The sequence below is a fragment of the Lissotriton helveticus genome, chromosome 5_1 (genome assembly GCF_964261635.1).
Source record: "Lissotriton helveticus chromosome 5_1, aLisHel1.1, whole genome shotgun sequence".
NCBI lineage: Eukaryota > Metazoa > Chordata > Amphibia > Caudata > Salamandridae > Lissotriton > Lissotriton helveticus.
The window spans coordinates 1,029,720,136-1,029,864,314 of record NC_136065.1 but is presented as its reverse complement, the minus strand read 5'-3'; positions in this window follow the sequence as shown (position 1 = coordinate 1,029,864,314).

Genomic DNA, 144,179 nt, shown 5'->3' with positions numbered 1-144,179 from the left:
TCCCATTCCAAATACCAAAAATACAGTTACATTTAATAAACAAAGTTACATAAAAGTTACAAAAATCCAATAAGGGTAACCGGAAAAATAAATAAATCTAAAGTTTTAAGGAGGCAAAGCGCCAAGATGCACAAAATGCCAATCACAGTCAATAGTCGTGGTAGTCTGGAACCAAGGAGCAATTTGACGCTGACCACAATGGAGTGAGGGTCAGATACACCAACCAGGTTCATCCTGGTCAAATTTTTTACTTTCTAACTTCAGTCATTTTCTTCCTAATCCACTACATAAGTACACTTCACTTAGGGAGAGGTACTTAGAGACTCACAGGGTGCCAGACAGAGGCCATACAGCAGGGTCTAGTCCAGGTCCAGTTTCCATAAGTCAGCTAGATAGTTGCAGGTATAGGCCACTTGTAGCTTGTTGTGTTCTTGCAGTTTTAAAAGGAGGCCAGCCATAAGACCCTTCGAGTCCACTTCTTTGTCCTGTCAGGTTTCATACAGCAGGTTCGGTCCTCTTCTGATTTTCCATTTGTCCAGGAGTGTTCTGAAGTTGGTGCCTGAGGTGCCACATTTAGGTCTGGCATATGCTTATGGGTGGGAATGACTCCTGGGAACACCCTAACCAATGAAGTAAAGGTGTGTGGGGCCACTCCTACCCACTTTGGGCATTTTTAAGATTGTGAAAGTCTTTGGCTACCCTCAACTTGGGCTCTGAGGGCTGTTTGTGTGTGTGTGGGGAATGTAATCCTAGTGCCCTCCCACGTCTAACACTGATATCCAGTTTGGGGCAGTCACTGTACACCCAATAAACCCAGAGACAGATATCTGGTAGAACAAAGGGTGGTTTTCCAGCAACCAGATAGTGGATACACAAGTACTGTTGTGGCATCCTGTTTCCCTGGCTTTTAATTGCACCCACACTGTTAAATGTAAACCCTAGCAGACCAGTCAAGCAGTATTTAACACTCCAGGAGGATTTGACACTGTATTGTCAAGAAGAAGCTCACAGTGATTGGTTCTTGCCTGGCTGGGGGGACACATGAAAACCCCTGCCCAGGTGTCAGCTAACAGTGACCACCTGTGATAGGGGAGGCCTCTTTGAAAATAATCAAGTTCTTAGACACAGACCACCAGCCAACCTGTCAAGGGAAGGGCACAGCCCACTGGCTATCCTGTTAAGGGAAGTATAATGCTTGGCCTGGATGAAATTTGAGCCACACCAGAGTATTCTCAGTAATTTATGTAATTCCTCATTACTCTTTGATGTGGAATTACTGATAATAACACAATTATGCCCACTGAAGCAATTGAGATAAATTGGAGGTAAAACTCCAACGTCGATAGCACATTTAGCTTGTGCAAGCAGCTGCTTGCATTGCTTTTTATGTTCTGTTGCATTTAGCGCTATTTTCTAAGCACAAAATGTAGCCGTACGTCCATTTTGGTCCTTAGGGGGCATTTTTGTGCTAAGAAAATAGCACTAAATGCAGAATTACTCTTCTCTCAGAAGCCTGTGTAATCTCACATAATTGTAGGGTAATAATGCATGATTATGCTACATGTAATTACAAGAATTACGCCCACCCCTAAGCAACAACTCCCCAAACCAAGCCCTTTGTTCCTTGGTCTGGAAGCAGTTTTCACACTTCTTAAAATGCTAATTATTGGTTGGCAGAAGTGGGTGAACAAATGCAAGTCAACCTCCAATGGCTTTAGGCAGTGAAAAGCCAACTTTCTAAAAGTCCCTTTTCCTTAATATTTATCAAACAACTGGCTTCATCATTGAATTAGATTTTTATAGCTATTACAGATAATTGTTTAATTATTTTTCTAGCTGTTCCCAAACCGAAATTAGAATTATTTAATGCAATAATGTAGTGTTTTCCTGTGGAACAGCCAGCCTTGCTACAGTGAAAATAGATTTTGGGGCTTTTTCATTGTAAGGACATTTTTAACATTAAATTCCCACATGTCCTACTTTTAAATACCATGCACCCTGCCTTATGGGCAATATGGCATAGAGTGGGGTGACATAAATATTTAAAATCAAGGTTTTAATCTGTCAAAAAGAGTTATTTTGACAAGTCTATTTTGCAGTTTAAAACTGCAACAGCCAAGCTATAAATGTAGGCCTGCAGTCATGTTTGCACTGTCACTGTAGTGAATAACACGATGGGTGCTACAGTCCACCAGTGACATTTAACTAACAGACCCAGCGTATCCTTTGTATCATATAGTAGGGACTTACAGATTGGTTACGAATACCAGTCTGCGGTATGCTAATTTCACCAAGTTGAAAGGGGGCCATATACGCTGAAACCAGTTTGTGGCAACTTGATGTCAATTCTGGAGGGGGACTTACCGGACTGTTCGAAATAGACAGTTTCCAAAAGGAGTAGAGTCAGTTCTGATCTGCATAAGGCAGGCCTCTGTCTAGAGTGGCATGGCAGGTGAAACATGATGGACTGGAGTGAATATATGTAAAAATGCCAGCATTTGTAAAGCGCACCGCTACCTCCGGAGAGGTGTACTAGCGCTGGGGGCCATCAGGAAGATTAAGCAAGCTATTGCCCAGAGTCACACAGTGCAGGGCTAACCTGCCACCGGAGATCGAACTGGGAATCCTGTGGTCCGGAGTCAAGCACCCTAGTCGCTGCATCACACCTGTTCCCAAGTGATCTCCAGTGGCTGAAATTTGAGCGTTCCACCCCTCACCTTTTGTTAGGCTGCAGTTGATTCCCTAAGTGCGAGAGGTATACCCAGACAGGACCATTGGACTCAACTACACCCTATTGATGAGGCCCAAAAAGGATGAAACTGTGTGGTCCCTTCTGAAGGAGGCCTTGCCTAGCAGTTGGATGGCTATTCCCATGAGTAGCAGGGGCAGTACTGGTTTGCGTAAAGCTGGCTTTATGTAGAGTGACATTGTGAGTTGAAAAACGGTGATCTAGAATGCAGCACTGAAAGATCACCAGTTGCTGAAATTAATTTGAGTATTCTGTGCATAACCTTACTGTTTGTTGTCCGAGGTAAAATTTAGCACCATTGCAAGAGAAAGTTCGAACTATTTTAATCCCATAATGCTTTGTTTACATGATGCCAAATGTAGGAAACATATTTTCTCCATTGTCCTTTTCTGAATGATGGACTCAGTTTGAGGCAACAAAGGCTGGTTTAATGTTGTGTTGCTCAAGGAACAAGGACATTGCAAATTCATGTTTCTCCGTTTATGACACAAAGACTATTCGAAGCCAACTTTCTGTTTGAATAACAAATTATACGTGAGAAATGTTTTAAGAACAATACATATTTTATAAATGTCTTTCATGGTTTAATAATCTGCTTTCACTAGTATACCCTGGTGAACAACTATTTTCACAATATGGAGTAATGTGTTTGTGCCCTTTCGTTCTTTTGTAAGAATATATAATCTGGGATAAATTGCGACAGGCATTAGTTATGTGGTTGTGATAAACTTATTTGCATATTTTCCCGCTATTGAGCCATATGTATAAAAAGTATTTTTCGAAACTCTAATGGCGATAGCTTTGTCTTTCAGGAGGGACTTATGTGGTTGTGATAAACTTATTTGCATATTTTCCCGCTATTGAGCCATAAGTGTAAAAAGTATTTTTCGAAACTCTAATGGCGATAGCTTTGTCTTTCAGGAGGTCCCAGCTCCCATCGGTGGAAAGCTGCTTTCTATCTTGGAAGGCTAACAGTGCCGCGTTGCTCTCAGGGCATGGTTACGAGAAGTACGTTTTCCAACACGTGACCGCGATGATCCTACGCAGAGCGCCATTTAATAAAGCCCATCTGTTCCAATTTCACGCAATTCAGAGTGACAGATTCTCAAGAGAGTCAGAAAATGCACCCGAGGAGAAAGGAAAGTTCTGGATTTTAAGCGATGCTGTTTTGAAATGAATGTGGACAGCTTAAGAAAAAGCAGGCTTCCCTTTGCTCTGGCTTCAGCCGTCTCATGATGCTATGGGAAGCCAGATGCAGCCCAGCGAACTGCTTTTAGCGCCGAGTCTGGTGGAGCTTGGGCACTCCTATTGCCTTAATTAAATTTGTCTTTCTCTATTTTTGTAGAGCAGGACAACACCACGAGAGACTCTCCCCTCCTTCGAAGCCAACGAAACGCCTTCTTAGTCCCAGTTCACTTTTAAAATTGAATTTTCGTTCTTCGTCGCCATCTGAGGCAAACTCAGCCACATTGATTTCTAGCGCAGCTATATACATACATATATATATATACATATACTTTTTTTTGCAGTTTTGTATAGTGCGAACTAGATCCGAAGGTATTGGAGCGCTTTACATGAGCACCAGTTGCATTACACAAGGATACATTGATTATGAGTATTTAATCATAGCAAGGACACACCCAAATTCACAAAGGCAACTTTAACTTTTGAGTAATTTACAATTTTAAGTTTAGTACATTTTGGCTGTTCACAAAATGCTAGTGTAACTTTACTTCAAAAATGTGATTTACACTTATTAGTAGTTAACTTACTCAAAATTGTAAATTACTCAAATGTGTAAGTTACATTTGTGAATCAGGCTCAGAAAGTTTTAGATGGATCTGAAAATCCTTCAATTTCTGTAGAAAACAAAATAGTTTATGCTGGTGACAAGGAGCCTAATCAGAGATGAAATTTAAGGGCCGGTGGAGAGGGGGATTAATTAGTTTTCAAACCGCTTTATTAGCATTTACATTTTTCATTAGGTGGATGGGTAAAATTGGGATTCATTGGTGCTTTCTCCCTCTTCTACGAAGTCTTGAACAACAGTCACATCCCTGCTGCCGACCTGGAACATGTGTATACTCCCACCTCACGCAGACTTTTGCCATGTGCAGTCCAGGCTAGCTGCAGGGCCTGGCCTACAGCAGGGCTATACACCTAGGCCCAGATTTACTAATGCTTTGCGCCATCTTTGCATTACTTTTGTAATGCACACCTGATGCATAGTGTTCTGCTAGGATTTACTGTTCAACGCAAATCAGAAATTGCGTTGGATTGATTCCCAAAGTAACACAAAGTTGAGTTATGTGCTGCTTTGCATTACTTGTGTCAAGGGGGTGTTCCATGTGAGTTACATGGGGTTTCCTATGCAACCACCCATGGGTGTTGATGCAAAGCCCTAGCTACAAACATTTGTAGACAGGTTTTTTCTCAAGAATCTCACATCTCTTTGAGGCAGACGTAATGAGGAGAAATGTTTTAACTTCTTTTTATTTGTTGGCTTTGCCTGCATTACTCTTACACTGTGCTTGCGAAATCTCTTGTATTAAATATATCTTAAAAGGGGGCTCTTCTCTGTTCCCATACTGATTTACTGTGCTCATTTACTTTTGTGTGGAGCTTTTTTTTGTTAACTTTTCCTGGCTTCACACATTTATGATACTTGTACAAAAGCTGTTTACACTGTTTAATTCCCATTTACAATCAAGATGAGATCTCTTCCCAAGGAAAGGGCGGACAGCTTCTAACAGTATGCTGGAATGATTGCTTTTTTAGGTCTCGCCTATTCAGTGTGCAAGCGCTGCATAGCAAAAAGACCTTTAGCAATGGATTCTGTTTTTCAGTCAAAAACGTGCACGCATTGCATTTCTTTGAATGCAATGCGTGCACGTTTGGCGATTCCCTTGCCGGAGCGAGCTCTAACATATGGTTCCTGCTCGCTCCTGCAGGGGAAAGAGCCGCAGGCCCCCTTCTCTCTCCCCTCCCCTTGCAGCCTCCTCCTCTCCCATCTCATTTTTTTTTTTTACTTTCAGCGCGAGGCGCGCGCTGGTTCTTTTTTGGATCCATTTCACAGGAAAGCAACTAAATGAAAGAAGGAAAAAGATGTTGTGACGGTTTTCAGTAAGTGAGGAGCGAGACGCACACTGGTTGTTCCTTTGTGCTTGCTAGGATCAAGCACAGTAGGGCACCCATCGGCGTGAATCAGTCCACCGTGTTTCTTTAATTGCATTTGCATATCTATGCTCGAGTAGGCCATTTGTTCACGGCCGCGTGGCCGTGCTTGTTATAAAGGGGGGGTGGGCACATATTGTTTCAGGCTTTGGTTTAATAAGAAAGTGTCCAAAATGTTGGTAAAGAGAGCTGTGCACTACTCCTGGAGCCGGGTGGCAGTCACGGAGGTGCCAAGCTCAAAGTGCCCACGACAAGAGTAAACAGATTTCTTTGAAAAAAGTGTGAACACCCCACAGGGTTCTAGCTAAACCACCATACACAAACATTCAAAGGCTGCTATCTTATCCTGAATATATCTTTTTTTCCGAAAAGGGACCTCGGATATTTCTCTCTAATGCATAAAAAACTGACGCCTTAAAACAAAGGGGCTTATTTACAAGGCCCTTGGGCAGCCAGTGCGTCACTTTCAATATGAGACTAAGAGACGTACAGGCGGTGAGGGGGCTTGGTAATTAGCCTCAAAGTTCTTATTATGGTGCACTTTAAGTGATTAAGGAGGACTATACAGTGACCAAAGTCAGTAAATAGATTTGTGCCACCAGTTACCCAAGTGGCAGTGATGCCTTATTCGCTGCGACAGTGGAGAGGTGACAGAAAACGGAGGAATGTGGTTTCTCCTGGGCTTCAGACGCAGGACTGGCTGGGTGGGAGGCAGGATGGAGCCACTGGGGTACCTTTCACAACAACTCTGTGGGGACGTGAGTTTGAGATTCCAGGCTTGCCCAATTTTTATTCTTTTTGCAGATTTTTATAGCGCAAACTCGACCCGAAGGTATTGGAGCACTTTTGGTAGGCACATTAAGTGATTTGCCAAGAATCACAGGATTGCTGAGCCAACGGCAACTCTAGCCATTTGGCTACATCCTCTCCCCTTTGAAAAAGATGAGGTGACGATTGAGGAGGTTGAAATTAAAAAAAGAAATACACCCTTGCTTGGACTTCAGCAGTAGCTGCAGGTTATAGCACAGCACAGAATAAACAAGAGCTTGCTGTAGACTGGCATCCTAAATGCACGCTATCCACCATAATGGGTATGGCATGTGGTACCCCAGCTGGTCGCTGCCACTCAAAACATTTCACCCGCGCCTGCACTAACCCTACTATTAACTAACAAACTCTGAGAACATCTGCCCACTTAGAAAACGGACTAAGACTGAGCGACGAGCGATTCTAGTTAGGTTAGTGTCTGCTATGAGGCTCCACACAGCACACAAATTCGGAATTGGACCTTATTATCCAAGGATTTGGGTCTTCCTGTCCCAGTGTGTAAGTTATTGTCTTTATGTATTAGCATTGGTGTTCATGTCTCTAGATCCCAGTCTTAAGCCAAAAGCTGTACCTGACATTAGAACTGTGTACTGAAGAGTTTTGTCCCAGAGTCACTGTGTTTCCTAAGGCCTTGTTGGTGTATTCCCCATCCCTGAGTATGTTTTAAATTAAGACAGAATGTTGTGGGTGAATAGGTTATTGGTAACAAGCAATGTGAATGTCCGTCAATCGGGATTATTACTGAAAGTGCCTCTTCAGTCAGTGGTGAGTCTAGGTACTCAGATTACTGATTGTGCATGCACTCATCCTTGTACTATTTCATCCGTGCGCTCACTCAGACTAATTCTGGTATTTCCCCACGAACCCACCCACAGCAAAGCACACACACAGACTCAAAAAACATGCAAAATAAATTAAATGAATAAACGTATAAACAAGCAATACATATTGCCGCCTGACTTAGGCAGGTGTATGCTTTTTTTTTTTTTTGAAGTTCAACAAAATCTTTATTGGCATAAAGTTATCACAGTTTCCACCGCTAGTGGCCTACAACCCGGAGGCCGGCCGAATGTGGCAGTAGCATATCATTCCTTCGCACACAGCCATTTAGCTGGCAACCCATGGGTCCAGCGGCATGTTTTGAACCAGTCCATGATGATTCAACGTATAACTCGGACCCACCCGTTCGTGTTATTACATGAAACTTCAGTTTTTGATTTGTTTGAGGTTACATAAACATAACATTACAAACAGTAACATTTAGAACCGTAGAGCAATTCCACACTCTTTCGGCATTTGTGCGTATCATAACCTTGGTGTACCAGCTTTAGTTACCATATGTCTAGTTGTGTTGAGTGTTTGCATATTACATTGTATTACAGGCCGCTTTATCAGATCGAGTAAAGTACTATGACTCCTCGTCTCTTTCAGTAGTTAACAGGTAATCTGACAAACAACACCAGAAGTCTTTTGGGCGTGATCTACTAGGAAGTTCCTCTTCATATGTAAATAATTTATCTTTGCAGTACGTCATGTCCTTGAGCCATGTCATGACAGTAGGCACATTCTTCCCCTCCCAGCATTTGGATATCTGTCTCTTAGCAATCAGTAGAACAATCGCACAGAACTTTCCCTTCCCCGCTCTCACATTGGACAGAAGGCCCAATAGGCATACCTTCATGGTGCAGTCTATATCCAGTCCCACCATTTTGCCCAATACGGCCGTCACCCTCTCCCAATACTCGTGTATCTTCGGGCAGTACCATGCTAGGTGAACAAAATCCGCCTCATCGCATCCACACCTCTTACATCTTGCGTTATCCCGCAATCCATATTTATGTAGTCTTTTTGGCGTTTGATATGTTTGATGCAAATATTTCAGATGTGTAATGCGCAGATTTCCATTAGGGGTGAGCAGTTTAAGTAGTGTGCAGGCTATTGACCATTCCTTCTCCACTAGTGCTTCAGGCAGAGAGTCGTTCCACCTCTGCATTGCTTTCTCGGAGCTATGCGGAATTTCACTTTGGGCCACCCTGTATAATCTGGACACCAGGTGTGATGTGTTTGATGATGTTATAATGAATTGTAATGAGTGTAAGGTGGGCGGTCCTTTCAGGTAGTCTGGGTAAAGATCCCGGATCGCTCTTTGCAACCTATAGTTTGTGAATCTATAAAGGAGCGTAGGGTTGCTTACATACGTCAGATCATCTGCTGTGCGGAAGGTTCCTTCGTGATATAGATCCCCGAATGTGGCTATACCTACATTCTTCAGCAGATCCATACCCACTTGTTCGTTCGTCACTGACACCTCCGGATGAAATTGTAGTGGAAGCGCTGGTGCATATAGCGGTAACTTGTGAGCCATCCTCCGCAGTGTCTTCCATGCATGAGTTGTGGTGTCTATCGTGTTTATATCCCTCGAGTGAAGGGGTGGTCTTCTATGTGTCACTATCGAGGTCAGTGGAATTGGTGACGCGTCTCCTTCCTCAACCGCTGTGTGCGTTAGGTATGTCGTGGGGTGGTACCAGTGTGATGCATATTGGGCCTTTGCACACAAGTAGTAGAGCTTAAAGTCGGGCACACAAAATCCCCCCCTCTCGTAGGGCAACGTTAAGGTGTGTAGATCAATGCGAGCTTGTTTACCTGCCCAGATAAGTTTTAACACTAGAGAAGTTATGTTCGTGAAGATCGCCTTGGGAGGTATGATCGGTATATTATTGAATAAATATAGAAATTTGGGCAGTATATTCATTTTAACTATTGCGATGCGGTCCGCCAGCGATAGCGGCAGCTGTGTCCATCGGGCTACTCTGTCCTCCAGGTCCGTGCATAACCTTCCATAGTTAGTCCTAATGACCTCTTCTGGGTCCCGGCTGTACCAGATTCCCAGGTATCTAGTAGGTTCCGTCTGCCAGTCTAGAGGGAAATCAGGGGTAAAGGGTGTGGTTGAATCAGTAAGTGGAATTATCGACGATTTGTCCCAGTTAATTTGCAGCCCTGAGTGCCACCCAAAGCGCACATATTCCCGCAGTAGTGGGCTTAGGTTCTGTTCGGGGTCTCGCACGTATAAGAGCATGTCATCCACGTAAAGCGAGATGTGCAGAGGTCTCCCAGGGAAGTGTAAGGCTGAATGATTATGAGACTGCCTGACTATACATGCGAGGGGCTCCAGCGCAAGGGCAAAGATCAGAGGCGACAACGGACATCCTTGTCTTGTCCCTCTAGCTATTTCAAAAGGGTCCGAAATGTATGCATTTACTCTCACTCTTGCCATGGGACTCATGTACAGTAGTGTAACCCATGTAATAAACCGCACCGGGAAGCCCATTCTCTGTAGTATCGTGCGGATGAAGGACCACTCAATAGAGTCAAATGCTTTAGCAGCGTCCAACATTACGGCTGCTGCCTTGGTCTGCGGCATGAGATAGTGAGATAGTGCGAATAGTGTTCTTGTATTGTGCGACGTGGCTCTCGTGGGGATGAACCCAGCCTGATCGGGTAGTATCAGGTGTGTCATCAGGGGTTTTAATCGTTCCGCTAATAGTTTGGCTAAGATTTTTGAGTCTACGTTCAACAGTGATAATGGACGATAAGAGTCACAGAGGTCTGGCTCTTTGCCTGGTTTTAGCAGGGTAACAATCACCGCCTCCCGTAGTGACGGCGGCAGTATTGTCTGTTCGAACGCCGCGCCATACATCTCGACCAGATGGGGCGCGAGCATATCAGCAAATTGTTTATAAAATTCCCACGTGTAACCATCAGGACCTGGTGCCTTCCCGTTTGGGAGTGCATGGATAATCGCGACAACCTCCTCTACGGTGATGGGCTGTGCCAGGTATTCCCGTTGTGTGTCTGACAACCACGCTAGTGTCACATCCTGTAGGTATCTAAACGTTTCTTGCGGTGGTGCTGGGTTACGAGATGTGTACAGATCTGCATAGTTACCAACAAAGCTGTTAAGTATCCCCTCAAGGTGTGAGTGTAGTGTTCCATCCTTGTCTTTTATTTGTGTTATTGCCTGCAAGTCTCTCCCTGTGCATATTTTCCTCGCTAACACTCTGCCAGGTCTGCCTCCTTCGCCAAATTGCCTAGCTAAGGGTCGCTTGGTGACATATTTTAGTTCGTCATCCGCAAATGTCTGATGTTCAGTAAGTTTAGTCTTGAGTTCCCCCAGCAGGTCTACATTTCCTGTACAGGCGTATTCCTGTTCTAGGGCCGTCATATCTCATTCAAGCCTGGTTATCTGCGCCCTTATGTCCCTGAGTATACCCACTGTTGTGCTAATACACACTCCTCTGAGTGTCGCTTTGAATGCTTCCCACAGTATACCGGGGTCGTCCACTGAATCTGTATTCAATTGAAAGTAATCTCTAATGGCCTCAGTTATGGTTTTGAGATACAATGGGTCCAGCAGCGCCTTTGCATTAAACCGCCAGCTAAAAGGCGGCGGGTGTAATGAGGTATCAGTAGTGACAGTGCCACTGGGTTGTGGTACAATGTTTGTGGCCCACAAAATGGTATTGTCGGTTCCCAACCAATAATCTATTCTCGACCAGCTCCCATGTGCCAAATTTACGTGTGTCGCGCCAGGCGCTGTTGGATGCCGTTCTCTCCAAATATCCTTAAGTGCTAAGTCCACCATTAGATCGTGTATTTTTTCCCCGGCCTTTTTATGCGGTTCTATGGAGGACTTGGATCGATCTACTGCATTACACAGGGCTACATTGAAATCACCTCCCCAGATCAAAGTTGTGTCGGTGAATCCCAGCAGATGGTCCCATAATTCCGTATAAAACTCCGGAGCATCAACATTCGGGCCATATACATTCACTATTGTTATCCTTTGCCCTCTCAGTACCCCCGACACAATAACATATCTGCCATTGGTATCTATAACCGTGTGTGTGATTTTGTAGTTAGTCCCTTTTTTAACCAGGGTCATGACCCCCCTAGAATAGGAAGAATAGGGTGCTGAATAAGCTGATTCCGCCCAGCGTGCGCCTATAGACCTTCGAGTTGCAGGGTCCATGTGCGTTTCCTGAATCAGTGCAACATCTATGTGATGCCTATCTAGACTGGCAAAGATTTGTCTGACTTTCTTAGGATTAGTAAATCCTCTCACATTCCACGTTATCAGATTCAGGTCACGGCCACTCATCATTCCAGTACTACCATCTTAGCAAATGACGTATCCCATCTCATCCCCCGTCCTCCCAGCAGTTTACAGCCTAAACTGCCCATTCTCGATTCCGCCCAGCTGTCAGTAGCATATCTGAGGCCTACATCAATGCATAATTTAATAAATTTCAAACCACTTGATCTCAGCACAATTTCATGTAATTTTATGGTACCAGGTTCTCTGCATTTATCATGTATGGTGTTATGGCATTCAGCAGTGTATCTCAATTGCTCCCTTGGCACAAAAAACAACACCCCCCAAATGCCCCATTTCCCACCCACTTCAGCAACCCAATCCTGCCGAAGACATTGTGCCCATAAAACTTCATCGATCAACATAACTTTTTTGGGGACCGCCCTAGTAGAGGTCCGCCGAGGGTGCAACATGCCATCCTCACATTAGGATGGGGGCGGATCTATAGACTGTTATTAAACCTCAATGTGCCACAGACAAGCGTCCATCCCTGATCCGGGTCTAACGTTAATCAGTACTTATTAATGGGCTGGAGAGCCATGAAGGTGTAATAAGCAATGTCTCATATTAACGCATTTATTGTCTACCTGGGTCCGCCAACAGTGATAACAGAGTTTTTACAACATCGCCACCCGTTTAAACAACCTCTTGCCATCGCGGAGAGGGACCATCAGCGCCCCATGTCCATAGTTCGTGCATATAGGGGAGGTCATAGTAGTACACCTCTAGTCGTCTGCAAGAGTTCCTACGTAGATAGTGGCAGTTCAGTCACTCCAGGACAGCTACTTTTGTATTTATAACAGTCAAAGCATTCATGCGGTCAAAGTCACCACCGTCGTCATCAGACAGTCTTACCTTCATTCTGATTCCTGCTGTCTATCCTTGCGATTAGTTCTTTTACCTTTACCAGCCGTTGATTTTATGAAGTCCATGGCAGCTTTGGGAGTCGCCAAGAACACCGGTTTATCATCCCAGGTAATCTTTAACCGTGCTGGATACAACATGGCGTATGGTATTTGCAGCTCTCGTAGTTTGGCCTTGACATCGTTGAATTCCTTGCGTGCTTGCTGTACTGCTACCGTGAAATCCGGGTAGAATTCCAGCTTATTACCCTGATGTTGGATCACCCCTTTCTCTCTCGCCAGCCTTAAAACAGTGTCTCTGTCACGGTAATTGAGGACTCTCGCTATTATCGGTCTAGGAGGAGCTCCTGGTTTTGGCTGCGGAGCTAAGGAGCGGTGAGCTTGTTCCACTATGAAAATGGGCAAATAAGTCCTTGCATAGGTTTTCCACATATGGCTCCATGCGTCCTGTGTTTGTGGATTCCGGCAGACCCGCTATACGTATGTTGTTCCTTCTTGACCTCGCTTCCAACTCCTCCGACTTGGCCTTAATAACTTCCATGACTTTCTCCATACCCGTGCATTTGGCTGTCGTGGCGCGTGATTCATCTTCAACGGTGGAAATCCTGTTTTCAGCCGTGTCTAACCTTTCGCCATATTTGTCTATCTTTGACGCCAGGCTATCCACCCTGCCCGTCAGGAGGTCCAGCTTGGCATTGATTTCCTGCCTCGATTCCTGCACAGCCTTGAGAATGCTATCCATAACACTGCTCTCCGTGGATTCTGCGTATTGTTCCTCGTCTACCTGTTCAGTTTGGCTTTTAGTTGTCTTCTTCGCTTCAAACATAAGTTTGGGTTGTTGCCTGTCTGGTTTCCCCATTGTGCAGTGCCTGGTAGTGATGTTGCAGATTCAGGTGGCTGTGCGAGCGTAGCGAGCAGTACGTAGTGGATCTCCGGTGTACGCGGTCGGTTGAGTGTAGTAGGTGGTATGCCAAGCACCAACGGTTCACGCCATCACCCCCGTAGCCGCAGCTGCAAGAAACATGGCCGGGATATGCTGATCCGTCGCCGGTTTGAAAATCACTGCACCCTATACATGGAAACTTAACTCAAGTTATATGGAGCTGTGTCTTTTTACCTTTAGAATGACAGGAATGCCGGTATAGACCCCTTTCCAGTTATTGCAGGCAGTGTTAGCTCCAGCCCCGAGTTCCACCGCTAGTCTTGCCGGCAGTTTGTTCCTGTGCCCTATCGTCGTGGAGTGCCTCTGGTGCTCTGTGGAAGCGTACCCTCACGACGGAAGGCACCCTGTGAACCCGCGTCTTAGAGGTTGTTGACAGTCTTCCCGGCGTTACGTTCACATAGCGGAGGTGTCCCAACCGACGGAGCGCCCCGCTTCAGTGCGTATAATTTCCTCTACTGGATGAGCTGAGCAAGCCGAGGGGGCAGTATCAATCTTCCGTAGCAGCACTTAATTACAGTGTGTTGCATGCTGTCTTGTCCCGTACGTGGGGGCTGCCATTTTGTCTGCAGTACCCGATGAAGGACAACGAATACTGTCACTGTTTATTCTGGGATCGCGCTGAGTATGCCTTCTCCATGGTCCCTGATGTTTATCAGGTGTGTGACAACCCCCGCGAGCATACCTGGATAGCCGCTCCCGCCTGAGTCCGTTCCGATGCAACTAGCAGTTTTCGGGATTAAATCGCCGCCATTTTGCCATCGGATGTCCTCGCTGCATAGAAACGAACCGGCGCCGTATGTGTCTTCTTACTGCCAGAATTAGAGGAGACTCGTCTTGTTTCCCTGCCGACCGGTCAGGTCTCGCAGCCTTCGCTTCCTTCAGTGCCGGCAGTCTTCTCCTACCGGTCGCTCCTCGCTCGTTTCCATCCGGGCACCGGTCGCCATCTTACTCTATCCCGGGCTCAGCCGAATAGTCGTCCTCACCGGATTCTCAGTGCAGCAACTCTCTTCTTTCCACCCACCGGGGCTCCGTTCTTTCCCCTTCAGGATGAGACGCTTTTTGCCCAGTTTCGACACGGTAAACCGCACATTGTCGGCAATAATGTGATCCGCCCGGCAGAGCTGCACGTCTAGGCAGCCATTCCGCTGTGCGCCCCCTAGCGCCTCTGAGGCAGGTGTATGCTTGCAATAAGATCAAGTAAAATAAAAAATGAAACAGCAGACGACAATCTTAAAATAGTGATGTGCATGGTGTATATGAGATTTATTAATAATCCACTCTTAGACACCTATTGGCTCTAACATATGCCTTTCACAATAAGTACTCCAGACTGCTGCATTTGACATACATTTTCATAATAAACAGACAAGACGTACATCATTTACATACCTTTTACCAATCAGACCTATCATCATAACCAACTAGGTACACCATTACAGTTGGCAAAACAATACAGAACCTTGACCAGGACTAGCAGAGCGCATATGAGGGTGGAGCCTAAAGCCCTCTCTCAGAACTGCTTCTTAAAGCTCTCTTTTGTGTTTACAGTCCGGAGAGAGCTGTGCTGTCAAGCCTGAACTAATAACAAGCATTGGCATAGCCACTACGTCTCGCCTTTGAGACCTGCTGCATAACTAAATGCTTTCAAGGTCCCAAAGGCGAGACCTATTGGCTATGCCAATGCTTGTATTACTTAGTTGTGTAAAGCAGATGCTTTAGCATTCGAACATTTGTGGCATTTCCTATTCATGCCTCAGTACTTTTCTTTGCACTTTGAAGGCATTATCGGATTGATTTTTTCAACTTAATCTTTTTGGCCATTATACCCAAATTCTAAATGTTGTATTAAACATTGTACTTTAAAATAAATATGCATGGGCTATGCTATATTTTACTACTAAACAGGCTGCCACAAGTGCACTTACCTTACAGACAACATGTTTATTTTTTGAATGGTGCAGCAGGTGCAGTAGCACCGGGCCCAAAAGTTGTCAGAACAAATTATTGCTATATTTGACTACTAAACAGGCAGTCACAATTGCAGTTACCTTGCAGTTAAAAGGGACTTGATTTGAATGGTGCAGCAGGAGCTATGGCACTGGGGCTAAAAGATCTAAGGACCCCACTAAACCCAGATTATTGCTAAAGTGTAAAACAAAACAGACAGTCAAAAGTGCAGTTACCTTGCAGACAACAGGGTCATGATTTCAATGGTTCAGTTGGTGCAGTGACAACAGGACCAAAAACTCTAGGCACCCCACTAAACACCTAAATCTGCTATATTTTACTGCTTAACTGGCAGTCACAAGTGCAGTTACCTTGCAGTTAAGAGGCTTGATTTAAATGGTGCTATAACAAGGAGGTGATTCAATTTAGGAAATTAGAGGCTGGAATCATATAGTAATAAATTCAGAAACAGAAATACCTCTAAATACCATAGATCACACTATTTCTTTTAGGCCTCAAAAAGTCCTTTTTATTGACTTCGGGCAACAAATTCTTTATGTTATTTACTTCAAACGTTTTTTTTATATATAGTGTTTGGCGTTTCTTACATCAGATATATTTTTACACGTCTCCTTTTAACATCTTAGCACATGAAAACATTTATGTACAAATACACTTATATATACAACATATACATCAATATAACATATAAACACATCCAAAAATAATTAGGCAAAAATATTTAAACAGAAATACTGGAAGCATAGAACCCAAAAGAGCCCGGCACAACACAGTTGACTGGGCGCATCGCAGCGTCATTTTGATACGTATAAAAGACGTCCTATCAGAAATAAAGTACAGCCCTGAAGAAGACCTTTAAGACATAGAGTATCTGGTCCCACCTATATAAGGTCGAAACGCGTCGACATTGAATAGATAGCGACTCGGAGCAAGCTAAGATAAAGAAATACTAACCCCGTCTGGGCAGCCAAGTGGAAACTTTTATGTTCCCTCATAACATCTTGTGTAATTAACCTCCAACCTATACAGGACCTTAAGATTAGGACATTGTGAGGACGGAGGCATATTTGGTCCCAGTAAACATCTTTCTTTTCTAACAATATATGACGACAAAAGTGAATTGAAAATTTAGTATGTGTCAAACAAATGGTAGTGAAATATAGATGTTTAGTGAGTCTTGTCAAACATTGTGTAAATATTTTTGTTCTCGGTGCCAAGGAACCTGCTGCACTATTGAAATCATAACCCTAGCGCTTGCTAGATAACTGCATTTGCGACGTCCTGTTTAGTTGTAAAATATAGCAATATTAGGTATTTTAAGGAGTTATGTCAACTTTTGGCCCTTGTGCCACTGTACCTGCAGCACCATTTAAATCAATTAATAAACAGAAAAACCTCTAAATACCATATATCACACTATTTCTTTTAGGCCTCAAAAAGTCCTTTTTATTGACTTCAGGCAAAAAATTCTTTATGTTATTTACTTCAAACGTTTTTTTTATATATATAGTGTTTGGCGTTTCTTACATCAGATATATTTTTATATGTCTCCTTTTAACATCTTAGCACATAAAAACATTTATGTACAAATGCACTTATATATACAACATATACATCAATATAACATTCAAACACATCCCAAAAAATTTGAAGTAAATAACATAAAGAATTTGTTGCCCAAAGTCAATAAAAAGGACTTTTTGAGGCCTAAAAGAAATAGTGTGATTTATGGTATTTAGAGGTATTTCTGTTCATGAATTGATTTAAATGGTGAAGCAGGTGCAGTGGCACCATGGCCAAAAGTTGTCAGAGCTCCTCTAAATACCTAATATTGCAATATTTTACAACTAAACAGGCAGTCACAAATGCAGTTATCTAGCAAGCGCTAGGGTTATGATTTCAATAGTGCAGCAGGTTCCATGGCACCACGAACAAAAGCTCAGAGCACCCTGTTAAACACCGATTTTTGGAATATTTTACAACTAAACAGGCAGTCACAATTACAGTAATCTTTCAGACACTAGGGTCATGGTTTGAATGGAGCAGCAGGTGCAGCAGCACTGGGGCCAGAAGCACTAGAGGCCCCACCAAACACATATTATTGCTCAATTTTAATACTAAACAAGACAGTCACACATGCATTTATCTAGTAGGCAATAGGGTCATGATTTGAATGGTGTAGCAGGTGGAGTAACACCAAGACCAAGAGCGCTGGGCACCCCACTAAACACCGACTATTGCTATATTTTACTATTTAACAGGCAGTCACAAGTGCAGTTACCTTGCAGACAACTAGGCCATGATTTAAATGGTGCAGCAGGTGCATTGGCACCAGGCCAAATAGTTGTCAGAATTCCTCTAAACACATAATATTGCTATTAAAGTAATTCATTCTATTACATCCCTCTTTCATTTAATTGCTTTTAATGTTGCTATTACTTACACACACTATAATTCTAGTAACAGCACAATATATTGCCTTTTTGTACATAACCAAGTTATAGCACTTTAACTGACTTTCTGTAACTTATATTGTACAGCTACTCATGAAGCTACAAATGACAACAAAAAACAGCTTATTATTGATCACATAGGTGAAGCCTCATACATTTACCAATGCTTGTTTCTGCTTTGCACTCATGCTGCAATGCACAGCCCATCTACAAAACAGAATACATTTTAAAGGAAAGTTTTTTTTTTTACTGGAAGGGTACCCTTCCGGTGCAAAAGCTTCCTTATAGAAAGCATAAACACTTGCACTACGGCTCAAGGGTGTGTGCGGTGGTCCAAAGCAGCCTAAAGTGCACCAGTGCAGGGAGAAAAGAAAAACATTGCCGTATATCAGAAGATAACACGCTGTTCTGCTCTCTCCCTGACATGCAACGGAGAACAGCATCTTTAGATCGTTTAACTTTTTGTAAATTTGGGTCACAATATCCATTATTCTTCACCTATCACACAGACTTTATTTGAATCTCAATGTTTAAAATGTAACAGGTGGCAGACAATGAATATTATGCTGCTTCAGTAATGGTTCTTTTTTTCACAGTGATAGGTGGCACTAAAAAGAACCTTTTTGTGTTTAACTTTTTGTTGTTTTTTGTATTATTACTTTTTGTGTGTTTTGTAACCTTTTTCCTGAAACAAAAATGAAAACGATCAATTTAGCTCTTAAAAATAGAGTGGAAAAGGTGAAGGAGGAAAAAACAACCAAGAGAGGAACTCTTTATAGTCCTTCAACAGCTTTCTTTGAATACAAATGTTCTGTTCCCAATATCAAACATGAGTTTAACGTTCAGAGGAATTGAGTGCCACCATCATCATTTCTGGATTCTTTTCATAGGCTTCTTCCTACTGAATAGCCCCGGAAACATTAGTGGAGACATGGCTATCGGCGGCATTCTTTTTTTTAACCTTCTGGGCTCCTCTTTTACCAAAAATCATGTACCAGGCTGCCTCTTGTTGGGACTGAGTAGTTGTCCCGAAGAAAAACTACTGTAATCCCCTACAGAGTTTATGCCAAATGTGTAAACCACTTTTTAGCATTTACTTTTATTCATTAGCTGGATGGGTGAAATATGCCTAAACCCAGGATTCATTGGCACTTTATCACTCTTCTCCAGATTCTTCAATGGCAATAACATCCACAGATGATTTTGCAGAAGCAGCTGCTAAAGCAGTAAAATGCATTGGAGTAACCTGGATTTACCGAAGATGGTTCTTGCCCAGAAGTCACTTCCTTGTCCTTACAAAAAGATAGCTGGATCTTCTACCAGCCACAGATGTTGCAATGACCTCTGTAAAACAGAATAAAATCATGCAATAATGCATTGTATATTTTTCTTTTTATGGCTGAGTACTGATGTTTTATCCAATCAAAATCCTATTTCATTGCATGTGTCCAGATCGTAAACTCAGAGCAAAAAGATTGCACGCCTACCTAATGAACTTTGAGGAGGGACTGTTTTCGGCCACAATCTTATGCTTCGAGACAGAATCCTTTATACAGTATACAATATTCTCATTCTTCACTATACACTGTTTCCCAAAACCCCACTGCACATGGCTGAAGCCCAGACACAACAGGGGTTGGCTGCACATGTGAGGTGTGGTTCAGACAACTGCTGCCAATCCTCGCTGTGCATGGCTGAAAGCATTGCATTGCATGGGTGGGAAGATAGTGTATCATAAAAAAAAACTAAACATTCAGTGAGCAGTGGTTCGCTGCCCACAGCAGGTTGGGCACAGTGCTTTGTTGCAGGCCATACCCAGCAGCCAACCCAGCTACGAAAAGCCTTTAACCATGTGCACAGGGGGTGGGGAATATAGTGAACGTATATTTAAAAATCCCTAGGAAGTTAGTAAAAAAATACAGTTAGAAACTAAGTTCTGGTTCTAACTGACACACAAAAACGGGATGAAATTTCCCAGTTATGATATGCAACACACACATCTCAGACCATATCTCACATCACTTACCATGCACTAAATTATGTTTGCCAATAGTTATTAAAAAAAGACAGTCTATCAAGAGTGAAACATGGCAGGTGATGAGTATTTAAATGATTTATAAGATTTAACAGACACAAAAATCACTAAAACAATATATTTAAAATATGAATTAACACATAATAATAAAAACCAGGCCAAGTAGGGACCCTGGTTCCAACGTCAGGGAAATGAAGGTCACCTTCGTAGATAGCCCTGCTTACCCAATCGGTAGCTTGGCACGAGCAGCCAGGCTTATCTTCAAGGCATATGTATAAAGTATTTGCAACAACCCAATGATGGCACCACAAATAGACTCCACACATGTTTTATAAAAACGAGTATAAACTTTATGTAAAAAGATATACGATAAGACCAAACAATATAAATCCAACATAAGAGGTTGTGTATTATTTCTCCTTGCCGGTTGTTAGGCCAGCCAGCCCATGTAAGTTCTGGCAGTATTAATGAGCACTTCTAAACATTCTCCTGTAATCCTAATATCCTGTTATACAGTTTGTAATGCTAGAATAAGGCACTTTTACAATGTAAAAATACTGTAAGGCATAACGCAGCAACAAGACACTGCAATGTAAAAAGAATGCAAAGCGTAATGCAAAAATCAGGCACTCTGCAAGGTAAAATAATGCAATGCAAAATACAACCACCATGTATGTCGTTATGCAGAAATAAGGCAATGCGTAATACACTAATCAGGTAATTCGTTATGCAGGAATAAAGCAATGCGGAAAACGCTAATCAGGTAGTTCGTTATGCAGATAAAATGTAATGCTTCATACACTAATCAGGTAGTTTATCATGCAGGAATAATGCAATGCGTAACACTCTAATCAGGTACTCCGTTATACAGAAATGATGCAATGTGTAATACGACAGTCAGGTACTCCGTTATACAGAAATGGAATAATGGATAATACACTCACTGTGCCTTAGGCGGTCTCTCCGCCTCTCCTTCTGACTTGCAGTCAGCTTTTCAACAGTTGCCCCCAACATGGGTACGATGTAATCAAAAAGTGCAGCTATGCACTCCGGCCCCTGTACTGCCACTCCCTTGCCAATACGGACCTCGATCTGAGCCAAAGCAGAGGCTCACGCTGCCGATACGAGAGGGAGGCCAAGAGCATCTCCCTCTCAGCCCGCGCTCGCCCCAGGAGTCGACACATGTTACCTGGGGGGCATGATCCAACGCACTTCTCCTCGTCCAGTGGCTGGGCCTCCAATGCAACTTAGTGAATTGGCAGCGGTGGGTTAGGGCCGGCAACTCAGTTCCTCTGGGACTGCTGGTCTGGGCCCCTACAATTACGAAGATCTCAGGCTGCCACAGAGCACACGCACACAGCGTTGCTGAGTCTTCCTTAAGCTTCGGGTGCGCGATCACTGGCACTCCACACACAGGTCTCATGCTGCACGAAGATCACGCGCACAGTGTCGCGGAGACTCACTTTAACTCCGGTGCACATGCAAGGCAAATCCTCACGAAGGTCTCATGGTGCACAACGCACCCGCACACAGTGTCGATGAGACTCATTTGGATTCCGGTGCACACAATAACAAGGAAAATCCTCACTAAGGTCTCACGGTACACAACGCGCACGCTCACAGTGTCAATGAGACTCACTTGGATTCCGGTGCACACGATCACTGGGCAATCCTCACAAAGGGGTTCAGGCTGCACAAAGCGTTGCTGATCCTTGCTTGGACTCCAGATGCCCACAATCACAGGGCGGGCCTTACGAAGGTCTTAGGCTGCAACAAGCACGCACACACAGCACCGTTGAGACTCTCATGGAAACTTTTTTGTTCCTGTGTTTCCAAACAGGGAGCCAGCTCACCTCAGGCCATTGGGGATAAGTTAGTTCAGGACACAGCACACAGCAAAGTCCTTTCAAGCAGGGGTACACAGCACACAGTATAGTCCCTTTAGCATTTCCTTGTTTAAAACAGCAAACTGCAGGCCAGCCCCAGAACACACAGCAAGGGTCAGTCTTATTGTTCAGTCTCTTCAGTTGTTTCTTACTTGGTACTTGGCAAAGGTCCTCCTGACCACAAAGTAGCTCCAGTCTTGCTCACACTTGATCAAGCCATTCTCCAAAACTCAGGGGCTTCAGTTCTCATAGTTACATCCCTCAATGGTTTTAAAGTCTTTGTGTTTAAGGAGGCACTGACCCCTGTTCAAACCAGTTCTGGGTGCCTCCCTGCCAGTGACACCTTTCTTCCTTTGATTAGTGGAGGTCTGGATTCTCAATCACTCACCAGGAGATGGGACTATTTTTTATAGCAGCAACCCAGGCCTCTTCACCTCTAGGTCCTTCTCTTCCCCCTACACTCCAGATGCAGGTCAGCCTGTTGGTGTCTCACCTTCTCCCTGGGTCACGACATTCCCCAGATCCTATCGCTTTCAAATCCAGACAGTGAATCCACAGCCAGGCAAAGACACACAGAAATGTTAGAGCACAAAAACTCAGCCACTTGTAAAAGAATGGCTTCTAAACACACAATGCAAAAACCACCTTCATAAAAAGATGTGTTATTACATTGTGAGTTCAGGCCTACTAAGCTTCACCTTTCCATCTTAAGCCTTTGGGAAGATAGGCCGGAAAACATATGACACAGACTTCCCATTCTATCCTATGGGCAAGATGGCCTTTCCACGATGAAAAAGGAAATGGAGTTTATTTCATTGTCAGAACATTACACACACATTAGTACATGTCCTACCTTTCACATGCACTGCACCCTGCCAGGGGGTACCCTGGACCTACCATAAGGGTGCCTGATGTACATAGAAAGGGATGGGTAAGGTCTGGCAAGTGAGTTCACTTGACAGAACAACATGGCAGTTTAACAAACTGTGCGCATGGCCTGCAATGGCAGGCCAGAGTTCCCTATTTAAGGCTACTTGTGTGTGTGGCACAAATAGTGCTGCAGGCCCACTAGTGCAAAAAGAACATTTGATGGACAGAATGCAGAACAATGTCATACTTCACCTCAATACAGAGATTTGGGCCTAAATCCGTTGTTTTTTTTGCTCACCATGCCATTCCACTTTGGACCCAGCCATATGCAAATCAGCCTTGACCCTTCACCCAATGAATAGTCCAGCCTGAACTGCCAGGTCATGTCCTCCCTGGACTGGAAACAAGCATCCTAGGACCGGTTTAGAGCTTTCAGCCTTCAACAGCCAGGATAGCTTGACTCCAGTGGCATGGAGAGCACGGGACTCACGTCTGAGCCTACCCGTACCACTTGGGGTGAGAAATGCACTAGTAGCATTTGCATTACCAGCCTTGGCACACCTAGTGCCCTTTACTAGGGACTTTACTAGTAAGGCAATCATAGCAATCATGGACAACCAATTACCATTACACTTTATACATGAAGCACTTGCTCTTTGACACGCTTTAGCAATGGCAAAGTGTCCACAGCACCTACGTTGGCAAAACCATGTCAGAAAAAAGGTCTAGGGGGAAGGCAAAAAGTTTAGGGACTTTGGCCAAAAAGTCATACAATATATATAACTGCACTGTTTTTTGTATTTATAAACTTGCAACCAAATTCGTTGATGACCATGAACTCTGTCTTCCATGGCTATGTTTACACCTTATGTCATTTGTCACTTTAAGAAAAAAAGAGTAAAGTGTTAAAAAAAATGGTTTAAAAGAAAACCTACCTTTCGTGGCGTGTCATGTGATCAAGACCCTAGCGGGTCGAAACGCATCATGGCTGCTGAAGTCCAAGCAGAAAAATAAACGTTCAAGTCTGCACTGAAATGTGGTCTGTGCTCCTTTACTGGGTGAACCCATCGATATATATATATATATCTCAACTAGATTCCACCAGGCACCGAACGCTTGGCGGGTGCTTCCGTGTGATGGGTGAGGTTGTTTGTTGCACAACAACTACCGTTTGAAATCGGAGCACTCACGGGGTCTTCAAAATGATTTATTGAGCAGACGCGTTTCAGTATGTTACCTTCTTCAGTGCCACAAATCATTTAAAAATTACTGCCCAACTTATTTTCCTTTTCAGCAACTGACCACTCCATTGGTGGGGCTATCACCAATCAGCAAACAACCTCATTCTTTCTGCATCGGCATGTTTCACACGTAAAGAGAAAGGAGCCTCAATGTCCCTTAACACAACATCCATTAGTGGAAATTATTTTGTTGCAGCCACATCTCTTTAATGTCCTTCCTATATTGGTAGCCACTTAATGTCAGTTTTTCAGGCTGGGCATCTCTCCCTCGTCTGCCGCTGGCCTCATTCCGCACAGCTCCTGCTGGTGTCCCTCATATATATATATATATATATATATATATATATATATATATATATATATATTTACTGAAAAAAACATAGGTTACAGGGAGTTTATAGTTAGCTGGACATTTCACTGGTACAAAACCAGAGAAATTCCGCGTTATAGATAGTTCAGCTAACTATAACTCACGCCCCCGCAATGCACTGCTGATGAAGTCACATATTACATCATTCATGACATGGTCAGTGACATCATTGATGATATCACTGATGACCCTCATGGCCCCCCTCCTCAGGCCAATTATGGCACCGGGGACCTCATGCCCTGGGGGCCGGCCTTTACTTTTACTTTTTTTTTCTTTAATTCCTCAGGGAAGGGAGGCCAGGTGGCCCCACCCTCGTGGGCCACTTCTGGCCCTGGGGACCCCTTCCCCCAGGGCCTGGTTGCTACATTGGAGACCGTGGGGGAGCTTCAATGCCCCCACGGTCCCTGCCGGCTCCCCACGTTCTGCCTGAGCCGGCATTCCTTTGCCACACAGGGAGCTGCTGACATGCAACTCCCCTTGTGGAAAAGCAATTCTGCTTTGGCTTTTGGAAGCGATAGTAGGTTTCCCTGCTCTCGCTTTCAAAAGCCAAAGCAGAGTTTGCTATGACGGCCCCCGCTCTGCCATGGCAAGCAGCAATGTCCCGTGGGTGGGCACCCCAGGACATTGCAAGAGCCGGCCCTGGGGGGTGGCGGTCCCAAGGGCCATCGAGGGCTCCAGGAGGGGGCCGCGCGGCCCACCTCCCTTCATTTTCTATACCCCGGGGAGGTGGTGGTCCCCAGGGTTTGGGGGTCCATATCAGACCCCCACAATTTAAATATTTTTGTGTCCCATGGAGGTGGTGGTCCTCGGGGCATGAGGGGGGGCTCGAGCCCCCCAGACAAATCTTTTTAAAAGTTTTACAGAGCCCCGGGGAGGTTGCGTCCCTGGGACAGCGTGGGGGGGATTTGGACCCTCCCACGCATTTTGTTTTTCAAGCCCCGGGGAGGTGGCAATCCCCAGGGCTATGGGGGGGGCGCAGTGCCCCCGCATACGTAAAATTTAGCCCTGGTGAGGTGGTGGTCTCTGAGGCTCCAGGGGGGGCTGGTGCCCCTGCACATAATCAATAAAGCCCCAGGGAGGTGGTGGTCCCCGGGGCTGCCGGGCCCCCCATGGACCCCCACAAATTTATTTGAGAGTGGCCCCGGGACCTGACTGACCCGGGGGCATCTAGAAAACGCTCTTCATTAAATAAAAAATTTCAGCGGGATTCAAAACCCCAACACAAATTCCGCCATTTAAAAAATGTGGTTTTTTTTGCCTTGTGGGTCCTGGTGGACTCCCTGAGCAGGCCAAGGGGGTCAGGGAGTTTCTACCCTGCCCCCTTTTCTTCTTTTTAAACCTTTTATCACCTCTTTTCTTGTGAGTTGGTTACTGAGTCACAAGATGGCAGCCAACACTTCCTAGTTTGGAGTGTTGGCAGCCAATCAGAGTGGAGCGGTTTGTGAAACCACCGTGTCCCTAGATATCGAAACCTTTTTATTTTTGAATTTCTCTGAACAAATTTACACCATTTAAAAAAAAGGCTCTTTCTGAACCAAGACCTACCTTTTTGGCAAATTTTGTGTAATTCCGTTCAGCAGTTGGGGCTGTAGCTTTGTCTAAAGTTTCCAATGGAAAATTACATGGGGAAACGCGTTTTGAGCCCCCCTTTTTTATCGGACCCCGCTTTTTGAATTACCCAGAAACTTTCAAGACAGGAGCTGACCGGAGCGGGTCACTAGTTTTTAAAATTTCTCGCAGATTCCTCAACCAGCCCCAAAGTTATTGGGAAAACAAAAAACACTTTTCCTGTGGAAACTAGGTCCTAACTATAACTACCTACTGGCAACCGCCAGTGGGTAATATATATATATATACATATATTTTATATATATATATATATATATATATATATATATATATATATATATATATATATATATATATATATTTATATTTATATATATATATATATATCCAAACAATTTGCCTGTTTATGAAGAAAGCCACCAAGACAGGTAAATGATGGCCACAGTTCTTTATTGCAAGGAGCATCAGGGACCTTCTGCTTAGTTTCCACAAATTACATTCCAGCTAGTCGACGCATTTCGTGTTCTTCCACACTTCTTCATAGACACTGGAACAGGGAACAGTCATGGTGATTTCAGAGCACTACTTAAATATTCATAGCCAACGCCCCAGTGGGTGTGGCCTCAGTGAGGCCCGATGGTACATGTAGTGCGCTCTCTTCCTTCAGTGAGGGCCATGACCTTGCTCCACAATTAAAGAAAATAAAACCCCAGTGGGTGGTGAAAACCGGGCTCAAGTCCCCAATGCCACTCTTTTCTTGCAATAACCGTCTCCCGTCTCCCAACAAGGCGGCGTCGTTTGGCGGCGTCTTAGGAGTGCTAAAAGCACCGGGGCTCTCAACGCGGCTCAGGCAAGCCGCCGAAAATCCAAACAATTTGCCTGTTTATGAAGAAAGCCACCAAGACAGGTAAATGATGGCCACAGTTCTTTATTGCAAGGAGCATCAGGGACCTGCTGCTTAGTTTCCACAAATTACATTCCAGCTAGTCGACGCGTTTCGTGTTCTTCCACACTTCTTCATAGACACTGGAACAGGGAACAGAGTCATGGCGATTTCAGAGCACTACTTAAATATTCATAGCCAACGCCCCAGTGGGTGTGGCCTCAGTGAGGCCCGATGGTACAAGTAGTGCACTCTCTTCCTTCAGTGAGGGCCATGACCTTGCTCCGCAATTAAAGAAAATAAAACCCCAGTGGGTGGTGAAAACCGGGCTCAAGTCCCCAATGCCACTCTTTTCTTGCAATAACCGTCTCCCGTCTCCCAACAAGGCGGCGTCGTTTGGCGGCGTCTTAGGAGTGCTAAAAGCACCAGGGCTCTCAACGCGGCTCAGGCAAGCCGCCGAAAATCCAAATAATTTGCCTGTTTATGAAGAAAGCCACCAAGACAGGTAAATGATGGCCATACAGTAGGTATGGACATGCACAGTCAGCAGGTAGGATCAGGAGCTTTCCAAAAACGCTGACACATTTTGAGTTTCCTCTTCTTCTTGGGCTATCGGAAAGTTTGTGCAGTGGTAGGCAACTCCCCTTAATTATTGAGTCCCGCCTAATAGCGACATGAAGACTTATGGGAGTTGTAGTGCCTGATAATTCCATCAAATTAAAGTGCACTTATCACTGCCAGTTAAAGCCTGAAGTGGACCCCCACAAATTCCAGTGTCCTCAATCCTATGTTTCAGCCCCACAATGTGGACGGTAAATCCCTTCCACATGGCCCCCTTGGAATCATGGTGTGGTGCAGCCTCAGCGGACGAGCCTCTGCCTCAATATGGACAAAACATGGTAACTCGCATGAAACACATTCGAGCTTCAACAAAGTTACCAGCCTTTATTTACAGTATGTATGGACACGCACAGTCAGCCAGTAGGATCAGCAGCTTTCCAAAAACGCAGACGAGTTTCGAGTTTCCTCTTCTTCTTGGTCTATCGGAAAGTTTTTGCGGTGGTTGGCAACTCCCCTTAATTATAGAGTCCCGCCTAATGGCAACATGAAGACTTATGGGAGTTGTAGTGACTGATTATTCCATAAAATGAAAGTGCACTTATCACTGCCAGTTAAAGCCCGAAGTGAGCCCCCACAAACTCCAGTGTCCTCACTCCTACGTTTCAGCCCCACAATGTGGACAGTAAATCCCTTCCACGTGGCCCCCTTGGAATCATGGGGTGGTGCAGTCTCGGCGGACGAGCCTCAGCCTCAATATGGACAAAACATGGCAACTCGCATGAAACACACTCGAGTTTCCCCAAGGTGACCAGCCTTTATTTACAGTAGGTAAGGACACGCACAGTCAGTCGGTTGGATCAGCAGCTTTCCAAAAACGCCGACACGTTTCGAGTTTCCTGTTCTTCCTGGGCTATTGGAAAGTTTGTGAAGTGGTAGGCAACTCCCCTTAATTATAGAGTCCCGCCTAATGGCGACAGAAAGATTCATGGGAGTTGTAGTGCCTGAATATTCCATAAAATGAAAGTGCACTTATCACTGCCAGTTAAAGCCCCAAGTGAGCCCCCACAAACTCCAGTGTCCTCAATCCTACGTTTCAGCCCCACAATGTGGACAGTAAATCCCTTCCACTTGGCCCCCTTGGAATTATATATATATATATATATTTGTTTCTCACTTCACCGGAACGCCGCTCTTAAATGCAACAGGTGCAACTCGCGGAGGCGATTCTGTGGACCATTGTGAACCTCCAAAAGGAAAACGCAGCACACTTGGGAACTCTTCTTTCAATGTTTTATTTCAAAACCACCATAAACTGACAAGCGCATTTCGACCCACACAGCCTTTGTCAATGTCAGCGTCTTCATTATCCAGCATAATTTTTAACCCTTCAAAACGTTTTACTCCCGGCAGAGCATATCATCACAATCAACAACAGACTTCTATATCAAGTGCAGCTTTATAGAATGTAGAAAGGGCGGCAATTTTAAAGAGATGTTTTTCTTCACACACTATATGTTCCACATTGCATCATTTTGCAACCAACCAGTAATAACATTTATATTTCCATTGTTGCTATACTATCGACATAAATTGTAATAAGACACTGTACCTTTATTCTTAAATAGAAATGTAAGACACTTTACCTTTATTCTTAAATAGAAATGTCCAGTTTCATATTTTATTCCATTGGACTGATGTAAAAGTTTCAAATGATCTTTAGTAAAGTGACTTTGTGCACTAACTAACCCCTATAATTCATTTAATTGCGCCCTGTATGGGCTAGGGTAAAGTGTGTAAGTGTCATCGTAGACGTATGAATTAATATTTCATAAAGTGAATTGCCAGAGCAGAAAGCCGCATGTCTTCTCGAGTCCTGTCCCCAGAGGAGCTGGCAGACCGGATGGCAGCAGATGGACTAGTTAAAGATTAAAACAGAGTAAAAGAAACTGGCCTTAGAGGAAAAGAAACTGGCCATGTAGGAAAAGAAAATGCCCATTGAGGCTAAGAGAGTCTTCGAGGAGATAAACATTTTACCAGCTCATGAACTGAGTCTAACGGAGCTGGAAATCAAGGCCAGAGAGGCAGGGTCGAGCAATGATGATGGCAGTGTATTTATAGTGCTCTCCAGAGACAAGAATGTCCATATTAGCAGAGGCTGCCCCGGAGGAGGCCTCAAGGGCCGGCGCCTTAACGGCCGCCCGAGCCCAAAAGGAACAAATCCAGTTTGCGCAGGTTGGCGCCACCAGGAAAGGCCTCGTGCCGAAAAGCTCCCGAGGCCCTCCCCCTCCCCAAGGACAAAGGGAAGTAAGAAAGGGGGAGGGGGATATCAGGCGACACTCCCCCTGGTCTGCTCACCTTTTTTATCAGGGAGCTGGGGGAGCGGCACCAACACATTTTGAGTCCCACCCACCTACACCTACAACAGCAGCGTCGCAGTGCTGACAGGGACAAAAAGAACTAGGGGTGCAACAATTGGTGATGGAGCCACACCGGGCAGTGTGCGGAAGGACGGCCACTCACTTTTGGATGCCTCATGGCTGAGTGAAGCTGTCTAACAAGAAGGGGTAGAAAATGGAAACGGCACTCGCAGCCCAGCCCATGCCGGACGGCAGGGTACAAAAGAGTCCAACATTGTAGCGAGCTGAGGCCTAACTCCAGAAAAAGGCTACCCTCATGCGATGAGACCGCAAAGAGAGCACAAATCCAACCAAAAGGGGTGGAAACAAAAGGTGTTTTGTTTTGGTTATGGAAACACACCGACAGGGGGTGTGTAGAAGGAGGGCCACTCACTCTCAGATGCCTCATGGCTGGGTGAGTACGCCTGACGAAAAATCGGGGTATCAAACGGAGACGGCACTTGCAGCCCAGCCCCACTAGACGGCAGGGCGCAGAAGAGACTAGCAAGCTAGCGAGTTGGGCCTGGCTCCAGGAAAAGGCTACCCCTCACACGCAAAGGGGCGTGGAAAACAACAAAGAACAATCCACAAGCTGTCAGGGTGATTTACGACCCTAGGATATGCAAATGAGGAAAAGACAAACCAGTGATTTATGGTCAGCCGATGATTTATGGCTGATGATTTATGATGCCCAGGCAGAATGATTTGTGATAACAAAATGATGACAGATTTGTGACCAAATGATTTATGACAGCCCAATGATTTATGACCATGATTTATGGCCGCTGATTTATGACGATCAGGCAGAGCGATTTATGACAACAAGATGATGACCGATTTGTGACAGAATGATTTATGATACCCGATGATTTATGACCCCACGATTCATGATGTCCAAATTACACTGAGCGATAACCAATTGTGATAATGTATGATAATGATTTATGACCACAGCCTGAGAAGGTATCCAGGGGAGTTTTTACAAATATGACGTAGGTCATGAGTAATAAAACTGCGGCCAACAACCACCACCAAAAACAATGTCTGTTGGCTGTGTGTAGTAATACATGTACACGGGTATGGTGCGGTTACGGGAATGGGCGCAGTGCCGCCGTTATCCTAAATGTCTGGTGCTTGGTTTTGTTGTGGGGGACAGAATTGAAAAGATGTTTGAAGCTTATGAGGTAGCTTTACAGATGTATAGAATCCTTGATCAGGTTTGGGGTGCCCTAGAGAAGGGGGACATATAAGGTATCTTCCCTTGAATTAAACCCTGTCAAGTACAGGCAGCAGTTTAGGGACAACCGGAACCTGGCTCATTAGTCCTGGACAGATTGTGTGGATTCATTTTGCCAGGCACTAGATGGTTGGGTGAAGGCAGTGAAGTAAAGGATTACCAAGGGTTGTATAACTTGTTTGCAAGAGAGCACATGTTCAGTCTTGTCTTTGCACATCTGCACCAACACCTTATTGATAGTAAGCTCACTGAACCCATGGAGCTTGCTAAGGAGGTGGACTGCTTACTGAGCGCCAGGGTCCACAGGAAGGTATCCGGGAGTGACCCCCAAGAAGGGTGGTTCAGGTTCCCCCCAGCAGAGCGATGGGGAGATTAAAAGTGACCCAGAATATAGGGGGAGAAAAGAATTCCTATACCCTTTCTCAGACACAGGGAAGAAGTTCCAGTGGACGATAGCCCAGGGCACCCCATTTCCAACCCGCTGCTTTGTCTGTCCTAAGAAATCACCCACTGTTAGGGCCTCTACAGGCGTGGCCAATATGGCCTGAGGTGTAAGTAGTCCCCAGGGGCAGAAGGTAGATCATGCCCTAATCTCCTTTAGTTGGGAGGTGAACTCAGATGGTAAACTGGATCTCTGAGGGTGGGAGTCATCACTTCCACCAGGTCAAGTTGAATGGGGTTCCTGTCACTTCTCTAAGGGACACCGGAGCCAGCCAGACCATGGTAGGGGTAAGGCTGGTTTTTCCTGAGCAGTACGCCGGCCTGACGTGTAGGATAACTCAAGCCCAGGGGTGAGCCCTTGTCTGCCCCATGGCCCTGGTATCCTTGGAATGGGGTAAGGAGGTGACCCAGAGGAGGGTCAAAGTTAGCTCCCAGAGGCCCATAGACTACATTTTTTAGAATGAATTGCTTCCGGTGCCAGAAGAGATGGGCAGGGCAGTCACCCAGGGCTCCCTACAGTTCTGTTTTCTGGGGGGTTACCACTACCAAACAGAGTGGATAGGGGCCCAGATGGAGGGGCAGTGCGTGGAAGGACTAACCCCTGACCACTACTCAGCTTCAGGGTACAGACCTTGGGCTCAGTGGCCGGTCTCAGGATACCATCCCTGAACTGGTGGGAAGGAGAATGGACTAGGGCACCTAACACCAGGGGCTGTTGTTGTCCCCCCACTATAAGAAACCTCAGAGGTCAGAGATTCTTGGATGGCCGGGGGGTGGCTCTTGACACTGGCAGCTGTCAGTGGCCTCTGCTGGTTATGGTGGTTACTGTTCTTATGGGCAACTTTTTCCATGGGTTGGGGATAGAAGTCTGATCCAAGTGGTGAGTGGTTCGCCTCAATTTGTTGGCAATAGTGGTATTGTCTGCCTACTGGGATGCAGCTGTGAGAAAGTTAAGGTTAGGTGCTTCACAAATGAGGCTGACAAGTGCATAGAACGGTTCTCCATGGGTCAGTCCAGTGGCTCAGGTGAGTATAGAGAGAGGTATCCAACTGCGTTCAGAGAGGTTGAGCTGACAAGTGACCCTGTATGACAGGATCTTCATCCATGTTCAATTGCCTAAGGAGGGAAGCCCATCAAGATAGTAGAACGCCCTGGCTTTTAGCTGGAGGTGGGTTGATGTTGGACATGGTCCTTTCTGCAGGGGCATCTCCAAACCTTTTGCCTTCACCCTCCTGTTTTCTGAACTTGTTTTTGTTGGATTGTAGGCCTCTGTGCACTTTACCACCGCTAACAATGGATTAAGTACTTGTACTCTCTCTTTAGAACATGGTAGAATGGGATTATACCCAATTGGCATATTTAATTTACTTGTAACCCTTAATAAAGTGGCACTATCTGTGCCAGTGCTCACAACCTGGAAATAAAATGCTACTCATGGGCCTGAAGCACTGATTGTACTACCCACTCAAGAATCCCTTTTAACACATCTACCACCTGCCATTGCAGCCTGTGTCTGCAGTTTTAACCTACCGTGTCACCCTGGCAAAATATTCCTTTGGCCAGGCCCAAACCTTCCTTTTTAATACATATAAGTGGCACCTAGAGTAGACCCTGAACAGCCCAGAAGGCAAGGTGTTGTGTATTTAAAATGTAAAACATGTGCTTTTCAGTTTTACATGTCCTGGTGGTGAAAAACTCTCGATTTTGATTTTCTCTACTGCATGGCCTGCATATCCCAGAGGGGAACATTGGAGTTACCTTATTTCAGTAATTAAACTGTAATTTCCAAATGGGAACAGATAAGCAGTTTATGTTTGGTGTCTTTGGAATTGTAATGAAAAACCCTCTCTCATTGTAAAGTCTGCTTTAAATACATTTTTTTTAAATGTCACTCTTGAAAAGTTGGGATTTTCCTGCCTTAGTCATTTAGTGCCTGTAGCCAGTCTGTGGGTGACATGATTGGGTGTAGCTGACAGTTGAGCTTTGTGTATTCCTCCTAGACAGCCACACATAATAGATGGCTTATGTGTGCCTGGATGGGCCATCACTGGCATAGATGGAAGGACAGAACTGGGCACATCTCTGAACCTGACTCTTTGTGCTATAGCATTGACCATTTGTGGGTAGCGCCACTGCGAAGCTCTGGCCTGCCCGGTCGCGACGACAAGAGGATCTTCACTCTACAGTGATAACCATTCACAACTTCAGGCCTGCTCTTTGCACTACATTGATGACCATTTGCAATGCTTCTCAGCTCTTCATGGCCCTCCCACCACAAACGCAACTCTGTGTGATGGACTGTGAAGGTAACTTTTCAGCAGGAATAACCTGGTCTCTGTATCCGACAAGTGCTTCATCGGTCTGCCTGAACTTGTGACTTTCTCGCAGTCTTGCACCACCAGACAGCCACAAGTGGTACTGTAAGATTTTTGGTGCTATTTTCACATAAATCTTTAAAATTGCTTATGTCCTGTTCTACTGATTGGATTTTGTCATTTTGATCTAGTTTTATTTATTACATTTTGCTCTATTTATCTAAATTGGTGTGGGATTTGTTTTGTGTTGTGTTCTCACTTTATTATTGTTTGAAGTGCTGCATAAATACTTTATACATTGTTTCTACGTTTAGCCTTGTTGCTCTATGCCAAGCTACCAAAGGGTTGAGCACGGGTTAATTTGGAGTTTGCTTGTCCCTCACTCTAAAAAGGATTGTGTTTGCTGTTTGAGTAGGGTTTTACTGCCCTAAACCAGTAACCCAATTTCTCACACATATAGTCACCAGTGGGTAGTTATAATTAGGGACTAATTTCCATTGGAAAAGATTCATTGTTTTGCTAATAAGTTTGGTGCCGTCTGACAAATTTTCACTACGTTTTCAAGAATAATTTTCCCGATCACTTCAGCTGCTATCTGGAAAGTTTTGGGGTGATCCGTTAAGTGGGGGCTAAGAAAAAGGAGGTCCCAAAACATGGTTTCCATAATGCACTTTCTCTTGGGGATTTTAGACATGGCTACAGCCCGAATCGCTGAACAGAATTACCAAAAATTTGGCAGAAAGCTAGATCTTGGTCCAGAAAGAGTGCTGTTTGTAATTTGGTGTAACTTGTTTGGTGGTTTTGGAGTTATAAAAGAAAACAGATTTACGTATATCTAGAGATGCAGATCCAGCGCGCCAACAGCAATGCCGTGATTGGCTGGCTGCAATCTGAGAGTAAGGTTGCAACTGCCATTTTGTCAATTGTGACATCTTTCCCCTTGGGGGAGCGGAAATAAAGTAGAAATAGGACAGAGATATCCTGACCCATGGGACTGATGGGTGGATTTGTGACATGCCCGTCATGGGGAAGAAATGGTGGAAAAGTTTTTTTTTTTGCATGTGTGGGGGTCTATGGATCCACCATGGCACGCAGCGCGGCCCCCATGTGAATCTATGCAGATCCAGGCCCAAATTAAAAAAATTAATTCACACACTCACACACTCTCTCACACAACCATTCACACATCCATAACTAACTCACACACCCATACAGTCACTCACACATCTACTCACAGACTCAGAGAACTACTAGCACACCCACTCACAGACCAACATGGACACACATTCACCCACTCACACAACCACGTACACACCCACCCATACACTCACCTATCACACACTCACATGCCCACTTACACACCCACACAAACACTCACACACTCACTCACCACCCACATAGCTACTCACACACCTACTCAGGGACTCAAAAAACACTCAAACACACAGACACACACCTTTACTGACATCAACTCAACCGCTCATGTGAATCTACTGTAGATCTGCAGAGCCAGCCCTCAATTAAAAAACACACCCACTCTCAGACCCACTCGCACATTCTCTCATACCCTCATACAACCACTCACATAACCACTCACACATCCATACACCCATTCACATACCTACACGGGCCCTCACCCACCCACACAGCCACATACATACCCATACAGCCACTTACACACTCATTTGCAGACCCACATAGCCACTTAGACACCCACTCACACATCCATATACCAAAACCACTCACATTCCCACTTACGTACAATACAGCCACTCAGAGGCCTACACAGCCACTCATACACCCATACAACATCACACATGCCCACTTACACACCCATACAACCACTCAAACACCAACTCAGACACGCATACAGCCACTCACACACCCACTCAGAGACCCAGAAACCCACCCACTCACCCATACAGACACACACACACACACCTCCCTGTGTGAATCAACAGTGGATCCATGGATCCAGACACAATTTGAAAAACATCCCCCCACTCACAGACATACTGACACACTCTCCCACACACCCATCCACTTACACATTCATTTCACCCACTCACACACCCATACAAGCACTCACACATCTACTCAGAGACCCAGGTAACCAATCACACACCCACACATAGACCCACAAAAGCACTCATGCACCCACTCATACACCCACTCACACACCTACATGCACAACCATACAGCCACTTGCAAACCCAATTGTGAATGAATGACAGTATTTATACAGCGCAACATTCTCTCCAAGGAGTATCTTGGCGCTAGGGGGAGGAGTATGGAGGTCAAGGTAGGGGGCAGCGAGAGGGACAACTCTAGAAGAAAAAAGAAACTCAGGTAAGAGAGAGTACCAGTTTATCAGGTGTGGAAAATAACCAGGGGGCATATTACCAAGGGCATTATCGCCGCTTTAGCAGGAAAAATTCCCGCTAAAGCGGCGATAATTTTATCGCCCTATTACCTAGCTGTCGCTTACACCAGTTAGCGAGAGCTAATAGGCGATAGCGGGCATTTAGGGGCCCAATCTGTATGTCAGCGATGATTATCGTTAATGACATGCAGAGTGGGCGTGCCAAGATGTTAGCGACTGGAAACAGTCGCTAACATCGCTATCCCCTATTACCAACTTTTGGAAATAATCGCGCTAAGCGCGATTATCTCCAAAAGCTAATGCCTGCCCAGAGCAGTTCTTAGCCATGTTATCCAATGGAAGGTGGATAACATGGCTAAGAGCATTGTCACGATAATGCATGAATATCGCTGATTTTACAGCGATATTCATGCATTTCCCACGATTTTCACCGCTTTTGAGATAAACCTTGATAATATCAAGGTATCTCAGAGGTAAAAATCGTCGGAGCGTGGCGATATTTTAATGCCCGCTAACCAAGCTTAGCGATAATTATCGCTATAGCTTGGTAATATGCCCCCAGGTTTTTAGTAGTTTCCTGAAAAGAGGCTCAGATTCTGTCAATCTCAGTTGTAGTGGCAGAGAATTCCAGGCCTTGGTACCTAGTACCGTAATGGTTTTCCCCCTTTTGTTTTCAGTCGATAACTGGGGGTCGCTAGGTAGTTACCTGCGGATGATCGTAGCAAACGTGGGGTGGAGTAGGGGTGTATTCTGGGCCTGAGATAAGAAGGTCTCGTTGCCTTAAATGCTTTGTACATGACAAGTAGGACTTTAAATAAAATCCTTTTGTGAATTGGCAGCCAGTGCAGCTGATTCAGTGCTACCGCTGATGAGGATCCCCTCGGGAGCCGGAGTACCAACCTGGCTGCAGCGTTCTGGACCACCTGAAGTTTTTTCAATACTGACTTGTTAGCTCCTGCATAAAGGCTGTTGCAATAGTCTAAAAGAGACAGAACCAATGCAACAGCTACTGACTTCCTGGCATTCATTGGGAGTAGGTCTAAGAACTTTCTCAGTGTTTTAATTGTGTAAAAGCACATAACTGCCACTGCAAGGGCTTGGCTATGGAAGGACAAGGTTGTATCGAACTTGATTCCTAAGTTCCGTGCTGTAGCCGTAGTATTAGGGGGTGGGACTGAATTAGCTGGCCACCACTGTTTAGGCGTGAAGGTGTTAGCCTTCCCGAACAGCAAAATCTCTGTTTTCTGGCTGTTGCACTTCATATGGTTGCATTTCATCCAGTTCATGACTGCCGTTAGGCAGCGGTGGAATTTCTCTTCAGCGTGAGTGGAATTTTTGTCTTAAGTAAAAATGATCTGGGTGTCGTCTGCATATGTTATAGCTTCAACACCAAAAGAGTCAATTAGAGTGAGCAGTGGGGTCATGTAAAGATAAAATAATGTTGGGCTCAAATAGGAGCCCTGCGGTACTCCTGCTGATAGCTGTTTTTCGGGGGATTTGTGGTAACCAAGGGTCACGATGTTACATCTATTTTCTAAAAACGACGAAAACCAGGCAAGTGCCTTGTTAGTGATACCACTCATCTTCAGTCTGTCTCTCAGAATATTGTGAGAGACTGTATCGAAAGCTGCCGATAAATCCAACAGAATCAGCACTGCGTCTCTACCATGGTCCAAGGTCAACTTTAATGTTTCCGTAGCATGGAGCAGCACTGAGTCTGTTGAATGGCCTGATCTAAAACCAGATTGTTTAGGATGTAAAATATTTGCTTTCTGCAGGAAGTCATTTAGTTGGTTATTAGCCAGCTTCTCCACTACTTTACTCATCCAAGGTAGCAATGATATAGGTCTGAGATTGGATAAGGTAGTGGGGTTGGCAATTTTCTTTTTTTGCAGGGGTTTTACCGCTGCAATCTTCCAATTGTCTAGTAGACAGGCAGATTCGAATGAGGAGTTAATCAGATAGATAACAGTTGGACCCACATAGCCACCTACTCACCCATGTACACACCCATACAGTAAAACCACTGACACGTGACATATACACTCATACAACTGCTTACATACCCACTCATGCACCCATACATTCACTCACATGCCCATTCATAAACCCACAAAACCACACACACACCCACTCACAGACCCACACAGCCACTGACAGACCAACTCACACACCCACTCACACAGCCACTTACATGCCTACACAATCACTCACCTATCACACACTCACATGCCCCTTTACACACCCACGCAATCCCTCACACACCTACTCACACACCCATTCAGCCACTGACATACCCACTCAAATATCCACTAAACCACTGACACACCCACTCACAGACCATACAGCCACTCATACAACCACTCAAACACCAACTAACACACTCACCTACCCACTCAAAGATCCACTAAACCACTGACACACCCACTCTCAGACCCACACAGCCACTTACACACCCACTCACACAACCCCTCACACACATACTAAAATACTCTCACGCCCATATACACACCCACATAACCACTCATTCACCCATACAGCTACTCAAACACCCAGAAAATGATTCACATACTCACTCAAAGACCCGCAGAGTCACTCACACACCCACTTGCACACCCACATAAATACCCACACACCCATCCAGCCTCTTATACACCCTCTTACAAAACCACTCACATACCAACCTCACACACCAACTCACAGCCCCACCCAGCCTCTCACGCATGCACTCACACACCCACTCACACACTCACATACCCACTTCTATTTTCACACAAACAGTCAAACTCACACACCATTCACAGACCCACAAAACCACTCACAGACCCAGACAGCCACCCACACATGCACTTACACACCCACTCACATACCCACTTACACATACACACATCCACTCACATACCCACTCACTCACCCAAACAGCCACTTGCATGCTCACTCACAGACCCACACACCACTCATACATCCACTCACAGATTCACCCAGCCACTCCCACTCCCACATTATTTCACACACTGAATTACACACCCATGCAACTACTCACACAGTCACTCACGCACCCATTGAGAAACTCACACACCCACTCAACCAGTCTCACACACACAGCCACTCACACACCTACTCACACACCCATGCAGCCCCTCACACACCCACACACAGGCAGTGATACACTTATGGAAATTGCAATAGCATATGTTTATTTTAAATGTGTTGTTATTTTACTATTGAATGTGTGCAATACAACCGGCAAATCCCTTAATTGCCTGAGGATTTATGATGGATCAGCAGTTCAATACAATTAATTTAAAAAAGAAAGACTCTGTGCATTGCATTTATAGAACGACTACATAAGTTATGTTACCTTAAGTTAAAAAATATATATATAATAGTAATGAATGTGTGAATACAATGTATTTATAAACTTGTGACAATGCATGTTAATAAATTGAATTCATGGTGCAATTTGTAGTACAATTTCTATTTAAAAAAACTGGTGAAATTCACTATAAAAACCAAAGGTGACAGGGACATTTTAGTTAGGGTCAGATTTTACACACACAAAGACATAGAAATTCAGTAGTTATATTTACCTGCAATAACTATAACTTACATCCTCGCAAAGCACTGCTTCTGACCCAAATATTAGATCACTCATAACATGGTCAGTGACATCACTGACGACATTTCATCATACAGTGAGCATAAGTGTTTCTCAAATGTTTCTGAGCATTAAAGATATATATACTAAGCTACTGCAAATGTTAAATAAGTTAAAATATTTTAAAGCTATTTTGCACAGTGCACTTTACCTATCTAGCTTGTTGAAGTGTCCTATTACCTTTGTACCTGCCATACCCTATGGCAGGCTAATTGTCTCCTTCATTGCAGGTTGACAGGCATTAACACCAAGTAGGTGATAAGTATATTTATTAGCATGACGAGTGTGTGAAATCACTTTGCGTCAATTATATTATTGGATCAGGAATGGAATCAGGGAGTTATTTCCTTGGTCCTGAAGAAAATCCATGGGGAATGGCTTGAAACATGTAGACCTATAGAAAGAAAGGGTCATTACATCCATGCTTTCTATTTTTCTCCCTGTTTTCTAACTATACCGTCTGGAGGACAGATTAAAACATTGCTTTGCAACCAGGCAGGTATTTCTAATTGTCATTAAAAAACACTCCTACCCCTATTCTATCCCCTTCTAGAGCAACCATTCAGTGCTCCTACTTAATTCACAGGTAGTAGCACGTCCTGTTCCATAGCAGAACTGGAGGAACCCTACGATGAAGCATGCCACAAAGAGGCAACCCTGGTGAGTGAGGGTTATATTAAAAAAGCCTTGCACTTTTTTCCACCCTGCAGAGGGTGAGCACACACTACAAAGGCAGGCTATTTTTCTTAAGATATATGCAACTAGTAGGATGTGCCCCTCTGGGATACTCCTCCTACCTCCCCCTTTGTTTGACGTAGCCTTACCAGGGAACAGCTGTGAGGGAAACTTATTGAAATCACAATTAGCACATACCCTACCCTGGTAGGACACTGAGCAACAAACCTTTTCAAGTTATAGGTGAAATAACTGGCTTAACCTTCTCGGCGGAGGAAGTGCAGAGGGTCCTTGCATCCAATCCCGTTTTGAGGGAACCAGCAATACAGACACAGATTTAGACTGTAAAGACTGAGAGGAACTAATCACTTGAAAAGGAGCACAGATACAAATAATGATCCATGGGAGTATCTGAGAGAAAACGCATCATCACAGGGACTAATAATAAGACCCTGTGACTATTAGCGTAACCCTACCCCTGCCCTTACACTTATTCTAGCTCTTCACTATTAGTTGTATGTACATTACACAGTGCCTGCCTAAAGACAGTGACCAGTGTGGATTTTGAGTAGTGCACTGACCACAGGATTTGGCAGAAAGCTACACATTGGGCTGGCTTATGCTTTGCACTGTAAGCCCATTCTGGCTACAGCTGTAGGGAATTAGGTCTTCTGCCTCTGATGTCCCAGAGTCCATCTTACTATGGCTCTGTGAAATGGGCCAAGGACAACTTCGTCAGTTCTTGACTCTCAGTGGTAGTGATGGTGAGCATTCACAGGTTTCTCAGAGTGGTTACTGTGGGGTACAAGAGGCACAGCAGTGAACAGATACTCAACAGCTCAATAACATGAATGTCCAGTCCAGTGCCTATCTTTAAAAAATAAAAGTACTTTATTAAAGAGTAAAACTCAGTCAGTCAGTCAATTGGTCTTTATTTCGAATAAAAAAAATTCATAAAAGACAATATGCAATCGTACACAATATAAAAATCCACTGGTTATTCCCTGGAACAGAAGAAATACAATACAACATACAAGTATAAAAATATATACATCTGGATATAACAGTCAATGCAAAGGTGTACTCAATCTCTTGGTTCGGATCAGCCAGGCCCATCCCAAAAATTTAGCAACACAAACCACCACTATTTCTGATCTTAGAACTTGTAGTTTTGTGAGTGCATCTCGATAACCACTACAATTCAGGGATGAACATATGGGTTTTAGCCATTTGCTTCTAGGCGCTCGATAAACAGGACAGCCAAAGAAAAGGTGACCAACGCTTTCTTCCTGATCCGGACACCAGAATCACTTGTTTACTGTCTTCGTATCTCATTTAGCAGTAAAGGAATTGACAGGCAAGGTGCCAGTGCGGAACTGATGGTATAGTTTGCGATCTAACACCTTGGAAATCAAATCCCAATACTGCTCGAGGGAAGGAGCAACCTTATGCAATAAGAATAATCCAGTTAGATTTGTATCCAGGGATTGTGTTACTAAAATAGATTTTTTCCAGGCCCAAAAAAGCGCCTTAAACTCAGGTTTTGACGGAAAGATTGACCCCCCAGGGTTGGACCAAAGCTCAGGAAGGGCCATCATGTGTAGGATGTTTTTAACTTCCCTAAGCCAAGGTATTTTTTGCGCACCCCACAGAGATATGATCTCGTCTAATTCCTGGGAGAACAGGCTAAGCTCAGGGGTGGTCCAAAGGCGGCGCCAGAAAGCCACTAGGCGATATTGGGCCAACTCGTTGATAGGTCTACAGCCAAGATCTAACAACAAGGGTTTTATAGGTGCAGACTGCGGGAGACCTACCAGGTTCCGTAGGAACCTATTCTGCGCCGTGGCCAAGCATGAAAGGTCTTTGTGGCCCCAGACTTCAGCTCCATATAGGGTTGCAGAGATGACCTTAGCCTCGTAGATCTTTAGGGCCGGAGTAATGCGCTTAGTAAAAGAGTTCTTTTGTTCATGAACCAGACATCCAGCCAACCTATTAAATTTAAGTTTAGACGTTTCCAATTGGGGGTTCCAATTGAGTTGGTGATCAAGAGTCACCCCTAAGTATGTCATGACCTTGACCTGCTCAATTAGAACACCGTTTAGGGTGACAGAGCAATTGGGGGGGGTTTTCTTGCAAAAAACCATAAATTTGGTTTTATCAACATTTATTTGCAAGTCGTTTATTTTACAAAACTCTGAGAATCTATTCAGGGCAACCTGAAGCCCACCTCTTGTTTTTGAAAGGAGGAGGGTGTCATCTGCGAAGATAAGCATGGGGTACTTACGACCACCCAAAGTTGGTGCATCGGACTGTAAATTATTAAAATATTGGGCCACCTGATTAATAAACAAAAGGAACAGAGTGGGTGCCAGGACACAGCCTTGGCGTACCCCACGTTGTACAGGGAAGCTTTCGGTCACCTGCCCCTGGCTACCCCACCTTACCTGGGCGAAATTGTCCTCATGCAAATGCTGAACTAGGCTCAAAAGCTCTAATGGAAGGCCCATTAATCTAAGAGCCTCCCATAGCTTCTTCCTTGGGACTAAGTCAAAGGCCGACTTAAGGTCGACAAAAGCAGCGTATATTACACCGCCACCCAAAAGGACCACCTTCCAAAAAAGTAGAGAGAACCGGAAGACCTGATCAATGGTGCTAGTGCCAAACCTAAACCCTGCCTGCATGGGAGAAAGTATATTATTTGAATCGATCCAACCCTGAATTCTTACTAAAATCATCCTTGACACTATTTTCTGGATTGAATCGATCAAACTAATGGGCCGATAATTATTTGGGATGGAGCGGTCGCCTTTCTTATAAACTGGCAAGATTTCCGCCCCTTTCCAAGAATTGGGGATCTCAGCCCCTGCAGCTATATTGTTTGCCAGTAACGTGATGTAGGGAATCCATAGGTCAGGATTAAGCTTGAAAAGGTCAGCAGGAATAGCATCAAGGCCAGGAGCTTTACCAGACTGTACAGACTCAAGGGCATGTATAGTATCAGATTCAAGGAAAATGAGTCTATCTCCTATTTGTGGGACGGAACACGGTTGCGTGATACCTGTAGGTCTGTCCTGTGCTATACTAGGGTCGTTAAATTGTGCCGAAAAGTATTCCACCCAAGATTGGGCTGAGACATGATTGTCGGGAGTTTGGGCGACTGAGGTCCTTCCCCTCCTGACAATCAGCCAAAATTCAGTTAGGTTAGAAGATTCACAGGCTCTAAGGAGGTCGAGCCAATAAGAATCATCCCAATCCCGCTTGGCAGCCCAAAGGGTACGCTTGTAGCACTGCCTAGCTGTCCTAATATCTACTATGTTCCTGGCCTTAACAGCAGCTATTAAGCTGCTGTGTGCGTCTCTGCAGCTCTTATTGTACCATTTTTTGTGCGCCTTAGCTATAATAGACTTTGAGGGTTTGGTAAGGAGGTTTTTAAGACCTAAAAAACACTCCACGTGGAGATTGGTAATTGTGGGATCAACGTCACCAGAGGGGGATAGCGGTGACATCCTACTCCACACACTCCGGACCTTCTCCTCAATCTTAAAAATAAGTGCTGGGTCATCTAAAACCCTGGACCATTTTACTCGGCGTCTGTTGTCACACAGAACTACATCTGACGTTAGGCAATTAGTTCCCCTGGCTGGGGCACCCAAGCCGGGGACCAAGATCTCGAGTGAAAGAGGATTATGATCACTCTCTGGTCGGGACTCTACCACCATATCTCATACAATAGACCAACATTCAATATTGATCAATATGTAGTCGATGCGGCTGGAGCTCAGACCATTATCAAAGGTATTTGTCCCTAAACTATCGGATACTCAACAGCTCAATAACATGAATGTCCAGTCCAGTGCCTATCTTTAAAAAATAAAAGTACTTTATTAAAGAGTAAAACTCAGTATTACTCACTATGACAAAAAGTGTCAGATACCCAAAGAGTGGGTACCAGGCTATTACTTTCAGGGGGGACGCCCCTCCTGTTTCCCCCCTCCACCTTCCTTACTCTAACGTTGCTCTGTTGTGGGTCTGAGTGCTTATACAGCATTCCCTCCCTTTGGTGGAAAGCCTTATGTGGTAAAAGAAGGTACTTATGGGCCTATTTACAAGGAGTTATCGCCACCAGAGCGTCACTTTTTTGACATTCTGGTGGTGATAGCCCTTTGCAGCATTTAGCTTGATAGGGACAGGCAATGGATGTTGCAGTGGGTGTTTTGACGCAACACCGATTACTCTTTGATGCTGCCCCCTATTTACACGGCTGGCATAAATATAGGACAGTGCCAAAAATAAGACCTTTGAAAACCTGGTCTTAAACTGGTGCAACGAGTAAAAATTATTAATTTATCCTCGTTTTTTGCTGTTTCTATGTGTGCTGCATTCTGCAGCACACATAGAAAGAGCAAATCACTATTAGTGATTGTTCATGTGCAGGAAGGTGTCCCTTTCGGCACATAAACAATCATTAAATAAGGACAAGTTGCAACCTGTATATGCGCTGCTTTCTGCAGTACACATAGAAGTTACAAATCGACATTAGTGATTGTTTATGTGCAGTAAGGGACACTTTCCTGAACAATCATTCCCTGCAACACATGCATCCATGCACTATGGTGCAAGGTTGCCTGCTTTGGCACTAGGCAGCCAAATTGTGTGCTAGCACTAGCCGAAATGAAGGGGTGCCACATATTATTGTAAATATGGTGCATCCCTGCATTTCCGGAATGTCGGAGCGCAGCCTCACTTTGGTTCCTTAGAAAGAATTGTGTTGGTTAAACGTCAGTCCGTTTCCTCTCTTGATGGGGAGAAGGTGCACTGGCCAAGGTCAGGCAAGGTGGCTGCTCCACTCTCAACAGTGTTCTGGAGGTAGTGGTGACTGCAGCCTGTCTTCCTGCTTCTGGGTGGACAGCCTCGACAACTGGGGGGGGGGGCACTAGTCGCACTTATGCCAGTTTCCTCTTGACTGGGTAAATCTTTAATTCATCACTTTTACCTCCCTGGGTCCAAGCATCAATGCAATCCTCCTCTAGGTGTAGGTCCACGTGGCTTTCAGGTACTGTGGGGCAGCAACAGCTCAGGCACATCAGGTGTGCTTCTGGAGTAGCACTTATGGCAGCCACTCATTTGCTCTGTACATTGTGAGAAATGCTTTGAAGTGGCAGGTTTACTTCTAACAGCGCATTACATACGGCACACAATTGACAAGTGCTGGAACAGCCAGGTCGATGGCAGTGGCATAACGCAAACGATGGGGCCTGTGCAGCACAGGATGAGGTGCCCATGAACTTGTGACATCTCACAGGAATGTATTACCCTAAGGCTGAATGGGGGCTCCCTGAAGAGATCCACCTAGGCAGACTTTGGCAGTACCACAAATCTTCTGCTTTCATGATATTGACTATCTACGAGCCAGGGGTACACCAGTCACACACTTTACATGTCTCTGTTGTGTGGACCCACAGTACTGGGTTCAACTATTCTTGTCCTTTGCAATAATCAGCTTCTCCTAGAGGGATGGCTGGCTCCTTCCCCCTTCAGCCTGTCAGGAATCTCCAGGCAGCCCAGCAGGGAATGAGCTCTTTCTTCAGATCAGATGCTAGGTTGTGTGCCCTCGTCAGGGAAGCTGGCTGCTAGGCAGACAATAGCTCTGGTTGTGCAGTAGTCCTCCATGTACTCTGTAGAGCAGCCCCTCCATGGCCAATAGAACTTGAAACTGGAACAAGTGGGACAGAAGATGATACTTTTTTTCAGAAATGACAGACACAGTGATGTGCATTTTCTGTCTGACCTTTCAGGGGGGGCATTTTGTCAAAGCGCTAGCAAGCCGTGAGGGAAACGGCATCTGTACCCTGCTCCTCACCATGACATCCTGCCGTGAGGGAAACGGCTCCTATGACCGCCGCCAGTCACCCGGTGCCTCACGCAGCTGGGAAACCACAACTCCCAGCTGCCCCGGGGCTCACAGGACTGACGCTCTTCACGCGCCAGAAGGCGCCTTATCTGCAGGAGCGCCGTATCGCTCGTGGGGCATTTTGTCAAAGCGCTAGCAAGCCGTGAGGGAAACGGCGTCTGTACCCTACTCCTCACCATGACATCCTGCCGTGAGGGAAACGGCTCCTACGACCGCCGCCAGTCACCCGGTGCCTCACGCAGCTGGGAAACCACAACTCCCAGCTGCCCCGGGGCTCACAGGACTGACGCTCTTCACGCACCAGGAGGCGCCTTATCTGCAGGAGCACCTCTCGCCACCGCGAGTCGCGCGCGGGAGCGACCGGGAGAAGCCCGGGACAAGGGCGGGACCATCTGCGACCATCAGCGGCCAGAGGAGGCTGGGCTGGGCCACCCGCATTGCATCTGATTCAGAGGTACCAGTGAACTTTCCCTTAAGTAGAGAGATATACGGACATTCACTCGTCAGTGATTGATTGCACTTTTGAACTCATAAAACAACCATTAACTGTGGATTACAGGACATTGTGTAACTGGGAGAGTTTAGACTCCATTATCTACGACGCTGTGAAGGGGGAGGTTCTATTCATTAAGTAATCAGACAAGGTGGGAGCATAGAGGCGGGTAACCGTAGATTCAGCTTACATCCCCCTGCTTTCTCAAATCGGCCATGTCCAACAAAACCAAAACACGCTCTGCCACAAGTAAAACTCATGCATCTTGCCCCCTCAATTCCTCAGGTGTTGCACCAAATATGGCGTTACAACCTACCGCAATTGATCTGATGCTGCAAAAGGTCAATAGGGAGATTGAACGCACTGAGAGAAGTTTGTCTACCCCAAACACACCCATACAACCTATTGTTCTAAATGTTTCAGAAATGTCTGATAATGGCTCTATAGAAAATCCCGCTGACATTATCCCTTGTGCACAGGTGGTTAAAGAAGTAGCTAAAGGAACAAATAGGAAAACTAAACAAGGGGTAGCAGGAAGGGTAAACTGAAGAAAAACAAACAAAGTGGTGCAACACTTGGGATCAAAAATCGGGGGGAGGCAGTGATCGAAGAGATTGAAGAGTCAGAAGCAGGCCAGCAATTCCCACCGGGATGGTTGGATGAAGTAATGGGAGATTTCCAAAAACGTATGGAAACTTTTATTATGAACCAACTGAAACCAATAATCAGCAGGCTAGATGTAAATGTAAATGTAAATGTATTGCGACTTATATAGCGCACGTATCACCCGAAGGTATCAAGGCGCTTGCTTAGGGAACCCGTCCTGGTATTCCCCTGTGAGATACCCCGGCAGGGTATCCACAAGGTGAAAGCCAGGCATCCCGCCGCGAGGGGCCGTAGTGGAGATTAAGCAAGCTATTGCCCAGAGTCGCAGAGTGTGACCCCGTGAGTCGAGTAGGCACCGGAGCGAGAATTGTCGAGTCCGTGGAATTTTTTTGAGCCCGAGACCCGCCAAGGCGGGGAATCGAACCCTGGTCCACGGCCGAGCTCAGCTTCCGGGTCTGCCGCCTCTAACCACTGAGCCACACTTCTCCACTAGATAAAGCAATAAATGAATTAACAAAGCCGGGAAGATGTAAGGGCACAACTGACTGTAATTCTACAGCAAACCGCCCCCTAGTGAGGACCAGGTCAGGGGATCATGTAATGGGGAGAAATAACTGTGTGAGCAATGAACATTGCACTATAGCACAAGTACATGAAACACCAACGGCCACAGTGCAGGGAGAAAGGGGCAATACCAACACAGGGGGAAACAAGGATCTGGAAAAGGCCCAACAGAGAACCAATGCCCCGCTAGCACAACCAGGACATTTAATAACTCATGTTTGTACGGAGAAACATCAGTCTAGGTATGAGGTGTCAGACATATCCACACACTACGTACCAACATGCATTAATCTACCACCTGAAGCATGCCCCTATGTTGTTGTTTTTACTGGGGTCCCTGCACTCAGGGATGGGGAGAGAGAGTCACATGCTGAGTTAAAAACCAAAATAACAAAGTGGCTAAACATACATAGGCCCCTGAGGGGTGGAGAACGTGGGGAGATTCTTCTTGTAAGAAGAACACATTGGCTAGGTAGTAGGATGAAAGATATTACAGGAGAGTGTATAGTGGTAAATTTTAGGAACCCTGACCTAGTGAAATACATACTATGTGGTCAAAATAAAAATCATACCAGTACCATATGTTCCTTACCACTAGGATATTTCTACCCAAGGAGACGTGTTGTAAATCCTCTGTACTATGCCCATGATAGACCCGGAAACTTAGGAGCAAGACACTGGCCAAGAACGGAAGTGCAGAGAGGGCAGGACCTTACACAATGGGCCAATAGATTTAGCCCACTACAACCCCTCGATGAATTAGATTGACTACCCCAAACACCCCATGAAAAGGTGGCTGTAACGGTAGGAAATAATTCTAGCGCACAGAGGGGCCCAGAAAGTAACCTAGTAAAGAGGGTGTATACACATCAAATACCCATAGGTAATAATTTTCAGGGAGTGACCTTGGGCAGTAAGGAGGACCCGAGAATACACATGCAGGGCAGTGAGGTGGGGAAAGCATTGGGAGAAGGCTTGAGGATTTTGTCTTGGAACATTGCTGGCCTGGCGGGGAAATTTGATAATGTTGATTGGAAAAATAATCTTCGCAGCTATCATATCCTAGCCTTTCAGGAGTCTTGGGCGGTAGATCCGTCCCCCTACCAAATAGAGGGTTATAAGTGTTTTTTCGTACCAGCGCTGGAAGGGAGATCTGGTAGAGCAAAGGGTGGGCTCGCTTTGTATGTGAATTTAGAGTTAGACGGCTCATGGTCAGCACCCTCATGGTCGTCGCACACCCTTCAGACGGCTGAATTCCAGGGTCAAGGGCTAAGGTTACTGATATTCAATATCTATAACTCAGGATCAGGGGAAGGGAATCAATCAGTAACCCAGGAACTAGATAATAGACTCAACTATGAGACTAAACAACGGAAAAGGGGTGGAGAACCAGTAGTTCTGATTATGGGTGATCTAAATTGCCACCTCTGTCCAAAACTACTCCCTGTAAATGCAGATTGGTCATCATGCCCGGTAGAGAGTGGGCCACATTTTGAGCATAACATGGAGGGAAAAACCATCATGAAGTTATTAGATAATTATGCCTTAACTCACACAATAGATTTGGTGGCCCCGGGGAGGGATGGCATCCTTACACCAACATTTAAAGGTAGAGGATGCCACTCGATTATAGATTATATGATGATATCCTCCTTTGCAAAGGATAGGGTTAAGGAGGTGAGGATAGATTGGAACCCCTTTAGCGATCACAATCCGTTGACTATGGAACTAACATACAGTGGCCGCCCCGCTAGAAGTCAACCAGCAGACACCGAGCTGCGACCAACGGACCAGGGGAGGCGTCTCAGATGGGCCAAAATTAATGCTGAGGAGTTCTATGGAACCCTTGCAAAAAAGGCAGGAAACAGATTAATGACTGTCTTGACCTCTCAGTAGATGGCGGGGTGCTGGTCTCCGTGTTCGAGTCACTAACCAACCTGGTGGGCGAACTCCTGAAAATAAATGGGCCAAAGAAAAGGGAAACACAGCCACGCTGGTTCGATTCCGAATGTTCTAGGGCACTGAGAGCTTTAAAATTAAGTCTCAAAACGCAACCCAGGGACAAGCAGAAAGTAGCCTCATGCAGAAATGTATATAAGACAAAGGTCAAGCAGAGGAAGCTCACTCTTCAAGCCGAAGTCTGGGCTGACTTGAGGGAGGCTGGAGAACACAGGGACTTCAATGAATTTTGGAGAATTGTCAACAGACCCTGTTTCCAAGATAGAAATGCCCCGGCGATTAGTAACAACATCCTCCCCGAACAATGGGTGGCACACTTTAAGAGTCTTTATAATCATGAATGTGACATTGTGCCTGTAGGGGGTTGGGATGGAGTTCGGTCCAGTGAAGTTAAATTCTCACTTCAAGAAATCACTCAAGCAATTAGAGGTCTAACTCGAAATAAAGCACCGGGGCCTGATGGTACGCCACCTGACCTCTATCTAAGCAACACAGACCTTTGGGCCCCCATCATGACTAGGGTACTAAATGCAGCTATCAAATCGGGTCTCCCGCGATCTTGGTCTACAGCACTGATTGTCCCTATCTTCAAAAAAGGGAGTAGGGACAATCCTCAATGCTATAGACCAATATCGCTGATAGATGTGTCAGCCAAATTGCTGGGTAGGGCGGTTTTAAATCGCTTGATGTCGTGGACTGAAGAGCACAACATTATAGCAGACACCCAATACGGCTTTAGATCAGGCAAATCAACAGGCGATCAATGCCTTAATCTCTATCTATTAGCTGCAAAATACACAAGGGTCAGTAAAGGTACGCTCTATATGGGCTTCATGGATTTGGCAGCAGCCTTTGATAATGTAAATAGGAGTAAACTATGGGAGCTGATGAGTAATCTGGGAATTGATCCCGGACTCATTAACATTCTTAAGGAATTACATTGGAACACCACTGCCAAGGTCCGCTACAACACGGGGGGGAGTACTGATCCCTTCCCGTGTACCAGCGGAGTGAGGCAGGGGTGTGTCCTTGCCCCATTTTTGTTTTCCCTTTACATTAACGATCTGGAGAGAAGTCTGGTTGCCCTAAGTGTGGATTGCCCTAAAGCAGGAAAGCGTCACATACCGGTTCTGCTGTACGCGGATGACGCGGTCCTGCTTGCCCGGACAGCCCTGAGCTTACAACATCTCATTGATGGGTTTGTCGATTTCATGGACAAATTAGATCTGTCCGTGAACCTGAGCAAATCCTATGTGATGGTAACAGGCAAGAAACCCTGTAGGAAATTTGTATTTAAAATAGGGTCCCATAAATTAGAAACTGTAAGTTCCTTCTCCTACCTGGGCCTTCTGTTTGACAGGGACATAAAGTTCGACCTTTTAATTGAGGAAATATGTAGACAGTTGGTTTGTGCAAATGGGGCGATATTAAATTTTGCTCGCAGACTGGGTCGGTGGTCTCCAGAGCAAGTGATGAATTTATATGTAGCTGTAAGTACTGCAAAGGCTCTATATGGTGCAGAGGTTTGGGGCTTCAGGGATGTAAGGCTTTTACAATTGGAGAAAGACAAATTCCTACGGAGGATTCTGAAGACACCCCAGGGCACCTCAGCAGGAATAGTACACACTGAGCTGGGGATCCCATATATTTCTGACTTGGTGAATGTGAGACCTATTATGACATGGCTCAGGATATGGGTGAACCCGGAAGCGGAATTAAGTAGGCAAATAGTCAGTGACTGTTTGCAAAAAGAAAATTACGTTCAAATTCCGTGGTTGAAATATATCAAAGAGATATTAGGATCCATCAATCAGCCATCACTCTTTAGTGACCCGACCTCTATTACCACCACATGCAGACACCAAATCAAAAGAGAGCTATTAGATAAATTCGAGTTACAAAGATCAAGCTCCGACTCAGTAATAAAACCAGTTGTGGCTCACCGCCTAGTGAGTAATGGAGCAGGTATGGAGCCCTACCTATTTTTAATGCACAACCATCAAGATAGATTTTTAATGTGCCGTTTTAGGCTCAATTTGTTACATCACATGTTAGCTTATCCTTCAGGTTTTACGGTGACAATTGAGCAGAAGGGTGCCTGCGGCTGCGACAATAGGTCTCCGCAGGATGCCCTTCATTTTGTACTTTTTTGTCCTTTTTATCGAACTCCCCGTCGCAGATTCCTTGTTGATATTTTAAAAGAGGCTAAAATCCGTCAAGCCAAGAATGCCCTAATTTTTCTACAAAAGGCTACTGATATGCGTACCTTGTGTTCTATTGTAAATTTCTTGAAAGTAACAACAAGACTTAGGAAAACCAGAGACTGAGTAATAACGCACGAAATGTGATATGTTTTTAATCTTTTTAAATTGTTTTTAAAGTTGCTCAGTTCAGAAATGTAATTAATGTATTTTGTATAATGTATTTTTTATGGTGATCTTTGGTCATCGAAATAAAGATATACTGAACTGAACTGTCTGACCTTTCAGAACTTGTTTGGGTTGGTTCTCCTTTCATGTGTCCTTCTCAGGTTGTTCTCAGGCTGTCTTCCAGACTCAGCCTTTGTCTCAAGTGATGCTCCTCACAACAGGGTTGTCTCTAGGCTGGAGCACCCACAACAGAGGCACAATGTGGTGGGAGCTTTCTTCACCTGAGTATCAACTGCCACATCTGATGGTGATCAGGAAGAGAGATAAAATGCTGACCGCCTTCCAAAGGATTCTTCACACTCTGATAACTGGAACTACAGTCACACCCTTCACCCCTACCATCTGCCACGTAGCATGTCCAGGAAGACTTATAAGAAGCCTGTGAATCAAAAAGAACGAGCTGAAGATCTATGGATAAGATACCTCCTCGTTCTTCACTTCAGTGTCTAGGTTCCCTCCTTATTGTCTCAGGAATGTCAATAATATACTTCTGCTCTCTGGAAATTGAATCTCACCTCATGCTTGTGCACATGAACAAGCCAAGGGTTTCCAAAATGGAACCCGCAGGCTTGTGTCACCCAGGTTCACTCAGGCATGCACTTATGTGTGTAACATACAGACCACATACAACATACATACATCCTTGCATTCAGGATCACAGCACAATAAATTAGGACTCTCAAACGTTTATACTTGTGGACCAGTAGGACTGCACTACTGTCTGCCATACAAGGATCTCCCAAAATTTGGTAGGCTGCCACCATGAACTCATGACGGGGGCAGAAGTCATCTGCCACTACTGCAAGCATTCTTGGTGAACCCTTTCCAGGTCCAGGGTGGGCTCTTGTCCAGTAACAGTCTAGTCCTTCAAGCACACTCTAGATTAGAGTGAAGCTGGGGCTAAAGAAGAGCAATACCAAAAACTTGCAGTTGGGCATGTAGGGCAGGTGTAACCACACTACACCGTGCTGCAGACACTCCTAACCCAGTGCAGCCCGTGTCCCATAAAGGGACAGGTAGAGCTTTAAAAAAAGTTATCCTTTTGGTGAGATGTAGGGGTGAGCATGCCATAATCTTTGCTACTCAGACACCAGCTCAACTGTTGATGTCAATAACTGTTAATGAGTTGCAATAGCAGTCACAAACTAGTCATACATGTAATTCTATCTTCCAATTAGGACAGCATTTCCTTTTTACACTTCTTTAATAGTCGCAATTCTTAATAAGTTGCAGAATCCCAACTATGAGACAGAAAGCAGGGGCGGCTCCTCCATAATGGCGGAGGTGCATCGTCCCACAGTCCAGCACCAGCAGATAATAAATAAAACGATAATAAAACAATGTTATTATCATTTTATTTATGCTGCTTGAACCGCTCATTGAGAATTGGGTGAGACAGGCTGGGCATGGCAGGAAGGAGGAGCAATGTGCACTTAAGTGTGCATGTTGGTTTGGACGGCCGTTTTAGGAAGGCCAAACACACATGCGCATTTATGTTTCCCCAACCAGGTTTTGCACAGCCAGGTTGGAGAAATGCCATAGGTTCCAATTCTCTGTCTGAGCAGCAAATGAGGCTGCTCAGACCAATCCTGGTACTGCTCTCATAACATGAGAGTGGTGTCTGGATTGGGTGGGGAGCCTGTGCCTTGATGGGCCATCCCCTTCCAGTCTGACAAGAGGAGCAGTGAGGAGGCCGTCAGCGTCAGCAGGAGCAAAGCAGCAGGTAAGTCTTATTTTAAAATTATTTCTACCCCTTCCTCAACCCCCCTGCCCCCGTGTGGCTGCACTACCACTCTAGATAGGCAGCAGTTGCTACTGACAGAAAGACTTTTACGTCTCAGTAAAGTATATCTCAAAAAACATTTTCAGTCACACACCCTGCCATTTTGCAGATAGCAGAGTTTGCAACTGAAAAAGTGTTTTGTATATGAGTCAGTTAGAGCCCAAAATTGTTGTGAGAATAATTGTGGGTTTCTTGGGGTAGTCACAGACAACAGTGGCTTTGTTTTGGCAATTTCCTCCAGGCCTCATGTTTACTACATTCTGGTGCCGCTTTAAAATTAATTTTGTGATTTCAGAGGAACCAAAAGTAAAGTAAGTCATCCATGCTTTGTCATGCTGATAAGGGTGCTTTTTTTTCCATGCACTAAAGGGGCTGAAGCATATCCGACAAGGGCTGCAATTACTCCCGAACGGACTCTAAAGCTACCTGTATCTGCTTCTACATAGGCTTTTTAGGTTTCGCCTGTGACAGTGAATGCGCTGTATACGCTTTCTCTTGCGAAAGATATTGTATACAACCAGGGGCTTCCAGTCCCTCCCCCCATTGCTTAACATTTGTTTGCTTGATTGTCACTCTTACTTGCTACCTTCTAATTGGCCCACACATGCTGGCTTTAATTCCTCTTCTTAAGGTTCTGAAAATTCTGGACTCGTGAATAAAACTTCATCATAGCATGACGATTTTTATATCAAAATACCGAGAATGGCTAGTACATTATGTACAAGCATTTTTCGTCATATTCCAGTAACGATTTCACTTAGAAATCGTCATTTTCGTCCTGAACCCTTGGCTTCCATTTTGTGTACGGCAGCCATTTTGTGAGTTGCCCTCACATAGGCTTATAACTACAGCCAAATTCGATATCAAAGGACACGTACACCTTAATTGACTCTTCTGTGACCTGGGCAAGCTGGAACCATTGCCCCAGGCCAAACCTGTTCGGTCAGTCCCTCTCCCAGTGGCCGAACGAGATAGCATCAAGGCACAACATGCCATAAACCCTTTTCATTGGTAAACATCGTTTACAACGATGTTTTCACAACGCGGTACCTTTACGCCGCGGCTGTGACAACGCAAGTCGTTACCACGACTTGCGCTGGAGGGCGCTCAAGGTCTAAAAATATTTAATTTACTATCCTAACACCTTCCCTAGGGTCCACGGGGACTGGTGTTAGAATAGTAAATTAAACTATTCGAAATCCGCGCCCCCCCAACGCAAGTCGTGGTAACGACTTGCGTTGTCACGGCCGCGTTGTAAAGGTATGCGTTGTGACGGTACGCGTTGTACCGTCATATATCCCTTTTCATTGCACACACACCCTGCCTAATCTTGCTCACACCTGCCCCTGCTCTTTGCTCTCTCACTTGCTTTATGATGAGGAGGTGCCTATTTTTATTGGGGGTCCACTGATATCTGATGAGAATGTTGGGCCTTGCCGAGTAATTTATTGTGGGCTGGACGAACTGAAATGTGGGCTTGTCATCATGACTCTGTTTTTCCTTTGTAGTGAAAATATGTGAATAGTCTACTGTAAATCTAAGAATGTTTGCCTGGAGCTTTATATTTTGTATAAAAAGAGAAGCCTGGCTTTGTAAGATTGAGCAGTCTCCTGAGAATATACACACCGTGTTGTTGTACTTCTAGGACGCCTGTTACTTGGTTGCAGCCAATAAATTCGATCTTTGACTTCACCTAGAAGACTCTGAGTTTCTGTGGTCTAAACAGGAAAGTACCCGAGATCTTTGGGTGTACCCTGACACCACTGGGTTACCGGTTCGGTACCGGTTCTGAAAAACCCAGTACCTCATTCTTTCGGCCGGAGCATGGGCCAAGGACTGATTGCTTCAGCTTGATTGCTGTCCTTCAGCTGATCGCGCTGTGATTGAGGTACAACTTTCTTTTCACCCTGTCATCCTATTTAAACCTCTTGCCATTTGTAGCTATGTTTTACTGCGCCACACACACTTCAAAGAAGCCCTTTTCTCCTTTGAAATTGATGTTTATTGTTACTACAGATGTTATCTGCTTTCATTGTAACAACAGATGTTATCTATTTCCAAATGTATTTTCACTAAGATATGGACATGGGTGCAATTGCTTTCCCTATGTGACAGGATTTTTTTGCTGAATGTAATTTTTTTATTCTTTATCATGCATGGGGAGATTAACTGATTTGCTAAGAATCACAGGGGTGTTGTGCCGAGGCCTAACAAGCATTGGCAATGACAATAGGTCTTGCATCAGAGACTATTTACTCTGCCATTGCCTTTTGTTCCTGCTGCACAGAATTGGCATTGCTGACTTTGGGAATCATTTGTACCATGCTGTATAGCAGCATAGTTGCTGTGCAGCATGGCTAAAATCAACAATAAAATGACTTTAATGCATCCAGTGCTAATGCACTTTAAAAAAAAAAAACTTTTTAGAATTAGTTTTATCCAGACTGCAAAGTATTCACGCTGCTGGACAAGATTTCTACAAAACATTGCCAAAGACAATGGCTCTCGCATGCGAGACCTATTGACTTTGCCAATGCTTGTTGTTATACCTACCACAAGAAGTGACCGAAATATGACACGTAGGCCTCTTTAAAGTTACGGCATCATAAATACTAAGAAGCATATTTGAAGAACTGATGCATCGGTGCGTCAGATTTCTTGCGCCTGTTGCAAATGCCCTAACAGTGCTATAGATGTTCTGTATTTAAAAAACAGTGCTCCATGGCGCAAGGATTCACAGAGGCATTAAAAATCCTGATGCATCTTTTGGCGCTAAAGTGACACATTGCTGGAGTTGGTCATAAGACTGATGCAATTCCAGCAATGCATCAGAACAAAAAGGAGAGTGCCATGTTAAAAGCCCTGCATCAATCCTTACGCCTGGTTTGAGAAGGTGTTGGCATTTTGACGCAGTCAAGTCATTAAGTGGTGCACTGAAAAGTTGGAAATATCACTGCATCAGTTCTGCGTGGCTTTTAACGTGGGAACGCCTACCATGCATACATTACACCTGGTGCAGGAATAATGTGACGCAGAACTCTACAAACTGGCACATTGCCCAATGCATCAGTTTGTAAACATGGAGCAGTCTGGAGCACTGCTTGCACCATCGCTGCGTAAAGAAAATGACGCTGCGGCAGTGATAGCTCCTTGTAAATATGCCCCTAGTTTTCATCATTGGTGCATCCTCCCCTCCTGCAGCCACGGCCCGTACAGGTAAAGCGGTGGGGCCATTGCCTACGTAACGTTTGTTCATGTATTTGAGCGTCTGCCATATATTGCAGTACTATACCTCTACTTGTACTTTTTCCTCCTGTAGTGCACCGTTTGCTACCTCTTGTATTTTGTTTGCTCACAATTGTCACTTTTTGTGAGAAGTTAGCCTGGCATATGATGTCCACTAGTGCTAGTGGGAACCTTGCACCAGTCTAATCGACCCTTATTCATGGTGGTTGTAAAGTCAACCTTATAGAAAGCTATCCTAGTGGCAGCATGAACCAGCAGTCTTCAGGCTAAGACTTCAGTAGGCGAGTTAAGCAAGTTGTTTTACCATATATAATCCGTTGAATACCAAATGAAAGGACACCACACAAGGTAAATATCAAATATATATATATGTATTTAATCTAAACACAACACCTCCGCACTCTTTATGAGGTCAGAGGTCAAAATACAATACAAGTCACACAGTTAATATACGATAAGTTTCACAGTATATGTTATGCCCTAGGGGCCTCACAAACCATATACTAAGAAAGTGGTATAAGTACCACATGAGAGTTAGAAAGCAGGCCTGGGACCTGTGGAATCGCTGGGGCTACACTAAACAACCAAAGGTTAGGAAGTAGAAGGCCCACGGGAGACGCGTGCAGTGTCTAAACACAGACACGGGTTACCATTGACTTTCTATGGGAAACGAAGAAGTTACAAATACACAATTTAAGGACACTTCCGGATGGAATAGGATGGAACCCTTTTAAACTAGGACACTTCGAGAGTCAAGACCCACGGGAGCACCAGAGTACTCGTGTTACCTCGCCCAGGGAAGCCGGGTGCATAGGTGTCTTTTTGTGTCGGGTTTCGTGGTCGTTTTCTATGGAGACCTACAAAGAAGTGCTGCAGGCGACCAGAGGAAAAGTGTCCGGGTGCATCCAAGGGTGGATCGGTGGTGTGAACAACCTGAATGCAGAGGGGACAGGGTCTGGGTCACTAGCCAGTGAACAGGAAGGTACCAGGAAGGAACCAGGCAATGTCTTGTGCTTGAAGGTGAAGAAGGTGAGTTTGTCTCTTCAGCCACGAGGTCCAGGAGGCATCGACGATGACCAGGCACAGGATTCGACCTGCCACACAATGGATCTAGATGACTGCGGTGTTGGTATCCATATTGGATCCAACAAGCCTTGGCAACTGCAACCCACACAGGATGTCAAGATTGCCTCTGTTGCTGACCAGCAAGAAGTAGAGTAAAATCAAGATGGCGTCTTCAGTGGGCTCACTAGCCAACAGGCAAGGAACCGGGAAGACACGTTGAGCTCAAAAGCAAAGGCAGGGCCCACGGGACACTCGCGGAGTGTGGGGGCCTGGGCTTCGGTGCAAATAGTGCTCAGGGCTGGGGCTTCTTGTACCCAATGCACACCTTACTGATTCTTCAGGAAAGGAGTGCAGGTAGCAAAATGCAGGATGTCCAAGACGTCCGGTCCCACGTCCCTCGTGTCCGCCACGGCTCTCAGCTTTGCTGTGGATGTGGATCGGGGTCAAAGAAGTCTGGAAGCCCAGTTCTTGAGTCGCAGAGTCTTCGGGTTCCGACGGGAGCCTTGAAACTGCAGACCAGCGAAGTTGCTGTTGGTGCCTGTTTGCACAGGGGGGTCACTCCTTGACCACAAGGGAGATGTCTTCCGTCTTCCAGTCAGAATGGAATGTCGAAGGTCTAAGTTATGTCTTTCAAAGATTCGTCCAGTTTAATCTACAGTCCCAGGGACACAGCTCCTATACTTATACTAAGGATGGGGGATGGATTACCTGACTCGGTCCCTCCTATGGGTGGACCTGAGAAGGGGGCGGTTACACCCCTTTCCCTTTGTCCAGTTTCATGCCAGAGCAGGGCTGGAGTGCCCCAGCAACTGGTTTGAACCGGGCTATGCATGGAGCACCTTGTGTGCCCCAGGCAGTGTCTAGATGCATTCACTGAATGCAGGTCTCCCTGCCCAAATACACAAAAACCCGGTCTGGGGAGGTGCCAGCACCTCCCTGTACAGGAAACCATGTCTTTTCCCTCTAGAAGGGTGGAATGCTACCCCCGCCGCCAGAATTGGCTGGGGTAGTATTCCCACGTGTTTGACACCTTACACAACATATTTTGATAAAGCCAAACCAAAGTTAGCATTAACCGCGAGGATTATAATGCACTTAAGAGTATATGGTATGGCTGTATCATAGAACAGCTATAAGGAGATGGTTCCGAAAGCTGCAGAGGGGTTCAGCTCATGCCAGGGCTCCCTCTCACATAAAACCAAGCACTCTGCCTCCAGGATTGTCGAGGCCTACCATAGGAGTGGCTTATAGGTGTATATGTGTCTATATATAAAGGCAGGCCATACACAAGAAAAAGAGGCTCTACGAACCGCCGTTTGTTCTGCTGACAGCCCGTAAACAAGGACACAGGAGTGTTTGAAACGCGTAGGGCTTTTATGGCGGAGGGCTGATTGCACGCATATCCTGAACTGTACCTGCCTCAAATAAAAGGTGTTATCCTCCGGCTTTGTGGCGTCTCCTTGAAAGGGCAACCTTTGAGCGTTGGATATATAAAGGCAGATATAGGTATAATATATCTAAGTAAGGGGTGATTACACCACCTTACCCAGGCTGTGTGAAGAGACCTGTGGTGTCAGTTTGGAACGCAAACCAGGGGTGGCACAATACATGCTGCAGCCCCTGGTAGGCCTAGGGTGCACCTATGCCCTGGGTACCTATGGTACACTATACAGGGGCTCACAAGGGTGACCCAGTAACCAATCTGGGGATGTACGTTGTTACAACGCATGCTTTTACTACGCATGCCTTTACAACGCAGGTTTTTCAACGCAAGTCATTACAAAGACTTGCGTTGGGGGGTGCTGGATAGTGAATAGTTTAATTTACTATTCCAACTCCAGTCCCCGTGGATAGTAGGGAAGGTGTTGGATAGTAAATTAAACTATTACCTATCCTAGAGCGCCCCCCAGTGTAATGACTTGCGTTGAAAAACCTGCGTTGTAAAGGCACTGTGTGGTAAAAGTTGCGTTGTAAAGGATGTTTCCCCCAATCTGGTATGTACCTAAAGTACATGGTATCAATTTAGAGAGAGAACAGCTGGGCTGTGGGTCTGATTAGCAGGCCCACAGCCACACTAAAGTCGAAAAACCAGAGAATCACAGCAAAAAGTGGGGGTGACCATAGGAAGCAGACCCTACTCTCCTACACTTTTACCTCAGGTAACTTAACATTTGCTTTTGTATTTTGTTCACTTGTAATGCTCTCCTTATGTATCAGTTCTGTTCCTATTGTGAAGCGCTCTGACACCTGCGGGTAAAGTCCGGGCTATATAAAAACGCATAAAATAAATAAATAAATAAATAAATGGACCCCCCCTCCACCCGGTCCCACCACTCTACTGCTTTACCTGCACGGGCCGCGACTGCACTCCTTCTTATATGGGCAAAGAGTCTCTCTTTAGTCTTTCATCTGTCACAAACAGAAAACTTCCCCGCCTCCGCCTTGGTTCTCTGCCCCTCGAAGTTACAAAATTGTGTCTAAAACCTTTGTGTATCTGTCTCAGATTTCATGCAGGCAGATCAAAGCGAGCTAGCAATCTGCCAGCTATAAACGGGATACAAACCCAGAGCCGTCCATGTGATCGCCTGCCGTTATCACTCCGTAGAGCCCCTCTCTCCTGTTTCTTTTAAAGAGTGGGCGCATATATCTTTATCTTCTCCGGGACCGCGCATTTCTTGAAATTAATAAATACAATATGTCCCGCTCTCGTAAAATAAAAAAGTAATTCCTGGTACCACACTGTGAGCCTCTTTTAAAACTGTTACTAGATTCCTGAGGGTTGCCTTCCCGCACCTTCCATCAGGTTCCTGCGGACATCCCCTCTTGTAACTCCCCAGACTCTGACAATATCACTTATGCAAAGTACAAAGTGCACACACGTTGTTTTATCTTTAGTGGACTTTTTTTGTCAACACAAGCTCTTTCCTCTGCGCACCTCCCAAAGTAGATATAGCCGTCCTGTGTTTTAACGTGACATGCACAGTTAAGCCTCAAACGAGCCACAGATGTTCTACGTCCTGGCTGACGTCATAGGCCCCCTTCTCTTCGAGACAATGGGAGGCATTTTATGGTTTCCGCACTCTTCAGAGAGGCTTTCATTCGCTTTACCTAGTAAAGTTTCCTCTCGGCCGTAGGTGGAGACCAATTAATGTTGCGATTTGTCTGTCCCCTACTGCACCCCACGCTCTTCGCCAAATAAAAAAAGATGTTATGGCTTTATTGTTGCCCATTATCCAAATGTATTGAAACCACAAGGCATTAAAACCCATAAAATACCATTCAGCTTTTGTGCATTCTTTCTTTCAACACCTTTCACCGGCCGCTGTCTCTCAATTCCGGCTTCAAGCGGCAAGAGCGGCTTAGATGGTTCAAGCCGCACCAGGCGGACGCCTCCAGCTCCGAGGTGTAGCAAGGATACCAAGGACCCAGAGACGTTTTAAGGCAGGGGCAAAGTGGGCTCTGGCCTTGGACCACAGCCTTTAGGCCCATAGAGCCAGCTCTGTTCTGCAGAGAGTCGTCTCTCCCTGATGACATTCAATAATTCTTAAACACATGGGGCCATATGTAGGTAGCCCAATTGCGATCGCAAATGCAGACATTCGCAGAATTTCCGCATTTGCGATCAAAATTTGGGCAAAGTGCTATGTAGCACACAAAAACCGACACGCAAAATAAGGAATCGCAAAATTTGCGATTCCTTATTTTGCTAATGCATTTAAGGAATCCCAAATTGCGATTCCTTAAATGCAATGTAGGTAGCACCCAAGTTGTGCGATTTTGGCTTAAGGAATTGCAAATTAACACCAGGTTGGTGGTAATTTGCGATTTCTTTGAAAAATGAAATGCACTTTTTTGCATTTTTCAAAGTGCCATGTGGCGCACATACATGCCCTTAGCGCATGTATATGCGCCACATGTGCACACATGTTTAATTCAGGGGTGCAAAAGGGTGTCCTATTGACACCCTTACAACCTTGAAATTGCATTCTCAATTTGTGATTCTGTAATTGAGAATCGCAAATTGAGAATATCTTCCCATTCATTCCTATGGGCCTTCTAGCTCATAGGAATGAATGGGAAGGTATTCCTTATTTGCGAATCTCAATTTGTGATTCGCACATAAGGAATAGTTGGGATTCGCAAAATATTTTGCTAATCCTACCTACATTGCGTTTTGCGATTCTCTAATTGCGATTCCCTAAATATCACAATTTAAGGTTCGCAAAACACGTATTACCTACATATGGCCCATGGTTTCTAATACCTTTTTAATTTATTGTTAATGTAGATGATGTGTGGGTCTATTACAGACATTTTGCAGAGAAATGTTGGGGCAGATTTACAAGCTCCTTGCGCCACTTTTACGCCACTTTTCTCAAGTTAACAATGACGCAAAAGTGGTGCAAGGGGCTTGTAAATGTACCCCGTTGTGTTTATGTTCCATGCAACATCCATAAATAAGTTTCTTTTAGATTAAAACAGGACCTCACATATTCCTATGACACAGCGATTATTTTCAGAAATATTAGTGAGCTGCTGTTGTTACAATATTGAAAACACAGGTCACTATCCCTAAATATTAGATGTAAACACATTTAGAATTTGGAACAGTGTGCATGTGCACTGTCAGTGACCTGACCAAAGAGTGCATGAATGAGCTGTAACTGGATCACAAGTTCAAAGCTGTTCCGAACAGTGGACCCCAAAATACGTTTGTCCAAGGGCCCCCTAAATCATTAAGATTAACCCTGGGCATAGTTCGCGAAGTAGCACTACGCGTAGCTACGCAAAGTGCACTTCACACTACGTGAGCTACGTGTAGCGCTACACGAACTGCGTAGTGCGCTGTTCGCGATGATTGCACAGTGCCGGATGCTTGTCCGCACTGTGCAATCATTGAAAACAACGTCTTGCACAGTGCGAGCTGTAGTTTTCTGCCACTCAAAGTAGATTTTTACTCAAGCAGCAGCTTTCTCAACGTGGACTGGTAGTTTCTCATCGCGAGCGGTCCCGAGCATATGCGACCACTCGCAATGAGAAACCTGACCACCCCGTGTTGAGAATCTCGCCGGGAGGTTTTTTTTCCACGCTCGCGATTGCCAACTTGATGTTGCTGATCGTGAATGAGGAAAAAGTCTCACCGGGATGTCATTTTGCTCGCTCGCGGTCGCCAATTTGGCATTGAGGACCGCGAGCGAGCAAAAAATGCCAACTACGCTACGCGTTTTTGCACTGTGCTACGTGCAATTTGCATAGCGCGAAGTAACACAAACTACGCAAACTACGCTCGCGTAGTTTGCGTATTGCAGTGTCTAGGGCCCAGATGTAGGTAGCCAAATACCGGTCGGTAACGGCCGAATTCGGCCGTTACCGACCAGTATTTGGCTTTTGAGATGTAGGGGGCAGGAAACAGGCCATTTCGGTAATTTTACCGATTCGGTAAATATACCGGTCGGTAAATTTACCGACCGGTATTTTTACAGAATTGGTAAAATTGAGATGTAGGTGGGACTCTTCTGAGTCCCACAAGCCCTACAAATTCGGTATTTTACCATCAAATTCAATTTGATGGTAAAATATCTATTCAGGTGTGCATGCACATGTGTGCATGCACACCTGTGCCATATGACAGGCAGACCTGCCCTTAGGGCAGGTATGCCTGCCACATGGCCCCGAACCTTTTTTGGGGGTGCTAGAGGGTGTCAAAGTGACACCCCCTGCACCCTTGTCAAAATCGGTATTTACCGATTCGGTAAATACCGACCGGTAAGCCCATAGGAATGAATGAGGCATTACCGGTCGGTATTTACCGAATCGGTAAATACCGACTTTTAAAGATTCGGTAAATCCACATCTAGATTTACCTACATCTTGGTACTTCTATTTTACCGATTCATAAATACCGAATCGGTAAAATTCGGTATTTATGAGTCGGTAAAATAGAATTACCTACATCTGGCCCTAGATTTCTTACCAGAAATCTACATGGAAGTGCCTGAAGTAGTCCTGCAGATGTCTCAAATGGAAGTCCCACTATATCTTGCCCATGAAGCCACCAACCCATGAGTGGAACAGTCTTGAATGGACCCAGGAATTTCTAATTCAGCAAGGCAATAAGGCAAATAAATGGCAGTCTGCCACAGGGCACCCAAGGCATGTTAGAGCTGTGCACTGTGGTGTCAATCTTCATTTAGCCCAACGCAGGGCGGCACACACAATTTGCCCCACATTCAATCGGTATTGAGGGACACTACACAGCACAGCAATGCACCTTGCTGTACAGTGTTGCGTAACAAGGATACAGCAGAAATGGCAGATTATTTCAAATAAATGCTACATTTCAGCTTCCACATGGTGATGCTAAATTAAGTATTGCCTAGCGCCAACAGATAAAGTTTGCACTATAGTGCTATACTTGTTGCGTTAGAGGCAGGTTTGGTGGTTAGCAGTAAGGGACATCTTCTGGGCCAACATCATTTCCATCAAGTGATTTTCCTCACTCAATGTATTTAGACATATGCTGCACACATGGAAAGATTACATAATACTTAAAGCATGATATTTGTATGCACGTTACACAGAACTTGTGAAGTTGTAAACATTTTGCACAGTTCCACAATTACAAATTCATGTCAAGCTGGGAATACGTGACAAAACATTTGTACATCCCTGCAACAAAAAAAACATGCTTCACACATTACACAACTACAAACTTAAGTGACGCACAACAACCAGGTGGCTTGTGTTACAATTATTTACACAGCAACCCAATGCAGGCCCTTAAGTCTGATTACATATGCCCCACAGAGCATCCTTGTGGTGCTTTGCATAGCATGGAAATCTGGATTCATGCAAGGCTGTGCAAGTAACCGCCCTGCCTTACCATTTGCTGTGAAGGAGTTACATGGATGAAGCAGGTGTATCTCAACATATCCATCCATGCTATTTGGAATAGTCACATATTAACTTACACAAGTAAACATGGAAATGGGTGAAAAGCAGATGCATTTCCAGGTGAAGCATGACATCTCCACTGTTAGAATCGGCTGTCTCTAGTTGGCAGAGGTATACACTTCTGACAAATAGAGACCCAGCTCCTCTAGTCAGGGCAAGGGGATCACACACTCAGATAACCCCTGCTCACCCCCTTGGTAGCTTGGCAAAGCAGACAGGCTTATCTCAGAGGCAGTGCGTTAAGCATTTATGACCACATACAGTAATAAAGTGAATACACTACAAATGGACACGACACAGTAGTATTATAAAAATAAGGATGTTTATATAAGGCTTAGCACTAGACCAAATAACGACAAAAATATACCACAATCTTAACCGCTTCAGCGCGGCGCGAATTTTCGCGCTGTGCTGAGCGTTCTAATGAGCCAACGGGCTCATGACGGAACGGTTCCGTCATGAGCACAGGCCAACCGACGCTCATGATGGAACCGTTCCGTCATGAGCATGGAAGGGGTTAATAAATACTCTAGGAAGGAAAAATAATAGTTCAAGTGTAGTTTCTTCTTAGCACAAAGTCTTTAGTAAAAAAAGCAACTCTTCTTCTTTAAATCACAGTTCTTGGTAACAATGTAACCCCCACAGGAGTCACACGACGTAGAGGCAAAGTTAATCCAAAGGTTCGGCGTCGACCGTGAGGAGCGCTACGTCGAGCCCGGAGTCGAAACAGACCCCCACAACACAGTACCTTGGAAAATGAAGAGACGATGATCTACGGCATCGAGATGTCCCGGCGTCGAGTCTTCGGCGTCGATCGGGCATCGGAGTCGGGGCGATCTGCAGCGGCGTCGACAGATGTCAGACAGGAGCAGCGCTCATAAGGCAAAGTAGGATACGGCGTCGTCGTCGATGTTGATGTTGATGTTGCAAGAGTGAGCAGCGCTCACGGCGTCGAGGAGGGCTCGGTGTCGAGGCGTCGGTAGCGGCTTCGCTACTAGCGTCGATCGGGCCCGGCGGCCAGCGTCGAAGGAGCGGGACACTGGAGCTGCACTCACGATGTCGAGCTGGATTCGGCGGCATCCGTCGGCGTCGGGATTGCTGAATTCTTCAGAGGTGCTGGACTTTCAGGTTCCAGCAACAAGCACTTTTGGCAAACGTTGAAGTCCTTTAGCCCTGTGACTTCAACAGGAGGCTGGCACTCTTCCAGCCCTTGGAGATTTCCTTGGCAAAGCTTGAGAGTACACACTCAGTTCCTCTCTCCTGGTTCCTTGGCAAAAATAAAGAAGTGACTGCAGGATTCCCCCAGCAAACAGCACACTGGCAGAAGGGGTAAGCAAGTCCTTGGATCAGCAGGCTTCTTGTCCTTGGTTCAGGTTTCCTTGTCAGAATTGATCTAAATCTTTGGTTCAGGGGTCCTTCTCTTATAGCTCTTTTCTGCTTTGATCCCTTTGTCCATGCAGGGGAATTCCCCCCATCCTGGGTTTGTTGTGGGTGTTGCCAGGCCGAGGCACCTTGCCTATTCACTGTGCAGGGCAGGGTCCTCAGCCGCCCCGCAGGTGGTGGAGCCAGGATTGTCTCTGGCAGGCACAGAGCCATCAGTCGCCCGGCAGGAGGTGGAGCCAGCATTGTGTCAGGCAGGGCAGGCTATCAGGAGCTACTCTTCCCCTACTCTCAATGCAAATGCCTCACTCACCCTACACTGACACATTCAGACCTCTGGAGCCACCCAGCCCCTGTCACACGCACACCAAACCAGCAGAGACCAGTAGACAGTCAGACAAGAAAATAGCCACTTTCTAAAAGTGCTATTTTCAAACCCAGAGTCTAAAAACCATCCACCCAAACGGATGCGTTATTAAACTCTGAGTTCAGGGATACCAAACTCGATATTGCACTATGCTCCCCGAGCCCGCTAGGATTATACCATTTAATAATCCTGGCAGCCCATTCTAACTTATGGAGAGCAGGTAACCTTACAATAGTGAAAAACGAAGATGGCTGTAATTCACTATTAGGACATACCACACACATCAGGGCTTGTCCTACCTTATGCTTACAATACACCCTGCCCTTGGGCCTACCGTAGGTAGGGGTGACTACCATGAAGATAAGGGAAGGTTTAGGGACTGGCAAGTAGGTGTACTTGCACAGCCCGCATGACAGTACCAGACTGCACATAGGTCTAGCAATGGCAGACCTTTAGACATATTTTACCAGGCTGCTTCTGTGGGTGGCACAATACGTGCTGCAAGCCCACTAGCAGCATTTGTATGTACAAGCCCTGGCACTCCTGGTGCACTCTACTAGGGACTGACAGTAAACCAAATAAGCCAAACATGGAATCCAATCAATATCAATTTCACATAGGGAGCACTTGCACTGTGGCACGGATCAGCAGTGGCACAGTTCCCAAAGCAATATTCCAGCAAAAACATCGTAAACAGAGGAGGCAAACAGAAAAAATGGAGGAGAGACTCATGCCAATGATGCCAGGTCTAACACGTGTCCCCTCCAGCTGAAATGTGGGGAGAACTACCCTTACCCTAGGGAGTCCTCATCACTAAGGCGGAAAAATCTGGACAGACCATCAGCATTGGCGTGATCTGTACCAGGGCGGTGTTCCACCGTGAAGTCCATCCCCTGTAGGGAAATGGACCACCTCAACAGCTTTGGATTCTCACCCCTAATCTGCATCAACCATTTGAGGGGCCTGTGGTCTGTCTGAACCCGGAAGTGAGTCCCAAACAGGTAGGGTCTTAGCTTCTTCAGCGCCCAGACCACAGCGAATGCTTCTCGCTCTATCGCACTCCACCTCTGTTCCCTGGGAAGTCTCAGACCTCTTCATTCACCTGAGCTAGAACAGCCCCCAAGCCATGCTCTGAAGCGTCCTTCTGGACAACAAATTCTTTAGAAACGTCGGGTGCCTGGAGTATGGGTGCTGTGCACATTGCAGTTTTCAGGGTGTCAAAGGCCGTCTGACAGGCGTCAGTCCAGATCACAAGTCTTGGCTGCTTCCTGGAAGTCAGCGAAGTCAAGGGGTGCACAATGTTGCCATAATCCTTGACAAACCTCCTGTAGTAACCCGTGAGACCTAAGAAGGCTCTCACCTGAGTTTGGGTTTTGGGTGGTGCCCAAGCCAGGATGGTATCAATCTTGGGTTGCAGGGGGGCCACCTTGCCGCTCCCTACTTGGTACCCCAAGTACACCACTGAACCCAGCCCAATCTGGCACTTACTGGCTTTGATTGTGAGGCCTGCTCTGCGCAGGGCCAACAACACTTCCTGGAGGTGGCGCAAGTGTTCCTCCCAGCTGGCGCTGAACACTGCTATGTCGTCCAGGTAGGCGGCACTGAAATCCTCCAGTCCAGCCAATACCTGGTTGACCAACCTCTGGAAGGTGGCAGGGGCATTCTTCATTCCAAAGGGCATAACCCGGAACTGGTAGTGCCCATCTGGTGTGGAGAATGCTGACCTCTCTTTGGCCCCATCAGTCAAGGCGATCTGCCAGTACCCAGACGTTAGATCAAACGTACTAAGGTACCTGGCAGCCCCTAATGTTTTATGAGCTCATCAGCTCTGGGGATGGGGTGCGCGTCAGTCTTGGTGACTGAATTGAGTCCTCGGTAATCCTCACAGAACCGAAGTTCTGGTGAAGCACCAGGCGCTGCAGCCTTCAGGACCAAGACCACTGGGCTGGCCCAAGTACTGCTAGAGGACTCAACCACCCCTAAGGCAAACATTTTGGAGACCTCCTCCTTGATGTATGCTCTGACCTTGTCAGTCACTCTGTAGGCCTTGTGCTTCACAGGAGTGCTGTCCCCGGTGTCCACATCATGGACACACCACTGAGTGACACCAGGAATCAAGGAGAACAGATCAGGGAATTGTCCCAACAGTTGGCGACAATCTTGCTGCTGCTCAGGGGTCAGTGTGTCAGAGAGGACAACACCATCCACTGACCCATCTTGCTCTTTGGCATACAGGAGGTCAGGAAGAGGCTCTCTCTCCTCCTCCATTCCAGCATCTGTAGCTAGGAGCATGCCCACTTCGGACCTTTCTAAGTGGGGCTTTAAACGGTTGACATGCAGGACCCGCAAGGGGTTCCTGGGAGACTTCAAATCCACCATGTAGGTGACATCGCTCTTTTTCTCCACAACCTCAAACGGTCCAGTCCCCCTGTCCTTGAGCGCACAAGGTTCCACAGGGGACATGACCCAAACTTTCTGACCAGGCTGAAGCTCCACCAGAGTGGCATTCCGGTCGTACCACCGCTTCATCTCTTCCTGGCTGGCCTCCAGATTTGCCTGAGCAAGATCTCTGAAGCGCCGAGTCTGGTTCCTAAAGGCCAGCATGTAACTGTATACATCCTGGGGAGGTTTCCTGGGAGATTGCTCCCAGCCTTCTTTGACCAGACTCAAAGGTCCTCTTACCGGGTGTCCACCTCACGGTAAGCAAACAGCAGGCATGGCAAGAGGACGTCCCATTTACGCCTCATTGGTTCTTCAAGACCCATAATCATGCCTTTGAGGGTTCGGTTGAATCTCTCAACCAACCCATTACCTTGAAGGTGGTAAGGAGTGGTGAACTTGTAGGTTACCCCACACTCCTTCCACAGAGACTTCATATAATTGGAAATGAAGTTGGTGCCCCGGTCTGACACCACCTCTCTGGGGAACCCCATGCGGGAGAAAACACCCATTAGTGCCCGTCCCACCACGGGGGCCGTCACTGTTCTGAGAGGGATGGCTTCCGGGTACCGTGTGGCATGGTCCACCAAGACCAGGATGAACCTGTTGCCCATGGCTGTCTTGGGGTCCAGGGGCCCAAAAATGTCAATGCCCACCCGGTCAAAGGGGGTACTGACGACGGGAAAAGGTTGCAGGGGAGCCTTCTTCTTCCACCCGCTTTTCCTACTTGCCTGGCAAGTTTGACAGGTTTTGCAATGGATATCTGTATCCCTTCTCATCTGAGGCCAATAAAAATGGGTGACAAGCCTGTCATAGGTCTTGTCCTGCCCCAGATGTCCAGCTAACGGAACGTCATGAGCCAAACCCAGTAGGAAGGCTCTGAAGCGCTGGGGTACCACCAGCACACGGGCTGACCCAGGCTCAGCAGCCTTAGGCTCGCTATACAGGAGATCGTTCTCCCAGTAGACCAAATGTGACCCTGACTGATCACCTGTTGTCTGGGCTGAGGCCTGCTGCCTCATACCCACAAGAGAAGGGCACACTTTCTGTTCTGCACAAAATTCTTCCCTGGAGGGACCACCATCCTGCTGCCAGTGGGTCAGCTCGGACAGGTCTCCCAGTTCAGCAACTTGTTCCCCTGAGGGTTCCAGGGCATCCCCCTCAAGGTCTGCCTCCTCCTGGACCACGGGAACTGTGGGGGACGGTTTCCCACGCCCCCTGCCTCTTCTCGTCACAGCTGGGCCCTGGGCCATACTTTCAGGCTCCAGAACCCCATCAACACCCTTACTTGCTGTCATCGACTGAGTGGTTGCACACACCCACTCTGGCACACCCAACATTTTCAAATGTGTCTCTCACTCCACCTTAGCCCAAGGGGAGTCCTCAAAATCATTGCCCAGGAGACAGTCAACAGGCATGGCGGGCCTCACAGCAACCTGAAGAGTACCCGAGACCCCCCCCCCCATTCAAAGGGAACCTGAGCTACCTCACACTCTTTCTGGGAGTTGTCAGCAGCTATAACAGGGTAGAATGCATGGGGGACCACCTGCTCTCTGGACATCAAGTGACACTTGACAGCTGTCACATTCGCTCCGGTGTCTCTGAGAGCTTCCACCCTATGGCCATTAATGGTCACCCACTGCCTATATTTATTAGTGTTACTAGGCAGAGGGGGTGGAGGGACCATTTCCATGTCTCCTAAAGAGACCAGGGACATCTCTGCGGGGCCCTTCCCACCAGGGGCAACCACCTCCTCCCCTCCCAGGGCTACACTCGGCAACTGACGGGGGGGTGCACGTGGTGGTGCATTAGAGTTCTTCATGGGACACTGGGGATCATGATAATGGTGTCCCACCTGCTTATAAGCGTAGCAGATCATGGGGCCCCTAGGAACAGGTTTACCTGTCGGGGCCTCTGCCTTCTTTACTGGGGGAGGCTGGGAACCCTTCCCTTGGTTCCCTTGGGGATTACTTTAGGGCCCTTTCTGAAACTCCCTCTGTTGGCCCCTGTCCCCCCCCCACTCTTCTGCTGGGGACCCTGCCACCTTTGGCTGAGTCTCCCACTGGACGCTTGTGGACCCTGGTACTGACCCAGTGGCCCGCCTCCTCAGCAAGTTTTCTAGGGCTAGATATCTTGCTATCAATAAGGTGCTGGCGTAGCTCTGGAAAACAGTTATTAGACAAGTGCTTCTCGTGGAGAAGTGTGGCTCAATGGTTAGAGCGGCAGACCCTGATGCAGAGGTCTAGCCCGGGACCAGGGTTCAATTCCCCGCCTTGGCGGGTCTTGGGCTAAAAAATTCCACGGACCTGATCATTCTCGCCTCGGTTCCTATTCCAATCATGGAGTCCCACTCTGCAACTCTGGGCAATAGCTTGCTTAATCTCCACAACGGCCCCCACAACGCTAAGGATGCCTGGCCTCCACCTTGGGGGTGCCCAGGAGTGGACACCTCACAGGGAAAGCCAGGATGGGTTCCACAGCGGTATTCGTACAAGCGCCTTGAGACCCTTGCGGGTGAGTAGTGCGCTATACAAGTATCAATTTACAAGCAAACAAATCATAAAGAGCATCATAACTTTCCACTTTGCTACCTTTTACCCAACCATCCATGGCTCTGCAAACAAATGACACATATTCAACCCACGTAGTACCAGGCAACTTCTTACATTCTCTAAAGGCTTGTCGGTACTTTTCTGGAGTTAGGCCATACCTTAACATTAAAGCATCTTTCATATGAGTATAAGACATCCTATCCTCAACAGGCATGTCCAACAAGGTATCTCTCCCCTCATTCACAAAGCGACCCCACAACCCCACTCCCCAATCCTTCTCAGGGACCCGGTGGGCCAACAATGCTAACTCATTACGCTTTAAACCATTGGCCAATATCTTAATTCTTCTGAAAATCTTTGATTACAACTTTGGGAAAATAAAACCTACTTTCTGCAGGCACAGATGGGATGCTGCCACCAGAGGGAGTCATCTCTAAACTCTTTGTTTTCAGCTCCATCTCCCTCACCATTTTCTCACGTTCAAAAGCTAACTTTTCTCTTTCAAACTCCAACCTTTTGATCTCCATATCAGCTTCTCTCCTGCTTCTTGCATTTTCTAACTCCAACTGCCCTTCTATCTTAAGTTTTGCCAATTCTATCTGGTATGCTCGCTCCTTCGCCCTGTCTTCTATTTCTTCAGGAGAAAGACCTTTAGAGGAAACACTGCTGCCGGGAGAGGACCCAGGCCCATTCACTGGCACCTCTTCTTCCTCTTCCCCTGGCGGTACCACCACCGGAACAGAGGGATCTCTGGCCTCTAACCAGGCCTCCAGCGCTTTGAGATTCCCCTTTCTTTATGAGGCCTGGGGTAGGAACTTTCAACTGCTTGCAAAAGTGTTTCAGCTGCTGGGACTTGTAGTCCTTTATCTTTGCTCTATCAAATTCCTCCACAACAACAGGGGTAGTGACTCCGGCATCACTCATGGTCAAAACTGCCAGTGTTCAAAAACAAGCTCCAGGAAAGGCGGAGAACAAAAATAGAATATCCAACCAAAATAGATTGTGGCTGCGCTATGGTCTGCTTTCACTATGTAGCGCACACTAATCACTGCACATGGGTCATAAATGCAAAGTTCAAATCCTCACCGCTGACCCACCAATGTTAGAATCGGCTGTCTCTAGTTGGCAGAGGTATACACTTCTGACAAATAGGGACCCACCTCCTCTAGTCAGGGCAAGGGGATCACACACTCAGATAACCCCTGCTCACCCCCTTGGTAGCTTGGCAAAGCAGACAGGCTTATCTCAGAGGCAGTGCGTTAAGCATTTATGACCACATACAGGAATAAAGTGAATACACTACAAATGGACACGACACAGTAGTATTATAAAAATAAGGATGTTTATATAAGGCTTAGCACAAGACCAAATAACGACAAAAATACACTACAATCTTAATAAACACTCCTGGAAGGAAAAATAATAGTTCAAGTGTAGATTCTTCTTAGCACAAAGTCTTTAGTAACAAAAGCAACTCTTCTTCTTTAAATCACAGTTCTTGGCAACAATGTAACCCCCACAGGAGTCACAAGACTTCGAGGCAAAGTTAATCCAAAGGTTCGGCGTCGACCGCGAGGAGCGCTACGTCGAGCCCGGAGTCGAAACAGACCCCCACAACACAGTACCTTGGAAAACGAAGAGACGATGATCTACGGCGTCGAGATGTCCCGGCGTCGAGTCTTCGGCGTCGATCGGGCCTCGGAGTCGGGCGATCTGCCAGATGTCAGACAGGAGCAGCGCTCACGAGGCGAAGCAGGATACGAGTCGGCGTCGATGTCGATGTTGATGTTGCAAGCGTGAGCAGCGCTCACGGCGTCGAGGTGGCTCGGTGTCGAGGTGTCGGTAGCGGCTTCGCTACTAGCGTCGATCGGGCCCGGCAGCCAGCGTCGGAGGTGCGGGACACTGGAGCTGCACTCACGATGTCGAGCTGGATTCGGCGGCATCCGTCGGCGTCAGGATTGCTGGATTCTTCAGAGGTGCTGGACTTTCAGGTTCCAGCAACATGCACTTTTAGCAAACGGTGAAGTCCTTTAGCCCTGTGACTTCAACAGGAGGCTGGCACTCTTCCAGCCCTTGGAGATTTCCTTGGCAAAGCTTGAGAGTACACACTCAGTTCCTCTCTCCTGGTTCCTTGGCAAAAATAAAGAAGTGACTGCAGGATTCCCCCCAGCAAACAGCACACTGGCAGAAGGGGTAGGCAAGTCCTTGGATCAGCAGGCTTCTTGTCCTTGGTTCAGGTTTCCTTGTCAGAATTGATCTAAATCTTTGGTTCAGGGGTCCTTCTCTTATACCCCTTTTCTGCTTTGATCCCTTTGTCCATGCAGGGGAATTCCCCCCATCCTGTGTTTGTTGTGGGTGTTGCCAGGCCGAGGCACCTGGCCTATTCACTGTGCAGGGCAGGGTCCTCAGCCGCCCCGCAGGAGGTGGAGCCAGGATTGTCTCTGGCAGGCACAGAGCCATCAGTCGCCCGGCAGGAGGTGGAGCCAGCATTGTGTCAGGCAGGGCAGGCTATCAGGAGCTACTCTTCCCCTACTCTCAATGCAAATGCCTCACTCACCCCACACTGACACATTCAGACCTCTGGAGCCACCCAGCCCCTGTCACACGCACACCAAACCAGCAGAGACCAGTAGACAGTCAGACATGAAAATAGCCACTTTCTAAAAGAGCTATTTTCAAACCCAGAGTCTAAAAATCATCCACCCAAACGGATGCATTATTAAACTCTGAGTTCAGGGATACCAAACTCGATATTACACCATGCTCCCCGAGCCCGCTAGGATTATACCATTTAATAATCCTGGCAGCCCATTCTAACTTATGGAGAGCAGGTAACCTTACAATAGTGAAAAACGAAGATGGCTGTAATTCACTATTAGGACATACCACACACATCAGGGCTTGTCCTACCTTATGCTTACAATGCAACCTGCCCTTGGGCCTACCATAGGGGTGACTAACATGAATTTAAGGGAAGGTTTTAGGGACTGGCAAGTAGGTGTACTTGCGCAGCCCGCGTGACAGTACCAGACTGCACGTAGGTCTAGCAATGGCAGACCTTTAGACATATTTTACCAGGCTGCTTCTGTGGGTGGCACAATACGTGCTGCAAGCCCACTAGCAGCATTTGTATTTACAAGCCCTGGCACTCCTGGTGCACTCTACTAGGGACTGACAGTAAACCAAATAAGATAAACATGGAATCCAATCAATATCAATTTCCCATAGGGAGCACTTGCACTGTGGCACGAATCATCAGTGGCACAGTGCCCAAAGCAATATTCCAGCAAAAACATCATAAACAGAGGAGGCAAACAGAAAAAATGGAGGAGAGACTCATGCCAATGATGCCAGGTCTCACATCCACCTATGTTTATTTCTGAAAATTACTTGCACACTGTATGGGTGCTGCATTCTGCATCACACCTTGGAAAAGCAAAATGCCTGGAGGACTTTTTAAAGTGCATGAAGGTGTTCATTTGTACACAGAATATATTCAGCCCATAATGCAGGCTCCCTTGCACCATTGTGCAAGGGTGTCTGAGTTGACACTATACTGTACTCATTGGCTCAATGCAGAAAGAGGTCGGGAATGCCCCCTAACCTTTCAGATATGGTACATTCCTACACTATCTCTCTGAAACTACACACCACAGCAAGTTGATTGGCAATACTGTCTTGAGTCACTTTGTTTGAAATCTAAACCTATGTACTTTAGCAGAGTGTATCTTAATGTATTTTTCCATTGTGTGGGCAGAACATGACAGCATGAGACACATACAACTAGTCACAGATGTTGTGGGATGTGTTTTATTGACATTAGATTGTGTACTGTTTGTGTACCTTTTGGGCATATAGCTCAACCATGTTTTCTAAACTGCAGATGTCATGACTTACATCATTGACATACTGTCTTGTGTTAGTCCCTTTCTTGACTCTCTGATTACACATATTACCAGCTCCTCACCCACAGCATACCTGTTATATAATGGTGAAAGCTTTTAACTTCCATGCTATGTGCTCCTTCGAATTCCTAAACACATAGATGGATCGATGCTTAGGTACACACATAATCCTACTAGGGAGGGCCATCACAATGTAGGCTGCCCAATGAAGAAACATGCATTGGCCCACATTAATTTTCTATCAATCAATCTGATTTTTTTTTTAGTGCTCTACTCACCGGTGAGGGTCTCAAGGTGCTGTCGGAGTGGGGGTTGGGGGGGTGCAGCTCCGGATCAGTCGAAGAGCCAGGTCTTGAGGCTCTTCCTGAAGGTGTGCAGAGTGTGGGAGCGTCTGATGTTGACTGGGAGCTCATTCCAGGTCTTTGCTGTGACGTAGGAGAAGGCTCTTCCACCTGCTCTGGTTCTGCAGATGCATGGGGTCTCTGCCAGGGCGAGAACGGAGGAGCGGAGGTTGCTTTTGGGTACGTGGAAGGAGACTCTTTCGTTGAGGTATTTGGGTCAGATGTTGTGGAGGGATTTGTAGGCGTGGGTGAGTAGCTTGAAGGTTACTCTCTTCTTGATGGGGAGTCAGTGGAGGTCTCGTAGGTGCTGGGTCATGTGCTCATGTCGTGGGGTTCCGAGGACGAGTCAGGCTGCGGTGTTCTGGATGGTTTGGGGCTTGTGTAGCAGGGTTTTGTTGATTCTAGCGTAGAGGGCGTTACCGTAGTCCAGTCTGCTGGTTATGAGTGCGTGGGCGACGGTCTTTCTGCATTCGGGGGGATCCACTTGAAGATCTTGCCAAGGATGCAGTGGGAGTTGAAGCAGGTGGAGGCGACGGCGTTGATCTGGCGGGTCATAGTGAGGGAGGAGTCTAGAATGATGCCAAGGTTTCGGGCATGGTCTGATGGAGTGGGTGGGTTTCCAAGGGTGGAGGGCCACCAGGTGTTGTCCCAAGGGGTGAAGGAGGGTCCGAGGACCTCTGTCTTCTCTGAGTTGAGCTTAAGGCAGCTGTTGTTCTTCCAGGCTGCGACGTGTTTCATTCTTTCCGGGAAGCTGAGTCTGGTGTCTTTGGGGTTCTTCGTGAGGAAGACGATGAGCTCGGTGTCATCGCCGTAGGATATTATGCTATTATGCTGAGCCCATGTTGTCTAACGATGGCGACAAGGGGGGCCATGTAGATGTTGAAGGGCATGGGGCTGAGTGAGGATCCGTGGGGTACTCCACAGTTGATCTCTGTGGGTTGGGAGAGGAAGGGTGGGAGTCTGATCCTTTGGGTATGCCGGTGAGAAAGGAGCGGATCCAGTCGAGGGCGGTTCCACGTATGCCGGCGTCGTGGAGTCTGGCAGCGAGAGTGTGGTAGGAGATGGTGTCGAAGGCTGTGGAGAGGTCTGGTAGGATGAGGGCCGCTGTGTGGCTCTGGTCGAATAGCATGCGGATGTTGTTGGTGGCGGCGAGGAGGGCGGTCTCTGTGCTGTCGTTGCTGCGGAATGCAGACTGGTAGGAGTCGAGGATTGCGTTCTTTTCGATGAAGGTGGTCAGCTGGGCGTTGACAAATCTCTCGGTGATTGATTATACAATGTACACATTGCCACACAAAGTGTGATGGCAGTAGGAGGTGTGATGAACTTTATATATTTGTATGTTGATGCATTTTATATAGCTCTACTGAGATACCATGATACATCCCCAGATTACACATCTATGCTTTGCTCATGCCTCTGATGAATGCCATTGCAAAGTAACCCCATCTAACACTTTAACTAAACCATTTATTAATAAAGTGCAATATGCCTAACTCTAAAGATTGTTTTACATACTTGTCACATTTTTTTTTAATTAGACAAACAACAACCTGACCTCATATTTTGTGTGACATATAGACACGTTTATTGACTGAACACGCGCACCTTTTGTCATGCCTGTCGTGTAAGCGGAAAGCGTAACACTTGCTAATCCAATTTTAGAATCCGCTCTTTATTAGCGTCCTTACCGGCCAACTGCAGAGAAAGACGTGATTGGCAATGGTTGGCGAAATTACATACAGGGGCTTTGAAGCATGCGCAGTTACCGCGCATGCGCTAGGGAAATGTGTTACAGTTTTAAACCCGCCCCAAACGCTCAGGAAACGCTTCACGTTTAGCCAGCTGTTACTCATCTCGTTCCGGGTCAAGGTGACGGCGTCCGAGGAGCTAGTGGTTCGTAGTATGGAAGGAGCTCGTGTCTTCCCACATTTCTAAGCCTGTTTATCGTATTATGAGTCCTAAGAAGCGTCTTGCTTCTTAGTTTTGTTCTATCCTTGATAATATTCTTTATTGTTTATACCGCTTTTGACTATTGCAGTTTTGCAAGCCACTTTGGTATAAAGCCTGCTAGGTGTGCACACCGCGTTTCTATTCACTCAGTTCTGAGTGGTGTTTATGTTTTATATTGCCCTACCGTGCCTTGTGAGCTTAACGAAGGTATTTGTTTACGGTATTTTGAGGCTATTCCAGGATTGAATTCTCAATTAATTGTGGTGAGTCTCACGAATAGAAGAGATACATTAGCTGAAGTGTGACTTACGCTTTACTTATAGTGTCCCATTGCATTTAGATTTCTGTTGAATTTGATGAACCATATTAAGGCTGATATCGGAGTTCAAGTTATTCTGCTTTATTTACGTATCATCTCCCTCCACTTTCTAAAGGTACATCACATCACAATCCTTAATTTAGGAACATTAAGGGGAGGGATTGTTTTCACTCATTTTTCTTGTATTTTACTACAGTGACGTTTAAAGAAGATCGAGTATCCGCTGAGGTGGAGAAGACTGTGGAGTGTTGTTCTTCCCCTTCCTACCCTTGTTTTGTTCCCCTGTTTTCCCCTTGGTTACCATTTGGGTGTTAGTGCTATTCCTGACCCCCGGAAGGTGACAGGGGGAGGCAGGGTGTTTAGCATTGTGAATCCAGGACACTTCTGAGACAAAAAAGGTGCGTGCATGACACCTTTATGCCAAGATTATCTGTGCAATTATTATTGCATTAGGAAAAGAAATGTAAAACAAATTCATCTCTTTTGGCACGCCCTGCCATTGTGTGCAGAATGTCAGAACGCAATTCTTCATCCTCGTCCTCCTCAGATGTCATTGGACATTCCAAGTCCCATTGTAGATGATGTGTTTTGACTCATACAATATGCAGAATAGCACATACAAGGATGATCTCACACAGGATTGGGGTTTTTTAGAGGCGCCTTCCAGCTGACTAGTCAAGCACCTGAAACATTATTTGAATACACCAAAAAGAAACATGATTTGAATATACCTAAAGCTTTTTCCACGACATTGCATGTTTTCCATAAAGCAGCATTGAATTTCTTCTGAGCCACAGCACACAGAGTCAATAATGATGGCTGTAGGCCATAGCCTTAATCACATGATGAAAGCGATAGGAAAACATATTAGGAGTAGTTGACATCTTAGATATACATACTGGATTAATGATAGTGATACAGTGCACAACAGCTATGGGATTTTATCATACTGTGAGTGCATATCTGGAAATTCTGGAAGTAACTTCACATATGCCTGTATGGAAAGCAGTTTTACAATGTACAATACAACTTTTTTCCTTACTCCATAGTTGTAAGTCAGAATGGGAATAGAATATGTTGAACATATTAGAAAGTGATGACATATTTCTACAGGGATTAACACATCATTGACTTAATGTACTGTCATGTATATTTGACACACATGACATATAGTAATATATGTATTTTGGTAACAGTGACAGAGACAATCTGAGTTACACCTACATTATATTAGCTTCTATACAGCCAATCACATACATTCACAGATATTTAAGTTAGTATGTGTCTTGTAAACATATATGAAAATACTTCATTAATATGTTTGAACCATGGCCCAGTATGAACCATACTGTATATTCCTTAGAGGAACTTTGTTCAATACTGCAGCACTATCTTTATGTTTGCTACATTTTCGAAGTTGCTTATACAACATTGAGTACATAAGTTAACCAATGTAGGCCATAAGTTATTTGAACATTTCATGCTTGATGTAAATGTAGTTATGTACTCACTTGTGCCCATAACAATGTTTATGTATCTGTGTGTAAACGTTTCTTAATAAAGTATAAACATGGATTTCCATGACACACAGGAAATGTAATATTGTTACAAGGGTGTGTGAATTATGATTACAATGCCAGAAATGTGAGGGCATACTATCTGCAAAGAAAGCCTTTGCTTTGCCCGTGTGTCTCCCAAGGTGACCACAGGAGAAGTCAAAGACTGTCCATCCTTCTGTGGATTTACGTGACATTTGTGGTTAGCAGGCATTCTATTGGTGGATCATGGACATTAACATGCATGAACTCAATATTCTGCCCACAACAGCAGACTGAATGCAGCTATTAACTATGTGATTGCAAGTAAATAGTGTGGATCCCAGACCCTGGCATAACATTGTGACACATCTTTTGTTCGCCAATGACTTCCTTTGTCAACAAGTACTACAGTCTGCAGCACACGCGTGGAGATGACAAAGAATTTAATACTTAAGTTATTATTTTATGCATTCCTGGCAACAGTTTACAGCCCCTAACACATACACGCTTGCACTATGGTGCACTGATGCCTGTGTAGTTGGTAGGCTGCACATAGTGCCCCAGGGTAAGGAAAGACTGAGAATGCTCCATATCTTTGCCGATACAGCGACTAAGTCCTCTTTCCCTTTGAAGTAGCACAGCAACTTTATTTGCTGGGCTGCTTTGCAAGATGGATTGGTACATATGACTCCCCCCCCCCAATCCTACCCAATTGGCTATCTGTTTGGCTTATTTGCACCCACTATGTGTACATTGAACTCTTTATTGTTGGCATATTTGGATATTGTCAGATGTATTTCTGAGCCACATGGGAATAATAGGATGGGAAAATTGACATTCGCATTCTAGAACCGCTCATTTATGGTGCTGTGCCTGAATATGTAGACATAGGGGTCGATTCCGATCCGGTAACATTCTCGTCCGTACGATTCGCATCCGGAGCCGTCTCCGTACGACTCGTACACACATACGACTCGACAAGTACGATCCGGACCGGGGTATCAGGACGCGATTCGTACGGTCCATGTCAGGTAAGGGCGATTCGTACGGAAAAGCGCACATTCACATACACACAGTACGGTGCGTACCACCCCATGATCGCAGGGGTACACACCGTACCCTGCGATCATGGGGGGTACACACCGTACACCCTGCGGACATGGGGAACGCACCGTACACCCAGCGTACATGGGGGGCGCACCGCACACCCAGCGTACATGGGGTACGGTGCATACATCCCAAGATCGCGGGGTACGGTGCGTACACCCCGTGATCGCAGGGGTACGGACCGTACCCCTGCGATCATGGGGGGTACGCACCGTACCCGGGGGGGGGGTTCTGTACCTGTTTCGGGGCGAACTCTGCTTTTACGGCTCTTTTCAGCTCCTGTAGAAAAAGGGTTGTACGGTGCGTACCCAACATGAATCGTACTTGCCGGTTCGGAAAAAGCAGCCGCGAAACGTACACATGTCGCGTACAGCGGGTTCCGAGGGAGAATCGTAGGGAGATTAGAGTCGTACGGTCTCTGTACGACTCGTACGGAGTACGGCTCCTGGTACGAATCGTACTTCGTCGTACGTAAGGGGGACGTTGCAGGGTACGATTCGTACGGGAAAAACGCTCCGAACGGCAATTCGGAGCGCTTTTTACCGGATCGAAATCGACCCCATAATGTGCACTTTCAGGGTACGTGGCCACGACATTAGTAAACAGTCTACTATGGTTCACAATTGCCTGCACATTAATTGAATAGTTATATTTCTGATTGGGGAAAATATGTGCACTAGCTGCAGTTGGGACCAATTGCTCATGGGCGCAATCTATTGCACCAAGCACCTGAGCAAATCACACAATGGGATAAAAACTTTCCTTGGCGGCTAGTTGTTGTTAGTGGTTTTTAAGAAACAGCATGCACTGTGGCATAGGCTTGATGAGGGCATCCAACATATATGGCAGACATGTAGAAAAGGCACCCAGTAAAATGGCAGCCATCATAGCAGAGGTCTCCTGGAAAGACCCAGATCCCAACATGTGTAGTACTGCCATCTACTTCACATGTGGTGGAATGGCATGGGTCCTACCTGTTGCTGGTTGAAGACTTGAGTAAATAGTCACCAACCACTCCAGGATACTCTCCTTCTTGAGTCTCTATAGTTGGATCACCTCCTCCTTTCTGAGATCACTGAGGGTGATCTTTTGTCTGAATATGCGCTCTTTCATCCTTTGCTGTCTCTGTTGTTGTCTCGCACTAACTCCCAATTGCAGAATAACTACCTCCATGGCGTAGATGAGCTTGTTAGGAAGTTTTAGTTTGCGTATCTTTTTATTCCGATGACCTTGCATCGTTGCATGTGCCTTCGCTGGCCATGCATTCAGATACATTTCCATCACTGAATTACAATGTGCAGTGCTGCATCACACAGTCATAGGTTGTCAAATCCCACTGAATTAAGTTTGCGTTTGAATGAGAACACCTACCTTTCATACATTAATTCCAGAGTGACGCAGACAGACACAGTAAAAGACCAACAACAAGCAGATTCCTAAACACAGCACTTGAAGGCTCCTATGTAGCTTGATAAGTCTGACTTAGGCCCTTGCTTTGCCTCGCATCATCTTGCATGTAATAAATCTTGCCCATTGTGTCTCTCAATCTGTAAAAAGATGCATAGAATGAGTTCAGTTCAGTTAGACACTTTATTCGCCGGAAGGATTTCCAGCCATAAAAGTAACATACTTTTAACAAGTTAACATTTCATCCAGTTAAAAACATTAGTAAATATTAAAAAAAGAGAAATTATAAATAGCAGCAGTTTGTTGAAATGATAACGTGGCAGGTGCCCTCGCAGGATGTCTAGAAAATGAGCCTACATGTAAGCATGTTTCACTATCGGAAAATTGTGTAACTGATAAAAACATGGATGTACACGGCCTGATGTCGTGGTATTTCTTTTTAAAAAGAAGGATCAAGAATAACCTGGTATAATATTCATAAAATGTACAAGACAGTAAAAAGCGTGACATAGTTTGGCCTGTTTTGTTATCACACGGGCAGGGAATAGCAGCAAGGTTTGGCTGATATACAAGCGTGAAGCACAATAAGTATTCGACGGTGTCAGCTCGAAACCTAAATAACAGAGAGCGCTCCCATCTCCCCACAAGGCTGCCATATATAAACGGGGGAGACACTGAGGCACTCAGAGACACATAAGCAGTGCTTGTAGGTTTCCCTTCTGCGCTTTTGGGGTGCCTTTACTGCATTGATTCATAAAAAACTGAGTTTGAGTTTAAAATATTTCTTAAGCGCAATGTGCACCTGGCGGTTTCTTGGCGCTATAAGGTACTGAGATCCTGAGGGATAAGAAAAGCGGGAAGACAGGGAAGGAGTTTATGGGGAGAAGGCTTGTGTGAAAAGAAAAGTCTTCAGTGCCTTGCGGAAAAGGGAATACTGGGCACAAGATCTAAGGTGAGCCGGGAGAGAATTCCAAAATGCAGGTGCGAGGGTAGAGAATTTGGAGCCTCCCCATTTTTTCCGTTTGAATCGAGGAACTACGAGCAGTTGTTGGGCAGATGAGCGTAGCTCCCTGGCCGGGGCATAAGGTTGGATTTCTGAGGAGATGAAGGCAGGAGCTGAACCGGAACGGGCATTGAAGGTGATGCATCCCAGTTTAAACAGGGGTCGTTCACGAATGGGGAGCCAGTGTAGGGACTTGAGGAGGGGAGTGACGTGATGGGATTTAGAAAGGTTAAATAGCAGGCGGGCCGCCTGGTTCTGGACTAGTTGGAGTCGTCGCACGCTGTAGGCGGGCATGCTGCAGTAAAGGGCATTGCCGTAGTCCAGGCGGGAGATGACCATCGCCAGTACTATGAGTTTTAGGGCCGAAAATGAAAAAAAACGGGAAACTTTACGGATGGTGCGGAGAGAAAGGAAAGACAAGGACACCACCGAGCTGACTTGGGAGTGAAGGGAGAGTTGATCATTCAATTTGAAACCGAGTGTTTTTACAGAGGGAGACGGAGTGGGGGGAGGACCCAGGGAGGGGGGCTAGAAGAGAGAAGACCAAGGACTGGAGAGACCGCCTGTCAACACCAACTCCGTTTTGTCGGGGTTTAATTTCTACTAGAGGCTACTTTTCTTTATTAAAACTAGAACAAGTTTGTCTCTGTAGAAGGCCCTCTGCATGCCAATTTTTACCTAATTCTGATTTCACGGAATTTGGACGCCATTCGCACTAGAGAGGCAGTCGGATATCATGTCTCTAGTTAGCACTGCCTTCTCGTTACTCCAAATAGATCACCAAAATAGTAAAGGCCTCATCCTAATAAAATCAATTATATATTGTAGGTGGACCTCTTTGTGGCAGATAATGTAAGGAGGGTAAAAGGAGTCGCCTGCAGTAATGAGCTGTTTGCCTTTGAGAACTGCAATCTTTGATGTCCAATACTAGGTGACCTGGCTCCTGAGGCAGAAAAAGTGACTGGCAGATATGGGAAGGTTTTGACACTAGTGAAAATGTTTTTACCTACTTGCATGTGGACAGTGGAATAAAGTGTGTGCCGCATGCCATAATATGTGACTTTGTAAAATTGGTGCAATGTTCACGGTTGGTCATAAAATCAGTGAATGCAAGTACTAGGAGTCGCAGTGCTGTAGGAGTCCGAGCCATTAGCGCAGCGCCGTCCACATATAAAAGTGTAGGTACAGGAGTTCCTTTAACAGAAGGTACATTGCTAGTTATCAGTGCTAGAGTCGGGTATAAATCGTTAATATATAAAATGAACAGGAGCGGGGGAGGCACACACCCTGCCAATCTCAAAATCCTTGGTAACATTTCCATTGTCACTTATTCTAACTCTGGCTCTCATGTCCCTGTGCAAGTATGCAAGTAAGTGAACACGAGAGGCCTCCAGACCCCAGAGCAACAGCATGTGCCATGATTTGGTTTGATTAACACAGTTGAAATCAGTGCTTAAATCCATAAAAGCTATAAATAAAGGCACAGGTTCCCAGCTTGTGACTGTGGAGGAGGAGTCACAGTAGCAGCCGCAGCAGGAGCAGGAGAGAAGCCTGTGGATCAGCGAACCCCCGGCGTCCCCGGTATCCCAGATCTCCCCCGTGTCTCCCCCGCGTCTTCGGGACTCGGAACCCACCACAAAGGAAGAAGCGGTCCGGGGTTCCGACATTCCGGCTTTCGCACCTGGTTGCGAGGTAAGAGGCTGAGGAAAAGAGGAAGGGACGCAAGCGCGGCCACCGTTAGAGGTGGCTGCGAAGTAAGAGCCCGGGGTGTAGACCGAGGGGGCTGCTTGACTAGGTCTCCCAGCCTGCGGTCCCCCTGCGAGCTCCGCTTGCTCCCTACCTCTGTTTGGGGAAAAAAACTGTTTCAAACTCGCCCAAAAGCTGATTACAAGCACCGCCCCCGCCTTTTCCATTACCGCCCTGAAACAGTGGTCTAGCGCTGTGGCCAGCAAACCACCCCACCCGCGGTTACTCTATCCGCGGTCAGCAGGCCCCCCACAAACCACAGCCTGCCAACTGCTTGCTAACTCCATCACAAGCCACACGACTCAACTGGTTGAAAAAATTACTCAAAACACTCCAAATTACTTGAAAAGAAGGCCAGTCCTGTTCCACTGCTGAAAGCTATTGCCCAAGATACTTCCCAATTAAAAGGAACTACCCTACAGCCCGACAAAGGCCAATCCTAAGCTCCTCAACCATGAGATCAGGAAAGCCACGAGGCGAAGATAAACCACCAGATAAACCACAGGGGAAGACAAAAAAGGCTAAAGGGGACCCCCTGAGCACGACTAAACAGGCAGAAGAAGGATAATCTGCGGGCAGGGGTAAGAGCCCTAAAAAGTTAACATTGAAAGAACCACACATTAACTCAACAGAGTTTTCAGAACCCTCCCAAGACATGATGAAACATGGATCGCAGAGCTTAGCCACAGCTGCAAAGGACCCCCACCGGGACAGCACAGACTGCAGACCCACAGAAAACAACAAGGGCCAACCTGATAATGATGCAATGCCCTCTCCTGCCCATGATGCTCAAGCCCCGCATCACAAAGCAAGCAAACGTGCATTAATTACCGACTTTCTTAAAGTTTGTCAAAGACTCTCCACAGGGAATGGAGTGGAACTCCCACAACACAATGTTAGTTCCAATTCAAACAATAATCAACATAACACCCCCACGGAGCCCACGAACATGGGCGTCAAATTAACATCGTCACTACTCAATTCAAGGTGTCAAAGTGAGCCCCGTAATGCCCCTAAAATAAAAATAAGAAGGAGCCCTGGGGGCGGGGGATCGGGTCCTTTTGGGCCAGACGATCCGTTCAGCCCACAACAAGTTAACGGCTTGGACCGACCCTCGGAGCAACCATCTCCCGAGGCTCAACAAGCACTTCACCCTCCAATGGTTTGTGCTCTAGTCCATCAGGCTCCAGACACAAGCAATTACTTGGTCTTTTTGGAGCAAAGCCCATGGTCAGTCCAGAAAACGATCTCTAAAACAACAGAGGAAGGCTCTCTGCACAACCAAAACCGCACTCAAAAGCCGAGTCCATTGACATTGGTGCATTTCCCTAGTTTAACGAGTGGCCAATTCACATCGGAACTAGACAAAACGGATGGAAACTATAGCTTTCTCTCTGCAGGACCAGTAACCGAAGAAATCGATGAAAGTAAAATTCCGAAGTCACAAGAAGCAAATGCAACTGCAAACGACACAGTAGATCTCAAATTAAGCACGTGTCTGTCTATTGTTTCAAATGATCTAAGTCCTGGTAAGGAAGAGAGTATTTTAAAAAGGACATTGCAAAGGAGCGATCACCGGCGTGAGCACCACACCCAAACAGATTTCTTCGAGCACCTCGACTCTTCACCCATACTTAGTCAATCTCAGGGCGAAACATCGGACAGCACTCTAACGGCCACCATATGGCCGCAACTATTAAAATCAATGGAAACCATAGGCGTAGCTATGTCATACCACGCAGACAAACTAGATACGCAAGTCGATCTGCTGAACATCCTGGCCTCCCATGTCCAGGGGATAGAATCAAACTTACAGGACTTAAACAGCATGATAACGAAGGTGCAACTTAACAAGGACCCCGCCTTTTACACTTGTCACTGCTCCCAAATAATAGACAAACTGGCCACAGTACCCAGTTTGATGACACAAATACTGGGAGCCGTTATGGAATCATCAACGGAGACAACCACCAGCCAAGTAAATGCCCATCACGACGCTAAGGAGGGAGTTGGCAGGTCAATCGATGTCTGTAGCGGCGAAGTGAGCCCCGAAACTCAAGATAAAATGCACTCTCCCTCTCCAAACGACATCACTACGTCAGCGATCGCAGACGAACAAATTCTAGTTGACATCCGAGAGGAAGCCCCGCAAAACCAGGCATCATCATCAAATGATTCAATTAGCCCTAAACATATTGAACAGGCCCCCGCACTCACAAAGAGAGAAAGGAAGCGCCTGAGAAAAGCAAGAAAAACCAAATTACATACCCGAAAGGTGCTAGTAATCCAGTCCCAAGAAACCAACATCGACTCTAATGATAAAGAAAAGAAAGAGCAGACAAAGGGCGTCCCACCCCAAACCACAACAACGTCAGAGCATGGGCTAATCTCAACAGTTAACCCGCCAACCAAGGTACCATTACCTCGAATGGCCCAACAGAACGCACCAGTTCAACCCAGAACGCAAGGAAAGTGTACAGCATATTTAATCTACCAGGAGGGACAGCAGAACGCAAATTACCAATGCAAGAGTCAGCAAACAACTCAGACACTGAGCTAGGAATTAAATCCAAATCTAGCACCTTTTCCATGCAAACACCACCAAACAATAGACAAGCAGACGCAGATAAAACCTTCAAGACCAAGGTATAAAAGACAAGGGAATTGCCGAGTGGAGAAACACAAGCACCATTAGTTATAGTTCTCAATGGTCATGAGGAAATAAGCATCGCACACACATCCAACTCGGTTATACCAGATCCAGAGGCAGACTGAGCAGGAACAGTTCCTTCAAACATTGAAGAGAGAATACGAGTAAAAGACCAAAAGTGGCACACCCCAAGCAACAAACTCGAGCTAATCCCGCTATATAGCTCAAGAGGGTTTCATGACATCCTGAACAGAGGGTCCATTTTAAAACTTCTAGAAGAACTACCAGGCTTGCGACATATAAAAACAAGTGACTTGGTGTCAATTGAGTTTAAACCAAACCCTTATCAAACAGGCCCCCGACTCCACGATTACAACGTGGACCGAACATACCTTCATAGAATCAATCCTGACACATAGGGAGGAATTTGCATTATGGGGCACAGAGCTAAAAAAGGTGGAGCCCGCACGATATTGCAGCCCGTTTGAGAAACAAAGCCCCAAACGAAGCCTTCTAAAAGGCGCCAAAGGCCCGGATCAAAAAAGTAACATCGAAAAAGAAGATCATCCATTCAGGCAAATTACAATTACATTCGCCCACCAGGAGGCAGCCACATTTGAGAGGCATCAACAAGCTCCCTGGGTACCAACTAAAAGGAATGTAGAATGAATCAACGGAAGATTAACAACAGTAGGAAAAGAGCAGGGCTGTAAGATCTGTTTGTGGAATGTCAACGGCCTAAATACAAAGTTGGAGGAAGATGATTTGATAGAGTTCATCACCCAATTCAAAATACTTTTGTTTCAGGAAACATGGCAGACAAAAAACTCACCTCTTGTGGGATACAAAGAATTTTTTACACTAGCTTATAAGGAGGCACGTCCAGGTAGGCCTCTCGATCTTCATATCCACCGATATTCTTTGGTCAGCCAGCTGCATCGAACTAGACTCCACATGGATGCAATGCATCAAAATTGAAATTTCGCCCATCATTGGTCTACTGATCGTAAATTTATATATGCACCTCGGTGGAAAACACAAAGGGAAGAGGATAAAACAACTAACCACCGCAATTAACACATTGAAATCCTCCTACCCAAGCGAAAAAATGCTAATAACAGGAGATTTCAACATGAACTTAATGCAAGGTCAGGAGGGAACTCTTCCTACCCACATTGAACCTCGACAGGGCAATAAAAGTAGACAAAGTGCAATGGGGAGGAAATGTGCTGCAGAACTGGAAGCCCTCTACTTGTACACACTAAACGGAAAGGGTCACTTTGACAGACCAGCTGCTTTAACGAGGGTCACTAGGAATTCAGGTTCAACAATAGACTATACCTTGGCTGACCCTGACCTATTCCCTCATATCAAAGACTTCCACATTCTGGAACGGGGTGAAAGCGACCATTACCCTCAGACTTTTACACTATCAATTCCACTAATTAAGTCCGAGCAAGCACAGCCTCTAACAATGAACACTCAACTTTTTAACCTGCAAAGATTAAATTGGAAAGAAGACAACATTTCCAACTTAATGGAGACATGCCACTTACTCCTCTCACCAGCCGCCTTATCAAAAGACATAGTAAAGACCTGGGAGTCCTTCGTAGTGAACATAAACAAAGAATACCAAACCAATCACAGAGGACACAAAACAATAAGAAACGGAGGAGGGAAATGGTATACTCCAAAATTGCGTTCATTAAAAAAGCAACTTAACCCATATCTCAGGGCCAACGTAAAAAGGACCCCCAACTATCACAACAAACCCTGAAAAAAATTGAATCCTTAAAAAAGAGCTAAAACGTGAGACCAAATTGGCCAAGCAACAGTACAAGGAAAAACTACAGTGTACTATACTCCAAGCTAGCAAACTACGAAATTCCAAAGATTTCTGGGCAAAAATAAATTTTATGCTCAACGGCAAACACCGAGAGTTCAATTCAGAGTTGACCGATCAGCTTTGGGGTACTCACATCGACCTACTATACAACTTTACGCATGACACATTCACAGACAATACATTCGCAACCCCATCCGAGCCCTCCCCAACACCAAGCCTGAGATTAATGGCAGAAGCAAAGTCTCCTCAATCCAAAGATACCTGCAATCAACCGCTATTGGACCTCACTGGAGAAATTAACCAGATTACACCAATGCAGGTTTCAAGCACCATAAAACACTTGAGAGCAGATGGAGCCCCCGGACCAAATGGCCTTCCCAACGCCCTATTTAGGCAAGGCCCAATGTTCTGGGCCAGTCAACTACCCCCCTTGTTCTGCCATAGCTTAAGGACCGGGAATATTCCTGATTCCTGGAGGGACAGCATTCTACATCCTATATACAAATCAGGGTCCCGCTCAGATCCCAACAATTATAGGCTAATAGCCTTAATAGATGTGGATGCCAAGATCTACGCATCAAACCTATTGGTAGAACTGGAGTCTTGGGTCAACAGCAAAGGGTTAATCCCATTGACACAAACAGGCTTTAGGGCCGGAATGGGTACTCTAACAAACTTATCCGCGCTAACCTTCCTCGCTAAAAAGGCAATCAATAACTCCACCACGCTATATACCTGTTTTTTAGACCTAAAAGCGGCCTTCGATAAAGTGCCTAGATCTAAACTTTGGGTCGAAATGAAAGCCTGGGGTGCGCCGCCAAAGCTATTGGGAGCAATTATAGAATTATACTCGCACACCTGGGTCCAAATAAAAAAAGGAGATGGCCGATGCCTAAGAAAGAAATTTCAAACATCTAACAGACTAAAGTAAGGTTGCATGTTGGCCCCCAGCCTTTTCAACATCTACACCGCAGACCTAGAAAGTGACTTACGCACAATTCAGGGAGATCCACCGAAATTGAGACAAACACCTATAGCGAGTCTACAATACGCAGACGACATTGTGCTCCTCTCACAAACTCCGCTTGGCCTACAACGCTTGATCTCCAAACTTGCGCTATACATCTCCAAAGCACAATTAACAATACATTTAAAAAAATCAAACATCCTATGCTTCTCCAGCTCCCGAAAGAAACAACCTAAATTCGTCTGGAGGATAAATTCTTCCATATTAACACAGGTTGACAAATACAAATACTTGGGCATCATACTTGATCACCAACTAAAGTACAAACACCATTCAGAACAGGGGAAATCAAAAGCCAAACAACTTCAATTTGCTTTTAAAACCATACAAAAATATTTAAGCGGAAGTTCAACCGGCCACATGTTAAAGATCGTAGCTGCTAAATTCTTGCCATCGCTCACATATGGCTCGGAAATGATGGCATCAAGGGACTCTACAGTGCTGAATCTTGTTCAATCAAAACTGTTTAAAAACCTTTTTTCGATCCCACGACACATTTCACAAGCCCAAATACGTCTGGAATATGGATTAACAAACCAGACTCCGGCAAGACAAGGAGCCTTGGCCAAATACTACTGGCGTATGAGGGACGCCGAGGACAACTCACTTGCCCACCTCTGCTGGCTAGAATTTAAAAAACAGGCTGGGTTCCCTAATTCAACATATAAGTCCCTTAGGCAAGCGCTTCAGTCGTTAAAGCTGGAAGAAGCCTGGCTCTCACCCGCGTCTTACAACTCTTTTAAACAGATCACCAACAAAGCCATCAAACAAGCATCGCTGCTAATGGACAAAGGCGCAGTGGCTGGCAAAAGCCATGCCTGGATCGTGTTACCAACATTTAACCATCTGAAACATCAGCCATACCTGCAAGATTGTTTTAGGGATCACTACAAAAGGAAATTAAGCCTTCTGAGGCTGGGTTGGTTCTCGAGTAAAGACCTTACCCCCAAATGGCTGCGGACCTGGTCAACCTCAAACTGTCGCCTTTGCGGCAAGGGCGTAGAGTCATTATTGCACCTATTATGCATATGGCCGGCACTCCAAAATTTAAGGAAGATGCTCTTGTTACCACTCCTAAGAGAAGCGCAAGTAAGATCTTGCAGGGCGGCTGGGATAAAATGCCTTAGCGGGTCTTGGATACAACTTTCCTGCAAAACTATAAAATTCTTGGCTCACGCTGCCCAAGAGCTGGAAAGCAAGGAAAAAATTAAAGACGACCTGGGCCAATTGGTCCCCCCAAGGCTGGCCCCGGACTCTCCCTTAATCTCCTAATGGATACCCTTATTTTTATTTTTCCAGTTTAAAAAACTTCATTCTGAGTTAACAATGTGTTATTTCCATCAAGTCACACTTAACCCCCCAAGAATTTTGTATCCCCGCTTAGAATACCCATTTTTTGTCTGGTAGATTTAACGAGATAGTTATCCCCTTGCTCAGCTCCATTTGAGGTTTTTTTTAACTTTACACAGTGACTGCATATTTGAGCAATTTGCTAAGCTTTGTGTTATTTTAAGGTATTATTATTCTATGTGATTTTACGTTGTTTTTACGTTGATTCAAAGATGTCAAGCTTTATCTCATGGTGGTAAGATCCACCCTTTTATGATTTTCACAAATCAAATAAAGTATATTACTACTAAAGGCAGACGCTTTACGACAGTGTATTTACGTTTTATCAGATTCAGGTTGGTGCATTGCTCAATTGCCCTGATCTTACTTCTGAATCCAGGCTGGGAAGGATGCAAAATATATTCAGCTTGGGCCCACTACTAAATTCTGTTATAAATGACCCGCCCCAGAAATTTAACATTTCTGTCAATCAGCGAGATTAGTCTATAACAACCGCAGTCTTCATGATCACCCTTCTTAAATATGGGGCCAATGATGGAGGTGCGCCAAGAAGTTGCGACATCTGTGTGTGCCAAATTACTAAACACATTGGTTAGGATGGGGGACCAAAGTTCGATGTTGAGTTTAAATAAGTCAATCGGCACACCATCAGGCCAACGGGCTTTTCCTCCCATACTTTGGTAAGGGCCTCTTCCACCTCATGCACTATTATCCTGACCTCAGTTAATTTCTTACTATCAATGATAAAAATGTTCCCTGTTCGAGGAGCAACATAAACTTTTCTGGAATTATCTTCCCAGGATTCACTTGTGATATGGCAAGAGATCATGGAAACTGTCAAATTGTTACATCTCATATCTGAGGCAGTAGCCCAAAAATGCCTACTATCATTCGTGCTGGTTGCTTGTGCTAGTGTATCCCATCGATCTGTTACAACTTGCTGCCAATGCTTAGCCGTTGCAGCCTTATATTGTTTCCTCAGAAAGGCAACTAGTTCTTGGTCTCTGGGTTTTTTCCCTAATGGTATTCTTAATTCTCGATTAGCTACTGTACAATCATGGTCAAACCAGCCGTGCAGCTTATTTGGTTTGCGTATCGGCCCGAGGAGGGTGTATTTTATGCTTAGACAGAGATCATTAAAAGCACCCACAATACAGGGTGCACTATCCTTTTCAGATAAACAGACCTCCACTAATCTCCTGTTCTGTTTTAGGATTACTTCTTGGGTTCGAACTGGATCCTGCATTCTCCATATCCATTTTAAATGGTTCGTGGAGGGTTGGAGATTTCTGCCCCCCATCTCGCTCTTATAGACTTTCCTCAAGGCCATTAGGAGAGCAACCTTAAAAGGATTGTGGTCACTAAAAGTGGATACAGCAACTGAACCGTATAACAGGATCTCCTTGAAGGTCCTTGTGATGAATATGCAATCAATCATGGAGGCTGTCCCTCTGCCTTTATATATGGGTTGGACAATAATATATTTTCCTACAATTCCCATAGTGTCTAGTAAATAGTGGAATACAACTATCATCTCCAGCACCTGACTTCTTAAGTCCAACCCTCCCCATGTAGAACCCAAGGTATTTCTGCTAATGGGAAGTTAAACATTAAAATCGGCAGCAAGGCATAGATAGAATTCATGGCTGTGAGTAATAACCCTGTCAGATAGCTTGGTAAGAAAATGTGTTATTTCTAAAAATATTGGATTTGGTACATTAATAAAATCATTGTTATAGAAGTTAACCAGCTATAGGTTAAAATTAGTTTTACAGCAGGGCGCTTGGAAGTTAGTGCTAGCTATTTCCAGAACATCCACATGACCACCTAGAGTTATGTTCAACCATACTGGCAAACCACCTGATGCGCGACCAGAGCAGGAACTAATGGCTGGGATACTATAACACTGAAACCCATCGACAAAGGTGGCACAATCTCCCATGTCTCCTGTAACATAATTATATTGCAGCTTTTAATAAATTAGAGCCATTCTGGCAAACATAGCTTAGAGCAGATCCCTGCCACAATCCAGCTCACAATTTGTAACGTAGTACCTAGAGTGAATTGGATAGTAGCAATATGAATCACTACCATGGGTGAACTGGGCAGGGAATGGACAGGGGATATGGCCACTGGTAGTCAATCTATATCTTCTAGGTCATTAAGAGGATCAAACCTGCTTGTACAGCTCAGTAAGGGCATTTCCCAAATGGGAAAGTCACGAAGTAACCAAGGGGTAGTGGCAGACTCTGAAAATTAGTGTGTGGTAATGATTCTCCATGTTTTGGGATGTTATGTACATGCACTGGAGCCCTAAAGTTTACCACTATACTGTTCCCCCAGAATATCTTTAGCCCCTGTCCCACCCACCTGACTCTCCGTATCATAATGATTTCCCCCACAATCCATAGTTTTAAGGTTCTTGTGTTTGTTTAACCAATGTACAGTTTTGTTCTTTAATTGTAACCAGGACTCTACTGAGCCTGTCTTCAGAGGAGGAACACCAGCAAGTACCAATACAAAAGGGCAAGCTGCTGTAGGTAGGTTCGGTGTATCTTTGGAGGGAGAAGTCACTTTCAGAGTTCCTCCTAGGGGGCTAGTACAGTTAAATCTTGTAGACGCTGTTTCTTTAACTGAATAGGTAGGGCCTTATTTATGAAAAGTGACGCATCGCTGCGTGAAAACAGCGACGCGTCACTTTTCACTGCGCTCTCCCTGCGACATGATTGATGCGTCATATTTATAATATGACGCATCATGTCGCAAGGAGTTACAGATACGTCAGTATTTCTGACGTATCTGTAAGCGCAAAAGTCACGCATTGCTGGGGTGTGTCACAAAAGTGACGCAACTCCAGCAATGCGTCCTTTCACATGGGGAAAGCCCCATGTGAAAGGGCTTGTGTCAGTCTTATGCCTGCTGTGAGGCAGGCGCAAGATTTTGACGCAACAGCGTCCTAAAAGTGATGCAGTGAAATCTCATAGATTTCACCATTACGAGGCTTTTTGCGGGTGAACGCCCCCTCTGCATACATTATACCTGACGCAGGTATAATGTAGCGCAGGGGTTTACAAAGTGACGCATCTGCTTAGATGCGTCACTTTGTAAATAGTGCGCATCAGGAGGCATGTTTTACGCCGCCGATGCGTCACAAAAAGTGACGCATCGGAAGCGCAAAACTCACGCACGGCCTCATAAATGAGGCCCGTAGTGTTTGGGTCAACAGATTGTAAAGCCAAGTTCTTCTTGGGGAAGGATTCATTAGTATGAGCAGGCTCCCTCTCTGGTTAATATGTTGTATCAGAAACACAGTCAGATCTTGTTTGGAGTCAGTCTGAATGAGTTAGTGGCAGATTAAAGCATTCGGTATGCCTACCATTAGATACTTTAGGTGAGTCATAACGGACGGATAGAGATCTCTCAATCGACTGTAGCCCCTTTATGATAGAGTTGAGCTAACAACAGAAATGGGTCGTCCAGAATTGTTTGATCACCCAAATAATTTACTAAAAGGGGATGAGAAATGGGTGAAAGATACATACAAGCAGTTGGTATATCTAGCAAGAGAAGAAAAGGAATTATGCAAACCAACAGTAAGGGCTCATCAGTTGTTAATTACCTTCAGTGGTATAGAACCCTACCTGAGAATTGTCAATAATATGAATCATCGTTACTTATTGACTAAGTTTAGACTGAACAAATTCCACCTTCTGCTTACCGAACGCCCAGGTTGGACTAAGGAGATGGAATTGGAGATTTCTTCTTGTGACAGATTCTCTATTAAAGACACTGTGCATTTTATTTTATTTTGTAAGCATTTGTGCCCTATTCGTAAAAAGTTCATTATTCCTCTTATCAAAGACAAGGGCTTCAGACAAGTTAAACCTGCCCTTTTGTACCTACAGCTGTTGTCTAATACCTGGGAGATTTTTAATATAGCACATTTTTTGACAATAGCAATGAGACTTAGGAAGGGGATTAATTGGTTATAGTGTACATAGTGGGAAATTTATGAATTATGACCGAGCGCTTTGCTTCTTTTTAAATTGTCTTTCGTGTCTGTATTGTTCTTTTTAATGATATTTATAATGTATGTCTTTTATATATATGTAATTGTACTGTATGGTTTGTAAAAATGTGCACAATTGTTCTGTTATATTTTTAAAGTGGTCTTGACTTTGATGTACTATGTAGTATACTTTTAGGGAGATCATAGCACCCCGTTCTTCAGCCTCAAAGGACCCCTCTGTTTGGGATGCCTGGGACTCACAGTGGGCTTTAGGCCAGTGTAGAAGCGGACTCTGCTCAAAGCTTCTCAACAATTGTTTTTTGGTCACAGCTACTGCTGTAGTCCCACTGGTGACCGTACGTGGTTTCCTCTTTTTTTTTGCGGGCTGATTTATGCATGGGTATTTGAATGAATTTAGGCATGTAGGGGCAGTAGATGGTGCAGTCAAGAGACCCACTATCAGTCGGGGGTGTTATGTAGACATAGCATAGACGAAACAGGGCGAGCTACAGAAATAGCAGTGGAGCCTGCCTCATCTTCCTGGTGCTTCAGGGAGTGTCCCAGGTCCTAAGAACGTCTGTGCTCAACTAGCACTATTTCATCTAAAATCGCTCCCAACAGATTTAGCCAACATGGTATCGATTGTGGTAGTGGTATGAGATGATGTACTTGTCCCTGAAGCCTTTCGTTTACCCTTTGTCAGGAGTAAAAATAAGGAGAGTACCTTTAAATCATTGGTTGACGGCTGTGTAGACGTGCTAGATGAGTCCACCCAGGCCTCAAAGAGAGTGGGTCCAGCCTCCTCTGGGCTCTAACAGGCACATACGGCCCACTCTTGGCTCCCACACTGCTGGAACCCTGCTCCCAATTCCAGTTGTGGCGGTGGCCACATTGCTGCCTGGGGCTTGTAATCTGCCCACTCTGCGGTGATGAAAGACTCCCACAACTTATTTTCCCCATGCAATTTTCAAGTTATTTATGGTAATAAATTATTACCTTACAATTAAAACCCTAGAAATAAACTTGTTTCTTTTGTCTCTTTTTTCTGTTGTCTGTTGTGGGTTTAATTAACATTTAGAAAAAGTTTTTTTTGTGATTGATGGCCCTGTGGCATTTTCTCCGTCGTTTGAGGGGTGTGCATCATCCCGGGTGAACCTGGCCTTCCGATTTCAACATTCCTCCAAAAAAGTGCCAGGGCATTGCAGACATCGTCTGCATTCAAAGCTCCACACCGCTTACATTTACATTCCCCAACTCCTCTTATCTTGCCCAGCTTCCACTGGGTCCAGTACACTAATAAGTTTGGGCACAGGCAGATCCAGTTCTTTCGTTTTCATCCATATCCATTAAATTCTGGGGTCCTGGCTAGAGCCCACCAGAGGTATCCCTGAGTTCTATGAAACCCATGGATAAACCACAGCTTTAAACGGTAAGGAAGAAACTACTTGCTCCAATCACAACAAGCATTTACAATGCAATGGTTTTGCCTTTGTTAAAGTTTGAGCTGTTGGCAAAGCTCTTGACCTTTTTTTTTAACATAACTAAATGGCATCGTTATTTGCAATGGCACTAGCTTTATCTTTTGCAAATGACACCCACAAACACCTACAGAGAGCCCCCAACACACACCCACACTGCGCCCTTCCCACACACACTGCGAGCACCACCACACTGCGAGCCCCCCCACACACACTTTGAGCTCCCTCCACAGACTGTGAGCCTCTTCTATAAACTGCGAGTCACCTCCTACAAAGCCCCCTCCACACTTAGAGCCACCCCGCTCACACACAGAATGCTGTCCCCTTGTTTGGCAATGTATAGTAAGGATGAAAGGGTGGACGGAAGAAGGACGGATGTAATAAAAGGTGGATGTATGGATGTATAAAATGTTGAATGGATGAATGATGTATGGATGTGTGAAAAGGTGGTGTGATAATGATGGGTGGATGGATGAAAGTGTGTGTGTATTGATGTATAGATGAAACGTTGGATGGATGAAGCATGTAGGATGGATGGATGGAAGAATGAAAGGATGGATAGTTAAAATGTTGCATGGATGTATGATGTATGAGTGAAAATGTAGGTGGATAAGTAATGTGTGGCTGGATGGATGCGTTGATGTGTGTATAGATTGGGGAATTAAATTTTAAGATGGATGTCGAAAATGTTGCATGGATGAATGATTGATGGATCGTTGAAAAGGTGGTTGGACAAATGATGAGTGGATGGATAGAAGGGTGGATGTGTAAAGATGAATGCATGGATGGAAAGCTGAAAGTGTGGATGGATGTATTGTTAGTAGAATAAATGTTAGATGGATGTATTAATAAAAATGTTGCATGAATGATGGGTGGATGTGTGCAAATGTAGGTGGCTGTATGATGGGTGTATGGATTGAAGGGTGGATGAGAAAAGGATGGATGTATGGATGGAAAGATGCAAGTGTGGATGGATGAATAAAAGTGTGGATGAAAGGATGCATGAAAGGATAAAAGGGTGGACGGATGAAGGACGGATGGAAGAAAACATGGCTGGATGTATGGATGGATAAAAATTGCATGGATGAATGATGTATGTATGTGTGAAAAGGTGCTGTGGTGAATGATGGGTGGATGCGATGAATGATGTGTGGATGGATGAAAGGGTGGGCGTATTGATGTATAGATGATAGCGTGGATGGATGAAGGATGTATATCACATATCATATATCACAAGGATGTATATACACATATCCCGTGTAGAAGCCTGCTGTGAAACATGCATCATAAAGCACTGCACGAAGATTTACCACCATGGGACACTATGAATTGCAACCGCAAGACAAAACACGTACAAGGAGCGTAAAGGCCTCCCTGTCCGGGGAACGAGTGCTGCACAAAGTGATAAGCAAGGCACAAGTCTGGCGATTATTAAGTCCCCAAGATCCGACACAGAGACAGAGACCATTTATGCAAAACGTACCAACATAGGATACAAAGTCACGGGTAGAGTAAGTTACTTGCCCAGAATGATGATGATTTTGCCGCGACTCGAACCCAGTTCACCAGGGGGAGGACAATCGCCCCAGCCGTTAAGCTGAATCCACTCCCCTCACTGGCTGGATGCAAACCCTTGCTCCGTGAGAAAGCTTCATCACAATGGGAAACACAAGCAGGAGAGCTGAATGGAAGCAAAGCCAGCAATGGCCTGCCACACAAGTATGCGGTACCAACACCAAGCCAGATTCAGAGGCAGCGAAAGAGAAGGGAATTTTGGAGAGCAAGTACGCTCACCACAATACATAGGACACGAGCCGAAGAGCCAGAACCCAGTCCCCGCTCTAAGCAGTACAGCCACCCGCCGGGGAACCAACAAGACGCCCAGCATAGGCAGGCACCCACATTCTGGCTGCAACAGATAAAGAGCCCCTCCTCACTGGGAGGCAATCAGTGGGTCGCACATGAGACTCAAACCGTGAGTTTGAATACCCGAACGGCAGTTCCGACACCGGAAACAAGGGCACAGAAAGTGAAATGGCAGAAGAACCACACAAACGAGCATGGCCCGGCGCAAGTACCGCTGAAGTACAGCGCACACCACAGAATGCCCAAACCGATTCAGCCTCCAAGAGGCAGTAAAACAAAAACGCACCTGATCGCTCAAGGGTAGGAGCATTAAAAGCACTGCATGTAGGCGGAAAACGCCACCAACCCAGCACTGCCGCACCCCAGATGCTCAGCACGGCAGTGGAGGTGCAAAAGCATTTAGAGATGCCGGGCAAAGTGGACAGGCAGCCGCGCCTAGCGCGGGAGCAACGCCAAATAAAACCGCCGCCCAAATCCAAACATTACAACAAGGAAACCCGACACGTCAGCAAAAAAAAAAGGCAGGTCCCGGCAATGCCGGACCAGATTCGGGGGCGTTCCCGGCTTTCGGCTGACGTCGCGTGACGTCGGCAAAAGCCAAAGAATCTCGGGAACGCCCCCGAATCTGGTCCGGCATTGACGGACAGGCCCCTCGTCCAATGGCTAGGCTCCATTTATGGAGCCAAAATTATTTACAACAAGGGGTGGTGATGGACAGAGTCTCTGAATTAAGCAGAGTACTCTCACCCAGTCAAGAGATCAGGGCTAGATCCAACACCGTTTTTTAGCTCATTGCACCATCCCAGTTTCAGAACCTGGCTGTATGCAAATTAGTCTGTCCCTGGCCCAGTGCATCATGGGAACAGGGCAGACCAGACTACAAAAGCCAATTCTTACACTGGGAAGGAAACAAGCTTCCGGGGACCGGTTTCTGCCATTTCAGGCGTCTTCGGTCCGGCTTGCTTGAATCCTGATGGTGCAATGAGCAAGGGACTCACATCTGAGTATACCCTTCCACGCTTAGGGTGGACAAAATTATTTACAACAAGGGGTGGTGATGGACAGAGTCTCTGAATTAAGCAGAGTACTCTCACCCAGTCAAGAGATCAGGGCTAGATCCAACACCGTTTTTTAGCTCATTGCACCATCCCAGTTTCAGAACCTGGCTGTATGCAAATTAGTCTGTCCCTGGCCCAGTGCATCATGGGAAAAGGGCAGACCAGACTACAAAAGCCAATTCTTACACTGGGAAGGAAACAAGCTTCCGGGGACCGGTTTCTGCCATTTCAGGCGTCTTCGGCCCGGCTTGCTTGAATCCTGATGGTGCAATGAGCAAGGGACTCACATCTGAGTATACCCTTCCACGCTTAGGGTGGACAAAATTATTTACAACAAGGGGTGGTGATGGACAGAGTCTCTGAATTAAGCAGAGTACTCTCACCCAGTCAAGAGATCAGGGCTAGATCCAACACCGTTTTTTAGCTCATTGCACCATCCCAGTTTCAGAACCTGGCTGTATGCAAATTAGTCTGTCCCTGGCCCAGTGCATCATGGGAACAGGGCAGACCAGACTACAAAAGCCAATTCTTACACTGGGAAGGAAACAAGCTTCCGGGGACCGGTTTCTGCCATTTCAGGCGTCTTCGGCCCGGCTTGCTTGAATCCTGATGGTGCAATGAGCAAGGGACTCACATCTGAGTATACCCTTCCACGCTTAGGGTGGACAAAATTATTTACAACAAGGGGTGGTGATGGACAGAGTCTCTGAATTAAGCAGAGTACTCTCACCCAGTCAAGAGATCAGGGCTAGATCCAACACCGTTTTTTAGCTCATTGCACCATCCCAGTTTCAGAACCTGGCTGTATGCAAATTAGTCTGTCCCTGGCCCAGTGCATCATGGGAACAGGGCAGACCAGACTACAAAAGCCAATTCTTACACTGGGAAGGAAACAAGCTTCCGGGGACCGGTTTCTGCCATTTCAGGCGTCTTCGGCCCGGCTTGCTTGAATCCTGATGGTGCAATGAGCAAGGGACTCACATCTGAGTATACCCTTCCACGCTTAGGGTGGACAAAATTATTTACAACAAGGGGTGGTGATGGACAGAGTCTCTGAATTAAGCAGAGTACTCTCACCCAGTCAAGAGATCAGGGCTAGATCCAACACCGTTTTTTAGCTCATTGCACCATCCCAGTTTCAGAACCTGGCTGTATGCAAATTAGTCTGTCCCTGGCCCAGTGCATCATGGGAACAGGGCAGACCAGACTACAAAAGCCAATTCTTACACTGGGAAGGAAACAAGCTTCCGGGGACCGGTTTCTGCCATTTCAGGCGTCTTCGGCCCGGCTTGCTTGAATCCTGATGGTGCAATGAGCAAGGGACTCACATCTGAGTATACCCTTCCACGCTTAGGGTGGACAAAATTATTTACAACAAGGGGTGGTGATGGACAGAGTCTCTGAATTAAGCAGAGTACTCTCACCCAGTCAAGAGATCAGGGCTAGATCCAACACCGTTTTTTAGCTCATTGCACCATCCCAGTTTCAGAACCTGGCTGTATGCAAATTAGTCTGTCCCTGGCCCAGTGCATCATGGGAACAGGGCAGACCAGACTACAAAAGCCAATTCTTACACTGGGAAGGAAACAAGCTTCCGGGGACCGGTTTCTGCCATTTCAGGCGTCTTCGGCCCGGCTTGCTTGAATCCTGATGGTGCAATGAGCAAGGGGCTCACATCTGAGTATACCCTTCCACGCTTAGGGTGGACAAAATTATTTACAACAAGGGGTGGTGATGGACAGAGTCTCTGAATTAAGCAGAGTACTCTCACCCAGTCAAGAGATCAGGGCTAGATCCAACACCGTTTTTTAGCTCATTGCACCATCCCAGTTTCAGAACCTGGCTGTATGCAAATTAGTCTGTCCCTGGCCCAGTGCATCATGGGAACAGGGCAGACCAGACTACAAAAGCCAATTCTTACACTGGGAAGGAAACAAGCTTCCGGGGACCGGTTTCTGCCATTTCAGGCGTCTTTGGCCACTATAGGTGTGGCAGGGTATACTCAGACATGAGTCCCTTTCTCACTGCTCCATCAGGATTCAAGCAAGCCGGGCCGAAGAGGCTGAAATGCCAGAAACCGGTCCCCGGTAGCTTGTCTCCTTTCTGGTGAAGAATTGGCTTTGTAGTTTGGTCTGCCCTGTTCCCATGATGCACTGGGCCAGGGACAGACTAATTTGCATATAGCCAGGTTCTGAGCTGGGATGGGGCAGTGAGATAAATAACGGTGATGGATCAAGCCCTGATCTTTGGACTGGGTAAGAGTGGTCTGCTTAATTCAGACACTCTGTTCATCACCACCCCCTTTTCTGTATCGTTTTTGGCCACTATAGGTGTGGCAGGGTATACTCAGACATGAGTCCCTTTCTCACTGCTCCATCAGGATTCAAGCAAGCCGGGCCGAAGAGGCTGAAATGCCAGAAACCGGTCCCCGGTAGCTTGTCTCCTTTCTGGTGAAGAATTGGCTTTGTAGTTTGGTCTGCCCTGTTCCCATGATGCACTGGGCCAGGGACAGACTAATTTGCATATAGCCAGGTCCTGAGCTGGGATGGGGCAGTGAGATAAATAACGGTGATGGATCAAGCCCTGATCTTTGGACTGGGTAAGAGTGGTCTGCTTAATTCAGACACTCTGTTCATCACCACCCCCTTTTCTGTATCGTTTTTGGCCACTATAGGTGTGGCAGGGTATACTCAGACATGAGTCCCTTTCTCACTGCTCCATCAGGATTCAAGCAAGCCGGGCCGAAGAGGCTGAAATGCCAGAAACCGGTCCCCGGTAGCTTGTCTCCTTTCTGGTGAAGAATTGGCTTTGTAGTTTGGTCTGCCCTGTTCCCATGATGCACTGGGCCAGGGACAGACTAATTTGCATATAGCCAGGTTCTGAGCTGGGATGGGGCAGTGAGATAAATAACAGTGATGGATCAAGCCCTGATCTTTGGACTGGGTAAGAGTGGTCTGCTTAATTCAGACACTCTGTTCATCACCACCCCCTTTTCTGTACCATTTATGGAGCCAGCCAATGAATGACGAGGGCCGACCCAAACCCACACTACAGTTCTCATTAGGTTTTCGCCTGCGCGAAAAAGATGCGCAGAGCGCATCTTTTCGCCAGGCAAAACCTAAAAACATGAACTGGAGTAACTTGTCTGAGTACCTGTAAGGAGTGCAGCAAGGAGTGTGCACAAATCGGAAACAAACATCAGAGCAAGGTAAAATTACACATACATGCTTGGAATTATAGCTACTGGGGGTACATATCCTCCTTTAGCTGCCCATTCCTTCAAAAGTGCTTCCAAAGCTTCTGTTTCCAGTAGCGGTCGTCAGCGTTAAAACCTCTAAAGATCATTTCCATGCGAATAGTTGTACAACCAAAGTACCTCTAGTTAACATCAACTTCAGAAATTAGTCGCTGTTTAATATCCAATCATCATGGTGCACAAAATATTTTGAATTCCAATCTGCTTCCATAATAAATTAATTGCCACATATTATGCTTTTACATATATCTGATGATCTAGACCATGGGTACTCACAAACTTTCTCTCTGGGGCCAAATTTACAGTGTGGTATGTAGCTGAGGGCCGCACCGGTGGAGGCGGGGTCAGTGGGGGGAGGGGGAAGGGGCTAGAAAGAAAAAAACTGTGACCATGAAGTTGAACACAGGCCCCTGCAGCTGACGCGTTCATCCACTGAGCCAACAGACCAGCATACACACACATCTCTCTTTCTCTCTCTCTCTCTCCCTATCTCTCCCTCCCTCTGTCTCCCTCCTTCTATCTCTTTCGCTCCCTCCTTCCCTCTCTCTCTGTCTCCCGCTGTCTCTCTCTGTCTTACCTATCTTTCTCTCTCTGTCTCCCTCCCTCTCTTTCCTTCCCTCTCTCCGTCTCCCTCCATCTGTCTCCCTCTATCTGTGTCCCACTGTCCATCTCCCTCTGTCTCCCTCCCTCCGTCTGCCCTCTGTCTGTCTCCCTCCCTCCCTCTGTCTCCCTCCCTCCCTCTGCCTCCCTCCCTCTGACTCCCTTCCTCCCTCTGTCTGTCTCCCTCCCTCTGTCTGTCTGTCTCCCTCTGTCTGTCTCCTTCTGTCTTTCTGTCTCCCTCCCTCTGTCTGTCTGTCTCCCACCCTCTGTCTGTCTGTCTGTCTCCCTCCCTCTGTCTGTCTCCTTCCCTCTGGTCTGTCTCCCTCCCTCTGGTCTGTCTCCCTCCCTCTGGTCTGTCTGTCTCCCTCCCTCTGTCTGTCTCCCTCCCTCTGTCTGTCTCCCTCCCTCTGTCTGTCTCCCTCCCTCTGTCTGTCTCCCTCCCTCTGTCTGTCTCCCTCCCTCTGTCTGTCTCCCTCTGCCTGTCTGTCTCCCTCTGCCTGTCTGTCCCCCTCTGCCTGTCTGTCCCCCTCTGTCTGTCCCCCTCTGTCAGTCTCCCTCTGTCAGTCTCCCTCTGTCAGTTTCCCTCTGTCAGTCTCCCTCTGTCAGTCTCTCTCTCTCCCTCTGTCTCCCTCCCTCTGCCTGTCTCCCTCTGTCTGTCTCCCTCTATCCCTCTGCCTCCCTCTGTCACCCTCCCTCCCTCTGTCTCCCTCTCTCCCTCCCTCCCTCTGTCTCCCTCTCTCCCTCCCTCCCTTTGTCTCCCTCTCTCCCTCCCTCCCTTTGTCTCCCTCCCTCCCTCCCTCCCTCTGTCTCCCTCTGTCTTTCTGTCTCCCTCCCTCTGTCTGTCTGTCTGTCTCCCTCTGTCTGTCTCCCTCTGTCTGTCTCCCTCCCTCCCTCCCTCTGCCTGTCTCCCTCCCTCTGCGTATCTCCCTCTTTCTGTCCCCCTCCCTCTCTGTCTCCCTCCCTCTGTCTGCCTCCCTCCCTCTGTCTGTCTCCCTCCCTCTGTCTGCCTCCCTCCCTCTGTCTGTCTCCCTCCCTCTGTCTGTCTCCCTCCCTCTGTCTGTCTCCCTCCCTTCGTCTGTCTCCCTCCCTTCGTCTGTCTCCCTCTGTCTGTCTCCCTCCCTCCCTCCCTCTGTCACCCTTCTTCCGTCCCTCTGTCTCCCTCCCGTTGTCTCCCTCCCTCCCTCCCTCTGTCTCCCTCTGTCTTTCTGGCTCCCTCCCTCTGTCTGTCTGTCTGTCTCCCTCCCTCTGTCTGTCTCCCTCTCTCCCTCTGTCTGTCTCCCTCTCTCTGTCTCCCTCCTTATGTCTGTCTCCCTCCCTCCCTCTGCCTGTCTCCCTCCCTCTGTCTATCTCCCTCCCTCTGTCTCCCTCCCTCTGTCTGTCTCCCTCCTTCTGTCTGTCTCACTCCCTCTGTCTGTCTCCCTCCCTTTGTCTGTCTCCCTCTGTCTGTCTCCCTCTCTCCCTCTGTCTGTCTCCCTCTGTCTGTCTCTCTCAGTCTGTCTCCATCCCTCCCTCTGTCTCTCCCTCTGTCTCTCCCTCTGTCTCTCTCTCTGTCTCTCTGTCTCTCTATCTGTCTCTCTCTCTGTCTCTCTCTCTCTGTCTCTCTCTCTGTCTCTCTCCCTCTGTCTCTCTCTCTGTCTCTATCGCTGTCTGTCTCAATCGCTGTCTGTCTCAATCGCTGTCTGTCTCAATTGCTGTCTGTCTCAATCGCTGTCTGTCTCTACCTCTATCTGTCTCTGCCTCTATCTGTCTCTGCTCTATCTGTCTCTGCTCTATCTGTCTCTGCCTCTATCTGTCCCTGTCTCTGACCCTATCTAGCTCCATCTGTCCCTGTCTCTATCTGTCTCTGCCTCTATCTGTCTCTATATGTCTTTATCTGTCTCACCTCACCCGGCTCTCACTCCCTGCTGCCTTCTGTCACCTCACCCGGCTCTCACTCCCTGCTGCCCTCCCACCTCACCCGGCTCTCACTCCCTACTGCCCTCCCACCTCACCCGGCTCTCACTCCCTGCTGCCCACCCACCTCTCCCAGCTCTCACTCCCTGCTGCCCTCAGTCACCTCACCCGGCTATAACTCCCTGCTGCCCTCCGTCACCCCACCCAGCTCTCACTCCCTGCTGTCCTCCCACCTCACCGGGCTCTCACTCCCTGCTGCCCTCTGTCACCTCACCCGGCTCTCACTCCCTGCTGCCCTCCCACCTCACCCGGATCTCACTCCCTGCTGCTCTCCCACCTCACAAGGCTCTCACTCCCTGCAGTCCTCCCACCTCACTGGGCTCTCACTCCCTGCTGCCCTCCCACCTCACCGGGCTCTCACTCACTGCTGCCCTCCCACCTCCCACACCCGGGCTCTCACTCCATGCTCTGCCCTCCCACCTCTCTCACCCGGGCTCTCACTCCCTGCTCTGCCCTCCGTCACCTCACCCGGCTTTCACTCCCTGCTCTGCCCTCCGTCACCTCACCCGGCTTTCACTCCCTGCTCTGCCCTCCGTCACCTCACCCGGCTTTCACTCCCTGCTCTGCCCTCCCACCTCACCCGGCTCTCACTCCCTGCTGCCCTCTGTCACCTCACCCGGCTCTCACTCCCTACTGCCCTCCATCACCTCACCCGGCTCTCACTCACTGCTGCCCTCCCACCTCACCGGGCTCTCACTCACTGCTGCACTCCCACCTCACCGGGCTCTCACTCACTGCTGCCCTCCCACCTCCCACACCCGGGCTCTCACTCCATGCTCTGCCCTCCCACCTCCCTCACCCAGGCTCTCACTCACTGCTGCCCTCCCACCTCCCTCACCCAGGCTCTCACTCCCTGCTCTGCCCTCCCATCTGACCCGGCTCTCAGTTCCTGCTGTCCTCTCCTCTCCCCTCCTCCCCCCCCTCCCCTGTGCGTCAGCCTGGCTGACACAGCCTCCCTGGCACCCCAGTACTTCACATGTCTTTAAACGACCATTTGTTTGTTAATGAGGCTTTGTTCGCCTTTAAGCACCCCTGCAGCTCCACTCTTGACTGTGATTGGAATCGCCCGGCCCCCACAGAGCAGTCTCTCTGATTCCGCACTGCTGCTCCCCGAGGTGTTTGCTGAAGTTAAAAAAAAAAACACACACAGACAGGTGCGATGTGTCTCAAGCTCCGCGGGCCGCCACTGAAGGCTTGCCGGGCCGCTACTGGCCCGCGGGCCGTACTTTGAGTACCCCTGATCTAGACAATAATATCAAACCTCCAGCTTCTTTCATTTTATTCCTCAATCCAGTTCAAATATTGAACCTCTGAAACACTCTCCATGAATAAATGACCATGTGGACCAATTATATATAGAATATCAGTGACCTCGGGTTTAGTCAACACGTATCAAACTCTCAAAGCAGATGACACTCTCTAGCTCATGTATGCCAACTCTGATATTGTAGACAAAGTCATCACCCTCTCGATCCCCTGGTCCTACCACTTACTTATCTCTTTATTTTATCTGCAGAACACCCTCTTCCCCAACAGGTAGAACCTGAAACATAACTGGCACAACATGTTGATTTCAAAAGAGAAATTGACACTGTCATGAACACCCACCTCATCGATTCTCAGGTCGAGACTGCTCTCAACTACAAATCCTAGCTGCTGAACATCATAATGCTATTTGTGACACTATAAACAAACCCGCGACTCCTCAAACTAAACAGGTTAAAGCCAAATGTTGCAGCTGCCTTTTGCTCTCTGACCTAATTAAAGCATAGGAAAAGACTCTCCATGGGCACAAAAGAACCTAGAGTAAACCCTTTGACTATCAGGCGTTGATCGCCTACTTCACCCAAAAGCAGAAATACAATCACCTGACACATACAACAAAAATATCCTTAAATTCCCAGAAGATTCTATCTGCTGCTAACAGTTTTGTTTGAAACGATAGAAACTTTTGGCAACCCTCCCAACAATTAATAGATAAGCTTGGCTTCTTCTTTCAACAGAAAATTTAAAAAATCAGAGAAGACTTCTCCTCCATAAACTCATCAAGTCCTTCCAAAATACCCCTTGAAACCCATCTCTTTAGTTATACTCCCTCCACTCCCTCCATCTTCAGGGTGATGCACTGACTATGCCACCCTTATCCATCTGCCACATGCTTGAAGATTCTTCTGTTTCCCACTTTGGATTTGTACCTTCATATATCCCACTGTGGTAACCATTGACGATCTCCCTCCTTTCCGTTGTCACTGCCCTCTGCTTATTGTGACTTTGACCCTCATATTTTCTTTTGTTTAACCACCAATGTTGGGAAACACGTCCCTAAGTTAGTTCCCTGCTCCTTTGATTTTGTTGTGCCCCATGTGCACACACTCCATGCACTTTAAATGTTTTTAGATTTTTTTAGCCCCTAGACTGCTACATGTTTTTTCTGTCTGGTGAGGGTGGGACCTGCCATGAACAACCATTTTAAAAACATTTGCTGAAACACCAAGCTGACTCCTTCACTCACCCTAAAGGGGAGTGAGGCAAAATGGGGATACTACTGGCCGGGATGGCTGACGGACTCATAAAAAAGATATCCAACACACTGCTTCCCTTGTTACATTCTTAGAGCTCAAGAAGCCAACCCATCCCACCAAGCCTCTTCATCACAGAGGACTCCTGCACCAGCCACTAAATGAGAACTCTGGTGCCATGATGCACAACCACAACACACAGGAAGAAAGAAAAGAATATCCTCTTCTATGTAAGGTCTATTCAAATCTAAAAACAGATTTCTTTTTTGACCAGCAGGCAATCTGTAACATACTTCTCAACCCGAAAGGCCAGAGGGGAAGGGATGCTGTCCTCCTCCCACCATAGGCTCCAACCATAGGCTTTTCCCCCACTACTCTGCTACGAAATGTGTCATTTTGATGTGGGTTTTTCATTGCACAATTTACATTTTGTGAATGCAGGTACAGAGGGCCAAGGGCCAGATGTACGACCTATATTTATTTATTTATTTATTTATAAAATTTCTAAAGCGCGCAAATACCTTCCGGTGTCTCGGCGCTAGGGTTCGCAGATTTCAGAGGATTCTAATGACAGCTTACTGATTGAAAAGCCAGGTCTTGAGATGCTTTCGGAATGATAGTAGTGAGGAGTTGAATTTAATATGGGAAGGGACCTGATTCCATAATTTTGAGGCAGCCACTACAAAACGTTTATCTCCCCATGTTACCTTTTTTGTGCATGGAATTTGGAGCTGTTGGGCTGAAGATGAACGTAATGTTCGACTAGGATTATATACTTTAATTGCATTTTTGAAAAATTCTGGTCCATTGTTGTTCAAGGCCTTGTGAATAATACACATGGCCTTAAACTTTATCCGGCTTCTTATCGGTAACCAATGAAGCTCCCGAATGATGGGGGAAATGGATGAGTACTTCGGCGTACCCGTAAGAATCCTTGCAGCCGCGTTTTGAACAAGCTGTAATTTGCTCAAAACTTGCTCCTGTGCGTTAAGCAGTAGGCCATTGCAATAGTCCACCTTAGATAGTACCAGGGTGGACATTAGGGTCTTACCTGCAGTTGGGGGAAGAAATGGAAGCAATTTCTTTACCATTCTTAAGGTAAAGAAGGAGGCTGAGACCACTGCATTGGCATGGCTGACAAAGGTTAGCTTATTATCGAAAAGTACACCCAGGTTTCTCACTTTAGCTACTGGTAGTGGGGGAATTCCCAGTTCCGAAGGCCACCAGACTGGGGACCAAGACGGGGTCAGTTCACCAAATACCATCACCTCCGTCTTGTCAGAATTTAGCTTTAAGCAATTCTGATTCATCCAGATACTGATGGCCTTCATACCCTCCTGGAAGTTCGCTGCCACTGCTTCTCCATTTTTGTGTATCTCCAGGACCAGTTGTGTGTCATCGGCATATGATGTTAAACCTATGCCGAATGACTTTATTACCCTCGCCAAGTCCGACACATAGATGTTAAAAAGTGTCGGACTTAGCGAGGAGCCCTGAGGAACTCCACAAGGCAGGGTAAAGTCAGGAAAACAGTAGCACCCCATCTTCACGGACTGCACCCTCTCGGCTAGGAAGGATGCCAGAGTTGCTCTGGCCCTACCCTGGATGCCAATGGCGGCGACACGGTCGATCAAGATGGTGTGATCGACCGTGTCGAAAGCCGCAGACAGATCCAGAAGTATCAGGATCGCTGCACCACCCCTGTCCATGATTATCCTAACCTCCTCTGCTGCTTTTATCAGAGCAGTCTCGGTCCCATGGCCCTTCCTGAAACCAAACTGTGTGTTGTCAAGTAGATCGTTCTGATCAATGTAATTCGACAACTGTTGGTTCATTGCCTTTTCAATTATTTTTGAAGGATAAGGGAGTGAGGCAATAGGGTGGTAGTTTTTGGGCTCTAAAGGATTTAATGTAGGTTTTTTTAAAAGAGGTTTTACAATTGCCTTTTTCCAGATTGGGGGATAGTCACCTGTCTGAAACATGGTGTTACAGATGTTGGTAAGTACTGGGGCTATTAGGTTGGATACTGATTTAAGGATAAGTGGAGAACATGGATCCAGTGGTGATCCTGATTTGACAGTGTTCATCAGCTCTTCCATAGATGGTTGGGATAGTGGAGAGAAAACCTCAAAGCTTGGTTTTGGTGACATGAGAGGAATCTCCAGAGTGGCAGTGTCAGTAATCGTTATTCTTGTGAAGTTGTCAAAAATATCCCTAACCTTAGCCTGAAAGAAGTCCGCTACTTTATTGCAGAATATTTGGGATGGTTCTATTGGGGGGGGAGCAGGAGGATTAGCTAGCTTTTTTACCACTTGATATAGCTGTTTGCTTGAATTATGAGCTCGTTCTATTTGTGTGCTATAAAAAGTACGTTTTTCTGCAACAATCAGCTTTCTGTAGCTCAACAACGTTTTCTTGTATGTATCTCCATCGTTGTTGTCATAATTCCTACGCCAACGCCTCTCCAAGTTTCTGCAGCGTTGTCTTTCGAGCCTTAATGACTCCGAAAACCAAGCCGCAGAAGGTTTGATACGATTTGGCTGCATTTTTTTGTTGGGTGCTAAGTGGTCAAATGCCTTGTTTAGCCAATGTTCATAATTATGGGATGCTTCATGAGCATCCGATATATCTTCGGGTACCGAAAATTCCAAAAAGTTGTGTAAAGAAATGGGGTCAATGTTTTTCCAATTACGACATAGAATCTGCGGGTGTGTTCTAGTAGAAGGGTTCTTATGATTCCTAACTAAAATTGTAAATTTAACAGCTGAATGATCTGTCCATATCAGCGGAAACACTGTGGGGTGCGTGATGTGGGTATTGTTGGTGAATAAACCATCCAAGGTGTGTCCTGCTTGATGGGTGGCTAAAGTGACCTGCTGTTCTAAGCCAGCGGCTGAGAAGTCAGAGATCAAAGTGTGCGAGTCTTTATCATTGAGGTTTTCTAAATGGAAATTAAAATCTCCCAGTATTGTGTAGTCCTGATTAGCAGCTACTGGTTCTAATACGTAATTGAGGGATTTCAGAAAAGATGCACGTAAGGTAGGTGGTCGGTAAAGCAGAGTTCCCTTAAAAGTTTGTATAGGGGAAAGAGTAATAGTGAAGGCGAGGGCTTCCACAAAATTATAGTCAAGAGGTTCAGTTTTGATGGCTAGCTTAGCTCGGTGTATGATAGCTAGACCCCCCCTCTTTTTCCCGAGGATCTATCTACTCTGATTACATGGTAGCCATCTGGCGTGGCGACATTAAAATCCGGTCCAGATGCGAGATCTGCCCAGGTCTCAGTAATAAACAAAACGTCGATGTTTTGACTGATTATTAATTCTGCAACCTCATTTCTATGTTTTATGAGCGAGCGTGCATTTATGAGTACGCAATTTATGAGTTTTTCGTTATTGTTTCCAGAAGATAAAAAGGAAGGGTGTTGAAAATAAGGTGATGCAATCGTATATGCACAGTTTGAACAGACATTATAAGGTAAATATACAGTGAGCACAAATCAAAATGAGTGCAGGTCCTGTTGTGTGAGATGTTTCCTATGCTCAAAAGCTGTGTTCTAGGATAAGTAATTACCTTCGGCGTTTGATGGGTTCTATAACGGCCAGGGGGTCTGGCGCACAGCGCAGTCCCAGCACGGACTGGCACAGACTGGCACCCCTTTGGCGCGGCTTCGGCGCGCTGACGGCGCGCCCGCTGCGCGCGTCCGCTGCGCGCCCGAACAGCCATCACCATTCATGCACAAAGCCCCTCCCCACGCTAGAGCGCTAACTCTGTTAGCGGCGGGATCCGGCCCTCAGGCAATTTGGCGCCCTACCCTGCCCTCCACATCAAACGGCACGAGAGCCGCGGTGGAACGGGGCTGGTAGGAGAATGCACACAAAGTAAATAGCCACAGGTACAGTAATGTTTTAAAATTTCATCACAATTAAAATTTGTAGTTTTAAAATTAATATCAGCGTGTTAGTCCAGCTGGGGTCAGTACAGGCAGAGGAGGATCCCCTCGCAATCTGCCAAACTCCGAAGCAACACACAAGGAGCTGCCACCACCTCGAGAAATCGCAATATATATTTGCATGCTCAAACGGGTTAGTGACCTGTTTGGGCATGCAAAACTAATAGGGCCATGTACAACCCTTGTTTGGTGAGTCACAATTTATTTGCGACTTGCTAAAAGGATTTGCGACTGCCAATTAAGAAGGGGCGTTCCAAGGGGGTTCCATCCTAATTGCGACTCGCTATCCTATGTAAGAATGTTTTGCAACCCCAAAACACTTGCAATTTGCAAATGCACAACAATTTGCAAAACACTCCCTTTGCAAATGCAGGGAAAAATATTTTTTAGGGGCAGGCAGTGATCCCAGGGACATCTACCTGCCCTTAAGAAATGAAACTAAACCGTTTCATTTCTTTTTTTTAATGCATCCCGTTTTCCTTTAAGGGAAACAGGCTGCATTTAAAAATAAACTCCTTTATTGAAAAGCAGTCCCAGACATAGGGTTCTGCTGAGTCCTGCACGCCACCATACCTGGGAGGGCCAGTCATTCCTAATGGGGTTGCAAATTGCTCGTGTCTCATGAATATTGATGAGGCATGCAATTTGCGACCCTGATGTGAATCGCAAATAGTGTCTCTGACACTGTTATACATGGCATTTAGCGCCTCGCAAATTGCGACTCGCAATTGAGCGCAATTTGCAAGTCGCTAAATGGTTCGGTCATACATCTGGCCCCTAGTCACAATGGTACATTTACAAGTGTAGATTTGCCCACAAATAATCTTATTACTGCACCTACCAATAACTTTACGCTTTTTTGCTATTCAACATTTCTGAGTGCAATTGTACTAATAGGTGAATACTTATATGTCTGCGCCCCTCAAAACAGAGGGTAGAGCATGTTAGATCAGGATGTATAGGGGAAAAGTTACAACTGGAAACTTTTCACATGTAGGCAGAGGTCTTTGCCACGAGAGCGGAGATCTGCCTATCGTACAATGCAGGGAAAATGAATAAGGTTTAATAATTATTAAAACAATATTACAACTAGTTTAATGTAAATTAATTTAAGTTATTTTTACAAACACCCACTCTCATGATGTTTAAATGTATTTTTTTCATTAATTTTTATTGATTTTGTTTTTTTTAAATTCACAGTTTAAAAGTATTACTTAAATATGTTTAAAAATATTAATTTCTGTAATCATAAATAAATTAATTGTAAATTCTCTATAACTTTTAATATTATACATATATATATACACACACACACATACAGTTGCAAATTTTGAATTTCTAAATACATTATTTCCTATGAGATTTGCTTTTAAGGTACTGCTTCCATTTTTAGGTCTCACCTAGGCAGCGCGCGTGCGCTGCCGTAGGAGGGCCTTTAGCCATCGGTCTGCTCCTTTTCAAGCACACTCATGCTTGTGCTGGCATCCACCTTGCGTGAGCGAGCAGCGGCGTGCGTGGTAATTGAAAACATATGGATATCGCGCCGCTGCTGCTCACTCCCGCAAGGCGGATGCCAGCACAAGCACGAGTGCATTTGCCTGCTCTTTCGCAGCCACGGGGCCGCACCACGCTCCCTCATTCTGTATTTGTATGCCTCATTAATGACCTATGTTTGAAAGCTTTCTTTGGAAGCGACCACATCCATTTAATGTCTAGTCGGGACATGACAGCATTTTTGTGGGTGTGGCACATTGTGCGAAGAAGCTTGGTACATAACAGTACGTGCAAAATGTCATGTAGTATATATCGATCAATGCGGTATTATGTAACTAATTCCACACAAGCATGGAATGGAAAAACGTCATAGGCACAAAACGCAATAGTTTAATTTTCTCTACCCTTCTAACGTCCCATGCCACTCCCTTCCACCGCACCCCCCCCCAAAAAAAATATGAAGCGATGAATGAGCTCTAAAAATAATGAGATTGCATCATCATGAGACATTCTTTTGCTACTTTCTGTCATGGTTAAATGCACATTTGACATCCATTTTTGCACATGAAGGGTATGTGCTATGACATTGAAAACCTTCATTATTATGGGAATTGACGCCATTTGAAGACCAGTAGCAAAAACTACGTCATAAGACCATTGCATGCATTCTTGTAAGTCGTCTTTCGTGCTCTTTTGTTTGTTCCGTTCCCTTGGAAGCATGTTATGAGGACACCTACAGGCAATATTAGTGAATTGCAGTTAGGGATCCATTTTGTTAAGAAGCCCTTCTTTTAAATGCTTGACTTTTCTTCATAATTGAATTGACTGCTCTTATTTTTAAAAACGTTACATTATTTTGTCTTCAGATTATATTAATATCTTCTCCCCAAAATATTGAATCAAAATAAAGAAAGTGCTTGGAATGCAGATTGAGAAATCTTGTTTGATCTTTTTGCGTTAGTTCCCTCAATGGGCTCACAGGTGCTGAAAGCAAACTGTGGTAGGTTACGTATTACACATTCTACTTGTTCTATGTTCTATAACGAAGTTTCTCGTACTGACACGTACTTTCCAACGTAATTGGTGTTGATGGAGCAAGGTGAAGAACAAGATTTTGCTCAAAGTTGCGAAGTTAGTCTCCGATAATAATAGTAATTGAATTAATAAGTATGTGGTGAAATTACTAATCAACTTAGTTTAAGAATTTATTCATCAGTACATGCAGGATTAACCAATGTGCTTTTTGTTGCAAACGCAAAGAAAAAATAATAAACTAACCTTGTCTATTGTCTTTGTCAGTATTAAATGTGGCTTTTTAACTAATGGCATGTGCTTATTTAGTGTGCTTACGTTATGTCCTTTCTGTGACAAAAACTCGCGGAGATTCGTCCAGTTCAAAGAAGAAAAGTAAATATAATGCTGCTTATATGTGCTTTGCTAGGTAACATATTAACGGGATTAATTAGTAAACGGGGTGGGTAACAGAATGGGTCTCAATTCTTTAATTAATTGATGTCTTGTGTTTGTTTAATAATAGTTTCCAAAGTGAGGCCTAAAGATCATTTAGAAAATGGCTGAAAGAGCTGCAGATGCGAAAGCTTGTCCAGAGTGGAGCCTTGCACATGCGTAGCTGTGGAGATATTTACCACGCTGTCATCAATATTTGAAAAAGCAGTTCTCTGGTTGTGCTGAACGTGCTGTCGGAGAAAAGGCTCAAGGACAGGAACTTAAAGTGTCTGCCAAGGCTAGGAAGTCAAAGTTTGAAACTCGAGGAAAAAGTATCTTTCTTGAGGAAGCCGAAAGACGTGGAAATAAAAGACAATAGGGCTTAAGAAAAGCATGAACTTGGTTAAGAATCGGACATGACTTCATATTTTATCATGGACGTACACGGGACAGCCAATGAGAAGTCTGGATACGCTGAAAAGAATGTAAAATGTAGAAAGTTTAGCTAGAAAGAAAGGTATCAAACTTGATGTTATGAGCAGGTGGGCGCTTCTCGCTTTCCAATTCCTGATTGACGTGACATGCTGTTGGACTTTTGGCTCACGTAAGGACAGCAGACTTTAATTGATTTTTCCTTTCTAGGTGGAGTGAGAATTAGACAGGAAAATTGATTTAGGGAATGGAAACTGTTATTCTGCTAATAATTCATGTTTTCTGATTTTGCTTTGGGAGTGTCAGTCTAATAAATCATTTTCTTATTAATATGCTGCTTTCTTATTTGCTTATAAATAAAGGGGCAGATTTATGAAGGCCTTGCGCCGCCGGTGCGTCATTTTTAACATGGGAAAAAGTGACGCACCGGCGGCGCAAGGCCTTCATAAATCTGCCCCAAAGATTCTTAACGTAAATGCTCATTCTTTGAAAAATAAAGCTAATAAAATTAGATTTGAAATGACAAGCTGGTCTTGTTTATTCATGGTCTAGTTTCCATTAGTTGATCCAATCGCCTTAGTGGCTTAATTATAAATGATATAAGTTTAAAACCATGGTGAGAATAGACAAACTGCAAATGTATATAATTATGTAAATAGTTTGTGAATAGTTTTGATTAATTAGGCCACATGATTCAGTTGCTCAAAAATTGTCTTGTTGGATTATGGCTAACAACAAGGAGCTCAGAGGGAAAATAGGGTCATAGGTCGCCCTCCACTCAACAACTTTTCAACAAAAAAAGAACCTAGACCCAAGGCACTATCTAATTTCTAACTTGATGGTGTGCCATGTGTCGCAAAACATTACAACTAGCCTCTCCTCTTTCAATTGATGGGGTAGGAGATACATCCACGTTGTGCCATATTTAAAACTTGCCCAGTCCCTATTCATAAAAACACAGCTGTGAGACTACAAACAACACACACCCAGGTGTCACGTTCAGACAAAAGAAAAAAGTGTGTGTGAGCGAGATGGCACCTCACGGGCGCACCACCAACGGGAACCTGGCAGGTACTCACCAGGATTGCCCTGATCTCATCATTGGCGCCATCAAGCTCAAAAGTAATTGTGTCCAAATAAACAAACAAAGAATGTGTTTGTGAATACGTGCAGTGTAAGTAGACAACAATAACAAATATGACGTCAAAACAACATAAACACCACAAACAACACGGATAGCCAATGTTATTCTTTCTCCTTAGTGTTGGTTGTGGATTATTAAAAAAGTGAGTGTGGTTTCTACTTATCCAACTATACTCCACTTGCCGACATGTTTCATTGCCACTCAACTCTTTGGCAATTTCTTTAGGGCATTACGTATTTTAAGCCACTGCATTGGACATACATCGTCTTCACAACTGTAAAAAATTAATTAAAAACACACAACACTCATTTAGTTGTCAACCTACCTTGTAAATTACTGAAAATATGGCATGTCCGAATTGCACATAGCTCCAATATATTTACCCTCAATCAGCTACCTTGTCTCGTACCAGCTGAGAGGTAGAAACCCTTTTGTGTTTCTAGAATGACTCCGAATGTGAGTCCCCTTTCATCCCCATTGGTTATTTTCACTGCAGGGGGTTTAAAACATACCACAATAACATGCTTATTCTATTTTCACATTTCTTAGAGTATCCTTCTTTTTTTATTACAAGCAACTTAATTTCATGCTTCATGTTGCGACAGTTACTATCTTGGCGGTCTCGCTTCATTTTCATGGCTTAACCACTCGATACCACGAGTATTCACTGGACTACCTCCTGGATACCTTAAGTTCTGGCTAAGTTAAAACACCCTTTATATTTTGTCAAAAAATGACCGGACCGAACTAACAGACTCTTTATATGGGTCGGGGTTCTATTTTCCACCACGGATATCGGACCCCCTACTCCTTACCGGTATGGAGAAGAACAGCTGGCGTTTCCTCAGCCGATGTATCTCTCCGGTGGACTGCCTCCCGTGTATACACCTCGCACACTCTGGTAGAGGCGTGTTCTCGTGGGATCCAACGTGGATCCACGTATCCGTTATGGGAGCCATCTTAGAATGGGGAACTGTGTGGTTTATTACTATGTTTAACCGCATTCTATCTAGTTATAAGGGGCATGCGCTACGCCGGTCATGTTTAAATTTCCATTTCGCTCAAAAATACAAATCTGTGTTGTAGTGCATAGCCTAAGGTGGTCAAATTTCCTTTGCATTTAATAAACCCTTTCAAAATGAATATTAGTCAAATTCACATATCCATTTCGGGCGCCATCTTAAAATGGGGTGATATATTGTTTGCTTTTTGTCCTATCTAATTACAGACACATTTCTAGCTCAAACGCACAGTTATGCATTGTGGTGTACGACCGAAAGAGGCGATCGAATCTCCATCCACCCCCACAAAATGGAAATAAAGGTCGGCTGTATTTAAATGTAGATAAATTTAGAAGGCTGTGTGAAAAATAATTTTATCAAGTTTAGAAAGTTTTTATACACGTTTCAAAGTACATTCTGTGTATTGCCTATTTATTTTTGTATACCAAAGTTTATATTCACACAGTGATTACCACAATGTAGCGCATTAGATATCCACCCATAACTGGGCCAGGTTTATACAAAACTTGGTTTATGGAAGCAGTAGGGGGTATCATGCTTATGCACCTTCACGTATGGAAAAGAAACATCCAAACTTGGTAGCTAGGGTTTGAATCAATGGAAACCAGCTCAATACCTAACGAACAACCAACGTTAAGGTTGTGTTAATTTACTTTATTCCATTCCAATAATTCGTTAAGACCTGTTCTCTCGCTTTTTTCTTGATAAATCCATCTTGTCTCCTTCGCAATGAGCAACCGTTCGACTGATCCAGAGTCGCCTGTCACATTTTCTAGCACCACCCACTTAAATGTGTGCCTGTTGCTGTGGCAGTGTTGGACCAATTTCGTGGAAAGTTTCCCTGCCTTGATCGTACTCAGGTGTTCCTGAATTCGCGTTTTTATTTTGCGTGTAGTGAGTCCAATGTATTGTAAACCGCATTCAGAGTCTAACCTGTATACCACATTAGTGGTATTACAATTGCTGAAATGTCTTTTCTTTTGTCTGAACGTGACACCTGGGTGTGTGTTGTTTGTAGTCTCACAGCTGTTATTTTACGAATAGGGACTGGGCAAGTTTTAAATATGGCACAACGTGGATGTATCTCCTACCCCATCAATTGAAAGAGGGGAGGCTGGTTGTAATGTTTTGCGACACATGGTTCACCATCAAGTTAGAAATTAGATAGTGCCTTGGGTCTAGGTTATTGTTTTGTTGAAAAATCATTGGTTTATGGGCCTTTATATGTGTTTTATGATTAATGGTGAGTACTGAGGTGATAGATAGCGTTTGTGAGACAGTTTTTCAATGGGAGCGCTGGATCAATTACATGGTAGCAGAGTTCGGTTTCTATGGTAACTAGTATGTTACATGGTAATACATAGGATTAATGTCTAAAACATGTTAAGTTTGTTCAGCTGTTATATGTAGTCGAAAGGTTTTTTCCAGCAGTGTGAAAATTCCTGGTTTGTGCCGGCAAGCAAGCAAGATGGCCGCCTGGTAGGAGCTCTAGTCCAGAGCTCCCAGTGCTGGGGATCGCTTTCATGGAATTATCCCGGATAGCACTCATCTACGTCAAGGAAAACAAGTAACTGGAGTAATAACAAGTAACTGGATGCAACACAAGTAACTGGATTTTAAAAAAGTAACTGGATTGATCGTAGATTATCACGTACCTGCAGCTCTGGCGGCTGGACCCCTGCAACTCTCACTGGAGCATCGGCGGAGCCCTGGACGGTGGGGGTGAGCTTGCTATGAATGCTGGCGTGACTGCTTTCCGTGCGACCTGCTGGGATTGCTGTGAGCGCCTGTAGACTGCCTACCGGGGCTGCAGCCACTACCGTGCAGCCCGGGGGCAGTGGAGAAGCGCTGCCTGCCACCGCCTGTGAACGCCGGTCGCGGGTTAGCCGGCTGTGACGCTGCATGGAGCCTGTGGTCGGATCTCTGGTCGGATCAGTGGCCGGATCTCTGGCCCGGTCTGCACCGGGAGCTGGATGCGGTCGGAGGTGTGGCGCCGCCGCCCAGGGAGCTGCCGGAGTGGAGCCCTGAGGCAGACGGGACCTCTGGGGACGACGGACGACTGGAGCTTGCCGGAGTGGAGCCCTGAGGCAGACGGGATCTCTGGGGACGACGGGCGACTGGAGCTTGCCCCCATCTGCACCGGGAGCTGGATGCGAACAGCAGTGCTGTGCCGCCGCCCAGGGGAGCTGAGGCAGACGGGAAACACACAACATCCCATACCGAGGCGGGAGGGGCTGCAGCTCAGTCGCTCTGGCCGCGCTCGACGAAGATTAGCCTTCAACCTGCCAGAAGTCAATGCGCACCGCAGCTGTGCACTCCCTGGCTAGACCCTTGACAGCTGCAAATCTCTGCTGTCTACATCAACGTACTTGCTGAGCAGAAATTACAAAAAGGTATTTACTTCACCCCACTCGATTGCCCACATTTGTTAAACATCCTTTGTTCAAAATGGCTGGGGTCATAAAACTGTAGCAATAAATCCCCTCCTGCTCCTCCTATGCCCACGAGGCTCCTCAACTTAACTCCTCCACACAAGACCACCAAAAATAGAGATAAGACTCCCTTCCAGCAAGCTAGGAATTGGGCTTGCTCAATTAGAAAGTGAAACTACCCTTCCCTGTTCTCGAAGCAACAACAACAAACAGAGGACTACTGTCTCTATCTCCCCCATTTGGCTGCCATTTTAGAATGGTCTCTCTCTTTGGCGGCCATCATGGACTAGTCATTCTCACTACCTGACCTTACCATAAGAACTGGACTTTTCTAGGCTAATATCAACTATCGCGCACTCTACATAGCTCTGTAACTACACCTTCTTGTGATAGAGTGTCTGCCTTTTATTGCAGTGTTATACTTCTACTTGTACATTGGATATTTCCTTTTGTAACCTGCTTGTACTTTGGATATTTCTTTTTTGTAACCTGCACCCAATTCACTTTTTGCACCAATCACTACCTCATATATTCTTGTGCATATGTATATATATGCATATATACTCTTATATATATAAGTATAACTTTTTGCACCGCTCGCTACCTCGTATATTCTTGTGGGTATATATATATGTACATGCATACTCTTATGTGTATGGGTATATATATGTATACTCTTGTGATAGAGTGTCTGCCTTTTATTGCAGTATTATACTTCTAATTGTACTTTGGATATTTCTTTTGTGTAACCTGCACCCAATTTCACTTTTTTGCACCGATCGCTACCTCATATATTCCTGGCTGCTCACTAGTGTCACTTTTGACTCATTAACTTTCTGTTGGCATCTGTACTTTGTTCCAGTATTTCATCAGTATTATACTTATATTTGTTTACTGTACATTTGTGTAAGCTGCTCCCATTTCTCTTTTTACTCCGTAATGCATTTATTGCTACCTCATATATTTTTGTACATTTCTTTTGTAAACTGCACCCATTTCACTTTTTATTCATGTAATGCACCGATTGCTACCTCATATATTTTGATCCCCCACTAGTGTCACTTTTGACCCATGTAATTTATTGTTTGCTTTTACCTCTGCTCTTGTATATCTCTACTGTTCACCCTCCCACACCCACCTATACCGCCATCCCAACATGGATCCCATCGGCAAGCACACATACAAAATCAACTACCCACCCGCACTCACCAAAAAAGCCGCTAAACGCTTTAAACACAACTTCCTGAGGTCCCACCCTGAAACCCCCTTTGCCGACACCTACTTCTCACCGGTCAAAGGATCCCTGAACACCGATATCATCTTCCACACCACACGCAGAGCTCAATGGAGAAAAGCGTTCCTCACCTTACTGAACGTCTCCTCCACCAGGAAATCCGCTCATGGCCTAACACTCTCCATCACACCATCCCAACTCTTCCCAGGCAGAACCACCATTACTATCTACAATAACGGGGTTGTCCTAATTCAATCCACAGACAGGAACCTGGAACTACTCGACAACCTGTTCCCCACTTTCAAAGAGCACCTCTCCAATCCTCGGACCTCCACTCATACCCCACTCCAATTGAACCAGAACACCACACTTCCGACTAGTGTCTCAGAACAACCCACCGCTTCTGACCCTCACAACACGACTCTCTCCCACCCCATCTCCCCCCCACTTTCCCCACCCCCGCCACTCCCTGCACTCCCCCCACTCCCAGCCCCCACTCCCCTCTCGACCTCCCCCCCCACTCTCTGCACTCACGCCACTCCTGGCCCCCACTCCTCCCTCAACATCTCCCCCCCACTCTTTGCACTCAAGCCACTCCTGACCATCACCCCTCCCTCAACATCTCCCCCACCACTCCCTGCACTCCCGCCACTCCTAGCCCTCACTCCTCACTCAACTGTCCCCCCCCACTCTCTGCACTCCCGCCACTCCAGGCCCCCACTCCTCCCCCAACCTCCCCCCCACTCTCACTCCCTCTCACTACACTTCCACCCCCGCAACAACCAGCCTCCACACGTCTCGTAATTGCCTCACCCCTCCTTTCATTGATTCCCTATCCAATAACACCAACACCGTCACTTATCTTCTCACTCCCCCCCCAACATCGCTGCTACCTACGCGAACTCCAACACACTCACTGACACCCCCCACTCCAAATCCACTTCCAATCACCTCAATAAAACCCCCACCCCTTTCCCCCCATACTCCAGTCGCTTAGACACGTGCTCTCCCTCAGTGCCCCCCCCAACTCCTTACCCAACTGCACGCTGGACACAATCATGACCACCCTCCTCCAAGTGAAAGAAGAACTCCACACCCTCAAAGAGTTACTCCTCACGCACCCCAGACACCCCCCTCTCACCACCACTCCTCAACGAAACAACAACCCCCCCTCACATCCTATTCACCCCTTACATCGGACCTCTATCCCCTCTCGCAATACCGCCAACCGCCCCCAGCGCACTATCAAGACACATCCTACTCACCCCTTACATTGGACCTCTATCCCCTCTCGCAATACCTCCAACCGCCCCCAGCGCACTATCAAGACTCTCTCGGACCTCGACATACATACCTTACTCCGCACATATGTCCCGGCAACCCAAAACGTCTTAGCCACCACACACCTGTCCATTCCTACGATTCTTTCCAACCATATCAGACACCCCACGCATAACAACAGAGGCTCCGTGCCCAACAACCTCACTAAAGTCCCTCTCACTATATACCCCTCCTCCTCCCCTTGCACCCGCAGACTCAAATGCACACTTCTCGTCGGAGGTCGCTGACCTCATCATGTATCTGGACCTTGACTTAGCCATCCTAACTGAAACATGGCTAACTGAATCCTCCACTCCTATCATGGATATCCTAGTCCCCCCCAACTACTGCATCATTAGACTTGACAGGTCCAACAAGACAAGCGGCGGAATCGCATGCATTTACAAGAGCAACCTCTCAATTAATAAAGTCACCGCCCCTTCTCTTACCTCCTGTGAATACTTCTGCCTTGATGTCATCAGTGAAAACAAACCTGTATGCTCACTACACATCATATACCACCCTCCTGGGGACAACTTCATCTTCTCCCAACAACTCATGGACACAATGTCAATCAACTCAGGACGGCAAAACACACAAATCTACCTCGGCTATTACAATCTTCACTGGAATGACTGCAGTGACGCAGTGGTTAATAGCCTCATAAATTTCCTTAACGCTTCTGACCTCACACAAATATGCAACAGCCCGACACATGACAAAGGCTCTATCCTCGACCTTGTCATCTCTAAAGAAGGCACTACTCAACTGGATTCAATCCAACCTTGTGACTGGTCAGACCACCATATTGTCACATTCTTCATCAAGGAAAAAGTTAAACGTATCCCGGTCCAATACTCCATGCCCAAAGTTTGGAAAAGAGACCTGAGGAAACTCAATCCTAACTCTCTACCCCCTAACAGCTGCAATCTCCTACTCCCCCCTACCGGAGTTACTGACGTTCAGTACTTAACGGACCACTATCTCAACACCATGGCCCCAATAATCAATGAGGCTGCACCGATGCAACTGAAAAGAGTCTCCACCAAGATCTCCAACCCCTGGTACAACGGGAGTCTCAATGAAGACAGACGGGCTATGCGAATGGCAGAGCGCACCTGGAGATCTGTTCCCTCGGCACTGCACCTAAAAATTCTGAAGAAAAAGAGAAACGCCTACTTCAGGAAAATAAAACGCTCAAAATCAGAATTCTTCAGACTCCAGCTCGACCAAGCAAAAAACCGTCCAAGTAAACTGTTCGAGCTAATCCGATCACAATCTAAGGAACAACCTCCAGCTGCTGACATTATGGGCACTGCTCCTTCCTGTGAAGATTTCTCTGCTTTCTTTAACAAAAAAACTGACAACATAAGGAGCGATCTCCTCATTGACGCAAGCCTTTACTCAAAACCCCTCCTCATAACACACAATGAACTAAAAAACAATGCGACATGGTCATCCTTTGACACCTACTCTGAAGAAGAAATTGACAGAGTACTCAGCACTCTGAAACCATCCAACCACCTCACTGACCCTCTTCCTGCTAACGCCGTAAAAGACTTCACCCCTTTGCTCCTCCCACTATGGACTAAAATTATCAATAGCTCACTCCAACGAGGAACCATCCCTGACTCCCTCAAAGTTGGACAAGTTACACCTTTACTGAAGAAACCAACAGCCGACCCCACTGATCTAAACAACTACCGTCCGATTACCAACATTCCCACTCTCACCAAACTGTTGGAAAAATGCGTCCAACTTCAACTGACAAAGCACATTGAACAGTCTGATCTCCTCAACCCTCATCAATCAGGCTTCCGAGCAGGGCACAGCACTGAAACTGCTATGACCCACATAATTGACGACGCCCTCCAAATTTTAGATCAAAATGATACCTGCCTCCTCATCCTTCTTGACCTCTCGTCAGCATTCGACACGGTGAAACATGAGAAGTTACTCGAACTCTTAAACACAAGAATGGGTTTCTCTGGGACTGTGCTTCAGTGGTTCACTTCCTTTCTAGACAACCGGTCTCAAAAATTCAAGAGCAAAAACTTGATGTCCTCTTCAGTACCTGTTACGTTAGGTGTCCCCCAAGGTTCATGCCTATCCCCCACTTTATTCAACTTAGTTATGGAACCTCTCACCACCCTGCTACAAGCATCCAATGTACACTTTCACATGTACGCCGATGACACTCAACTATATCTCAAGCTACAATCCCCCAAAGACATCATGCGTCTGAACTCAACGATCAGAAGCACCCAATCTTGGCTGGCCGATAACCACCTCAAACTCAATGCTATGAAAACTGAGCTCCTCCTGATCTCACCTCCCACGAAAATATCTACCACACAAACATGGCTTAAGCAACTAACAGCAGCACTCAATGTCCAACCGACCATTGTGGATTCAGCAAAATCTTTAGGCATAACACTTGACACCAACCTCAACATGCAGCAGCATATCAGCAAGGCAACTAAGGGGGCGAACTTCCAAATAAATACCTTGAGGAAACTTAAACCCTTCCTCCCAGCCAAAGACTTCCAAACTGCAGTACAAGCACTAGTCATCCCTCGCATAGACTGCGGCAGCGTGGCCCTCTGCGGCCTCCCCCTAACTACAACTGCACCCCTCAGAGCCTTACTAAACGCGGCAGCAAGACTCATCACTGGATCTAAAAAACATTCGCATATCTCCCCTGACTTTAAATCCCTGAGCTGGTTGCCTCTTGAAGCCAGAATACAGCTGAAAATTGCCTGCATGACGCACAAGGCTATACACCTGAAATCACCCGGCTACCTCACGCAGAAGTTGACAATTTACGGTGGGTCCAGAACCTCCAGAAGTACAAACAATCTTCTGCTGAAGCCTCGAAGATTCCGGAAGGAAAAAACCTACAAACGCTCCTTCTCAGGAATGGCGCCCAGGATCTGGAACTCACTCCTTCCTGAAACCAGACTCATCTCCTCCACTCTTCTTTTTAAGAAAGAAGTCAAAAGTATCCTCATGGCTAAATACACTTGAACTACTACGTTTGATTTACTCTGCGTCAATCAGTATTACCGGTCCGATTCCTATGCACGTGTGTTTTACTTGTATTATTGAGCTACCTAATTGTTCATGCTCCCTCATATCTGTATTATTTGTGATATGTGTACTATTTACATTGATTTGATGACCTACCTTCCCACTATGCCATGCTACCTCATATCTGTACTATCTGTAATAGTTGTACTATTTACTTTTACGTGATGACCTACCTCCCTACTATGCTCCCTCGTTTCCCTACCCATGCACTTGCCTGTGTAAAGCGCTCTGTTATCTGCAAAGATCTTGTTCGCGCTATATAAAACTTTCAAAATAAAATAAATAAATAAAAAAGAGTAGTGTGACAGGTGAAGTTACACAGTGCATTTGTTCTGTTTCAAAATAGTGGTATCATCGCATATCACAAGTGTTGTGGACGTACAGCACAAGCTTAGGGATTTTAGGTGTGTAAGGTAGAATGCATAGTGAGGATTGTCTATGAAATCGTAGCTTTTGAGTATAGGGACCGGTGTCCTGTTTTAAAACTCACTGTGAAAAGAGTAGTAGAATTTATCTAAGCTTGAGTGAATGGTAAGGAAGCGTCGTCTATTTTACTGGCGAGTGAGGATTTCTATTGGTGGGTTAAAGTCCTACTAAAGATTCATGTATGCATGGTTAGGGATTATTTCTGTTTGAGAGTGTGAAAATGAATTTGTAATATTCGATCAAGTGAAACTCTGAATTGTCTCTATATGTGCATTCAGAGGGAAACGAGTTCGTTATTACCTGCTGGCAGGGTAAAGTAGCCTTACTTTATTGACGAATTTAAAATATTCTGTGAAAATAGCGTCGTCTATTTCACGCAAAAGAATACTTGAATGTTTGAGAAAGCTATCACTTTATTTTAGCGAAACAGACAAATGGTTTGTTTTTGTGGAATTACTAACTGAATTCAATTGAAAGATTTGTAAATATGGCGCTGTGAAAATATTTTGTAAAGGAGGTGTTAGTTTAAGGAGCCGAGAGAGGGACAGAGAAGCTGCAGCGGCAGTATACGTCACAGGTGTTGCGCTGTGATTGGCTAACATACGTCACAGTATTCGCGCACAGATTCGCTCATGTGACTAAGACAAGCTTACAGCTGATTGGCTTTTCCTGAAAAGCAGTAATTCTATTGGTTGAGCAAAATAGTGACGAAGCTTAACCTGATTGGCTTGTTGGTGAGTTTCGCGCACGGATTGGTTGGAATCGCGGAACAACAAGGAAATAGTTACGATATTTTCCGAAGTAAGGGAAATTGTTTAAAAACATGGATTATTATTACATAAAGGAGAAAAAGAAACTTTCATGGTTTAAGAAATTGAAAAATAAAATTAAACCTGACAAGAAAATTGAAACGCGAGGTGGAAGATTACTTCATAAGTACAAAACACCTGCAGCTTATATGTTAGGTGAATATGGTTATCATACTTGTCTTTGGATTGAGAATTGGATGAAGTATCCCGAAAATGATGGTGCATTAGCATGGCCAGAAGATGGATCATTTAACATAGGGGTTTTGAAAAATATAAGAGAAAAGATGCCGAATCTTGTACCAAAGCCTAGACCTACTCAATTTGAGGCTTTAGCTGAATGGGAGGAAGAAATGTTTGAATTAGAACGAGAGAATAGAGGAATACCAAGAGGTACTGGATTAGGTCTTAATAGAGAAACACATGAGGATAGAATGCGTCGATGGAGACGTGCAGACATGTGTGATGGTTTGTACCCAGCGAGAATGATTAATGACGTAACTGGTCAAAAGAATGTTCAGAAGGAAAAGAAAACTAGTGAAGAAAGTGATGCAGAGGATGCGGTTTTAGAAGAAATTTATACTAGAAAACCGCTACCTTATCAACCAGTTTGTTCATGGTCTTCCCCAAGTGCCCCTCCGAGAGAAATTATTGATGAGACATCTTCTAAATCAAATTCGAATAATAGAAAGACACCTGAAAGAGTAGAAACAAGATGTAATTCTAGTATATCAGGAGAAAATAGAAATTACGCCGAAACCCCAGTTCAGAGAAATGAAACCCCAAGAAATGTAATGAGAACAGAAAGGTGTGAGGAATTACCAAATACTTCAGAATATTTTCGTTGAAAAGATGAATTAATACAGCAGTTAACTAAAAACATGGAAGCAGTAACAGTACCTGTAACGAATGGACCTGTTCTTCCAGTATTTGATCAAAGAGAAGTTAGACATTCAGCTTTAACTGTTCCATTAAATGCAGAAATACAGAAAGTGGCAGAAAAATGTTATTCAGACTTGTCTGAAATATATCGAGAGAAAACAATGATGCCCGATTTAACTTTTAATCAAAGCTTGTCATTAAGTATGGGCGGATTTAGCGAATCTGGCGTACGCGAACTTGCGTATTTACGGATTCGCAATCCGCAAGATCCGCGAACTCTCGCGAATTTGCGGATTTTTGTGTTTTTTGTGTTCGCAAGGGTTCGCGAGGATTTGTGTACCAGTTCGCAATTGCGAACTTACTTGTCGGCTCGCAACGGCCGCGACTATGTTGTTTCTACGTCTGGTTCATCATCACAGGTTCACAGCACCCTCTGTTTCACCACTGCCACCCTCTGGTACACCCATGCCAGTGATGCCACCCTCTGGTACACCCATGCATCCCTCTGGTACACCCTCACTGCCACCCTCTGGTTGGTTTATCACTGTAAATTATGGGGGTGAAAAAAAGCAAGCACACCTGCCCTGCTTCAACTGCCATGAATTAATTTGGCGTTGATTAATGTGTCTGAAACTTCCAGTCTGGCTGGCACCTGCTTCCTTCCTTATCTGTAATTTGCTTTCTGTTGCAGTGCAATTTTTTTTCACAGGACCTTTATGGCCTACTTGTAGCTATTCTATGAGCCTGCTGTTTGGGTCAGAGCAGGGTCATAGAATAGTTGCAAATAGGCAACTGAACTCTGGAGGGGCCCCTCAGGAAGCACTAGAGTGAATGGTTACTAATGTTAAGATTGAACTTTTGCACCTGCAGATTGCTTTCAGTTCTGCAAAAATCGTTTTTCTGCAATTTCGCGCGATTTGCGGGGCGCGAATCCGTGCGAGATCGATTTCGGAAGCCGCGAATTCATGCGAATACACGATTTTTTTTTTGCGGCGTGTATGTTCGCGTGAGTTTGTGCGTGTTCGCAAGGCGCTTGTAGCGCTACGTTTGCGAAGTTACCCTAGCGGTCGTACATGGGCGCGGCCATCTTGTTTGCGTGACATAATCCGTTTCCGGCCGCTATGTGTAATCTCGCAAAGTGTGAGGCTCGCTAGTACAATTTCGCACGTGATCGCGAGGAAAATCTCGCGCGAACTTACCCACGCGGTCGTGAACGGGCGCGGCCATCTTGTTTCTCATTCATTGCTATGGTTCTGGGCATGCTCTCTGTATCCTTTCTTAATCTCTGCCATCCTTGGCTTTTTTGAAGTTTTTTTTAATCTATTTTACTTATTATCTATCCCTCTATTTTTCTAGCTCTATATTTTTGTGTTTTCTGCTACTTTTTGTTAATTTTGAACTACTTTTTTAAACGCTTTTATTTTCTTCTTCCCTGTTCTATTTCTTCTTTCTTATTTTGCTTCCTTTCTGCCCAGACCATGGTAAAGGGAGCCGGGAAGAAGCCCGCAAAGGGGAAGGGTCCCGCACCCCGTGCCCGGCTCCCGTGCGGGCGTTTGAGGGGGGAGACAGTGGTAGCTCGGGAGATTTTTAGTGCGGAGGAGGTGGCCGCACTAATATTTCACGTCCAGTGCCGCCTCCCCAAGACCATCATGGGAGGCGGCAAGATCGCAACTGGCTACGGCATCCGGGAGCGCTGGAAGCGGTGGGAGAAGGTGTGCCGGGCCATGTTTAAACTCTCTGGGGTCCGGCGCACTTATAACCAGGCCACCCACCGCTGGACGGATGTCATGGACCGGGAACGCGACTTGCTGGCTGTGCTTGGCGTAGAGATCCCCGGGCTTGGTGAGTGGTAGTAGCTATTTCTAGCTATTTCATCACTACTCTGTTTTATCCGGCTCTGTTATTTGCAAATGTTTGTTTTTTACCAAGAGCAATAATGCGGCCGATTACATTGTAGGTAAATTATATTTCAAAATCTTCTATGCATTTCAGGTGCACTGCTCTCCTTCTCAGTAGCCTTGCTACTATGCTTATTTGTTTTGTATTTTGTGTTCATTTCATTGGCCTGAGAAATTATGTATGAGTGTAGTGTAAAGAACTGCGTAATGCTAGACACTAAGGGTCATATTTTCAATTACCGGCGCATCCCTGCAAAGTAGCAGGGATGCGCCAGTAATTGTGCGCCATGCCACCACCACCCATGGGCCCAAAATGTCACAGAAGCCTTACGCATCTGTGCCGTAAAGGCGGCGCATTGCTGGAGTTGCGTGCCAACGATGGCGCAGCCCCAGCAATTCTCTGGGGTGCCCTATCTCCCCAATGCTGCATCAAGCCGTACGTCGGCTTCAAGCAGGCGCAGGGTTTGAGTCACGCATCATTGTCCTAAAAGTGACTGATTGACATCTTGTAGATTTCCCTCAGCCACTTTTAGGATTCGTTCCTGAGCAGGAACGCCCTCCCTTGCGCCGGAATGCCCTCTGATGGCGCAGGGCTTTACAACGTGATGCATCTCCCATATGCGTCACTTTGTTAATATACGCCGCACCATGGCGCCTCTTTTGTTCTGCCGCTGCGTCACAAAAGTCACGCAACAATGGAGCAAAAGAGCCGCAAGGGGCTTCAAAATCAGCCCCTACAGACTCAAGTCCAGTCCTTCCTTTAGACACATGGCTATAAGAAGAAATAGTGGTGGTGGTCGGTGGATTTATAGTTTGAGTATTCACTGATCTGCAAGCACGATGGACTTTGTCTGTCACTTCGTGCGCTGCGGACTGCTGCCTGCCAGGCCAAGGTAAACCTTTTTAGTAGTCTGTTTAGTGAGTTACATAGGAACTTTCAAAGTCAACGGTCCGCAAATCAAGCAATACTAATAACGTAGTATACCACATGAGATCGGTCAATATATCCCTTGGAATAGTTGTCTATCTATTTGCTATTTCGCCAAAATATTTTGTATTGTTATTTGGAAATGTTTGATTTGGTTGACAAATATCATCCATGTTTTCTGGTCTTTCTTTCTTTCATGTTGTACATCAGCTTCCCCCAGGGGCAAGAGGAGGACACAGGAGGAGGAGGAGGGTGCTGTTCAGGATGCGGGCCAGGATCGGGCAGGCGAGGGCTCCTTTGCTGGCCCCAGTAAGTTTTAATTTTAATATAGAGTACCTATTTTTTCCTAGCGTTCCTCATTCGATTTTTTCTAAATCGTCTTTGATCTTCTTGTAGACTGGATCTAAATTCTTATCCTGCCTCGACTATGACTCCCTGTGGTATTACTAGATTATTCTTATTAGTCTGTCTGTGTAGCTAACTAAGATTGCACATTTGGCAATTCCATTGGACTCCCATTCTAGTCAGCAATAGCTCTATGCACTGAGTGCAGTCCTCTGGGATTGTCCATAATGTCTTTTCAAGTCTTCGAAATGTTTATGCTTTGACAATTGCCAACAATAAAAAGGTGAATGACCACCAAGAAAGAATAAGATACTACTTTACTTTTGTTTTGGATACTAGGACAATCCATTCTACTACTGTTGCAGGGACAAATCTGCACAAACAGAACAATGGACACGAAATAATGCAATAAATTATTACATTGTATTTCGTTTTTTTCACATTTCTTTATTCCTCCTAGACCAAATATTATATAGTAGTGAGTGGTGTATTCTAACATTCTTAAATGTACTTTGTAGGTGGAACATCTGGTGGCGGGGCCAGCGCGGAGGTGGTGGTATTGGACCAGGACTCTGGGGAGGAGGCGGTGCAAGTGCCGGACGTTCCTGTGAGGGTTCACACGGTGGTGGCGGGAAGAGGTAAGCTATATATTCCTTACTTATTGAGATTGAAGACTGCATAGTGTGCTTTCTGCACAGGTGTATTATAAATCAACCAGGTAGTAGCCTCCTCTAAATGTACTTCGACTTAGCTGTGAAGTTTTTGGCGAGAAGAATCCCAATAAGATCTGAGATGAACTTGATGGATGGGATGAACGAAAAGTGAAAGAAGGGTGTAAGTAAGTGTGGAAGGACGAGAAATTTAATGATGGCTGGCAAAGAACAATGATATGTGTTTTCTTGGTCCCCCAGGTGGCTGGGAAGGAAAGAAAATGGTATGGTGCATGGCTGGGTGAATGATGAAGCAAGGATGGGTGGAAGGAGAACAGCCTGGGTGGGTGAAACAGAAACTGTATGTGTGCATATACTTTGAATGGATGGATGCCTGGATCATGGTATTATCTGACTCTTAGATAGCATATGTGTATCTAGAGAGAGTAGACGGTCACTGGATGAACTAAGTGTTACCTTGAAGAGCATGTAACACCGCACCCGCACGTCCGTTCCAGTGTAGGAAAGGCAAGGAAAAGAAGTTGTAATTTTGTCCAAATACTACCATGAATAGTAGCAGTAGTTTGTATTGCAACTGCAAGCACAGCATATATCCGGTTCTTATGGTGGAAACTCCCTCCCTACCTCTCTTAGTAACTTTAGTTTAGTAGTAGTACGTCATTCATGTGTGGGTGTATCACTGTTCACTCAATAATAAGCAAAGCACCTAAAGTCATCCCATATGTCATCAAATACATCCCATGTGAAGTGATAGATAATCAAATTATTTAGCTTCTTCATTTTCCTTTTCTAGTACTCATTTGCACTGCAGGGTGAAAGCTAAATTAATTAAGCAGTAGCCCTTGTAACAGAGTATTCTCAGTGCCACCCGTAGTAGAAAAGGAAGAGCTTCACCACCTGCATGTACTGGACCGGTACAGTAACGCAGGTCTGTCTCACTCATCATGGTGTGCGTCTGTTTTTCTCGGGTGCAAGTTCACTGCGCTGGCATTATGCCGGCTTGCATAAGATAACGTACCAATTTTCCTAAACAAGAGAGAAGAAGAAGAATAAGACTGGTGTACTGTCATAGTCGACTGTAATGGAAGTCCATAGTGCTCGTAGAATTTGTTCCTTAAACTCCCACTAATGTTAGAGCAAGGATGAAGAAGTGGGAGGTTAGATAGATACTGTCCTCAATAGTTATGTACTGTGCTTTCAATTTGCTACTTGTACTGTGACACAACTTTCTGCTCAATCACTTTGTGTTATTAATCTTAAGGAGCATTGGTTACAGACTATGTCTTTCTTTCTTCATATAGTTGCTCCTTCCAAATCAAATAGACCATCACGGAGGGAGCAGGCTCGAATGGCCCGGCAACGGAGGCTGGATGCCACTGTCGCCGAATATCGGCGGCTGGTGGCCCTGGAGGAGGAGGACACCCAGTCAACCAGTACAACAACAACAACATCCACTGGCACAGCTGCATCCTCCTCCGTGCCCCCACGGGCTGCCAGCCAGCGCAGTGGTCCAGCGGTACGGAGCCGGGCTACCAAAGCCAACCGCCACCCCCGAGCAGCAAAGACACCAGCTGCCCCCCACAGGAGTTGCAAGGCACGCCAGCGCCGCTTAGGACTCAGAGTGTCGTACCTGGAGCAGGAGGTCCTTAGCTATAAGAACTTGGTGGAGGGCCTCCGCTTCGACCATGCTACCCTCCGCAAGGAGTATGATGCCCTGGCCGCTAAAGTCAACAGCACCCTCCCGTAGTGTAGTGTCCCTTGCCCCTTTTTTAGAGACTTTTGGGGGGGTGGGATTTGGGAGTTGGGTTCTTTTTGGGACTTTTGAAAGACAATCGTTGGGGTTAGGGAGGGTCTTGAGGGAGGTTATTTTGTTAGGGCTACATAAATATACTTTTTGAAACTTTATCTGACCATACCTGTTTTTTACTGCTTTTGAGTCTGGTGGGTGGGGGTTTAACAGTAAGTTTGTTTTCCTGAAGAGTCCTAGGACTTTAGTAGTACTACCGTCAATCTCTCGTCTAGTCCTAATAGTCCATTATACTACCTCCCACCAAACGCTTATGTTACCTGTAATTTGTGTTTGAAAGTAGGGCTAGGCCCAGGGCTGGCTCCACGGGAAATGGGGATTAAGGTTGGCAATCCTGGGCGGATGAAATGTCCTCATTGCGGTGGTACTAGTGGTGTGACACAGTGGCAGTTGCATGCCTATGGGAAAAAAGAAAATGAAACCTGGTTTGTCCTTACTGTAGCATTACAACGGTACGATAGAGAATATAGCAGGTGACAGTACACTAGAACAGTGCCACAATGTAGCCTAACAAATGGTAAAGTATTGCAAGTATAACTAGTACTTGCGTTGAATTTCTTTGACATTGGCAACTACTACAAGAAATAGTACTGAAGCTGAGTAAGTCTAGAATATATCCTCGGATTCCTTCACCAGCCTGTTGCTATGACCTTATCCTCCCCAGCAAGTGTGTGGAATTATTGATGTCATTTAGTCACACATCAAGCAAAACCACACAGCCCGGGGGAAGAGGGTTAGGGTTTGGAAAATGGATGGGAATGGGGGTTTCTTTTTGGGTAGGTTTTGTTGAGAGAAGAAAAAAAAAGCACAGCATGGACAAACAATAATTGAAGATAAAGAAATCTTTGGGTACAAAGCTAACCACAAATCTTTTAAGTGACATAAAGGAAGTGCATGCCCTACTGCATGCATTGTTACTGAAAAGTAAGTAGTACTAGAATGCGACAGTAGTACAGGGCTGCAGCGTTTTCACTTGCCTATCTCTGCACTCAGAGAATCACTTCTTACATTAAATAATTTAGGTTTCAAAATTAGCCGAAGTAAAACCTATAGAATGGCTGTAGGGATCAATTTAGAAGCAGAGAGAGATCCAAGAAATGCAGTCACACTCATAGATGAAAACAATGGATACTGTATCTGTATGTTGTTGTAGTTGTCCTGTTGAATTTGGTAAGTAAGTTGCATGCAGCAAACAATTCCTCTTATTAGCGGCACTCCTCCATTCCAGCTGACGCTTCGTCCATCAATGTTGGTGACCAGAAGACACCCTGTCCACTGCCTGCTTGGCGGATGTTGAATTGCGGCTCGTTAATGTGAAGCCTGACTCCATCTTTTTTCCCCATTGCACAGACTGAAACCCGGCCTGGAAATATTGAACGAAAAACAGGAAGTGCTATTACAATACCACTGATAAATAAATATAAGGTATGTACGCTGTGTGGTGCAAAAAGTCACACTTTGATTTTCCTAATAGACAGTACAATATTTTGAAAGTGCGTACTCTGAGTCACCTTTTGAAGGATAAATAAGTATGGCCAAATTAATTTAGCGGATCGTTCCCCTCAAGCTAGGTGTAGTGTAAACTGTGTTTTAGAACAAAATTAGACCTTCCCAGCAGTGCTCCCACCCAGACCCTTACTAAAGCCAGTCGCAAAAATGTAGAAGACCCCCAATCAGATCTCAAAAAACAAGGCCTAGCAGAAAACTGGTGACAAAACGTACTTTGAAAGTAAAAGTAGGCCCAAATACCCCCTTACCCACCATGGATTTTCTTCAAATGACTTGCAACCAAAATTACACATTCTCACGAGTGCTCTAAGACCCCAGAACTCAGTTTCAAAAATCTAGAACACCCCGAAACACATGCAATCCTGCTGCTAGGGCTAACCCTAACGAACCCTAAGTTACAAAAAGTGCCAAAAGGCTTTTCCTTATGGATTTAGTCCAAACCACTTCTATCCGGTATTAGACCTTCCCAGGAATGCCCCAAGACCCGCCAACCCACCCGCAAAAAAACACAACACCCCCAAACAGCCAAAAAGGAAAATCTCATACTTACAATATTTCTCGGCCTTCGGTCCAAACGCGCTGTGCAGCTAGGTCATAACTCCCGTTTTCCACCACGGATTTCCTGAAAAGCAAATGCAATCAAGATTAGACTGTCGCAGCAGTGCTCCCAGACCCCAAAACTCACCCACAAACACCCGGAACCCCGCCAAAGAGCACCTCAAAGGCAAGCAAGTCAGCAAAAACGGCAAAAAATGTCAGCCTCCGATTTGGTCCAAACCACTTTTATCCGGTATTAGAGCTTCACAGCAATGGCCCCAGAGCCGTCAACCCAGGAGAAAACTAGTAAAAGGCCCCCAAACAGCCAAAAAGCAAAAGTACAAAAATGGTCACTTAGTCATTTTCTTGCCAATTTCCAAAATCACTCCGCGTGCGCTCTGCAGCTAGGCCCTAACTCCCCTCTGCCACCATGGATTTGCTTCAAACCTCTTGCAAACTAAAGTATCCATAGCCAGCAGTGCTCCGAGACCCCGAAACCCACCCACAAACACCAGGAAGCCCCCCAAACAGGCTCCCGAAAACGCTACATTGAGCAAGATGTCAGAAGAAATAGCAAAAAAAAATTCTGCATGGATTTTGTCCAACCCACTTCTATCCGGTATTAGACCTTCCCAGGAATGCCCCAAGACCCGCCAACCCACGCGCAAAAAAACACAACACCCCCAAACAGCCAAAAAGGAAAATCTCATCCTTACAATATTTCTCGGCCTTCGGTCCAAACGCGCTGTGCAGCTAGGTCATAACTCCCGTTTTCCAGCACGGATTTCCTGAAAAGCAAATGCAATCAAGATTAGACTGTCGCAGCAGTGCTCCCAGACCCCAAAACTCACCCACAAACACCCGGAACCCCGCCAAAGAGCACCTCAAAGGCAAGCAAGTCAGCAAAAACGGCAAAAAATGTCCGCCTCCGATTTGGTCCAAACCACTTTTATCCGGTATTAGAGCTTCACAGCAATGGCCCCAGAGCCGTCAACCCAGGAGAAAACTAGTAAAAGGCCCCCAAATAGCCAAAAAGCAAAAGTACAAAAATGGTCACTTAGTCATTTTCTTGCCAATTTCCAAAATCACTCCGCGCGCGCTCTGCAGCTAGGCCCTAACTCCCCTCTGCCACCATGGATTTGCTTCAAACCTCTTGCAAACTAAAGTATCCATAGCCAGCAGTGCTCCCAGACCCCGAAACCCACCCACAAACACCAGGAAGCCCCCCAAACAGGCCCCCGAAAACGCTACATTGAGCAAGATGTCAGAAGAAATAGCAAAAAAAAATTCTGCATGGATTTTGTCCAAACCACTTCTATCCGGTATTAGACCTTCCCAGGAATGCCCCAAGACCCGCCAACCCACCCGCAAAAAAACACAACACCCCCAAACAGCCAAAAAGGAAAATCTCATACTTACAATATTTCTCGGCCTTCGGTCCAAACGCGCTGTGCAGCTAGGTCATAACTCCCGTTTTCCACCACGGATTTCCTGAAAAGCAAATGCAATCAAGATTAGACTGTCGCAGCAGTGCTCCCAGACCCCAAAACTCACCCACAAACACCCGGAACCCCGCCAAAGAGCACCTCAAAGGCAAGCAAGTCAGCAAAAACGGCAAAAAATTTCCGCCTCCGATTTGGTCCAAACCACGTTTATCCGTTATTAAAGCTTCACAGCAATGGCCCCAGAGCCGTCAACTCACCCGCAAAGAAGTAGAACACCCCCACAAGTGCTGAGTCTTTCTTCATTGGGCGTAATCCAGCCCTCTGCTTTGAGGGAAATAGGAGTCTGGAGGAGAAGGATAGAGGAGCATGTTCTTCTGAACTTGTGAACCTGAGGAATGCAGACTGCGGCAGCTTCAAATCAATAAGCAAACAAGTGAAGACAGTTCTGCTGATGGGCTTGTTTTTGTGATTAGGTGATTAAAGTTTGAATTAAATTAACTGTGCAAAACAAAGAAAGACAGACACACAGGAATAAAAGTGAATAAGGACGAAAAAGAAAGTTATTGATTCATTGTCTCATTTTCAGGGCTCGGTGTCAGGGAATAAGAATAGGAGTTCGTCATCATACTCTGCGAATTCAGGCAGGATGCGGTCAGTGTCACCGAACAGAGAACAAATTCCCTCATCTACGTTGCTGTCCTCCTCGTCTTCATGCAGCGTGGTTTCTCGTGCTTTGTAATCTGGTGGTATGAGGTGCTGATTCATCTTTATCATTGTTAACCTCTCCACATTTTTGGGCAAGAGGCGGCTCCGTTTGGGAGTTAGAATGCCACCAGCAGCACTGAAAACACGTTCAGAAGACACACTTGCGAGTGGGCAAGACAAGTAGTTTATAGCCAGGTTGGAGAGCTGTGGCCACAATTGTTTTTTCCCATCCCAATACTCCAATGGCTCATCATTAAGAAAGACCTCTGTTGAGTCATTCAGATAGTCCTGCACCATCGACTCAAGGTCCTCAACGGTTCCTCCACTTTGCTTACTTTTTGCTGTGCCTGTGACCTTTTTTCGAGAACCATACCCAAGCCAAGTTAGCCAATCCTCTTCAGCAGCCAATGTTACTCTTGTGTGTGGTGCAGATGATCCGGTTGCCGGTGTCTTTAACGGCTGAGAGGTCACTTGTGCCACAGCCACAGGTGCAGAAGTGGATTCTTTTGACTGGGGATGGCCTGCTGATGCTGATGCTGATGTACTGCCTTCTCCTTCAATATCCTGCCGTTCTTTTTCAAACCTCTTGGCTGACCTGGCTAGCCAAAGTTTGTACTTTTTAACATCTTCATCAGCAAAAGGAAAGAATGCTTGGCCTGCCAGCGCCTTTTTGTAGCGTGGATCCAGAATAGTAGCACAAATGTAATGCTGTTCTGAGTTGATCATTTTAAGACGTTCATCACCACGTAGGCGCTCTATTAATTTCTCCGACAAAACAAAAGGGTCTTTGTTTTTTTCATCTTTTTCTAACTCAGAAGACACCGCCTTCAGTTGGTGCTCCAGCATGCACAACAATGGGATAGCTTTTCCCAAATTACAGTCCTCCTTGCTGACTGCACGCGTGAAGACCTCAAAAGGACGAATCATTTCTGTCAGGCTTTTAACTATGTCTCATTGCGCCGCATCCATCCTCAGGTCCTTCTGAGCTGTACCCTGTTTTAAGAAATAGTGATCGAGTACTGTATACTGCTCATACAGACGCTCAAGCATGTAGAAGGTTGAGTTCCAACGTGTTGACACCTCCTGGATGAGTGCTTTCACTTGCATTCGACGTTGATGTAGCAGGCTCCTCAGATGCTTCCGGGCCTTAAAAGAATGGCTGAAATGGTTGCACATTTTTCGGCAGGTGGCCATTACCTCGCACGCTGGACTGTCTTTATCACTCAAGAATTTTTGAACTACCAGGTTGATACAGTGCGCCAAACACGGCACTCTGAAATAGTCACCCAGCGCCATGGCCTTAACTACATTGGCGCCATTATCCGTGGAAACATAACCAATCTGGCGTTTTTTTGGGGACAGCCAGTGAAAGACCTTTTTGTTAAACTCGTCCAAAATGTTTCGTGCTGTGTGACGTTTCTCCAAGCCAAACATGGCTAGTGTTGCATGTTTCCGAGCAGCTTTAAAAAGTTGGTCCGGGTCAACACCTGCGTTTAGCTTAGCTTTAACCCCTGAAAAAGAGACCCAGTGTGCAGTGATGCACATGTAATCAGCGCCTGCGCCACTGGTCCACATGTCTGTTGTCAGATGTATAGTGTGAACAGCACTCTTCTGCAAAGCTGCCCCAATCACCTCCAGCACATCTTCATGTAGTGCTGGAACCGCAACTCTGGCAAAATAGAACCGGCTAGGAACCTTCCATTTAGGGCAGAGCGCTGCCACTAATTCTAGAAAACCTACCGCTTCTACAAAAGAAAAAGGGAGAAGGTCCAGAGCTAGCATTTTAGCCAGCTTAGTGTTATACAGACGCGTCAGTGGGTGGTTGCGTTCATATGGCGCGTCTGAACAAAACATGGTTCTAATGTTGCCCTGGACCAAGCATTTACCGGATGATAATGACTTCTTTGACCCAGTTATGCTCGCTGATGAACTTTTTCGCATTGGTGTCTCACTCGCTCCCACACTCTTAGTGTGCCTCACATGGGGTGTGCTGCTGACAGGGGTACTGGGTGTAAGTGAAGTGTTTGACACGTCTTCTTCCTCCTCGTCATCATCAGATGAAACATCAACGTTTTCTTGACTTCCAATTCGGGCTTCCTTGATCTCCTTTAGATGCGCATACCATTGGACAGCGTGCTGTCTCCTAAGATGACCTCTCTGGCCTCCGGTACCATAGTTGGTACCAGACTTACCACGACTAACTGCAAGCTTACAAATGCTACAAATGGCGTACTTTTGCCTTTTTGGGCAAACACTAAAGAAGTCCCAAACTGGGGACTTGAATTGTCTGTGGGGGCCGGAGGAGGCGGCGATACTGGTGGTGGTGGTCATGCTGCTAATGCCAGATGAAGTGGAGGATGTGGATTGCCGAACTTTAGTACGTAGTGCACTTTCACCACCACTAATTGAGGTCGAGGTGGATGGAGGTCCCTTCTGGCGAGGAAGAAATATGGAAGCGGTACGAGTTGGTGTACTAGTTAACTCCAATGATTGTGGTGTTTCCACTGCCTCCTCGTCGACAACATCATCATCATCACGCTCAGCAGCTTTTCGGGCTAGGGTCAAAATGTCTGTTTGCTGCATGCCCGCTGGGGCTGCAGTGACCTTTATGATGACTGGGTCGTCGTTGTCAGAGTCTTCATCAGCAGCAGTATCCGCCACTTCTTGTTGAGCCTCATCATCACACTCCATAACTCTGAGACTTTGGACGAGCTTCCTTTTACGCTTAACTACCTTTGTCAGATCATGGTGTGCCTCACTCTCAGACGGCAGTGGTGCTGGTTCCCAATTTTGATCCGTATCATCAGAAGGAGGTGTGCTTGAAGAAGATGTAGACAGCACCCTTGATCTCTTCCTTGCTAGGGGTGTGGAAGACAATGAATGATCATCAGGAGGAGTGGGTTCCTCAAATGATACCTCGCCTTGATTGTCGATTTCCTGATGTGCCCCTACTTCGGGAGGAACAACTATTGTGGGCACTTGTGACCCTCCATGCACCTCTGCTTGCGCATCTCCTTGCGCTGCCTCTCCTTCCACATGTACTTGGGCTTGTACTTGCACATGTGGTTTTTGTTGCGGCTGTGGTTGTTCAACACTTGTCAGATGAGTTACAACAACCTGTGTTGATTGAGGGACATTGCTGCTACTTTCTTGCGATGAGCCAACATCACTGGTCAATGGTGATTGAACAACTAGACTAAGTGCCTCTGCAGCAGTCAAGGGCTTGGACTTAAGTTGGCGTGGTGGTGGTGGTGGCACTGAGCCCAATGGAGCGGGGGTGCTGCTCCCAGCTTGGTCCCCAGCAGATTACGCTGTTGCTGCAGGCATACTTTTTTTTTTCCTCCCAAAAAAAGAGGCGGCCGGCACACCAGTCTCCTTGGTAACTTGCTTCTTCTGCTCCTTACTGGCAACTTTCTTGCTAGAGGAGCTACGGGGAACTTTTTTTGGGGCCATCTTCTTCAGAGCGGGTCAGAACAGCAGGCCGCAGTTGCACGAGTTGCAGAGTTGTCTGTGTCCAGACGTGATGTCGCGTGACGTTATGCTGCACACACTCACCGCTGCAGGACTTCTTCCTGGCACTGGTGGTTCTCTTGAGTCTTGTGCACCTAAAAGCAATGGAAGGCAGAGGAACATCAGTTCAGTTATACACCCCAAAAAATCGAAAAACACAGAAAAATCAGCACAATCCCATGCCATCCATGATGTTTACATTGAAGACACCCCACAGAAAGACTAGGCCCATGCAACACTCACTACCCCTGGGCATAAAGGTTGAAAGCTAGGCAAAATGGTTGCAGACTTAAGAACACTGCCTGCATTCAAAATGGCCCCCTGCCTCCCAGCACATGGCCAGGGCCTGCCTGTAGCAGCACTCAAAATGGCCCCCACCCACATGGCTTGTCCCCATGAACACCCCAAAAAAACGAAAATCACAGAAAAATCAGCACAATCCCAAGCCATCATTGCCCTCCATGATGTTTACATTCAAGACACCCCACAGAAAGACTAGGCCCATGCAACACTCACCACCCCTGGGCAAAGGGCCCCACCAGCAGCCCCAAAAAAACGACAAAAAGCACAAAAATCAGCACAATCCCAGCCCATCCATGGCCTCAAGGGTGTTTAAATTCAAGAAGACACCCCACAGAAAGACGAGGCCCATGCAACACTCACCACCCCTGGGCATAATGGATGAAAAGTAGGCAAAATAAGTGCAGGCCTCAGACACTGCCTCTCTTCAAAATGGCCCCTTGCACCCCAAGCACATGTTGCCTGTACCAGCAGCACTCAAGATGGCCACCACCACCAACCACATGGCCAGTCCACATCAACAGTACACCCCAAAAATAAAACGAAAAACACACAAAAATCACCACAATCCAATGCCATCCAGGATGTTTACATTAAAGAGAGTGAGACCCCACAAGCAGACTCAGTCCATGCACCACCACCCCTGGGCAAAGGGCCCCACCAGCAGCCCCAAAATAACGACAAAAAGCACAAAAATCAGCACAATCCCAGCCCATCCATGGCCTCAATGGTGTTTAAATTCAAGAAGACACCCCACAGAAAAACTAGGCCTATGCAACACTCACCACCCCTGGGCAAAGGGCCCCACCAGCAGCCCCAAAAAAACGACAAAAAACACAAAATTCAGCACAATCCCAGCCCATCCATGGCCTCAATGGTGTTTACATTCAAGAAGACACCCCACAGAAAGACTAGGCCCATGCAACACTCACCACCCCTGGGCATAATGGATGAAAAGTAGGCAAAATAAGTGCAGGCCTCAGACACTGCCTCTCTTCAAAATGGCCCCTTGCACCCAAGCACATGTTGCCTGTACCAGCAGCACTCAAGATGGCCACCACCACCAACCACATGGCCAGTCCACATCAACAGTACACCCCAAAAATAAAACGAAAAACACACAAAAATCACCACAATCCAATGCCATCCAGGATGTTTACATTAAAGAGAGTGAGACCCCACAAGCAGACTCAGTCCATGCACCACCACCCATGGGCAAAGGTCCCCACCAGCAGCCCCAAAAAAATGACAAAAAGCACAAAAATCAGCACAATCCCAGCCCATCCATGGCCTCAATGGTGTTTAAATTCAAGAAGACACCCCACAGAAAGACTAGGCCCATGCAACACTCACCACCCCTGGGCAAAGGGCCCCACCAGCAGCCCCAAAAAAACGACAAAAAACACAAAATTCAGCACAATCCCAGCCCATCCATGGCCTCAATGATGTTTAAATTCAACAAAACAGTTGTATCATGCACCCATAACTAACCCTGGTCCTACTGGATACTGTGGCTACCCA